Below are 123,753 nucleotides of genomic sequence, written 5' to 3' on the forward strand. Positions count from 1 at the left end.
AAAATTTATAAATACAGTATTGGTAGGGCAGGATCATGTGCCAGACAACAAAAAATTGTGTACAACTCAAAGTAGAGTAAAATATATTCATTTTAGACTAAGCACTTGTAGTCATAAATTTATAGTGCATACAAATACAACAGTATGTAGTGACTATATCAGTGATAATTAAAATATGTCAGTGTTTTGAACAAAAACTTTAAATGTACAAGCATTATATTTAATATTTAATGCATCAATATACATTCACATAGGAGGAAAAAATATTTCAATTACCCAATAACTGTAGTATAAACAAGACAAATGAGTTTAATAAATTACCAAACGAGTCTGGTACATGACCTTATTACCAAACATAATACATAGTTGAAATTATCAAAGACTTAATTCAACTCATAATTTAAATAACTATATCCTATGTGGTAAAAAAAAACTTCCTTATCATCAAGGTATGTTATTACCACGCATGAGTAATATACTTTGTTGTCTCCCCTAGTCGACCCATTTCAGTCATATCTAGGTCACAACACAACATTCTTGCCTTTCACAGGTATCGACTGATACAATTCATCATTGAGACTTCCGTCTTATTGTTATGCGGAATAAATAGTCTCTAACTTTTACTTTATACATTATTCCCTGTTAATTAATAGTATAGAATAGGTTTAACATAATACAGTTTACATTCTTTAGATATAGTACACAATTTATGTTTACTCAAACACATTATTTGATATTTATATATTACAGTTACAGACTGTATAATATTAATAAACTGTCAATTGATAATTTAATCTTAGCATCCTCTATAGCATGAGTAATCGTTCTCGTGCAGTTGACGATGACCTGTATGCCATCTCTCCCTCAAATTGTAGCTTTTAGCTTTGCTACCATAATCATTTCCTAGATTTCGTGTAACTTGTGTTACTTCATTTGTTTTAATATTCTCCTCTGGTTTCTGAACAACGTCAGTAGTTATCTTGCTTTGTGTACGTTCGTTTGGTTCATCAACCAACTCAATATAAATATTATGGCATTGCTTTGGCCTCTCATAATATGTGTTGCGTCGGTAACTTCCATTAGTATACCTATTCACACTTTTGTTATTCTGATTTGAACTTGATACATTATTTCTTAAATTACTGTATTTCTCATATGACTTTCTGTGTACATAATTGTTTCTTCTCTGATTTGCCAACCTATGCCAACATTGATTTTGGTAATGACCTGTTTTTCCGCAGTAAAAACATCTAGATTTTGGCTTCTTATAAACATGGTGACTGTTTGCTAAATTTCTTTTTCTTTCATTCTGTGCATTAATGACATTGATGACATTCTTATTAACATGTTGACTGTATCCATAGTTTGATAGGATTCTTTTACTGTCAGTTTGTAATTTATTGACATTGTAGTTTGTAGATATTTTTTTATCTTTCTTAACTTTCTTGTGCTTCTTTATTGATTCTAGTTCACACACAAATTTCTGTGTTAATTTCTCCATTTCTTTGTTAAATTTATTCTTGAGTTCTAGTATATCTTCTTTATAGTTTGACTCCAATTTTTTAAGTAACTCTTCAATAGGTACGTTCTCTTCATTATGGCTTATTAAGTTCACTGATTCATTAATCATCATTAGTTTATCATGATTCCTGCCATTCTCCGATGGACTTATTAAATCATTACTGCCATTCACTGATGGGCTTATTAAATCATTTTGACTACCATTCTCTGATGGACTTGTTTCTTGTTGACTGCCATTCTCTGATGGACTTATGATACAACTTTCAATAATATTCTCGTGTACCTGCGTTTGAGTCAATAAAGAGTCACTCTTAAGACATTCTAATGTATCTGTCACCTTTAAATCATTATTAAGTTCAACATCTGTTTTATCCTTGGGTTTCAATTCTTCCTGGACTATGTTACTCTGTTCTTCATTCCAAAGGTTGCCAATATTTACTTCTTCAAGTTCTGCTTTAAATTCTGTCTGTTCACTTTCTAATTTTGGTTCATTTGTGTCTGTTACAGCTTTCATTTCTAATAGTTCTTGTTTATATTCTAGTTCATGTAGGCCTACTTGTTTTTCCATAGTTTCAGCCCTATTATCTGCTCTCTGTTTTCTGTTTCTTTTTTTTCTCTTTCCTTTTGGTTGTACAGTCTCCTCTGCTTTATCTACTTCTGAAATGTCTTCTTCTTTATGCATGTCTGTAATAGCTCTTGATCTATTACACACTACATCTATCACATCATCTAGTTCTCTCAATACATTTCCATGAGCTCGTCGGGGTTGGTCTGTTTCTTCGTCCCATGCTTCTAATGCTTTTTCTATGTCTCGGTCAAATCGAGTGTTTGCCCAGGCTATCTGCTTCTTCATCTTCTTAATGCCTTGCGCCCTCGCTAGTGCTAGATATTCTTCAAAACATAACATTTTGATATATTTTCTATTTATGACATAAAATATAAATTCATTAGTTAACAATAGGTAAGTGTTTATTAATTTACCAATACCATTTCTTGTATTCTGGCTTTGTTCAGTTGATTACAGACATCTGGTAATCCAAGAAAAGTTCATAGTACATATATACGTCCAAAAATAGTTCACTTTGTTGATTCCAAAAAGTTGAAAAAATTCAAAATAGTTCTAGTAGCCTGTTACAGAGTAGAAATTTGTCCAGTTTTAGATAAGACATCTTTAGGAACAGTTTACAATTAATAAACTAGATCTGCTAATCCACAGTTGAAAAACTTGAACAGCTAATCCATATAGAAAAAACTTGAACAGCTAAATCCAAATAGAAAAAAAACACACATTTGTAGGTGTAACAGTAATCTGTTACAGACGATATGTATCCGACATTGGTAAGACAATGTCGAAAATAATGTGATAATAATTATCACGTTGATTACTTGACTTGACTGTAGATAACTATTAATACTTTCAAGTACTTGCTTGATATACCAGCGTTGTTCACTGGCAAACAGTGGAAGACCACTTCAAAAACGTTGAAAACTGCTTACAATAATAATGTGACAATTCTTTGATCACTTGTGGTCACACTGTAACTTCGTTGAAGATTTCTAACTTCAATCTAATCCATCAATGTAACAACATCAGTGTAACAACTTGAGTATACGTCCACTTCAGCCAACAGAGTAATAAATGTTGACAATTTCTGACAATAATGTATCAGCTTCTTGAATCACTTCTGATAATAATGTAACAGCACGTCTTCAACTGCTTCTCACAACGTAACAGTAGACGCTCACTTCTGACACCATATGTAACAACATGAATTCTTTGTTGTTGTGGGTTAGCTTTCATACAGGAACACGAGCAACAGTGGCAACTTCAAATGACAACTTTATTTACACTATGTACAGATAAATCCGTGGTACATCCATATTTGAAGATCAACTGATATAGGTACAAATAATAATCACGACTCCAAGTCATGGAGACATCTTACATTCACTGCCATCGTTCCAGTCCCCAGTCCTAGCACACAACACCCGTTCACCTTTCGCTCTCTCTTTTATTCACCACTTTCTCTCCCCTTACGTCAATGAGCGATCTCACCCAAAACACGGAAAAACACATGACGATCGCTCAGACAGTCCTTCCGCTAGCCAGGTACTCTTCATTCATGCAAAACACAATATAATAAAGATACATAATAATACAGTCTGTGACATAATACAGTCTGTGACACTCTGTAAAAAAATATAAATCTTATAAAATATGTTAAACACACCTTGGCTAAGTAAATATTATCAAAGAAAACTTAAACAGCTATCTCAGAACGTTTAGACTGCAACTGAAACTGAAAGTGACTTACGGGAAATCCCGCTATTATCTGTTTTTAAATTCCGGAAGTCATACATTTGTCAACACCGTTGTCAAGTCAGTGATGTATTTTTACAAGATCTAGCTGTAACATATTTTATGAGGTAAAATCAAGTCATACCCAGCATTAGTATGTCATTATGTGTTTGTTAGCGCTATGTATTGGTTAGCTATATTGTATCAGGGTTGTATAATGTCGTTTAATGGTATGCTTAGGTTAAATTTAACACTATTCATTGCAGTATTATTACATTTCAGTATCTGTATTGTTAACAACATGAACATATTTTACAATAGGGCCTGTAAGTAAGTCACAACTTCTCGTTCTCGTACTTGCAAGCTAGTAGATTTCGAGACCGCAGACTTACAAGCCCTATTGTAATTCTTAAATAAACATACACCAGAGTCAGTGGCGTAGCTAGGATTTTCGGGCCCCTATGCAAAAATTATTATCGGGCCCTTACTCCACTCTGTAAATTGTGTATTTTATACGTACTAATTGTGTGTTTATACGGCATTATTATGTAGAAATCCGTATCGTAAAATGCCTTTGATTTTATATCACTTTTATGTAAAAACAAACCAATAAATTAACTATAAGCTTGTAACATGTAAGTAACCTAACACAGTAGCGTCACAGGGCAGGAGCTCACAATTAAGTCTTGACACCATGACGAAAACTCGTAAAATTTACCATTAAAACTGTTTTATTCAGTTAAAATAATAAAACATTAAGGAGAGGGGGTAACACTCCACCGGAAAGGCAAAATTGTTAGACGGAGTGGGGGTGACACTCACTGAACGCACCGGGTGATATTGAACCTTGTGACACCACTACCCAAATACACATTTTTAAAAGTTGCTAATGATTTATTTAGATTTTTTTTCTTTCTCATAAGTTTGCAAAGTGATTAATATGTTCCTTGAGGTCCATTTTAGATGCTTCTGTATGTTCGATACTTAGGGTGGCCAAGTTATCGACCCAAAGGGCATATCTACAGCTTGTTTCATAACACTATAATAATGGAGAGACTCGGGACGCCTAATTGGCCTAATCGTATACTGCTGCCGAGGCGGCTGAAGGACACCCATTATTTTCTTTAGTCATTGATTATAGTAGCCCTCCGTATCCCTATGGTATAGCGCTCATTAAAACCGTGAATGCGCCGTAGTGCTCACGGGCGGAGCCCGGTGCGCCGGTTGATGCACCTGTACAGTCTGACCGTTGAATTAAGCAGTAACTGTGGCCCCCAGTACAGGACACCCAATTAACCGATCCGCCTCACTGTCAAGGGGGGCGCTCTCTACAAACGAAATTTTAAAAAAATTTGATGGCGGAAAACTTTACAGGAGTCAGAGTTTCTTTCTAGCTTCTCTTCGAGGGGGGGGTGGGTTGGGGGAGGCACTGCTTCTCATGTGCGTGGTTGTGGTGGGAAAATACACGGTCAGCAGAGGTTTGTCTGAATTATTCTTAACGACTTCCCAATGTTTCTTGGCGATTTGATAATTTTTGTATTAATGCATAAAGGACAAGGAAACGGACAAAAGAAAATCTTTAGGTAGAGGCATATTGATAAGAGATAAATTAGATCAACAAACAAATTGTGATTAAGGTTAAAACTATTAACACATCGACACATTTTCGAAGTAGCTTGGTGTGAAAACACTGTCTACGGCTCTTAACAAAAAAAGATTGGTACATTCGTAATCATGGATGAATGAAATTTTGGTAAGGACAGAGAGTCGAGAGGAGAGGGGGTGCAGGTTTGTGGCGGTGGGGTAGAGACAGTGGCGTAGCGAGGTCGGGTGTCAGAGAGGTTTGAGCGATGCGTATAAATTTGCGGGTGCCTTATGCCTATCTCACAAAAGAGTCGATGTTAAAGTTTATTTATAGGCTAATTCTCTGAACGGTTTGTCCGACAATGCAACAATGCCTATAGTATTATTAATATCGGTGGGCCCTGTACACCCCCTCCCCAGTAAGAAAGGTCTGGGGGCCATTGCTAAACATTTGATTACTTCTACAGTAGAAAAGAAACCAGATTTCCGTTTTCTTTAACAAATTTATAATATTTATAATATAATAAAAATATCAAAACTCCAATGTAAAAGTTTGAAAAAATTTAAAGAGGGAAAAGGGCCCCTACTTTCCTTGGGCCCTATGCCTTGCTTACCCTAGCTTTACGGTAGCTACGCCACTGACAAGAGTAGTGCAGACATTAACATTAGCTGTTGACATGTACACGTGCAAGAGTGTAGTCCACATTTTAAACTGAATTAGGCCTATATATTTTATACATTGAAATCGTGGAGGAAGCACACAGTCATCTTGTTTGGGTGCTGTTATTAGTAGCTTTTACAATATCGGCTGGTTGAAACATGTTCCTTTACGTTTTTCAAAAAAGAAATTGTTTTATTACCATAAACATACGTGGAGTGAATAAGTAGTATCAGTCTACATTGTCAAATCATGGACATTGGAAAACTGATGTTGGTATTATTTTTCTCTCCGGTTGCTTTATGGTACGGACAGAATAACAGTATCATAAGTAGACGAACTTTATTACAATTATTTTTTTTCTTGCCGGAACAGTCATTTTTGCAATGGTAATTAGTTACTATTATTTCATATTATAACCCCAAGAAATGACTAAAATTGATTCTAAATGGTAAAAGATAATTTAGGACGGCGTAGCAGTAGAGAGCGGTAGAAAGATAGATTCAAGTTCGAATCCGGGATTAAGTCAGTACAGTATCTCTAGTCCACCCAGCTGTGGTGGGTGCCTAACTCACGTTATGGAAACAAAGGCCGTTGGGCATACTGCTGACCACACTATCCATTTATACGCCGAGGTATCTGAAGCAGATGAACTTTACAGCTTCTACCCCATGTATCTTGGGTACGAACGGCACAAAGATGAAAAGATAACCTAAAACGCTAATGAAACTAAAAAAATGTATTGGGAATTTTTTTTAAATTATCTGTAAATTAAATATTTTAGTGCATTTAATTAGATTTGGTGCGTTTAAATGTTAATTAATTTTATTATGCAGGCTTTATTTACACTTTAATAGCTGAATTTTGAGATTAAAAATGTTGGTTTAAATAACTTTTTGAGACTCTTTTTTTCTAACTCATTTTTATTAAAACGCCATTAGCATTAGGGAATTCAAGACACGTACACATGCTCACACTTAACTTGTTTTATTAACAAATGAAAGGTTATCTATTATAGTAATTATATTTGAAGCTCATGCGACAATTGGAAGTGACTGGAAAATATTTGTAACTATAATTTGTTTTCTTTAGATGCGTCCCAGAATTCAGCTGAGGTTTGTTGGAGAACAGATGAAGTATTTGGAAGAAAAAATGCAATTGATGGAACCTGTTATTGGCGTAATGAAATATGTGAGAGATTATTCATATGTTTAGATATAAATTGTGTTATTGTCGTGTCGGGAATTAGCATGTAGGTAGTAGTCAGTTACGTTTAGCAGCCACATAATTTCTACTACTTCAACATGTTTTATGTCATCAGGCATTAGAAAAAAGTAAGACGTGGATGGAAGATAAAAATGACAACCCGTCTATCACATACATTGAGCTTTGCAATGAACTTGCATCAGCAACCACGGCCTTGTTGGATTTAGCTTCAAACATTTTAGGTAATCATTGAATACAGTAATTCTATCTAATTTATGTTATCAGTAATGAACTAAAGATAAAAAATAATTGCAATTTTAATTCAACTTATTATGTATACTTTTACCAAAAGGCGAAAATGAAGAGCTTGTCGATGTTGATGGTAGAACGCCATCTTTAGCTCAGTCTACTCTAGAGCCTACAAAAACAGAGAAACCTGACCAAAGTGAATCAACAAATCAACTGACTAAACTAGTTAAAAATCAAGAAGGTATAAAATATTTTGTTTTCACTAAGTTAAAATTTTAAAAATAGAACAAGAAGTGTGCAAGCATTTAACTTATTATATTTAATTGAAACACTGCTATAACATTATTTGTTATACATTGCAGAAGTATTCACTCGACTGGGTCTTTTAGAAAACAGCATATCTTGTCTACAAAGTTCAATACAAAAATCTAAAGAAGACACGTCAGAAATAAAACAATGGAGAAACAACTTTGTAACAGAAAAGTGTGACATGGAGTTAAACATTGACCAACTGACTAAAAAACAAAAGCAGAACTTTAAAAACCTTAAAAAACAAATAAGTGAACAGGATAACAAAGTAAAGGAGATGAACAGAGAAATCGAAAGTTTAAAAGAAAAAGAAACCAAGTCAAACAAAACACTAGAGAAACTGTCTCTAGATATGAAAGAATATGAAAACAACTTCCACAAAATAAATAAAGAGATGCAAGATCACACAAATAAAACAGACAGTATAACTCAAGAAATTAAAAGACTTTCTGATTTGATTGTTTCTTTACAAGAAGATCATAATAAAATCGTGGTCAATACATCAACCGGATTTGAAAAGTTGCAATCAAAGGTAAACTGTAAAACTGCAAATTATTTTCTATACTAATCTTCTTCTGAATGGTAGTTAATGTACTTTAAATTTTTAATTATACCAATAGTAATACCATTTATTTTAATTTTCTGTGAGTTTTATTATGCAAAAAAAAAGTTAAATGTATACATTTTCAATTGTAATCGTCGCTCATTTAGCAGTGTGTGTTGTACAAGCTCCTACAACAAAGATTGATGCCCATTGACAAACTGATTCAAATCTCTAACCAGAACTTGGAAACTAGGGAAGAAAAAATAAAGAAGGCATGTTTGTAATAATTGTATACAAATGATTAACATTGGTAAATCCTAAATTACTCACATAAAGTCTGTTATTAGACTATTCATATTGTTTTTGAAATTCACTGATAAATAATTTTAGTACTTAAATAAGAATATATTTTCAATCATTATCTTATCTTACTAGTTGCCATTATCTAGTGGGTAAGTCGTACATTTAGCCAATGTAGACATGTGATTCCATCATTTATTTCCTTTATTTTAATTTAGCTTGGTGAACTAGAAAATACTATTCTAAAGTTGTCCAACGATTTTCATCTCGTCGGTAAGTTTCTTTTAAAGAAAAATATTTAAAAACTTATTTATAAAACAGATGTGATTTAATAACAATTCTACCATTTACTTTTCTCGCTTGAATTTAACAATAGTAAAAGCTATTATATAATGCTCAATAATAACAAATCGGTAAATGTTTTATAGGTTTGCTTACCTCCGTTCAACATTTATTCCCCCCTTTCTTACGCTTTCTCCAAATCACTCTCTGCCTTTCTCTTACACGAACGCATCTACTTGGTAAACGAAGTTAATGTCAGACAGACCATAACGTGATGTTCGATAGCCAGACAGACCATAACGTGATGTTCGTTAGCCAGACATACCATAACGTGATGTTCGTTAGTCAGACAGACCATAACATGATGTTCGTTAGCCAGACAGACCATAACGTGATGTTCGTTAGCCAGACAGACCATAACATGATGTTCGTTAGCCAGACAGACCATAAAGTGATGTTCGTTAGCCAGACAGACCATAACGTGATGTTCGTTAGCCAGACAGAACATAACGTGATGTTCGTTAGCCAGACAGACCATAACGTGATGTTCGTTAGCCAGACAGACCATAACGTGATGTTCGTTAGCCAGACAGACCATAACGTGATGTTCGTTAGCCAGTCAGACCATAACGTGATGTTCGTTAGCCAGACAGACCATAACGTGATGTTCGTTAGCCAGACAGACCATAACGTGATAAAGAATGGAACATTTCACTCACCCATAGTGCCAGTCTCTATACCCGTGGGTTTCCGTCAGGTGTTTGTTTCCACACCTGGTACATTACACCACCTGGTATGTCGGGGTGGGGGGGGGGGGTCGACCTACAGCGGCCTATCCTAGTACAATAAGTCATTTACAGAGCTGTAGTTTAAAATTAAATAATATCAATTATCGTCACATCATCCTTTTATGTTTCTAATATAAAGACGGAGTCCCATACGGGCCAGGGGTTAAATCTAAAATAAAATAATAACTGAAAGACAAAAATAATTATTACATTTTTAACATCTTGTTATCAAATTAATTTATTGTGACATGTAATGAGCTATAATATAGGTTGATGGTGCTAGTTTTGTCAACCTTTTTATAAGCGTTTTAAAAGTACAACATTATAAATTTAGTTCTAGAGATTCTTGTTACGATAAATTAACCTTAAATAATTAAACTATACAGACTGAATAATTATAACAACGCATATAACCTTTGTCGTACTATTTTTGTGAGGTATTAATTGAATTACTACACTCGTAGTTTCAATACGTAGGACACGATAAACTAACACCACTAAAACTGAGGACCGTACTAAACTAGTGGTCTAGTGTCTCAATTAGTGGTCTAAGACAAAATTATGTATTTTTTTTTGGATTATTGTACACAATGTATTTTATTTAAAAATTGTTTGATTTGGGTTTGCCGTTTTTACTTACATTTTGAACAACATTCAAAACACATATAATTAGTTTATGTTTAGTGTTAGTAACATAAACTAATAATACGACAATACAAATATTATGGATTAAATAGTCAGAGCATGGGGACCATCCTTTTATGGCGTCCACACGTGGGAGGCGGGGTGGGGGCGGTGTCCGAAGAAAATATACTTTTGTAAATGCGTGTGGACTGGATATGGGAGGGGGGGGGGGGGGGTCGGGACATTATCGACGTCCACATGTTGAATTTAACAACAAAATATTTTTTTTAAATGCACATAAAATGTTGGTTATACATTACATAGGCAGTTCTCGTGTTGAATTTCCCCAGCACAACAGGTGAATAAATGTAGCCAACTTATAACTGTTTACCGCCAGCCTAAGAAAAAAAGCGGAGATTTATTTACAATTGGGAGGGAGAGGGGGCAGTGACCGCAACAATTATCTAAAATATTTCACGATATGTCAAGTTTATTTTTTAAACATTTCAAACAATTAAAGCTTAACTTTTAAAAACAGTTAGATCTAGGCTGTGATTGATCCTGTGACTAAATCATTGTAGGACTACATAATTCATTTGTGTCAAACCTAAGACAATGTAGATTTAGTGTTTTTAGCGCAATTTCCATTCTGGAGAATTGCGTTTATTAACTCGTCATTTCTGGGAATGGATGGATGAATGAATGAATGTATGGATGAATGTGTGTCCGGGCTTTAAGTCGTATCTCCTCCTCAACGAAGCAATATCGATGACTAGTTCCAAAAGCAATTATGTTAAGCAAGTTACGACAATGAGCATAGGCCATAAAAATTCCGGGTTTCTTTCATGTATTTCCCGGAAAAGACCAAAAACCTCGGGAAAATGCAGTTTTTGGCCCATATCTCGGCAACCAGACCACTTAGCGACTTGAAACATGTACCAATCGATTCCTACCATAATTTAGAACAATATTGCCGAAGAAAGTTTTCAAAAATATCCTCTCGTTCGTGCACAAATTTTAAAATTACATAAACACTTACAAACCGATCGTTCTTCTAGTTTGAACGCACCCCAGCATTATACGTCAGAGCTATTTTTAGATAACATAAGGAAATTGCGCATAAATGTCACTAGACTTTTTTAATTAACTTGTTTTCTTTAAGTAAAAAAAACTAAAATTATCACGTTACAGTAAGATATTTAAATAACAGTACGTGTATAATATGCTCGCTTCGTCAGGTTTGTAGGGCTCACGGTAGGGCGACTTCTACTAAAGGTGGGGGGGGGGGGGGGGGGCAGGTGGTTTGTTATGGAAACATGTGTAGCGTAAAGTTGAGTAAGAGTAATGGAATGACGTCACGTATATTCAATGAATTTACCCAACCCATTTATTCGTTAATAGCTAGACAGACATAAATGACATTAAAATGTTCGGTCTACAGCATCTTAAATAAACATTTGTGTTAAAATTAATAATGTTTGTGGACGTCATAGATGGATGACACCATTCGTGAAATTCAACATGTAAATCATACATATGTTTTCTAATCAACAGAGTCACGTGTATGTAACAGATATGCTTGTTATGTACAGCTTGCTAATCCCACACCTGTCAGTGATAGATCAATTATTTCAACATTTAATGAAGTACGTGAATATAACGGTCAACAGTTTAATCGAACAACAGGAAAATTTGTATCACCACATGATGGTTTATATCTTGTCTATGTCACTCTACATGAATGGGGAGATAAACAGATTAGAGTTGGTGTGATGGCTGGAGGCGAGTGGTGTAAGTCTGTAGAAGTAAAATGTGCCGACACTAGCGCTGCTGGGTCAGTGGTTGTTGACTTGAAGAAAGGTCAGGAACTTTACTTCGAAGTGTATCACGCAGATCAAGGTGCAGCTTTATCCTGCTACAGTAGTTTTACTATCGTTAGTTTATAGAAGTACAACACAAAACATGGTGGATGGTAAATTCTCAAAACAATAAAATATGTAACCACCCTGTAATACACACGCTAACCACTTTCTATGTATGTAGACTACATGTCTGCACAAACTTAAGTTGTTTATATGTTATTTGTTTAATTATCATTTTGGAGTTCTAGCTAATTCAATGTACTCACCAATAATGTGTCATACTTGACGCCACTAAGCTCATATCTCTAATAGACTATAAGACTGCTCTGTTTAAATATCTTTATCAGTATGTGAGCACTAGGTGTATTGTTATGATGTATTTTTTGGATAGATATTAGCACGAGTGCAGGCTGGTGCGAAGAGTATAGTGAACACATTGGTATGATGACACATTGGAAGTTAGTGACGTATTTGGGAAGAGACTTGGTTGCTATTAGTTTGTGTGTGAGGTATTCTAATCTTGATCGTCGGTGTGAAAGGACATGTGCTGGTTGGCATGTCTCAAGTTGAGAGATAGATTCTAGGAATATAGATGTGTGGATACAAGAATAAAGATTCGTGTAAGGAGTATTTAGTTCATCTTATCTCTAAGCGTCGTATATTCGTCTGAACGTGAGATTGCCTTATTGGTTCTTAAGGTTGGAACTTCTCTCCCTGGTAGTGGAGATGAACTAAAATGGTAGTCGACCGAGTCAAGTGACTCAAACCCTCTCACACTAAGCAAAGCGTAACACGTATGGTCTAATTATAATTTTCGTGTTGTTACAAAAAATACTTATACCTGGAACTACATGATTATGAACTATTAAAAATAACGATTGTTAGAATAAATTCATTTAACAAACACTATCAATTGTATTGTGTATTAAAAACATTAATTTGTAATAAATATTAAAGAATTTTTTTTTATTATTATACTGCAAAGAACTGTTGTCGTTTTGATCACTACTGCCTTTAATTTGAAAAAAAAATTGTTTCCGTGTTATTAATTTTTTTTTGTATTCAGTAACATTGTGTCTGTAAATTAACATACATTAACACATATAATAATTAAAACATCTATTTAGCTATCAAATGTATATATGGTTCCATGACAAATGATCTCAGGACAAATGATCTCAGACAAAATATCTCAGACAAAATATCTCACGGACAAATGATCTCAGGACAAATGATCTCAGGACAAATGATCTCAGGACAAATGATCTCACGGACAAATGATCTCACGGACAACAGATACCAGGACAAAATATATCAGGACAAATGATACCATGGACAAATGATCTCAGACAAAATATCTCACAGCGAATTTTTAATAGTATTTACGATGATTTTAGTTGAACTTTCTTATTGACTGTTAATATGGTTTTGTTTACTTTTTTACGTATAATAATTGTGAAAAAAAATGAATTAGTGAAACCTAACAAACCATCAAAAGGTGTATTAAGCAAATGTAGTAGCATTTGATTTGAAAAAATAAATATTAAAAAACAAACTTACTCTTTTAGCCTGAAAGGTATAATAAATGATGATGTATAAAACAAATAAAGTAACGGTAGCTATACAACATTGATATTCATATCACGCGAAATATCTTTCAAAAATGTGAATGGGTCTGAAGGTTCGTAACGTTAAACTATTGTTTTTATTACATCATCAACACAAACATTCTGGTAGGTACATCGTTATGATCACACGTCTCCAATACTATGTGATCATGTATTGTGTGAACTCTTGCTCGACATGTCCTAATTTCACATTTCCATATCTCTTTTCCTGCTTATGGCAAACATAAATTCACCAGAAACTAATGTCCAAATACCTTTCTGCGAGGTTACGTAAGAGACCAAGGCAAAACAATCACCATTAATACTGCTTTGTTTGATGCACACTACGACATACTTAGCTCCACGATGACCACTGTCATTTAAATAAGCATTAGTCACCTGATCACTAAGGTGTGACCGACGCATAACAATGGACGTTATATGCTAGTCGTATTGTCCATGGAGGGCGGATGTCTTTCCCTGAAGGCATGTCTCTACCATCAAAGCCACCTTGATACGAAGGTGTGTCCTTATTGTTATTCCATCTTCTTTGATCTAGTTTCGCCCACCTGACGTGGTAGGATTGTCTCACGTTTGTCAAGCACACCTACGCTGTCTTTCGAAATTATTTCTTAAATCTTGGTATACTATATTACTAATACTAACCTTAAAATGTTTAGTGCAATATGACTATTTTATACGGCAAACATTTCTTACAATTATTATATAGGCTTATAAACAATATTGAACATAGTAAACAAAACCATATGACAGTCAATAAAAAAAAATTCAGATCAATTAAAATCATCCAATACACTATTAAAATTTAGGTGTGAGATATTTTGTCTGAGATATTTTGTCTGAGATCAATTGTCCGTGGTATCATTTGTCTTGATATATTTTGTCCTGGTATCTTTTGTCCGTGAGATCATTTGTCCGTGAGATCATTTGTCCTGAGATCATTTGTCTTGAGATCATTAAAATTTGTCCGTGAGATATTTTGTCTGAGATATTTTGTCTGAGATCATTTGTCCTGAGATCATTTGTTCTGTCACCGTATATATATATATATATATATATATATATATATATATATATATATATATATATATATATATCTGTGTGTGTGTTTATTCCTGTATATGTATTTGTATATATATATGTATGTTAGCACAGAGCCTTACATCGCAAAATCAAATAGCTTAGCTTTAGTGAAAATCAAAGCTACAGCCAAATGTTTACAATCATTGAAGTTTTTCCAATCTGTCTACTTTAGTTGAGACTTTCAACAAATATAAATCATGTTTGTCTGTTTTATATGACATTTTAATTTTAAAATTAATACTATACCAAACACAAACCAATTAAACGACGCTATGTCTAATGAGTCTATGACGTCACACCCCTCCGTCATTATCCCGGTTTTCAAGAAATGGATCTCATTATTGCTTACACTGAAGTAGAGAGTTCGGTCCCTTTCTTAAATTAGGCTCGATAACCAGGGACAAATACTCATGAAGGTGAATAACTCCTAAATAAAACAAGTGCTGCCTTGTACTTTGTTCTTTATATGAACAAATGCTATGGAAACTACTTTAAGTGTTTGTAAATACACCTTTTTTTTCGTAACAAAAAAAAAAATTTAAAAGTAATTAATATGAATGTAATTAATATAACTTTGACAAAATATTCACTTTTTTTAAAAAATAGTAGATGACATTCTATAAAATCACAATGGCATTAGTGACTGTATAAGTAACTGGAGTAACGATAGTTAATTTGTACCTGTTTGTGTACCTGTTTGTGTACATGTATATAATGTGTGCGAGTACGGCGTATGACATTCCAGTTCTTCTACCGGGTTAGTGTAGGTTAGTTCTGTGTACTTTTATATAGTCACTAAATCTTAGTTTGTCTACAAGTTTGAGATTTAGAATCGCCTGTGTTTGTGTAGATATTGCACATACAATAAAACTCTCTTTAGCGTTGATAAGCCTGTGTTTTATATAGTTTTTTGTTCTGTTACTCGTGTTTATTTGTTTGTTTGTCTTTAGATTGTGCGAGCCTACTCACACTGATATCTAGACGTATTCAAACATTTTAACATTATTTTGTGAATATAGTAAAATCTATATAATTAACATTTTTAAAAAAAATGTGTTTAAATATGCAACCTTAAAGATTAATAACTATTGTTCTTATATTTCGCTTTCAAGCGGCAAACCTTGGGGTTTATTAACAAATAAAATAAACCGGGAGTGATCTACCCTAAACTTTCTCGAATATTCTTATATAACTTGGAATATATACATGATTTTTAATTACTTAAACTTTTAAAAATAGAATAGAATCTCATAGAAAAAAGAATTGCGCACCAAGCGAACGCCAAAACAAAATGTGCATAATAGTGCGCAATATTATTAGTACTTTATAAATTTACATGCGTTTTTTGAGAAATCGGAAATAGCGTAAATGAGTACTTCCGATCAACGGAAATTACTCAAAATTTGAAAGAAGGTAGAGAATTACATCTTTTACTTCCCTTTGAAATTTCATTTATCTATCTGAAATAGTACTCAAGTTATAGGCTTTTGAAAAATTCAAAGTAGAAAAACTACCACTTCCGGTTATCGGAATTCGATCAAAAGTTGATCGGGATCTACGATTTTGATAAAATACTTATATATGAAATTTTAACATCCTAGCTGTAACGGTACTCAAGTTATCGCGTTTACACACAGACACACAGACACACACACAGACAGACACACAGACATACGGACAAGATTGCAAAATTTTGTTTTTCTGTATCAGTGAAGTGTAAAACGTCGAGATTTGTAAAATCTCTATTTTTTTTGCACGATTACAAGACTTTCTCTATACTTCGTATATACGAGAAAGTAAAAATGTAAGGAAACCTTCAAGGGAACTTATCAAGATATGTATACTTTGAAATATATTTTATTGGTTATGTCTCTTATGTAATTATCATTTAAATATGATATCATAAAGTGTAAAATGTATGTTTTAGTGAATCTATATATATAATTCTCTTCTGGGAGACGCTAGAAAACAAGCTGTAAGTGCGCTCCCTACCACCCCAGCCCTACATGGTGTGGTGAGCTGTGGTTCACGCTAAATATTTACATTCGTATAGCCGGATTTAGTGTGGCTATTAGGGGCAGATAATTTAGTTTGAAACGATTTTAAAGTTAGGGGAGGTAACTAAGAGGAGGCTGCTTTCACGGGGAGGGGGGTGTAGGGTAGGGGTTGGGGGAAAGGAGGGTGGGGTAGAGGTTGGGGGAAAGGAGGGTGGGGGTAGTATAGTTCTTAACGACCTACTGATAGTGTTTTAAAGCAAATATTTTCAGTGGCAGCATTGGTACTGTCGAATTCACAAATTATGAATTACTGAAAAGTAGAAAATAAAACAACTAAATAGCGGCATATGATATGCCGCTGATCGGCTCGTAAAATATATAAACAAAAGAACGTCACAACAACTTTCTCTTAAAGATTTTAGTTCTGTTGGTGCAGTCTCTAACACTTAACACTATATTTTTAAGCAGACCTTGGGGAAATTAAGTGTTTATTGTACTGATATAAATACAAATAATAACATGTCAAAGTGAGTGTCTTGTTTTTGACTTTGTGATTATATGTTTTGTTGTTTTTTGAGTTCCAGCATGTTTTGTGTTGTACTTCTATAAACTAACGATAGTAAGACTAGTGCAGCGGGATAAAATTGCGTCTTGGTCTGAGAAACATTCGTGACGTTACTTCATGTCAACAACCACTGACCCAGCAGCGCTAGTATAGACACACTTAACTTATATAGACGTACACTACCTATCTCCATACCACAGACCAACTCTAATGAATTTATCTGTGCTTTTATCAAGTGTCACACAGGCAAGATAAAAACCATCGTGTGATGATACAAATATTCCTAGTGTTTGATAAAATCTAGACCGTAGCATCCACGTACTGATTAAAAGTTCAAATTGTCACAGACAGGTGTGGGATCATCAAGCTCTTCATAACGAGCACATCTGTTACATACAAGTGACTCTGTGGAATAGAAAATACGAGCCGGCCCGCGGCATAACATACGCCGCTATTTAGTTGTTGTTTTTTCTACTTTTCAGTAATTCAAAATTTGTGAATTCGACAGTTAAACGCTGAAACTGAAAATATTTCTTTAAAACACTATAAGTAGCTCGTTAAGGACCATACCCCCCCCCCTCTTCCTCCCCCCCCCCCTACGTTTAAAATCGTTGGCTCTGCTTGTAAACATTTAGAGTGAACACAGCTCACTAAAACCATGTAGGGGTGGGGGTGGTAAGGAGCGCGTTTACAGCTTGTTTTCTAGGCGCGTTTGCAGCTTGTTTTCTAGCGGCTCCCAGAAGAGAATTATATATATAGATCTGTATGATTGACATGTTCAAGTTCACACATACATGCTAAGCTCTGACTATTTGATCCTTACAAGGAAAGTTTGTCTCGTCATTAATTTATGTTGTAACATCCAGTATTTGGTTTAGACCAGGGGTCGGCAACCTGCGGCTCGCGAGCCGCATGCGGCTCTTTTGATGACAAGATGCGGCTCTCAATCTCCTTGCACAATTATTAGTATAATATTTATATTATTTTATTATCAAAACTCATAACAAAATATATTCTGTAAAGAAACAATAGTTTAAAAAGAAAAAAAAAATCTCATCAGAGAACAGTGGGAATAGGTGCAGTAGAAAGTATACTGACAGCTAATGGCCGTTTGGGCACCAGACCCAGCAGGACAGCCGTACTGTGGACAGCCCCGTGGCGACCTTTCCATGCGTGCCAAAGCCCAAGTGCCGACTTTAATGGGGAATGTTATTTTATTTAGAATGCATTTTCTTATCCGTTAATAATCATTAATTTGTCATGAGTGACGTAGTTTTTTTTTAGTTATTAGCTTCCTACTGTTGAGCCGGGCACTGGACGGTGGGGTACAAGTTTACTTTGCGTTCAATGGGCTAGAAGATAAGCCTGGTGAGAACCAAAGGACAGAGGGGACCGAGACACGGTAACCAAACCGATGGCGAAGCCAGTTTGTCGGACTATGCCGTGTTGAGTCCTGCCTGGCTAATGGCAGACACCTCCTGTGCCGGTGATATCCGTAAAGAAGGGGAAAAGTTAACAGCTTCTAAAGTGGATTTAGACAATCCTATATTTTTATTTTTTATTACTAATTTCATTTTTTCTGGCGAAACAAGTTTACCTTTTTATATGAATAAATATAATTTCATAAATAAAGCTATTTATTTTAAATAGTAAATCAAATAAATTTACCTAATCTTAATCAGAAAATAAAATATTGACATTTTAAAAATGTTAGTGGCTCTTTTAAACCTGGGAAATTTTGAAAATTGTAACTTTTGGCTCTTCTGTCTCAAAAGGTTGCCGACCCCTGGTTTAGACCATGTTACTGCGGGGGGGGGGGGGGGTTGTTAAGTTTGTGTGGGGAGTGGGTACTCTTAAAAATATTTTTTCTATAAAATTATTATTATATAAAAATATATATTTTCGTTCTGATTTTTGGATGTGGAGGGAGGATGGACGCGCTTAGGTCAATGACCCCACCCACTCCGAAGAGGTGCCTTAAAAGAAAAACTGATAACACCTAAAGACAAATACATTGTATGAGTCATTGTATGTGTATACAAATGTGACCAAAACAGAAAAAAAAACAAATCAAACCATTTTATTTTAACACCCGAATTGAAATATGGATTATATTTCATTTATATTTAAACAATTATCTATAACGGCATAATTTGAAACTGTACGTTTATACCATCCTCAGTTATTCTGTAATACTTCTCCCACTCTATTAAACACCGTGTTAACGTTAGCACCATCAAACTCGTGTATTGCTCATTTAACATTAACTTACATGAATTAGATACGTATGTGTTACTTAAAACAATTACATTTTCTGAGATTTCGTTACGGTTTAAAATGATTAAGCGAGGCCAGTGTCGCTGGATTAGACATAAATAATAGCAGAAGTAAACAATCATTGCAAATCGTGTGTGTGTGTGTGTGTGTGTAACTTATATTCAAGAACTGTTGTATGGACAAATTATACCCCAACAAACGGATGTACAAATATTGTTGACGTCAATATGCACAGGTATCCTCATTACAATCATTGTTATCACACTTTTACATTAAAACTAGTGCTGACGTTTTTTTTTACCACTGTAAACTCTGCAAAGTTTTGAGTTGGTATCCATTCCCACCCTCCACCCACCAATGGTATTTTTTTTTAAAAATACGTACAGATAATAACAATAGTTGTTTGTGGTTTAGATTTAAAATAAGTAAGAATCCTTTACAACTTATGAGAGAGGAGTGTTTATGTATTGTTAGCCAATGTCTATATCGTGTATTAAAGCAGGAGTTAACGATTGCTAGGGGTCTTTCTGGTAGAGACAAGCGAATAAGACAGCACTGTGTAATATGTGAACACGAAAACAATTTTGTTTTAAAATACGTTAAACTTTCTGACGACACATCCAACAAGGCTGTGGATACTGAGTCGAGTTCTTGCTGTAACTCAATGTAGGTCAAGGAAGATAGGCTATTTTTACAAGCTTTTATTTAACTCACTTCCTCTGTCGTCAGTCTGTCTAGACGGAAACGCAGGAGTGAAAATTCGGACAGTTCTACTTGACCGATACGATTCAAAGTTGGCACGTGGGTCAAGACATGAAGACAATGCAATCTGAAACTAAATTTGACTAAATTGGATGCCTAATTAATTTTTTATGAATTAATTAAAATTTGGACCGAATTAGTAGGCATGTCTAGCCAACCACACCACACGCGTCATCACCTTCAATAGCTGCGCCATCACGTAATGGCTGCGTTCAAAAACCATTGCGCGCCTACTGAACGTGATGTTCAGTAGGCGCGCAATCGTTTTGAGTCATGTAACTCTATTGTAAATAAAACATGTAAAGTACTGAAAAAAAAAATTCATAAAAAACGTTTTAATAACAAGCTTCTATGTAATGATGCACTAAAAAGTAGAAAATAAATTATAGACTACTATTTAAATAACTATAAAGAAAAGCGTGAGTGTCTTCCTTAACATTAGTAAAGGTATCCAATAGATACTAAAGTGACCCACGCTTTTCTTTATAGTTATTTAAATAGTAGTCTATAATTTATTTTCTACTTTTTAGTGCATCATCACATAAAAGCTTGTTATTAAAACGTTTTTTATGATTTTTTTTATCTTGCAGCCAAGTATTACTTTTCTCCACAACCTAGTTTTTATTTTAAAACAAGTTGAAGTTTTATATTTGTATTCCTGTACAATCTGGGGTAGTTAAAAGAGTCAATATATGTTCACCTCTCCCTCTACCCCCGGCCCACTCCCATTCTCACTAGCCAGAATTCTTGTAAAGACTAGGCATGCTGCCCAGCTTCGCTTAGGCTTTCGAAAACATTGAGAATTTGAATGCTTAATTAATTCGCCTATATAAGGCGCCGGTCGATCGAGGTCAGTTTTGACCCACTCATCGTAGACTTTTCGACCAACCGGTCCCCTGCAAGATCCTGCCAAATTTGAAGCGCCTGCGGCGCCGGGAAGTGCACCCGACAACTTAGCTTTATATATTATAGAGATTAGCAAATTGCATAGATAAACGAAGATTTCAATAAAGTAATTAAGGCCTGAAATACTTTAGTATAGAAATGTATTATTTGAATAGATTCTCGATCTAGGTCTACATCTGTGTAAGTCTAGTTTTTCCGTAGATCTAGATCAGGGGTCTCCAAACTACGGCCCGCGGGCCAGATGCGGCCCGCGATGTCCTCTCATCCGGTCCGCGGAGATCTTTTTGTCCACGGAAAAAGCGTTTGTTGGTGATGGCTGAGGAACTTTGACCCGAAAAATCAAAGATACGCCTGGAAGAAACTGGCCCCCGAACTGAAAATTGATAGTTAATGCGGCCCTCGGACTGAAAAGTTTGGAGACCCCTGATCTAGATCATCTAGATCTAGATCTAGAATCTCTAGATCTAGATGATCTAGAATCTCTAGATCTAGATGATCTAGAATATCTAGATCTAGATGATCTAGGATATATCTAGATCTAGAATCTCTAGATCTAGAATCCAAATAGATAAAATAATTTTTTTAAGTTTAGGCCGAGAAAATCGTATTGTATACATTTCATAGCGTACATAGCTCTAAATCATATTTGAATGAAATAGTTCATTTCTTTTTATTCAGTTTCGTGCTCTGTTTTTAGTGTAAACAATAAGCTACGTCATTATTAAATGCGTTCTTGTCCCAAGTTTAAACACTCTTCCGGTTGCATAATTAAAATTGTTTTTCTACATTCAAATACGCATTTTTTTTTTATTTTTCTTCTTTAAATAAAATTGTGGTTATACATTTAAAACATCTAACATATTATTTTCAACAAAAGTCCGTATAAAGTTCTTCATATATCGATGCAGTTTCTGATTTGATGTCTGGCGAAAATATTTTGCGGACAGAGAGAGAGAGAGAAGTGCGCATAGGGTATTTTATATATTAGGATGACTTATACAATCCATATAGCTTTTGATCCTTTATTTATATGTGCTTTTGTATGCCCTAATTACAGTTTAACTTACATTTTTCATAGCTTTAATAACAGGCTCCACAATTCGAATCTGTTCTTGTAAATATTTCATGTGATTAGTGACTTGTCTGATTTGAATTCTCGGACGCATCTATAGAAGAAAACACAGCTAGCTTAAGTAAGATACTCTCTAATGTGTGTTCATTCAGATAAGTATTTGGCATGTGACATTTAGGAAATTGAATAAGAGAAAAATCATTATGGAGAATAACCGGCTATTCTAACCAGATACTATGGCACTATTAGTTGATTTGCACCGTTTTACAATATTTCATTACCTACAAACTAAATGTTTAAAGTTGGCGTTATCTTACAAAATTGGATTACATTCACGTTACACATAGAGATAAGACGAACAGACAGATGTTGCCGTTAATAAAAAAAAATGTAAAATCTCAATTCTTTTTTATTCAGAAAAAGATAAGTTACTTTGCTTTAACATAAGAATAAAGTAGAAAGTAATTTATTTCTAGGTTCTGCAAGACTAAAGGTAACAATTGTAAGAGTTAGAATTCAAAATACAGTATGATATTTTAACAGTTGCACTACGTAAAATACAGTATTAAATACGTATGCATATAATTGTAATATCTTTCAGCTACGTTTTATAATTTTTAGACTTATATTATTTTTTTAAAAACAAAAACTATTCTAAATACTAAATTTAGGAAGCATTTAATGCTTTATATACATTACGTGATTATTTATTAAAATAAAAAAAAATAGTTTATTTTTTTAATATAAAATTTAGACACATTATAAAATTAATTATAGGTGGATTTAAAATATAACTCATACAGACAAAAATTAAAAAACACACCTCTATTTTTCTACCGATGTAATTCAATACATTTATCGAATAATCATTATTCAATTTAAAATCTTTACCTTTCTAACAAAGTTACATCTTGACCATTGACCTTGATAATAAAAATAAACTACTTCAGTTTTATTATTGACCATTAGCTAATCACACCACCATGTTTATAGATATCTGAACGAAGCATAAACGCTAACACGACTCCATTCATTAAGATCTAAATCACGCAAATATTATTCGATCACACATTAATTAGTGATCGATAAACTTATAACAAAACAACCGTCAACGTAGAATAATCTCGATATAAAACGACGTGAAACGAGCACTGAGGAGACTTGTGGTTGTAGCCACCACACGTTATCCACACGAATAATGATGTCGAACATGATTTAGTTTTCTTCTGCATTGAATATTCTGTCATAAACTCTCATTCATTTGTTTTCTCGATAGTAGTTATTTTAACGTGAACTCTTCATGAGTTGATTATATCTGAACTTTTACTGGACTCATTCATGTTCCTAACCTAATTCTAGACCTAACACAAAATCTAACCATAAACGTCTATCTGCATATAATAAGCAATATATCGTATATACATTTATCACATATGTAGGCTTATATGTAAGTACATATGTAATGAAATTAAACAGTATATTATGTTACCTTCTTTACCACAATGTGTTTTTGCTACAAAAACAAGATCAGTCACACTTATGTCCCTTGAGTTGTTGTGTACTTTGTACCGAGGTTTCAACGTAATAGATAATAGCGGGATTTCCCGTTTATTGTTTCCAGTTTCACGAGCAGGTTAGAGGTTATGGAATAGTTTGATAACGTTTTACCTACACGTCAAAAGAATACCAGAAGTCAATATTAAAGTAAATGTAATCAAATGGTTTAGAGAATATACATGTATCTTAATTTAGTAATGAAACGTGTATTCATGTGTGGATCATTTAAGATATAATGTGTCGTTTAGTTAGATTTTTTAATGATACAAATAGTACCTATTTTAAGATATGTTAAAGATGGCTACAGGACATTACCCCCCCCCCCCCCCGGAAATTACCCCGCGGAGCAATTATCCCTTTGACACTTACCCCCCGCTCAAACTCAAATACCACCCCCCGGGGAATTATCCCCCCCACACCTCTCAAGTTAGAATCCTAACTCTAACTAGAATTCTATACCTATATACTACCTTAATCCAAACCTTAAGAAAAAGACCAAAACCTAAGCATCCACCTCAGACTAAAACTTCACACATAACCAAAACCAACGCTAGACACAACCCTAACCTAACCCTAGCTCTAACACTAACACTAGCCCTAGCCCTAGCTCTAACAGTAACACTAGCCCTAACCCTAACCCTAACCCTAACCCTAACCCTAACCATAACCATAACCCTAACCCTAACCCTAACCCTAACCCTAGCCATAACCCTAACCCTAACCCTAACCCTAACCCTAACCCAAACCCTAACCCTAGCCCTAACCCTAGCCCTAACCCTAACCCTAACCCTAACCCTAACCCTAACCCTAACCCTAACCCTAACCCTAACCCTAACCCTAACCCTAACCCTAAACCTAGCTCTAAACCTAACCCTAACCCTAACCCTAACCCTAGCCCTAGCCCTAACCCTAACCCTAACCCTAACCCTAACCCTAGCCCTAGCCCTAAACCTAGCCCTAACCCTAACCCTAACCCTAACCCTAACCCTAACCCTAACCCTAACCCTAACCCTAACCCTAACCCTAACCCTAACCCTAACCCTAGCCATAACCATAACCATAACCCTAACCCTAACCCTAACCCTAACCCTAACCCTAGCCCTAACCCTAACCCTAACCCTAACCCTAGCCCTAAACCTAGGTCTAACCCTAACCCTAACCCTAAACCTAGCCGTAACCCTAACTCTAACCCTGTCCGGGGGGGGGGGGTAATGTCCTACTCGGCTGGGTGTAATTGACAGGGGGGGGGTGTGACCTACTTAGGTCTAGTAATGTTTTATTTTTAGTTTGACATTGTTATAATACCATATATGGTTTGTGGTGCAACCACCGGTTTTTTTCCGCTGTCTTACTAAGAGAGTCTTAGACTCAGAAATTTTCCATCGAGAGATGATTGATTGTTTCAGACCAGATGACCACCTCAGCCAATGGTCTTACGATCTGAAGGTGACCTTCCATGTTACCTAAGTCTATAAATAGATCGCCCACAGGTGTCTCAAGGCAGTCCATTTTGACCAGTTGAATGTGAGAGAGCATAAGTCCTGAGTGTGCTATGTATTATTAAGTTGTTTAAGTATCCTAATATTATATTACTTGTGGCCAAGTGATTCTTGATGCTATAGCAGTGTTATGTGAATTGTGGCTATTTTTATAAAGTGTTAGAATCTGTGATAGTATTTATTCTTACGCTTTGTAAGTTGGGTTTTGTTATTTCTAAACTAAATATTTTATCTTGTTTAATCTAGTGTTCTGCCACAACTTTGTTCACTTATTAAAAGTTGTATGCAGATTGAATGAGTTGTTAACTTCAATAGTTTCACTAGTTTTCCCTAGACCTCGAAATCGAGCCCTAGTGAGTTGTTGAGTTAGTTTTCATTCATTTAGGCTTTAGGTCATTTGCATATAACCCCAAGAAAGAATCCGGGAGCGTTCTCCATCTATCTGGCTGGTAGATAGGTGTCCGTTACAGGGGGGTAATTGCTCCGGGGGGTAAATAGGGGGGGGGAAATGTCCGGGGGGTAATTGACGGGGGGAGGGGTAATGTTCTGTTCCCGTTAAAGATAGAGGAACATGATTAAATAATCAGATAATAGTTTGTTCGACTTAAAACCATTTTAATGACCTACTAAATACACAGATACGTGGCTTTTACCTAGATAAATAATTTAGTTGGTGGCAAAAAACAGATCTAGCAGCCTACGTCTGTTCTATTGCGGCCATGTTTATAAATGGAACATTTATTTTATAAAAGCTGATTTTCCCGATGGACACTTTCTTTTTTTTTTTGTTGGATGTAAAGAGTCCAATTTCATGCAATAAGAAAAATAATAATATTCAAGGTTTATAGTAGCATAACTTTTAAATAAACACAGATTATAAGTCTATCAACAAAGCTGCATGCTGTTTAGCCATGTTAAAAATGTAAATTATATGTGATTTTTAAAAAAAACTATCTTATATTGTAATATTTTGATTTACTATATTGGTTTAGAATTTTCAGATTTTTCAAGTCAATTGTCAATACAGCGACCAAATATTTTAATTATTTTGTTAGATGCGACCCAGGATTCAAGTTAACCTTGTTGTATGGCAAAAGAAATATTTGGAAGAACAGATACAAGTTCTGGAACCTGTCTTGGAAGTTATGAAAAACGTAAACGCTTACTAATATTGTTATTTGTTCATACATTTTGAAAAGCGCAATAACTTAGGTAGAAAAAAGTAGCTAAGGGATAGTTTAAAAAGAAAAATACACGGTATGTTGAAAAATGTGTTTTATAAAAGGCTGTAGAAAAAAGTCAAACTTGGATAGAAGATAAAATTGACAACCCGCCTCTCACGTACAGTGAACTTTCCCAGGAACTAGAGGCAGCTATATTGATTTTGTTGAATGCGTCATCATCTATCATAAGTAAAGCATTTTTTATCAATAATTATAATAACTTTAACTTGTGGATCGAAGAAAATAATATATACCGTAGTTCCAAATAACAAACAATACATATTCGAATATTTCAATATGTAACAAAACATTATTTTGTTCATTTAAATCACCAAGATGAAAATAAAGACTACCTAGATGTCAAAGAAAATACGCCATCATTATTTCAGTCTACACCACATCCTATAGCAGCAGAAAAACGTGACCATAGTAAATCAAAACATCAAGTCACTAAACACGTTCAATCAACAGCGGGTATAAACCATTTTGAAACTAAAACATTTTTTTTTTAAACTTAAAATGTAAACGTATGTGCCTTTTTTCTGCTACTAAACATAATTAATAATTCGAATAACTTTTTTTGGTTTCTTTCATTGCATTAGAAATGTTGAGTCGGCTTGAGCAGATAGAGACAGCCATATCTTCTCTACAAGACGTCAGTCGACTTGAGCAGATAGAGACAGCCTTATCTTCTCTACAAGATGCCAATGACAAGTCTACAGATGACATATCAGAAATAAAACAATGGAGAAACAACTTTGTAACAGAAAAGAGTGACATAGGGGTAAACATTGAACAACTGACTAAAAAACAAAAACAGAATTTTAAAAACCTCAGAAAACAAATGAGTGAAAAAGATAACAAAGTAAAGGAGCTAAAAAAAGAAATTGAACGTTTAAAAGAAAAAGACATCAAATCAAACAAAACACTAGAGAAACTTTCTCTAGATATGAAAGGATATGAAAACAAATTACACAAAATAAATAAAGAAATGCAAGCTGATACAGATGTAAGAGACGGTATGAAAGAAGAAATTAAAAGACATTATGATTTAATTGTTTCTTTACGAGATGAAAATAATAAAATCTTTGTCAAAACATCAACCCAATTAGAAAAGTTGCAATTAAAGGTAATTTTTAAAATTGCTGTGTTTTTCGTACTCAGTTATATTCTTACTTGCCAGCTAATTTACTTCAAATTCTTAATTAAGATTCAGTTGACTTACTTAACGATGATAATAACTTTTATATAAATGCTAATTGTATGTGAGTTTTAATATACAATAAAAATAGTTAAATATATAAATCTTCAATTTAGCACAGTGTTGTGCATAAACTTCTACAACAAAGATTGATGCCGATTGACAAATTGATTCAAATCTTTAACCAGTACCAGGAAACTAGGGAAGAAAGAATAAATAAGGTATGTTTCGAAAAATTGTATAACAAATAATTTACAAAATTGATAAATACTACATTACTCAGTAAAAGTCTGTTATTAGATTACAAATGCCCATTATTTTTTAATTTACAGAGAAATAAGTTAAATACTTAGAATAAGAATATACGTAAACCATGTTCTTTTCTATAAGTTTTTATAATCTCTAGAATCGGTGGAACAGTCGTGTATTATAGCCTATGTAGATATGTGTTTCTTTCATTTATTTATATTATTTTAATTTAGCTGGGTGAACTTGAAAATACTTGTTCAAAATTGTCTAGCAGTTTTCATCTCATTGGTAAGTATTCTTTGAAAAAAATATTTTAAAACACATTTATATAACAATAGTATTGTGATTTAATGATGATTCTACCTTTTGATTTTCTCGTTTAAATATAACAAAAGTAAAACTATCAAATAATCTACAATAATAACCAATCGGTAAATGTTTTATTAACTTTGTTCAATATTCTACCCTCAATCCCTTTTAATTTATCTAAATATCTTCGGACATAACCACTTGTTAAACGAAGTTCGTTAACCAGAAAATAACGTGATGTTCGTTAGCCAAACAGACTATAACGTGATGTCCGTTAGCCAAACAGACCATAACGTGATGTTCGTTAGCTGAACAGACCATAACGTGATGTTCGTTAGCCAGACATACCATAGCGTGATGTTCGTTAGCCAGACAGACCATAACGTGATGTTCGTTAGCCAGACAGACCATAACGTGATGTTCGTTAGCCAGACAGACCATAACGTGATGTTCGTTAGCCAGACAGACCATAACGTGATGTTCGTTAGCTAGACAAACCATGACGTGATGTTCGTTAGCCAGACATACAATAACGTGATGTTCGTTAGCCAGACAGACCATAACGTGATGTTCGTTAGCCAGACAAACCATAACGTGATGTTCGTTAGCCAGACATACCATAACGCGATGTTCGTTAGCCAGACCATAATGTGATATTCGTTAGCTAGACAATCCATAACGTGATTTTCGTTAGCCAGACATACCATAACGTGATGTTCGTTAGCCAGACAGACCATAACGTGATGTTCGTTAGCCAGACAGACCATAACGTGATGTTCGTTAGCCAGACAGACCATAACGTGATGTTCGTTAGCTAGACAAACCATAACGTGATGTTCGTTAGCCAGACATACCATAACGTGATGTTCGTTAGCCAGACAGACCATAACGTGATGTTCGTTAGCTAGACAAACCATAACGTGATGTTCGTTAGCCAGACATACCATAACGTGATGTTCGTTAGCCAGACCATAACGTGATGTTCGTTAGCCAGACATACCATAACGTGATGTTCGTTAGCCAGACAGACCATAACGTGATGTTCGTTAGCCAGACAGACCATAACGTGATGTTCGTTAGCCAGACAGACCATAACGTGATGTTCGTTAGCCAGACAAACCATAACGTGATGTTCGTTAGCCAGACATACCATAACGCGATGTTCGTTAGCCAGACCATAATGTGATATTCGTTAGCTAGACAATCCATAACGTGATTTTCGTTAGCCAGACATACCATAACGTGATGTTCGTTAGCCAGACAAACCATAACGTGATGTTCGTTAGCCAGACATACCATAACGTGATGTTCGTTAGCCAGACAGACCATAACGTGATGTTCGTTAGCCAGACAAACCATAACGTGATGTTCGTTAGCCAGACATACCATAACGTGATGTTCGTTAGCCAGACCATAACGTGATGTTCGTTAGCCAGACATACCATAACGTGATGTTCGTTAGCCAGACAGACCATAACGTAATGTTCGTTAGCCAGACAGACCATAACGTGATGTTCGTTAGCCAGACAGACCATAACGTGATGTTCGTAAGCCAGACAGACCATAACGTGATGTTCGTTAGCCAGACAGACCATAACGTAATAAAGAATGGAACATTTCACTCACCCATAGTGCCAGTCTCTAGACCCGTGGGTTTCCGTCAGGTGTTTTTTTCCTCACCTGGTACATTACACCACCTGGTATGTCGGGGGTCGACCTATTGCGTTCTTATGCGGAGTCTTATGCGAGCCGTGAATTACATCCAAAATAAAATGGTAACTTGAAAACATTAAAAACTGTAAAGTTGATTGTGCTAATCTTGTTATAGATTTTATTACATTTCACATGTTTAACAAAATAGCTTTTGTTCTAGTAGATACGCCTTATATAGATAAACTATAATGTGAACACATACGGACTGTGTGATTATGATACACTATTTGTTGTACCTTTTGTGATGTATTACGTCATTTACCACACTCGTAGTTTCAATACGTAGGAAACTATAAACTTACACCACTACAACTGAGGACCGTACTAAACTATTGGTTTAGTGTTTCAATTTGTGGTCTTAGACAAAATTATGTAAACTTTTTTGATTATTTTACTAAATTAATTTTTTGTTAAAAATGGTTTGATTTGGGTTTGCCATTTTTACCTACATTCTGAACTACACACAAAACATATATAAGAAGTTTATGTTTAGGGTTATCATAAAACTAATAATACGAAAATTCACAAATATTATTGATCCAATCGTCAGAGCTTGTATGGAATTAAACATGTATATCATACATATGTTTTCTAATCAACAGAGTCACGTGTATGTAACAGATATGCTTGTCATGTAAAGTTTGATAATCCAACACTTGTCAATTATGGGTCAATTATTTCAACTTTTGGTGAAGTGCGTGAATATAATGGTCAACATTTTAATCAAACCACAGGAAAATTTGTGTCACCGCATGATGGTTTATATCTTGTCTGTGTCACTCTACATAAGTGTGGAAATAAACATATTAATGTTACTGTGATGGTTGGAGGCAGGTGTCGTACTGATATAGAAGTAAAATGTGCCGACACTAGCGCTGCTGGGTCAGTGGTTGTTGACATGAAGAAAGGTCAAGAACTTTATTTGCAAGTGTTTTCAGATCAACATGCAACGTTATCCTTCTTCAGTAGTTTTACTATCGTTAGTTTATAGAAGTAAAACACAAAACATGGTTGATGGTAAATTCTCAAAAAATAAAATATGCAAACACCATGTTATACACACACTAACAACTTACTATGTATGTAAACTACATGTCTAGAAAATTTGAGTGGTTTATATGTAATTTGTTTAGTCATCATTTGGGGGTTCTAGCTTATTCAATGTGCTCACTAATAATTTGTTATACTTCATGACACTGAGCTCTAACTCTAACTCTATAAACTATAAGTTAGCTATGTTTATATATATATTTGTATACTTCACTGTATGTGAGACTTGGTGTAAAATCAAAATCATATAATTTAATTTTTGAATGTTTATTGTGTTAAAAATAAACGTATATCTGGAACTACATGATTATAAACTATATAAAATTAACCGGGAGTGATCTCCCCTAAAACAGGGGATGGGAACTCGGGATATAGACATAAAATCAAATCCATTTTAAATACTTAAACTTTTTAAAATAGAATAAAATCTCGTAGAAAAAAGAATTGCATACCAGTAAACGTCAAATGAAATGTGCATAATAGTGCGGAATATTATTAGTACTTTATAAATTTACATTAGTTTTTTGAGAAATCGGAAATAGCGTAAATTAGTACTTCCGGTCAACGGAAATTACGCAAAATTCGACCTTTTCTTTATAGTAATTTAAATAGTAGTGTATAATTTATTTTCTACTTTTAAGTGCATTATTACATAAAAGCTTGTTATTATAACGTTTTTTATGAATATTTTTTTAAAAGTTTAAGTAATCCAAAATCATTTCTATATTCAGATTTGCCGTCCCACGTAGTGTTATATGAGAATATTCGAGAAAGTTTAGGGGAGATCACTCCCGGTTTATTTTTGTTTGTATTCAGTAACATTGTTTGTGTCTGTAAATATATATATATATATATATATATATATATATATATATATATATATATATATATATATATATATGTGTGTGTGTGTGTGTGTGTGTGTATTAATGTATATGTATTTGTATGTACTTGTATGTTAGCATAGAGCCTTACATCGCAAAATCAAATAGCTTAGCTTTAGTGAAAATCATATCTACAGCCAAATGTTTACAATTTTGAAGTTTTTCCAATCTGTCTACGTTAGTTGAGACTTTCAACAAATATAAATCATGTTTGTCTGTTTTATTTGATATTTTAATTTTAATTTTAAAATTAATACTATACCAAACACAAACAAATTAAACGACGCTATGTCTGATGGGTCTATGACGTCACACCCCTACGTCATTATCCCCGTTTTCAAGAAATGGAGCTCATTATTGCTTTTACTGAAGTCGAGAGTTCGGCCCCGTTCCTAAATTAGGCTCGATAACCAGGGACAAAAACTCATCTAGGAGAAAAACTCATAAATGAAACAAGTGCTGCCTTGTACTTTGTTTTTTATATGAACAAACACTATGGAATCAAAGCCAGAAATAAAAGCAGGATGTACACAGTTTTAGCGTGCAATATAGCGCATAGCATTTTGACACACGGCGATGTATTAGTTATATGAAAATATTTAGGTTAAATCTGCCCAGACTAACTCTGCCCATTAACTAAAAAATTAAAAGAAATATGAAAGGATCTAGCTACACATTGACTAACACAACGTTCTTTTTACAATCGTTGAGCTTGTGTTGTATTTTTTGTTTTACAATAAAATATCACAATTACTCCTATTTGTTTTATATCTTTGACAGCGTTTAGAACTTCTGTTATCTGCCCACACGTGTGTGTGAGCTAAACCAAATCTTGTGTGTGTGAGCTAAACTAAATGTTGTGTGTGTGAGCTAAACCAAATCTTGTGTGTGTGTGAGCTAAACCAAATCTTATGCGTATGAGCTAAACCAAATCTTGTGTGTGTGAGCTAAACCAAATATTGTGTGTGTGACCTAAACCAAATCTTGTGGGTGTGTGAGCTAAACCAAATCTTGTGTGTGTGTGAGCTAAACAAAAATATTGTAAGGAAACCTTCAAGGGAACTTATCAAGATATGTATACATTGAAATATATTTTATTGGTTATGTCCCTTAGTGCAATTATCATTTAAATATGATCTCACAAAGTGTAAAATGTATGTTTCAGTGAATAAAATATATAAACAAAAGAACATGACAGCAACTTTCTCTTAAAGATTTTAGTCCTGTTGGTGCAGTCTCTAACACTTAACACATTATTGTTAAGGGAAATTAAGTGTTTATTGTATTGATATTAATACAAATAATAACAGGTCAAAGTGAACGTCTTGTTTTTGACTTGGTGATTATATGTTTTGTTATTTTGTGAGTTCACCATGCAGCATGTTTTGTGTTGTACTTCTATAAACTAACGATAGTAAAACTACTGCAGTGGGATAAAATTGAGTCTTGGTCTGAGAAACATTCTTGACGTTACTTCATGTCAACAACTACTGACCCAGCAGCGCTAGATTAGGTGCACTTAACTTATACAGACGTACCATACCTGTCTCCAGACCACAGACCAACCCCAATGAATTTATCGGTGCTTTTATCAAGTGTCACACAGGCAAGATAAAAACCATCATGTGATGATAAAAATACTCATAGGGTTCGATTTAGAACGTAGCATTCACGTACCTGATCAAAAGTTCAAATTGTCACAGAAAAGTGTGGGATCATCAAGCACTTCAATGAACCCACCCACTCAGAGCGTTGCCTTAAAAGAAATACCGATAACACCTAAAGACAAATACTTTGTATGAGTTATTGTATGTGTATAGGCCTACAAATATGACGAAAAATAGAACAACAAAAAATATCAAACCAATTCATTTATTTTTACACAATCATCTATAACGGGATAGTTTGAACCTGTAAATTTATTACCATCCTTAGTTATTTTGTAATAATTGTAACCCTCCAATAAACACCATGATAACATTAGCACCATCAAACTCGTGTATTGCTCATTTAACATTAACGTACATGAACTAGATACGTATGTATTACTAAATAGTAATTACATTTACTGAGATTTCATTACAATTTAAAATGATTAAGCGAGGCCAGTGTCGCAAGATTTGACATAAATAATAGCAGAAGTAAAAAAATCATAGCAAAACGTGTGTGTGTACCATATATTCAAGGACTGTTGTATGGATACATTATACCCCAGCAAACGGAAGTACAAATATTGATGATGTCAATATGCACATGTATTCTCATTACATTCATCTATTGCTAACATTTTTTTACCACTAAACTTTGCAAAATTTTCAGTTGGTATCCATTCCCCCCCTCCCCCAATGGTATTTTTTTAAAAATACTGCACAGATAATAACAATAGTTGTATACGATTTGTATACAACGTAATGCAGCTAGCAAAAAAATGGTGTTGGTGTGGGCCATTTGTGGTTTAGATTACAATAAGTTAGAATCCTTTACATTTTAAAATAGAGGAGTGTGTGAGATTAGTTTACCTCGGGGTGTTTATGTATTGTTACCCAAAGGTAGAATTCGTGTATTAAAGCAGGAGTTAACGATTGTTAGGGGGTTTTCTGGTAGAGACAAGCGAATAAGACAGCACTGTGTGCTATGTGAACACGAAAACAATAAAAGTACTGAACATTGCCTTTGATCGTATTGAAACAAAACCAGTCGCTCACCCCACACATACAAGGCGCCTACCGGTACGGCCCATCCCCACCCACCTCTCGCTATACCTCTGATCTTTTATTGTGTGCCTGTCCAAATGTACCCATGTTCAATGCTGCAATTTATTTCACGCTGAGTAAGTAATATTTTATACAAATAAGAATGTTCGGGTACAGATCCCTACACATACACGATAAGCCGGCAATTACTCGGCATGATTTGAATACACCTTCAATCAGTAGATATAACTGATAAAGTCACTTAATGTGTAAAATTGATGATAACACAATTTAAATGTTTTATATATTTATTGATAAGATAAATGATAGTAAATTAAGCCAAAGAACGGGTCAGTACAAAGTACACATAAAACACTGACATTACTACAAGCTAGAGGTGACTTGTGTTATTGACAGTTTGTTTATTAAAGCGGAACGACAGTTTGTTACTACTGGAACTAGAGTGTCTAAAACAAAGGACAAAACAACTGAAAACAGTGTTTTATTCTTCTGTCAAATGTGAGTTTACATTTCAAAATAGTAACGTTAATGTAAAATCCATGCATTACACAACAGTATCATTTCCATCACTTTATTTTTACAAAACAACAAACGTGAGCTAATGCCCTTCAAATAATCAGGAAATTGATTAGTGAAAAGTAATGTTTAAATTAATCATGTCTTTGACTCCGTGTGTATAGTGTGTAAACATTGCTTGATTATTTGATGCCGAGAAAAGATTCGTTGTTTAAATAAACCGGGAGAGATGTCCCCTAAACTTTCTAGAATATTCTTATATAACTTGGAATATAGACATGATTTTTAATTACTTAAACTTTTAAAAATAGAATAGAATCTCATAGAAAAATATTATTAGTACTTTATAAATGTACATGCGTTTTTTGAGAAATCGGAAATAGCGTAATTTAGTACTTCCTGTTAACTCAAATTACTCAAAATTTGAAAGAAGGTAGAGAATTTGATCTTTTACTCACATATGAAATTTCATTCATCTATCTGAAATAGTACTCAAGTGATAGGCTTTTGAAAAATTCAAAGTAGAAAAAGTACAACTTCCGGTTATCGGAAATCGCTCAAAAGTTGAAACTTATCTACGATTGTGATAAAATACTTATATATAAAATTTCATCAACCTAGCTGTAACGGTACTCAAGTTATCGCGTTTATACACAGACAGACAGACACTTTAATAGTGTTTGAAAACCAGCGTTGTCTTCCAACACGTATGTGAGCTAAACCAAGTATTGTGTAATGTTTATTTACTTACACACGTACAGATGTACACACACATGAGCACATACGTACACCCAGGTATACATGCAGTCGAAAACATTTATGTACGCATGCGATCACATATGACACGTTTTTTATATTCTTCTACCTTACCACTCTAAGGATACGTTTAAGTGCAGTTTACTAGAAGGCGATGAACTATTTTGTATTTTTTTCTTATAAGGCACAGATTCCCAAACTTTATCGAGTGGCGACCCCCTTTTATAATAGCTAATTGACCCACGACCATCGCGCTATTGAAAAGTCAATAATAATAAACACGGACATTAATTAACATCGAACAAAAATTTTCTACTATAATTTTTCTCTTAAAATTATGTTTGATAAGTGATTTACTAAGATGGGTGAAATTGCATGTTATTAACTAGACTCAAATTTTCGGTTACGTTTATTTGATGCCAACCTCATGTAATTCACAACATTTAATTTATTGGTTAATGTTTTGTTTTAAATTGTATAAGTATTGAAAATCCATTCTCGCATAGACACTAAAGGAACTAAAACTCGACATGGAAAACAATGTCACGTTAGGTTATGAATGGTTTTCATTAAACACGGTACGTTCCTCGGAATGATTCAGCTAATCCAAGAATTCATCTTGCAACTCATCAGGAATTCTGGCAAGTTCAAGGGGAACAGAGAAAGGATTACGTGTCAATTAGGTTTCTTCTTCTCTCAGCTCAGGGAAATAACGCCGCATTTACTTTTTAAGAAACTCAAGATGGCTAGAAATCACCTCTTTCAAATTGATATTTATCTCAAAATCAGATTCTCAAATATCAAACATGCCATTGTTTCCAAGATTTGTTTTTCTTTGTCAATTTTGCTGCTTTGGTAAAAAAAAATGCCCCGAGATTATCAGGAAAAAGGGTTCATATTCGTTTAGTTGCATATATATGGCAACATAAACAAAAGCAGAGAATGTACTATGTGTCATTATGGTTTATACTTCTTTCAGTTCAGTGAAGTAATGCCAATGTTCGTTGTCAAGATATTCAAGATGATAAAAAATCTCATCTTTTAAAATATTATTTGTTTAATATTCAGATTCATATTACACACACCACACATGGCAATATTCTCAAGATTTTATTTTCGCAAATTGCATAGTTTGGAAAAACAAGCCCCGAGATTATCTTGAATGGCAATAATATTTTTTCCCCCTGAAGCTTAAGGTTAAACCTATTTTTTGTTGAACATAACTGCTAGGTATGCTACCCTCTCAAACCACTCTTAATTGTTAAAGTAGGCTATATCTTAAGGTCTTGCTTCCCTTGCATTTCTAAAAACAACTTCGTTTCAACAGCCGTCTAGCTCTTTGTTTATTTTCTCAATGAAATCTTTACTTTTTATAGTGGTTTATGTTCAATACAAAATTGAAACGCTTGTTTTATATCATTGAATGAATATATATGTCATGAAGACAAGCAACAGCGAGCATTTTCATCAGCTTGTAAAGCGAACAATGGTGAAAACTTGATTTAATTCTATTTTTCTCCTTTAACACGTTCGGTGCTTTCTTTACAACGTATTCACAAATATTATTCTGAAAAGTAATAATCATTAAAAAAGTTTAAAAAAACCCACGTTTTCTGATTGAACTAAAAAGTAGAAAATAAATGCTATACATCACAATAATGCAAGCGATCACTCTTGTCTGCTTTTATTGGTACAATAAGTTTTTCTTTACCGTCAACTACAATAACATCATATTTGTTTAGTCGCCTTGCATATAGAATGCTATACGTACAAGAGCTAAACAATACATTACTCACAATGAAACCGCACCCAGAATAATGAAAACGCGATCACAACTTAGTTTAGATAGAACATTGGCCAATACATCCCGGCCAGTACGCGCATTGGCCGGCCAATGTATAAAATACGCTGTCAAGTTTAAGCGCTTCGAACTTTGGAAAGTACGTTCCAGCCAGTGCGCGCATTGGCCGGCCAATTTACGAAATACGATCTTTGTGCTAAGTTCTTCGGGCTTTGGCCAAGAGAGCCGGTCAATGCGCGCAATAAAATTATAAAAATTAATTAGGCTATAATATGCAATAACACATCAGTGGTGCGGTTAGTATTTGTCTTGAGTTTGTGCCATGAAATTGGCAGTACAAAAAGGCTGTGACAATATATATATATATATATATATATATATATATATATATATATATATATATATATGTATGTATACAGGGGGCCTAAAAAAATTTTTGCGGGGTAGCCCTTTTTTTCTAGTCCCGCCACTGCTAATCACATTACCATGTTTATAGATATATGAACGAAGCATAAACGCACACACGACTCCAGTCATTAAGATCTAAATCACGCAAATATTATCCGATCACACATTAGTTAGTGATCGAAAAACTTATAACAAAACAACCGTCAACGTAGAATAATCTCGATATAAAACGACGTGAGGAGACTTGTGGTTGTAGCCACCACACGTTTTCCACACGAATAATGATGTCGAATAGGATTTAGTTTTCTTCTGCATTGAATATTCTGTCATAAACTCTCATTCATTTGTTTTCTCGATAGAAATTATTTAAACGTGAACTCTTCATGAGTTGATTATATATGAACTTTTACTGGACTCATTTATGTTCCTAACCTAATCCTAGACCTAACACAAGATCTAACCAAAAACGTCTATCTGCATATAATAAGCACTATATCGTATATACATTTATCACATATGCAGGCTTATATGTAAGTAACCTACATATGTAATGAAATTAAACAGTATATTATGTTACCTTCTTTAACTTAATGTGTTGTTACAATAAAAACAAGATCAGACACAGTTATGTCCCTCTAGTTGTTGTGTACTTTGTACCGAGGTTTCGACGTAATAGATAATAGCGGAATTTCCCATTTATAACTTTCAGTTTCACGAGCAGGATAGAAGTTGTGGAATAGTTTGATAACGTTTTACCTACACGTCAAACGAATACCAGAAGTCAAGATTAAAGTAAGTGTAAGCAAATGGTTTAGAGATTATACATGTACCTTAATTCAGTAATGAAACCTGTATTCATTTGTGGATCATATAATGTTTCGTTTAGTTTGAATTTTTCAAATACAAATAGTACCTATTTTAAGCTATGTTAAAGATGGAGGAACATGATTTTCGACATAAAATCATTTGAATGACCTACTAAATACACAGATACGTGGTTTTTACCTGGATGAAATATTTTAGTTGGCGGCAAAAAAACAGATCTAGCAGCCTACGACTCTTGTATTGCTGGCCACGTTTATTAATGGAATATTTTTTTAATAAAAGCTGATTTTCCCGATGGACACTTTCATTTTCATTTGTTGGATGTAAATGTAAAGAGTGCAATTTCATGCGATAAGAAAAATAATAATATTCAAAATTTATAGTAGAATAACATGTTAAATAAACACATATTAAAAGTCTATCTATAAATTTGCTTGCTATTTAGCCATGTTAAAAATGTAAATTATATGTGATTTTGTAAAAACTATCTTATTGTAAATATTTTGTTTTTCTCAATTGGTTTATAATTTTCTGATTTTTCAAGTTAATTAGTTGACATCTCGACCAAATCTTTTAATTATTTTGTTAGATGCGACCCAGGATACACCTTGAACTTGTTGTACGGCATAAGAAATATTTGGAAGAAAATATACAAGTTCTGGAACCTGTCTTGGAAGTTATGAAAAACGTAAACGATTAATAATATTGTTATTTGTTCATACATTTTAAATAGTGCAATAACTTATGTAGAAAAAAGTAGTTAAGGAATAATTTCAAAAGAAAAATACACGGTACATTCAAAAATGTTTTTATACAAGGCTGTAGAAAAATGTCAAAATTGGATAGAAGATAAAATTGACAACCCGCCTCTCACGTACGGCGAACTTTGCCAGGAACTAGAGGCAGCTACATTGAGTTTGTTGAATACGTCATCATCTATCATAAGTAAAGCTTTTTTCAATAATTGTAATAATGTTAAATTGAGGATCTATGAAAAAAGATACAGTAGTTCCATCTAAAGAAATTATTCAAATAACAAAAATACATATTCGACTATTTCAATATGTAACAAAACATTATTTTGTTCATTTACATCACCAAGATGAAAATAAAGACTACGTAAATGTCGAGGACACTGCGCCATCATTATCTCAGTCAACACCATATCCTACAGCAGCAGAAAAATGGGACCCTAGTGAATCAAAACATCAAGTCACTAAACACGTTCAATCAACAGCGGGTATGGAATATTTAGAAACTAAAACAAATAAATCTTAAGATGTAAACATATATGTCTTAGCTTCGTTAAAAATAAAGTATTTATGATTTACTAAACACAATTAATACGTACAATAATTTAATTTGTTTGTCATGTATTACTATAGAAATATTGAGTCGACTTGAGCAGATAGAGACAGCCATAACTTCTTTACAAGACGTCAGTCGACTTGAGCAGATAGAGACAGCCATATCTTCTCTACAAGACGTCAGTCGACTTGAGCAGATAGAGACAGCCATATCTTCTCTACAAGACGTCAGTCGACTTGAGCAGATAGAGACAGCCATATCTTCTCTACAAGACGTCAGTCGACTTGAGCAGATAGAGACAGCTATATCTTCTCTACAAGACGTCAGTCGACTTGAGCAGATAGAGACAGCTAAATCTTCTCTACAAGACGTCAGTCGACTTGAGCAGATAGAGACAGCTATATCTTCTCTACAAGACGTCAGTCGACTTGAGCAGATAGAGACAGCTATATCTTCTCTACAAGACGTCAGTCGACTTGAGCAGATAGAGACAGCAATATCTTCTCTACAAGACGTCAGTCGACTTGAGCAGATAGAGACAGCCATATCTTCTCTACAAGACATCAGAGACAAGTCTACAAATGCAATATCAGAAATAAAACAATGGAGAGACAACTTTGTAACAAAACAGATTGACATGGGGGTAAACATTGAACAACTGGTTAAAAGACAAAAACAGAATTTTAAAAACCTCAGAAAACAAATGAGTGAACAAGATAACAAAGTAAAGGAGCTGAACAAAGAAATTGAAAGTTTAAAAGAAAAAGAATCCAAGTCAAACAAAACACTAGAGAAACTGTCTCTAGATATAAAGGGATATGAAAACAACTTACTCAAAATAAACAAAGATATGCAAGATCACACAGATAAAACTGATAGTATAACACAAGAAATTAAAAGACATTCAGATCAGATGTCTACCCTACAAGAAGAGAGTTATAAAACCATGCATAATACATCAACACAATTAGAAAAGGTAAAATTGCTAATCATGGGTTAACACAATTTTACACATACTGGCCAGAAAAATTATTTCACATTTTATTACCTGGTTAAATCAAAACACAACTTAGTAGCTTTATCAAAAGTTATACTTTACAAGTATTACTTATTTTAAGACACATTTTATGTTTTGTTAGTTATAATGTGCAGTAAAAATAATTAAAATGTTAATGCTTTTATTAAATTTTCTGCTCTTTAGTACATTTTAACAAACAAGCTCCTGCAACAAAGGTTGATGCCCATTGACAAACTGATTCAAATCTTTAACAAAAACTTGGAAACAAGGAAAGAAAGAATAACGAAGGTATATAAGAAGTAATTTAAAAATAAATAAATTGCGACGTTGATAAATCGTGCATTAATTATGAACACTATGTAAATAGACAAGTTAATAACATATATTTAAAAATAACACAAGCTTTAAATAATGTTCTATTTTTACAATATGTCATAACCAATTAAAATCAGTGCATCATTTGTATGCTGTACGTAACTACGGGAATTTTTCATTTGTTTTATAAAAAACTTTTTTAGCTGGAAAATATTGAAGGTGCTATTTCAAAACTGTCCAAAGATTTGAATATTATACGTAAGTTTGCATAAAAAAATAATTTTAAAAACCTAATCGTACAGCCAGACAGACCATAACGTGATGTTCGTTAGCCAGACAGACCATAACGTGATGTTCGTTAGCCAGACAGACCATAACGTGATGTTCGTTAGCCAGACCATAACGTGATGTTCGTTAGCCAGACAGACCATAATGTGATTTTCGTTAGCCTGACAGACCATAACGTGATGTTCGTTAGCCAGACAGACCATAACGTGATGTTCGTTAGCCAGAAAGACCATAACGTGACGTTCGTTAGCCAGACAAACCATAACGTGATGTTCGGTAGCCAGACCATAACGTGATGTTCGTTAGCCAGACAGACCATAACGTGATGTTCGTTAGCCAGACAGACCATAATGTGATGTTCGTTAGCCAGACAGACCATCACGTGATGTTCGTTAGCCAGAAAGACCATAACGTGACGTTCGTTAGCCAGACAAACCATAACGTGATGTTCGGTAGCCAGACCATAACGTGATGTTCGTTAGCCAGACAGACCATAACGTGATGTTCGTTAGCCAGACAGACCATAATGTGATGTTCGTTAGCCAGACAGACCATCACGTGATGTTCGTTAGCCAGACAGACCATAACGTGATGTTCGTTAGCCAGACAGACCATATCGTGATGTTCGTTAGCCAGACAGACCATAAAGTGATGTTCGTTAGCCAGACAGACCATAACGTGATGTTCGTTAGCTAGACAGACCATAACGTGATGTTCGTTAGCCAGACAGACCATAACGTGATAAAGAATGGAACATTTCACTCACCCATAGTGCCAGTCTCTAGACCCGTGGGTTTCCGTCAGGTGTTTGTTTCCTCACCTGATACATTACACCACCTGGTATGTCGGGAGTCGACCTACAGCGGTCTACCCAGTACAGTAAGACATTTACAGAGCTGCAGTTTCAATTTAACTAACTACATATAACGACACATCTTCCCTTATGTTTTTAAGATGAAGACGGAGTCCTATAAGAGACAGGGATTAAACCTAAACTAAAATAATAGCATGAAAACATTTTTACATTTTTACATTTTAGTATCGCATTAATTGACTGTAAATTGAGATGAATAATAAAAAAAGTTACACGGTGCAGATCTTGTTTTCGGTGATTACTAAGTACAACAGAATAACTTTAGTTCCAGTAATTTTGGTTTGGATAGATAAACCAAATATAGTTAAACTGTAATGTAAACACGTACGGACTTTATGATTATAAAGGGAGCCGGACGATTTCCCGAACGTCACTTGCCGGAACGCGATATATGACCGAATGGACATTTCTATTCGGGCAAGTGTCCATTCGGGAAATCGGCCTTTGGGCAAACGGCATTCGGACAAGTATCGTTCTGGAATTTGTCGCTGACACGATTATAAAATAACGCATTACATTTGTTGCACCTCTTGTGACGTATTACGTCACCTACTAGTTTCAATACGTAAGACACGATAAACTAACATCACTAAAATTTAGGGGCGGTACTAAACTAGTGGTCTAATGTATCAAGTTGTGGTCTTAGACAAACTTATTTAAACCTTATGGATTATTATACACAATTTAATATTTTGAAAAAAAAACCGTTTTATTTGGGTTTGTCAATTTTAGTTACATTCTAAACTGCATACAAAACACATATAATGAGATTATGTTTAGTAAAAACAATTCACAAATATTATTGATCAAGTAGTTATAGTATTCGTGAAATTAAACATGTACATCATTCATATGTTTTCCAATCAACAGAGTCACGTGTATGTAACAGATATGCTTGTTATGTGGAGCTTGATGGTCTCACTCCTGTCAGTACTGGATCAATTATTTCAACATTTAGTAAAGTACGTGAATATAACGGTCAACATTTTAATCAAACAACAGGAAAATTTATATCACCACATGACGGTTTATATCTTGTCTGTGTGACTTTACATGAATGGGGAGATGAAAAGATTATAGTTGGTGTGTGGGCTGGAGACGTGATGTGTACGAATATAGATGTGAAATGTGCCAACACTAGCGCTGCTGGGTCAGTGGTTGTTGACATGAAGAAAGGTCAAGAAATTTACCTAAAAGTGTCTTGCGCTGATCAAGGCGCAATGTTATCCAACTTTAGTAGTTTTACTATCTTTAGTTTATAGAAGTACAACACAAAACATGGTTGATGGTAAATTCTCAAAAAATAAAATATGTAACCACCATGTTTAACACACGCTAAAAATTTATTATATGTGTTGACTACATGTCTACACAAACGCAAATGGTTTAATGTCATTTGTTTAATTATCATTACACAATTCAAAAAAAAATTAAGTTTGATCACCAACAGAGTTTCTTTCAGAAATCTCTTCCCCCACCCCCACCCCCCCCCCTGAGGAACTGAGGAAATTCTACATCCCCACCCCCCCCCCCCACCCCCAACAAAAAGGGATTTATATAGAAAATAAGAAAAAAAAAGTATATATACTTTTACCAGTTTCCACCCCTCGTAAATTGTAGTCCAGCCCCCCCCCCCCCCCCCCCCACGAAAATTTCAATTTCTCCCCCGCCCCCCCCCCCCCCCCCCTCCTTTGAAGAAAAAAGTCTGGCAGAAACCTATAGCATGCCTGCTTTTATGAGCTTTATGAGCATCATTTAATTCGTGCGATTTTTGTGTTTTAAAAATAAAACCAAACCAAATGAACTATATTAAAGATAAGTTCACTTGACAACTTCAGTATGTGTTTAGCAGAGGCGTAGCGAATGGGGGGCAGGGGGGTACATATGTCCCCGGGCGCCGACCTTAGGGGGCGCCAAAATGGGTTGGAAAAACAAATTAAAATCTCATTTTAGCTGCATTGTTGCTTTATAAATATAAACAAGTTAATTAAAAAGTCTAGTGACAAGTTAAGCGCAATTTCCTTATGTACGCGTCATCACGTTCAATAGATGCGTCATCCAGTTCCATGGCTGCGCCATCACGTTCAGTAGGCGCGCAATGGTTTTTAGTCATATAACTCTATTGTTTTTAAAAAAATGTGAAAAAATGATTAGGCCTAGCGAAACAAAACCTTGTAATTGTAACTCCCTATCACTCTCATATAAATTATAAATAAATTAATAGGGTACAAAATAAACGTTTGAAATAAGTAAATAAGTAATAAAAAAAATAAACTTATAGCAAGATCTAAAAGATAGCGAAAAATAGATATCTATATATTGCTATATAGTACTGTAGTATATTATGTATAATGTAAGTTTAAAAATTTTTTTGTGACCAAACGAAAGGATATTTTTGAAAACTTTCTTCGGCAATATTGTTCTAAATTATGACAGCAATCGATTGGTAAATGTTTCAAGTCGCTAAGTCGTCTGGTTGCCGAGATATGGACCAAAAACTGCATTTTTTCGAGGTTTTTTGGCTTTTCTGGAAAATCCAGGAAGGAATTCCGGAATTTTTTTGGCCCACTATCATCGTCGAAACTTCGTTAACATAATTGCTTTTGGAACTAGTCATCGATATTGCTTCGTTGAGGAGGAGATACGACTTAAAGCTGCGAACACACATCCATCCATCCATTCCCAGAAAAGACGAGTTAATAAACGCTATTCTCCAGAATGGAAATTGCGCTAAAAAAAATATGACCGGGGGGGGGGTGCCTGGGGGCGCAAAATTGAAAGTTTGTCCCCGGGCGCCGGGAAGGGTCGCTACGCCTCTGGTGTTTAGTATGTTAAAAATATTGATTCATGTTAGGCAATTGTAAATATATTGAACGATGCTGAAATTAACTGCTATTGTGATTAAATGTAAAAAAAACAAAACAAAAAAAAACAACCTCTATTGATTTTTAATTCAGTAACAGTGTATCTATCAAATAACACCTATCCTAACACACAACAGGTCATACATAATAATAATATGTATATAATATACTAGCCATCGGTACCCGTTTCACGTGAATTATAGGCCTATATATATATATATATATATATATATATATATATATATATATATATATATATATATATATATATATGCCTATTCTTTCAAATTATTTCTTTTACCCTAAATTAGCAAGTTCCATAGTTAATAATTGTAATAGTCCAATATAATTTTCAACTTCTACAGGGGAACACTGAGCATCGAAACGAAAACCATTGCCCACTTGCTACGCTCTACACCACACACCGTTTACACACTTCTTTTCTTCGCTTGCACACCATTACAAGGGGGGGGGGGCACTCTCACACACACTTTACATAAACATCTACATCACACCTCCCCCCTTAAAAAATATATTTCTTCTTTACATTTGGTGAAATGTTTTTACAGCAGTTACCCTTTTCGGGGTTATATGAAATGAGAAATGTTGAAGAAATCTATTAATTGATGATAACTGAAAGCTAGAAGCTATTCATATAATACAAATTCGAACATAATTCTAATTTTGGAAAAGTAGGCCATCCAACACTGTTTTTAGCCTGCGTTTCCTTTTTGGCTTCTCTTCGTCTAACCAAGAACTAACCACAAGACAGCATTTCTAAGGTGTATCTTGCACAACTACTTAACATATACAGCAAAATATCTAATACAATTCATCAGAACATTTAACAACGAGACAAGGCATCAGCCACGACATTGTGTAGCCCCTTTATGTGCTTAATGTCCAATTGGTATTCTTGTAAAAATAAACTCCACCGTAGTAACCTCTGGTTTTTTCTGCTCATTTTGTTGAGGAATGTCAATGGGTTGTGGTCCGTTAACACTAAGATGGGTTGAGCCGAACAACTGACATAAAATTCCCATTGCTGCAACGCCAGGATTATGCCCAAACATTCTTTTTCAACCGTTGAATAATTGGCTTGGTGCTTATTAAATTTCTTCGAGAAATAACAAATCGGATGCTCCACTTCTTCTTCGTCTAACTGGGATAGGACAGCCCCGACACCGGAATCGCTGGCGTCCACAGCTATTCGGAATTGACGTTTAAAATCTGGGGTTACCAAGACTGGGGATCCAGTTAGCATGGTTTTAATCCTTACAAAGGCTTCCTCGCATTCTGGTGACCATATAAACTTGGCGGTTTTTCTGGGAAGGTTGGCTAATGGAGCGGCTATCACTGAAAATTGTTGGACTTTGATTCTTTTGCTTTTAAACTTTCAATTTCTTTGTTCAGTTCCTTTACTTTGTTATCTAGTTCACTTAATTGTTTTCTGATGTTTTTTTTAAATTCTGTTTTTGTTCTCCACTTAGATGTTCAATGTTTGAAGTCATGATACTTTGTTCTCTATTTAAGTGGGCTCTCCAATGTTTTATTTCCGATATGTCATCTTTAACTTTTTCTTGTGTGTCTTGTAAAGAAACTAGAGTAGTCTCAGGAGGCTCTAGTCGACTTACTATTTCTGTGATATATTTTAAAATTAATATTATTAAAAAAGGTTAAACATTTTTTTAATCGAATGATTTTCTTTAAGAAATGTAAGTAGTTTTTTTTTTCTATTTCAATTTTAACATGTTATACCCGCATGTTGCTGACTTAGTTTACTTAGTGACTTCATGTGTTGATTCAAATTATGGACTGCTAGTGAAACTGAAACAGCACAAAGGGAGATCCCGCTTTTATATGTTTTTACATATCACATATTTGCCTGAACAATCGAGATACATTTTTTTATAAACTGTTTGAAAGATATATTTTCAGAGGCGTAGCGATCCTTCCCGACACCCGGGGACAAACTTTTCGATTTGCATCCCCCCTCCTCAAACTTTCGATTTGCACCCCCCCCCCCTCCCCTCTACATTTCGATTTGCATCCCCCCCCCCTCAAACTTTCGATTTCCACCCCCCTCAACCTTACAATTTATTTTTCCAACCCATGATATATTTGAAAGAACAGATACGAGTTGTCGAACCTGTTATTGGAATTATGAAAAAAGAAAGCAATAGTTGTTTGTAGTTTAAACATATGTAAAAATATTAAAGTGGTATGTCCTGTATACAATTGACTGACAGATATTTTAAACTAAAAACTCTATTTTCATTACTTTCATCAGGCAGTAGATAAAAGTAAGATTTGGATAGAAGATTAAAATGACAACCCTTCTTTGACCTACATCGGGAACTTGAATCAGCGACCACGGCCTTGTTGGATGTAGCGGCAAAGATTACAAGTAAATAATTGGACAACAATAAGATTAAAATATTTACATTTTTGTATTTTATCTCCTATTGTAGTAACAAATATATTTTAACATGCTATCGTCATATATGTCATTCTAAATGTTTTGCAAGGGTGGTTATTTAAGAGATAAAATTAAATGTTTACTCCAATCATCCGCCTTCACGAACAAATATATAAACTACACCAATATGGCATTCATAAACAAGAATTAAAGCATTAATTCAGTCTAATATTAAAGTTAGGTATAATGTTCAACAGGGGAAAATAAAGAGCCTTTAGATGTCGAGGTACCAACGCCATCTTTCTCTCAGTCTACACCACAAACTACAGCAACAGAGAAACGTTACCAAAGTGAATCAACAAATCAAGTCACTAAACTAGTTCCAAACACAGATGGTATTAAACAATTTTTTAAATAAGACAACTTTTAAAAATAAAATATAAGGGTGTATACCTTAAATTATTTTTATAAGAAAAAGTATTAATAAACAAGTACGTTGAGTTACTTTTTCTAGGTTTAATAATACTTACACAATCTCAATCTAAACTTTGTACAATACCCATTTAAACTGACCTAACTCTACTTTAGCAAGAAAGAAAATCAACTGTGAATATTGTAATACTAACCCAACCTAAATTCGTTTATGAAATCTTTATAAATTTATATTTTGATGACTAAAATATATAAAATGCATTCAATATTTAGTATTCATTTATTCGTCTGAAATAAAAAGGGGGCGGAAAATATTAATAAATTAGATTTAAAAATTTAAAAGGACGCAAATAATAATACATCGGATTTTACTTTGTTTAATTTTTAGCAATTGATGCACAAAAATACCGAAAATGTAATATATGATAAGCGTTAGTATTCGGATTACGGTTGAGGTTTGGATTATTAGGGTTTCTTTTCAGGTTAAATTTCCTCCACTCAACCGATTAAAGTTCTGTTTTCAGATAAATTTCGTACCTATAAAGGCTCCGATTTCAGTCAAATCCTATTAAGTTAAAATTCCGTTTCCGGATAAAGTTCCGTATTCAGTTAAATTTCGTAACCTGATAAAATGACTGTTTATATTTTTCATTTACTTTCAGGTTACATATCGTTCCAGCTAAATTTTGTTTTTCCGTCTAAATGTACGGATTAAGTTAAAATTCTGGTTCCTAATAAAGTTCCGTTTCTGTTATATTTGTTACCTGTTAGGATCTAAATTTTGATTTCAGACTTAATTTAAGGATCCGGTAAAAGTGCCGATATTGTTCCGTATATTGTTATATATTTTCGTTTCTGAGTAAATTTCCGTATCCGTCCTGTACAATTTCCGTATTTGGTTTAATACCTCCCTTGATAAAAATCCCTCTCCAATTATATTGTGTCTCCGATTAAATTTCTGTCTCCTTCAGTATCTGGCTAAATTAGCGGATCCGGTCGAAATATCGATTCTGAATAAAAATCAGTTTTCAATTACCATTTTCGTTTCCAATTAAATTTAAAGTTGCTGTGTGGATTTTGGTCTTGAGTTCGGTTTACAGAAAAAAACAAAAATCACGACGCTATTTTAATTTTTCCTAAATTGGCCATTTATCTTGTAGATAATATTGTCACTTTGTTTTATCATGCTACAGAAATATTGAGTCGCCTTAAGCAGATAGAGACAACCATATCTTCTCTACAAGTCGCCAGATAACATATCAGAAATAAAACACTGGAGAGTGTGAAATATTATAACTGTGAGACAAAAATGTCACGTAAACGAAGTTTTTAGCTTTAAACTCAATGTTGCATTTTCCCGAATCGACATATCGCGGTTTTTTGTTCGCATGTTACCTTCATCTACGTTAGTCACATCGACTAAATATTTAAATAATTAAAATAATGTGAAATCTATCTACAATTGTTCCCTTACCTATCGATATAATGTTGTTTCAATAAAATAGATTTTCTGTTGTGGCTGATCTACAAGTAGCTTATTCATTTACAAAAGGGAGATAACTTTCAAACACCCGATATTATTTGAAAAAGGAAGAGTTTTTGCTCATGATACTTAGTCCTACTTTGATTCGTCAAAATTATCATTTTAAGGTAAAGCTAATCTACATAGTTTTACATGGAATAAGAAGTACACTTCAAACAAACTATTTTGTTTTAAAACGGATGGATAAAGTTACTATATTTAAATAACATAAAATCTACTATGAATATTTATGTATGCCTATAGTAACCCATTTGTGTAAAATGTACTCTAAATTTTAAAAAAATGTATTAACCTCAATTTTATAATCGTTTATTTGACAAATACGCAAGTCGTTTTTGTACAAAAGTACTTTGCCATAGAGTTTTTACGCTATTCACAGTTAAATTTTGTCACTTAATTGTAGGATAGCAATCGAAACCGAAATTCGAGAAAACCAAGCTGTATATTTTTAGCAAAACGGGAAATTATATTGTAGTAGAGCTCACATATCGGTGTTATAGAACAGTATTTTTAGCTGATGCAAATTTCACAAACAAAACGAATTCGAAACAAACTCTATTACGTATTCATATACTTAACTTTATGGGCATAGACATAGTTGCAATTCAAGTAAATTAACCAGATGCTATTATTCTTAGCCATTGATAATATAGACACAAACAACTGATTTATAACACTTTTTAGGCTGGATTTAAATGAAAAATCATTATTTAAATTGTATGACTGTTACATAGTTTAAAATGTATGAAATATTAAACGTTTGTTACTTAGATGCCCTCAGGAATTCAGGTCAAGCTTGTAACAGAACACGTGAAATATTTGGAAGAACAGATACACGTTCTGGAACCTGTTATAGGAAATATGAAAAATGTAAGTTTATATCAACTAAGAAATTATCGTAACACTTAAAAGCGTAAATGCATTTTGAACAGGATAATGTAGACATGTGACGATAAGCGTTTTTCGAAGTGCATTTGCAAAGAATTACAACACAAGGAAGACTGTTTGTAAATACAGCACGACAATACATGTTTAGAAATATATCACGACAAGATATGTTTAGAAATACAGCATAACAACATATGTTTATAACTACAGTACAGCAAAATATGTTAAGAAATACAGCATGACAACACATGTTTAGAAATACATCACAAGATATGTTTAGAAATACAGCACAATATAACCAATTTCAAAATACAGCACAAAATAACCAGTTTCGAACTACAGCACACAAAATAACCAGTTTCGAACTACAGCACAACAACACGTGGCCAGTTGAAAATATTCACGTTTTTTACCTTCACCAGGTTGTTGCAAAAAGTAAGGCGTGGCTAGAAGAAAAAACTGACCAATCATCTGTCAGCTACATCGAGCTATCACAAGAATTGGACACAGCAGCCACGGCCTTGTTGGATGTGACGTCACATATTTTAAGTTAGTACTCTAATAGTTTTTATAATTTTAAATATCAAAGCGTGTTTATTACGTATTCCCACGTTTCAACAGAATAAATGCGGCAAAATAGATTTTACTTTAGTTAACAGATATTGCAAATACCATGTAAAAAATTCATAAAAAACGTTTTAATAACAAGCTTTTATGTAATGATGCACTAAAAAGTAGAAAATAAATTATAGACTACTATTTAAATAACTATAAAGAAAAGCGTGGGTCACTTTAGTATCTATTGGATACCTTTACTAATGTTAAGGAACATCACGTTCAGTAGGCGCGCAATGGTTTTTGAACGCAGCCATTACGTGATGGCGCAGCTATTGAAGGTGATGACGCGTGTGGTGTGGTTGGCTAGACATGCCTACTAATTCAGTCCAAATTTTTATTATTTCATAAAAAAATAAATTAGGCATCCAATTAAGTCAAATTTAGTTTCAGATTGCATTGTCTTCATGTCTTGACCCACGTGCCAACTGTGAATCGTATCGGTCAAGTAGAACTGTCCGAATTTTCACTCCTGCGTTTCCGTCAAGACAGACAGAGGAAGTGAGTTAAATAAAAGCTTGTAAAAAGCATATAATTTCTCTGTCCACTCATAAGTATATCAGTTTTATTTTATGTAAAAATTGATATTCCATTATTCTGTTTTGTAAACCCTTAAAAATAAACCGGGAGTGATCTCCCCTAAACTTTCTTGAATATTTTTCTATGAAACAACAGGGGATGGCAACTCGGGATATAGACATAATTTTTAATCCATTTTAAATACTTAAAGTTTATAAAATAGAATAAAATCTTGTAGAAAAAATTGCACACCAAAAGAACGCCAAATAAAATTTGCGTTTTTTTTTTAAAATCGGAAATAGCGTAAATTACTACTTCCTGTCAACAAAAACTACTGAAAATTTGATAGAAGGCAGAGAACTAGATCTTTTACTTACATGTCATATTTCATTTATCTATCTGAAAATAGTAGGCCTACTAAATTTTTAGGCTTTTGAAAAATTTAAAGTAGAAAAAATTCCACATCCGGTTATCGGAAATCGCCCGAAAATAGAAACTGATTTTTGATTTTCATGTTATACTTATATATGAAATTTCATCAGCCTACCTGTAACGGTACTCAAGTTATAGTGTTTACACACACACACACACACACACAAACACACACAAAGACATACACACATACATACACACAGACATACGGACAAGATTGCAAAACTATGTTTTTCCGACTCAGGAAGGTGTAAAACGTCGAGATCTGCAAAAATCTCGATTTTTTTTAGCAGGTTACAAGACTTTCTCTATTATTTGTATATACGAGAAAGTAAAAATTGAAGAATTTTTCTATCACATTCCGCAACATTATTCATCCTAAGAAAAGGTTGAAGAGCAGTGGTGGAACTAGGAAAAATAAACCGGGAGTGATCTCTCCTAAACTTTCTCGAATATTCTAATATAACACGACGTGGGATGGCAACTCGGAATATAGACATGATTTTTGTTTACTTAAACTTGTAAAAAATAGAATAAAATCTAGAAGAAAAAAAAAGAATTGCGCACCAAGCGAACGCCAAAACAAAATGTGCATATTAGTGCGCAATATTGTCAGTACTTTATAAATTTACATGCGTTTTATGAGAAATCAAAAATAGCGTAAATTAGTACTTTTTGTCAAGGTAAATTACTCAAAATTTGACAAAAGATAGAGAATTAGACCTTTTACTTACATGTGAAATTTCATTTATCTATCTGAAATAATATTCAAGTTATAGGCTTTTGAAAAATTCAAAGTAGAAAAAGTACCACTTCCGGTTATCGGAAATCGCTCAAAAGTTGTTCAGGATCTACGATTTTGATAAAACACTTATATATGAAATTTCATCAACCTAGCTGTAACGGTACTCAAGTTATCGTGTTTACACACAGACACACAGACAGACACACAGACATACGGACTGAATTGCAAAGTCCAGTTTTTACGACTCGATAACGCATAAAACGCCAAAACGTTTGTATATTTGTATTTATAATTTTTGCCTGATTAAAATAAGTCCTCTATACTCCGGATGTGATGAAGGACTGAGGAGTAAAGCGGTGAAAACTGTCAAAATTTCATGTTATTTTTGTGCACGATTACAATACTTTCTCTATACTTCGTATATACGAGAAAGTAAAAAGGATTTTTGCCACATCATGTAAAGACTAATTAACGTTAAATAGTCATTTAAGTACAAATCGACAATTATTACAAGAGGATAGGGATAGACACCACGGCTCAAAAGTGCTAACTATAAAGATTATATTATTAGCAGACTATAGAGAAACATCGTTATTATTAAATCTGCAGAGAATAAAGATTATACACATACATGTACCCGTATGTGGCATAAATTTAAATTATAGCCCTTGTAGGCCAATATACACACACACACCTGCACACATACACACAAACACACACATATATATATATATATATATATATATATATATATATATATATATATATATATATATATATATATATATATATATATATATATATATATATATATATATATATATATATATATACTTATATACTTTTTTCTTGGGGGTGGGGGGGGGGTAGACATCACGAAGAGCCGCACCGGGCGACAGCCGTTTTAGCGAGTTCGTCTTTTTGAAAGTTTATTGTGTTGATACAGGCTAACATTGAAAATACTACATGTATAATCCAAAAGGCCAAGCCTAATTATACAAGCCTAACAAGTACAATCTTAACAGCCCAGAGTAACAGCTAAATAGCCCAGCTTAACCTGAATAATCTAAACGTTCCGGCTTAACATGTAGGCCTATATTCTAAATAACTAAGGCAAACCTGTATATTCTAAACATCCCAGAGTATTAGCTCAACAGCCCTGTCTAACCCGTCTAATATAAAAAGCACAGTATAATCTGTCTAGTATAAACAGCCAAACAATCTACACAGTCCAGTTTATTTTTAGCTGTGAATGTTATTCATGTTAGGAACGCTGATTTGGCTGTACAGGTAAACTTTTCATGTTGGTGTATTTCAGTATTACCCTTTACAAAATCAATAATTTCTTGAATAAGTTGAATATCGACCAACTAGTTGGAATACGAGCCAGTTCTTATTATTAGGAACTTAGATTGGCAAAATGTGTGTGCATTGGTATTTGAAGGTTCGTCTGTGCTCTAGTAGTGAACGAGAAAAAAGCAATTAAGGTGCAGTTTTTTTTTATTTGTTTTATTGTATGCAATCTTTTACTTATTCTTAGTAAAAACAATACATTATATTTGGCAAATTATCAATTACTCAAGCTTTTCAAAATCTGAATAACTACACAATATAATCATAAAAAAGTATGAATTATTTTTAGTTGTAAAGAGAGTTTATTATATAAAACATACACCGGTAATGAATAGTTCACATATAACAAAGACGATAGGAGGCGCTGATTAAATTGTTTTATTGGTGTTTTTTTTTGGTTTCAAATTGGGAATTATATCCCGCTTGTTATATTTCATTTTCCATATTATTGTCTACAAAATAATTGTTAGTTACAATTTAGGGGAGTTAGTTGACTTAAAAGTCAAAGACTGCTCCACATTTTAGGGTCATGATTTGTCCAGGCGTCTCATAAAGTAGGAAAATTTGGATTTCAATGTAAGGTTATATCATATTAGACGCCAATATTAGACGTTCCCGTTATGAAGGCTACAATAAAAAGAGACTGCCCGCCGTCTAGTATATCTTTCCTACCCTAATGTTTACATGCACATACACACACACCCAAACACACACACACAGATACACAATCACTCTTTCTATCTCTCTCTCTCTCTCTCTCTCTCTCTCTCTCTCTCTCTCTCTCTCTCTATCAGGATACTTCCATTCTTAAATAACTGTTATATTTTTGATTATCAGTAAAATATTGATGCTTACGATTTCAATCATGCTTAACCAAAACACTCACCTAACGCCTCCACCACTCACCTGCCCACTCACACAAAATATTCCACTTCTCACACTTGAACATCTTCAAATCCCATAACATGTCGTCTATGCATTATATGTTTTGTGTCAAAACAATGCAACATTAAAGTGTTATAGACAAATTAATAGAGTTATGTAATTAATACATAGCTTATGTGTTTGTTGAGTAAATCTTGGTTGTACCACAACATCCTAGCCATCATTCTTACACCTCTACCATCCTAACCCCCCCCCCCCTTCCCCCCCCCCCCCACACACACAAATACACATATACACAATTCACAAGTTCCTAAAGCCGTTTGACGTTAAAAATCACAAAGAAAATTATCTTATTAGTTAACTTGTAGAATATTCACATTTTATCACATGTTAAATAATATCTTTAGTGCAGATGGCAGAAGGTAAACCTAAACAGAAAGAATTGACTAAACTGCTGGAGCATTTATTTGGGATAAATGTGCAGTTGGAAAAACAGATTTGGAAATTAAATGAACAAGTAATTATTTTTATGAACTTTAAAAAAAAAATCCACATACGTTATAATTTTAATCTACGAATGTTTCCTTTTTTAATGAAAATCACGGTGATTTATAAGATTAAAATGGTGTTAATTAAATATTCGAGTCAACAATATCTACTTTTTGTATACACTTTTTATTTAGCTAAAATTAATGTTTTAAAATCTCTACTTTTGTTTCAGCAATTTAATTCCATGTAGCACATAACGTGTGTGTTTTATGTATTAAATTTTAATAATTAAAATTTATTTAAAGAAAATTATAAAGTGATTAATTTACCAATAAAAATGGTTTGTATAAAAATGATCTCATTTAATTTGTTCTTCTAAACACTTTTGATCAGGTCAATTTGACAACAATCGAATGTATTGAATCCCAGTTTAAAGGAGATATAGAGGAAATAAAAGAAGTGGTTGCTCTAGTGAGAACAACAAATTCTGCACTGCTGGATCATAAAAACAAAATTAGTGGTAATTTCAAATTTAAATGTGGAATTTTACAAACATCATAGTAAATATTTGTTTTTACGTTGTTTGTTTTCTTACAAAACATCTGTATGATAATGTACTGACTACATGAAATATTGTTTCTCATTTTTTTATTAAATAAAAAAAAGACTTTAATTAAGAATATTCCTAAATCCCCTAATTAATACAAAGCATTTTACTGATTGTGCTATGTAGGGTACTTATAGCATCTTCTTGTTAACACTGCTTATAATTGATGCATTGGTCTTATAAAATACAAAATATTTCTTTAATAACAGATGTAAATAGGAAACTCACTAAACTAAAGAAATTTCAAGCAACAAATGAAGAAGGTAAGACTAACGTGGGAGTTGACTTCTAATTGATTACACCTCTAACACTATTGTTAAAATTACATTTCGCTTAAATTTACGAATTGCATTTACACAACAACAAAACTATAGTACTTAGTTAATTGTTTTTTTCAATATGGTATATATATATATGTGTATGCGTAAGTTAATGTCCTTTTAACAAACATTTTTAATACGTTTTTTTTTTGTCAACATTGATTTTAGTTTTCATAAAATAATTTTTGTCTCAGGACAAAATGAAATTAAAAATGTCGGTGTATTTCAGCAAAAGACAAAACACAAGAAAATGAAAAAGATACATCAGAAATAAATAAATTAAAAAACAGCAGTTTGAAAAAGGGAATAGAGCATAATGCAATACCGTTTACATCAATACAAAAAACTGAAGATTGTTTACCGTTAGCGAAGCAGTGGAGAGAAAACCTTTTAGAAAAGTCAAAACAACGTATTTTTGACACCATTTTTTCACCTGAAATTGTAAATAATGCTAATCAAAATGAAATATCCGAGAGAAAGAAACGGGAAAACAACAATTTTGAAGAGAGAATAAAATATCTTGAAGAAACACAGGCGTTGTTACTGGATTCAATGCGGTCGAGAGATAAAGAATTAATAGAAATAAAACAATGGAGAGACAAATGTATACCTGAACAAAGTGATATGGTGATAAAAATAAATCAACTGCTCAATAAAAAACAAGAAAATAACATCAAAACAATGAAAGGCATGCGAGAATACAATCAACTGATGGAGAACTCCAGAAAACAAGATTCGCAAATACACAGCAGTTTAGAAAAAAATAATCAAGTGACAAAATCAGTTGATCATTTCATAAATGACGTGAATAAAAAATTAAAAGACCACTCAGATCAAATTGATAAATTCGCACAAATAGTTGCCAGCCAATCTAAGGAGATTTCTGTTTTACAAAAAGAAGAAAAGAAAAACTTTGCTAACTGCACACAAGAACTTCATAAACTAAAGACATTGGTAAGGTATTATAAAATTGACTTCGTTGTATTTTTAACATATATATATGTATATATATATATATATATATATATATATATATATATATATATATATATATATATATATATATATATATATATATATATATATTAGATTTTAGCAAATGGTGCCAATACTATTAGCGAGAGTCTAAAAATTTGGCACTTATTTTTTTTTTCTTATTGTGTGTTTCTACTTTTTGAAATGCAGTCCAATTAACAAATACTTTTTTTTAATTATAGCTTGCATCTTTAGAGATTAAATCAAATGGCGTGCGAGGAGTCAGTACGTATATTTATTTTATTAAAATGTAAATAACTCTAAAGCAAATACAATAATTTAAAGTCAATTATCTGCTTCGGGGCGTTGGTTATATCCCCTGTGTCAATCAACAGTCTCACCCCCGCCCCCCCCCCCCCCCAAACCACCTCGCTGGTTGCTATTTTGTTTTATACGAGACATCAAATTATTACCCACATATATTATTCCACCCTCGTAGGCCTATATGGTTATGGATAGTTAGGGATATGTATAGCGGTTGTAATTGATTTAGGCTTAGAGTAAGAGTTAGGGTCAAGGTCATGGTCAGCGTCAGACCAGGGTCAGTCCAAGGTCAGGGTTAAGGTCACGGTCAGGCTTAGGGTTATTGTTAATGTTTATAGCTGTTGTTGGCAATTTTCCAAAACTATCCTAGGTTTGTCAATTTAATATTTTTATAATGAATGCTTGATAACTCCCCCAATGCCTTTGTGCTGGGCTACACTTTGTACATCGTGTTGTCTAAGGAGAAATCGTGATAAGGAAATAAAAGATCCAGTACTAAAACGTGTCTTACTGACTAAAATTAGCAAAGCGATGATCTGACATACGGGATAGTATTGGTAAACGTCATTGTTTCCAGTGATTTATTAAAAGTTACCAAAAACATCAAAATAACCATTCCTGCAAGTTAATTCTTTTAAGTATGCTTCAATAAAATATGTATTTTAAGATAAATAAGATATATTAACAAACATTTGACAATGTAGAACAGCTAGTTTTACTAATGTAGGTATTTTACCCATTTGGGCAAAGTATTTTGGATAAGTTTTTTTCGGTACCGCCAGACACCTAGGTGTGGTGATCTAAGCGTTTGATTGGTTTATGTTGTTAGTGCAGCTAAGGAATTGTTTTCAATGGGAAACTGGGTCGTCTAGAATACTACCAAATCTAATCACAGCTTGAATATTTATAATATCATTCAAACATTATGCATGATGTTTTATAATGCATTACTCATTTATACATAATTTTAATAGGGAATCGAGTATGCAAGCCTTACTTCTGTCAAATCCACCTACACAACAACACACCAGTCACCACTGGAGAAATTATTTCTACGTTCTATGGCGTTAAGGAACATAACGGCAGCCATTTCAATAGATCAACAGGAAAACTTGTAGCACCAGATGACGGTTTTTATTTAGTTATTGTTACGTTAAAGGAGAAAGAAGATAAACGGATTGCAGTGAGCTTCTTCAGTGGAGAAATATTACAAAAAGATTTTTTTGTAAAATCAGCTTTTACTTCGGCTTCTGGATCAACCATTGTTGCAATGAAGAAAGGGGAAGAGCTATATTTTAAAGTGACTGGAGCTGATGATGAAGCCATGCTACACGCAGCCAGTGGCTTCTCTATTGTCAGACTGTAAAACTGAGTTCTTATCTTGTGTAAATCTTGTGCTAACCATGAGGCGAACTTTGCTTTTTTATTTTGATGTTACATTATTGATGTAGAAAACAATTAAGACCGTAATGCCAGGTGGCAGTCAACGTTCTTAATTTCAACTGTATATAATTAGCTTTTTACATTTTTATCTACCTATCTATCTATGTAATATTAGCGCCCCTGTGGGTCGCGCCTGTGGCGGCCGCTCCATCCGCCCTCCCCTAGCCACGCCTCTGTTAATAAAATAATATAATTATTGTATTTATTAATGTAATTATTTTAATTTAAAACATGATGATTCATATGATTATGTGATTGGGGGGGGGGGGGGGGTGTTAAACACAGTTTTGCCTAGGGCGCTGAATAACCTGGCGCCGGCACTGCTACTGTTTTGATGGTGTTTCTATAATAACAGCGATCGGCTTATTTTTCGATCGTATTTTTTACATCTAGACCGGTATTATTAAACCTTCAAAAACATTTTGTTCTGATACTTATGTTATTGTACCGCCATATTGTTTATGACAGCTCCACTTCAAACTGTGCACCACCTCTTCCCCTCCCTCCCCGGTCAGCTGGAGTTCTATGACAGTCGGTGTTGCTTGCAAACCGTTTTCTCCGGGGGGGGGGGGGGGGGGGGGGCGCTTGACATTTTATTTTGGGGGGTGGACTAAAATTTCCAGAGGCGAACACTGTTAAAAGTATGTATTTTCTATATAAATTCCATCTCTTTCGGGGGGCGGTAGCCTTTCTTAGGGAAGGGGGGGGGGGGCGACTCTCCCCCCCCCCCCAAAGAGATGCCTAGAAGAAACTCTGATGACAGACTGTTCATTCGGGCTATGTCGACAACGTGAATCATCCTACGTTTTAAAAGACCATTCGCAGGTCTTTCTTACCTTGACCACTGCCCTTGCTCAGCTCACCTGCACGCTAACCCCTACACTGGGTAAAGGTGTGTCCAAGATAGTTTCTAGCACGTGCAGTTATCGCTTCTAAACAGATGGTATTTGATTATTTTAAGAAACTAGAAATCTATATTAACCTTTTATTGCCACAAGTCTTTTTTTTATTAGCATCTGATGTATTCTCACCAATATCCACGTCTGATGAATAACAACACATTTTTATATTTTTGGCACAACTTCAGTTGTTATAAAATGTGATTCTTATTTTACTAGTAATGTAATTGTTCCATTATCTAATATTATTGTAGTTTAGATGCCATTATAACCCAAGGATTAAACAGTTTAGAAAAAAAAGAAGAGCTACTTTTTCAGATAGTTTCTTATAACAAAAGTAAGTAGATATTAAAGTTCCATTTTTTTTACCTGAACTTGCCGTCCCATAAGGCAAATAAAGTTTTTTTGTGATCTCGGGTAGTGTGACATTTACTATATTCTAAACCTGTGTATAATTTTTATCGATATGAGTTAAAACATCATGTTTAATGCGATTATACAAAACAATCATATCACATATTAGTGAAATTGAGACGTCGAAAACGCTTCGCACATATAAACACATAGACTAAGCTCGCATTTAGATCGGATTTATAGGAACTAAAAGAGTAAATCAATAACATAACATGTGTGAATACACACTTTGTGTACACTATAGATGTTGTAAATTAGTTTACTAATTGTAAAACACTTTAACACAACAGATACACGTCTGGCACAGTAGCCCTTTCTTGTTTTCCTGGATTTACATCCAATCCTTTTTCAACCCAAAAAACAAACTACAAGACAGCAGTTGTTTAATTTGGGAGTTATCGTTCCTAGAATGGTTGCTGTCTCTAACGAGCTTAATAAGCTCATGATTCTAAGCTCGGGCATTTAAGCGTTAGTAATTATATGTTTTACGACCAGATGTCTTGTAGTTCTTGGGTCGAAAAAAATGTGATTTTTTCTTTTAAAAACTGATGCCTCTTTGTACTAAGATGCGTACACGATACATTTTTTTAAGAGCAGTTACGTGTTATGGAACTTTTCATTCGAGTTATGCCGATTTGTATTCGCGACATGTTTTGTCTTACATGTTCCTTAACCCAAGCAAACAAAACAATTTTATGTGCTATAAGACGTACAGAAAGAATGTGACCAGAAGTCCATGTAACTTCGTCGTCAGGCTGTAGAAAAATATTACTCTTGGATACAAGATTAAAAAGTATAAGAAGTCTCTTATATGGCCTTGTAAGTAACTTGAAACAACTATCACTGCAATGTTAGATGCAGCGTCACACATTATATCAACATGTTTTGATTTTAGTTAAGTATTAACTACGGTATTAACTAGTTAAAACAAGTGCTAAGCTAAATACATAACTTGCTACGCTGCGCTGTTTGGATTGCCTGGAATAGTGACCTACTTAGTTTTTACAGGCAACGTCTCAGGCGTTCTTTGTCAACATGTCTTAACAACAAAGAATACATTTCATACAGACCAACTTACGCTGTAATACCATACATTAAAGAAATCGATAACTTTTAATATCGACAAGGGTCTTTGAATACGTGCCAATAGCGCTTTTTAGATCATTCGTTTGCAACATTTAGCTGTGTGTTATTAGTTGGTTCAACCCTGCTGAAGTATAAGCAGTATATACACATGAGGATTTTGTTGTGAGTACATTATTAAATAATTTTTAAATTTATTTTCGTTTTGATAATTATTTACAGTGTATTTGTCAAACTCTAAAAGTTATATTATTTTATTTTTTTTTACATTTGTACAACATATCACGACAAACATTTTATGTAACCATAATTTTTAAAGTTTCAAACTGAACAACTTCAATTATCAAGATAAATAGTATACACATTTTACAAAACAATAAAAATATTAAGCATACTTTACAGACAGAATAATACTTTCTCGTAAAAACGTTAGAACGACACTAGACGAAATTTGAACTTAATTGCAAGTTGTGGTCAGCAAAATCAAACGGTAGGTTCCTTCTAACTATACGGTAATTACAAATTTAATCGCTAATTTAATGAGATATACGCAGCACCTAAAGTGATTGGAAATTGCGCAAAGTGATAAAATGATATACTATAAAATAATCGTTTATATTTACAATCTATTTTTAAAAATAGGAATCGCTTTCCATAATCTATCATCCACATAAATAATAAAGAATATTTATTTTACTTGTGTAGATGGCTGAGGCTAAAAAAGACCTAAATAAACTCTTGGAACATTTAGTGGACATAAATAAAGAGCTAGAAAGAAAAATAATGAAACTATATCAACAGGTTTGCTTTTAAAAAATCCTAGTACGTATAATATTAGTTGAGGTAGCTCAGAGTTGTAGCGACCCTTCCCGGCGCCCGGGGATAAACTTTTCGATTTGCACCCCACCCCGCTCAAGATTTCGATTTGCACCCCCCTCAAACTTTCGATTTGCACCCCCCTCAACCTTCAATTTATTTTTCCAAACCATTTTGGCGCCCCCTAAGGTCGGCCCCCGGAACATATGTCCTCCCCCCCCTCGCTACGCTACTGGTAGCTTATCTATTCACTGGGAAGACGAGCGTGTATTATAATATCACACAAAATAGTTAATTTGGTCATCAGAGTTAACAATATTTGCTATTCCTTGTTTAAACAAAATAGTTGCTCACAAATAACATGATTATTAATAATTGTAATACGACTATTAATTAATTATAAAATAATTTAGCACGGTTGTATTTTTTTAATTAAAAACTAAATTTTACAAATTCCGTATAATTGTGCTCCAAACTCTTCTGCTAAGGTCAATTTGAAAACAGAGGAATGTATAAAAAAAATTTCTCAAGGAAACATAGACGAAATAAAAGAAGTGGTTGCTCTGGTGAGGAAAACAAATTCTGCACTGCTGGATCATAAAAAAACTATTTCAGGTAATTTTATATTAAAATGTGGAAATGTAATTCTTGAAAAAAAAAAAACACTTTCTAAAAGTAAATACGCTAAAAACATTTGTATTATGTTCTAAATATAAAGGTGTACAATAATTTATTCATAGTCTAATCATTTTACTGTTGCTTTTTTAATAAAATATAATCATGTATGGAGCAACTCACAGATGTAAAAAGGAAACTTGATGAGCTAAAGAAAAGACAAGGAACACATGAAGGAAGTAAGACAGAACAAAAACATTTGCTTTATTTGATTCCATACATATTAATGGCAACAAACATATGTATTTTATTACGTTTGCTTATATTATCTACACAGCACATTAAAACGTAACAATTGATTTATAAAATATACATATACTTTACATTTAAAAAAAAATATAAAAATCATATATAGCAACCATCGTTTAAATGCAATAAAATATATATATATATGTATATATATATATATATATATATATATATATATATATATATATATATATATATATATATATATATATATATATATATATATATATATATATATATATGCATTCCTCATCTCTATCTGAGCAATATTTTTTTTCAAAATAAAAGTTGACTGTGGTCGCAGTTTACCAAAGAAATTAAATCTGACGGACACAACTTGGACTTTAGTTGAAAACGACCATCAAGGAAACGAAAATGAAATCTCAGAAATAAATAAAAAGGAAAACACAAGTTTAGAAAAGAGAATGGAGCATGTTGAAACAGAGTTAAATTCAGTCAAAGATACAAAACAAAAGACCGAGGATGACCTTTCGGAGATGAAACAGTGGAAAGAAAACATTTTAGAAAATAGAATTAAATATATTGAGGACATGATTTCTACTCTACAAAAAGCGACAGAAAAAATGAAAGAACAGTCTGTAACAGAAAAATGTGACATGGATAAGCAAATACTTCAAGTGACGAAAAAAACAAAAAAGAAATTTAAAAACCTCCAACAGAAGATGAATTTACAGAATGATATAATTCACGAGCTACAAAATAAAGAAAGCATTTGCTTACCAGAAATTAACGACTGGAGAGACAGATGCATATCTGAACAAAGTGATATACTGATCAAAATGAAACAGCTATCCGATGAACAAAAAGAAAATTATTTAAACCTAAAACAGCAGTGCACAGAAGATGAAAATAAAATAGGTGAGATGAGTCAACAAATTGAGATTTTAATGGAAAATAATGCAAAGACTTGTAGAAGTCTAGAACAAGTTAATCTTGATATAGAAACAGTCAAAAGCAACGTGAATGAAATGGAGAACAAGTTTAAAGTCAACAAAGATGAGTCAGATAATTTTGCAAGAATTGTAGCCAGTCATTCTGAATTGATTTGTGTTTTACAAAACGATGGAAAAGATAACATGGCTAACATCGTAAAAAAGATTGAACATTTAAAGACAATGGTATGATATATGGAAAAAAGAATTAACCTTTTCTCTGTATTTTAACAACAAATACATTTTTAAATTATTACATGCACAAATTATATATATATATATATATATATATATATATATATATATATATATATATATATATATATATATATATATTTGCGTAAATACTGATATGCATTTTACTTGTATAAATAACTAATAGTCATTGATACAAACTTGTAACTAGAACTTGGAAAAAACATAATTATATCTTTATTCGTCTTTCTACTTTTGGTGAACCCGTCTTTTTACCCTTTCTTTTTTCTTTATTCAGCTTGCAACGTTAGAAAATGATTTGATCACTAGGTCAAACGAAGTGAAAACAATAAGTAAGTGTAGATATTTTATTTTCAATAAAAAGTTTTGATAACAAACAATATATATTTGTTAAGTACGTGCAGATCATTTTCAATTTGTCAATTAGCTTGGTTCAGTTCCTCCAACAGTTTACCAAGAATCAATTACCACTACTGCGTTTTTAATGGGTTTTTTATTCGATAGAATGATCAGGGAATCTTCTTCTTCGTTCTTAATTTTTAGTGTTGGAAGCGATCTAGCCTTATCTGCCAGAGGGTTTGAACTCGAGACTTTTTTTTTTCGAATTTATCAACCTTGAGCTTTGCCGACTCGACCACGCCTCCAACACGATTAAGCGTTACGTGTCAACTGCTTATGCGCCATTGAGGCCATTGACTCCGATGTCAGCCTGCTTTTCTTTTTGGATTTGCTTCCATAGCCTTTGTCCAACCGAGAACAAACTACAAGGCAGCAGTTGTTTGATTTTGGACTTGTCTCCTAGAAGAGTGGCTCGAACTCGAGACTTTTCGGTTTAGCAGCCATGACCTTTACCGACTCGACCACGCCGACCCTTATCAGGGGAAATTAACATGGATTTATTGTGTACTCAGTCAGCTAATTTCAGTCCAAAGTTTTTTTTAAATGTCGCATATTTCACTTTACCGTTATCGTGGTTAATTTTATTTTCAAAAAGGCGAATTAACTAAGTTCGGTGAGAGACAGGAGTTAAATCATCTGTAATATAAATTTATAATTAACATAGGGCATACCGAAATAAAAATAAAATCATTATACGCACTTTCTTTTATCATAAAATATACATATTTGATTTCTTATATTCACCGATAGTGCCTTTTATAACGGGCTTCTGTAGCAATTTGTCCATAAGATGATTATCAATTAAAACAGCAGCAATGTTGTTGTGCGATCACATTACCACTTCCCCAATGAAATGCTAACGTAGACGTAAATAAAGAAAGTTTGACAATTACTGTACTTGCGTCAGTATAGGTATATATATATATATATATATATATATATATATATATATATATATATATATATATATATATATATATATATATATAATGCATTTCAGGATGATCTATCGGTGTTATGACTTTTACTTTTTCCAGGAATAATTTAGTCATCATTTAACATGTAAACAAAACAATATATTTAATTCAGTTATTGTTAGTTTTTTGTCATATCCAATTTTTAATGAGAAAGTTGATGTTTCAATAACGTCGCGTTTAGTGATCAGTAAATTACAACTATGTTTATGAGATATCTGTCCCGAACTGTTTAATATACTATGGCTCATTAGTACTCAAGGAATAAACCATGCCTTTTATAAAGTTGCAAAGAAAAATAAGAAATCACTAGTATACGATTTTTATATTAAAAGTTTTTAATTGCTTATCTTTTTACATAAATACGATCACATGTTTTATTGACTTTAATACAGGTCAAGAGGTAAAACATCAGTCCGGTTTGATTACTACTTTACAAGCAGATGGAAATAAGAATGTGGAAAATTTTACAACTAAAGTAATATAAATAATTTTATAACACGAGTATGACAGAATATTAAAATGTCATATGGTGACTAGTGTTGATAATTGACAAGTATCTGAAAAATTATGAAGAGTTTATTATCTACAGCAGAAATTTCAAATATATTTGAAACAAAGTTTGGCAGCGTAGTTTGCATTTACCTAAATATACTATGAAGTTTTAGTGTTAATATTTACTATTTTTTTGTTACAATGCGCATATTTTCAGATGAATGCACTGGGAACAGATGTCCTTAAGCTGTCAAAAGATTGTGAGATTTTTGGTACGAATGCTGTTTACAAAAAATTAAAAAATAAAATTTTAAATAAAAAGTATTTATTTATATATAGGCCTATTTTTTTTTAAATTGGGTAAAATACGAAGCGTGCGAAAAATTACTTAAATTAAGAAATTCACATTTTTTATAGAATGTTTTTAGTAGGGTCCCAACAGAATTTTACCGACCAACAAGCTTAATACAAGTGTAATACATATCACAACATCTAATTATGTTTAGCCTACTTAGCACCCATTCACTCTTAATCAAATACAACTGTTAACAGCTTTCTTCCTATATACATTCATTCGTCCTCAATATACACAACTCCACAACAGTCTCAACGTGACTCGACCCGGTCGCTTCCCTTATTAAACTCATTTATTCGACACACCATCAACAACTTACCCATTTTCTGCAGTGGTCAGTTGACATTTTAAGTACGTTGGTTAATTTGTGGCAAACTCGTATGCAACCAACCTTTTGTCTGTGCTTTGGACACACACCATTTTTTGCCTTCATTCGAGACTTTCATTGTGAAAGGAAACTAGTTAAAATGTCGAAAAAAATTAACATTTTTACTTTATGACATTTAGAAGATTTATTATTTAAAGTAGGGCTTTTTGTCACATAATGTACCTTAAATTTAAAAATCTTGATTCTATATTCCAAGGCTTACGGTTTTACCATTTCTGTTACTTCTACTAGAAAATTCAGAAATAATTTGTTACCTAAACACGCGAGATCATTTCTCATTTTTAATAAAGTTTTGATTTATATTATTTTTTTTTCAAATGACAGGCGATATTTGTAGCAGCATATGAGTAGAATTTTAAAACAAATAAAATGAAACAATCCGAAAAATGAATCAAAATGTGCTTCAGGACAAAAATATTGGTTTTGTTTTCCATAGCCGAGAATGTTAGTTTGTGGCTTACAACTCAGGAAAACATAGTTCCCTCTTAAAAATATATTTTAAGAAATAGTGAGCTTTTTTAGTCACGTGTGTTCAGCGGTGTTCAATAGGCTACATATGTTTTTTTTTACATCCCAAACATTAATATAATTACTTTCTTTGAGCAATAGTGTTTAACTTTGTCACACAACTTAAATGAAATAATACTTAAATTTTAAAAATGATATAGGCCTACAGTGCACCATTTTAATAATACTTTGAAAAAAAATCCATAAAAAACGTTTTAATAACAAGCTTTTATGTAATGATGCACTAAAAAGTAGAAAATAAATTATAGACTACTATTTAAATAACTATAAAGAAAAGCGTGGGTCACTTTAGTATCTATTGGATACCTTTACTAATGTTAAGGAAGACACCCACGCTTTTCTTTATAGTTATTTAAATAGTAGTCTATAATTTATTTTCTACTTTTTAGTGCATCATTACATAAAAGCTTGTTATTAAAACGTTTTTTTATGAATTTTTTTTTCAGTACTTTACATGTTTTATTTACAATAGAGTTACATGACTAAAAACCATTGCGCGCCTACTGAACATCACGTTCAGTAGGCGCGCAATGGTTTTTGAACGCAGCCATTACGTGATGGCGCAGCTATTGAAGGTGATGACGCGTGTGGTGTGGTTGGCTAGACATGCCTACTAATTCGGTCCAAATTTTAATTAATTCATAAAAATTAATTAGGCATCCAATTAAGTCAAATTTAGTTTTAGATTGCATTGTCTTCATGTCTTGACCCACGTGCCAACTGTGAATCGAGTCGGTCAAGTAGAAGTTTCCGAATTTTCACTCCTGCGTTTCCGTCTAGACAGACTGACGACAGACAGAGGAAGTGAGTTAAATAAAAGCTTGTAAAAAACATCTTCCAATTCTACCATTCAATACATTTTATATGTATGGGTTTATCGTTAAAATACAGGAGAAGAAGTAAAAAGACATGTGGATTTGATTTCTACTTTACAAGATGAAGGAAAAAAAAATATGACCAATACTTTAAAAGAGTTAGCTAATTTAACTTTCAAGGTATTTTATTTATGTCCTAATGTAATAAAATTTGTTTAATAAAATATAAATGATAATTGGCATAGCTTTTAAATTCGCAATGTGAAATATAAAATGACTTAAGATGTAAATGGTTTTATAATAGTAGTTTCAAAAACTGTATTGTGAGGATAGAAAATTAAGCATAGTTCTTGAGCTTTAATTTAATTATAATTTTTTTTATACCATACATTGTTTAAAAAACAAGTCTGATTTTTAGCTTCAAGCCCAAGAAACAGCTTCTTCAACGATGTCGAAAGAGTTTAGGACCTTTGGTGAGTTTCATAGTTTGGTATCTTCTAGTTGGGTATTTTATTTTTGATGTTTTTTGTTTTCAGAACCCAATACTTTCTGATTTTTGTCTTATAAATTCATTGGAAGGGTTGGGGGTGTCATGACTTTTAAAGTCCGAACATAATTTAGGCCAAATAAGTGAAGATTTAAAATGTGAAATATGTACTGTTTCACCTCATTTTTGTACGACTACTATAATTAAAATTCTTATGTAAACCTCGGGTAAAATTATTTTATCAACTGAGACAGTTTTACTGAATTTATTTGTTCAGAGAAATAAACGTTTTCTTTAGGTAATATGTGAATAAAGTTTTTACTTTGTGCTTGTTATCTTGTATCTAAAATTTTAAAATCTTGTTGTAGTTTTTAAAAAATATATAGTTCTAGTGTTAATTAATTAAATAACGGGTTGGTAAAAATATTCTAGTGGTATCATGTTTGAATAGATTAGGCTTGCAATTAATAAAATACAAAATTACAACATTTAAGCAATTTGTAATTACTAAATTTACGCCATTCACATCATCTGTTTGAAATTGTACTTTGTTCAATCTACTCTAAAAATAAAGATTGTAGCTTTACTTAGACATACAATACAACAAAACTTAACCGCTTTAAACTTTATAACCTACACCTAAACATCGGAATTAATAGTTGTGAATTTTTGGCTGTATGTGATGACGCAATAACCAAAGCTCGTCCTCTATGTGACGTCATGATTGACGTCAGATGTTCTACACTTGTAATGATCGCAATGGCTCGGAGATGTATAAAACCTTACAAAATATTTATAAATAGTTTATTAAATTAAGTATCTTCTATTATATAGTAAAAATAAAATACCAAGTTACATTCACTTTGACTAAAGACACAGATTAAATTTTTTTGTAGCCTTATACATATAGTTTGTACAAATTTATTCTCAAAAAAATCGAAATTAAAACTAACCATCCAGTTTAAATCAAATTTTTATTCTGATAGTGTCAGTGTAAACATAAAAATAATGTTAGACATGTTTCCTATTCCACAGAGACCCTTGCAAGCAACAGATACGTGTGTCATATGAAGCCTGCATGTTACAAACCTGTGACTGATGGGACTCCAATCTTAAAGTTTTCCGAAGTACGTGAATATAACGGCCAACACTTGAATCGAGCAACAGGAAAATTTGTATCACCACATGACGGATGTTATCTTGTCTGTGTGACAGTAAAAGAAAATCCAAAATATTGGATATGGTTTAATGTAGTGGCTGGAGACAGTGGTTACAATCTCCGCGGTTATTACAACGGATATTACGTGTATGTCAATACTGGGTCAGTGATTGTTGACATGAAGAAAGGTCAGGAACTTTATTTCAAAGTAGCAATTGCAGAATCAGGCGCAGTGTTGTCTAGTGAGAGGAGCTTCACTATCATTAGTTTATAGAAGTACAACACGCAACATTGTGAAAGAGGAATTTTCTCGGAGACAGTACTAACTGTAGCTACTGTATTAGACAGGTGATGACGTCATGCTGTAGGTGTAGATTGATTGTTTTAATGAAATTTGCAAAGCAACATTTTTAACATGTATATCTGATCACATAACTTAAATACCTGACTAGTTGTCTCTTCCATGTAGCATGTAATCAATGTACTAACTTTACATTTCATACAGTGTTTCTTCCAGACTTTTTTCTCTGGGGGGGGGGGGGGGGGCACAAGATATTTTCGGGGGGGAACGGTCAACATTTTCCGAGGGGGGGGGGTCGGACACTAGTAAAAGTATATGTTTGCTATATAAATTCCATCTCATTCGGGGGGGAGGGGGGCGGTAGACTTTCTTCGGGGATGCCTGGAAGAAACTCCGATTTCATATTACCGTCAATATAACTTGAGATGTTTGTTCATCAAAACTTCTGTCAAAAATGTAAATAATTGTGTTCATTACAATTTCTGTTAAAAATTGAATATATTTTTCTAATAGATTACAACATGTTCTATATATCACTCTTAATACTTTAAAATGTATTACCAATAACACTGTATTCAAGCATACTTGATTGGAGAGGATTGTGGAAAAGAAAACAAATATAAAATATCTAGGTTAGGCCAAATGCTGTCAATAATTTTTGGCCCACTACCATTATACAAAACACAATTATTCATATAATATTGTATATAATATATTATAATGTGTATCTACAAATAATGTCAGTACACAATATGTAGATTAAAAGTATTGTATACATAACATCTCAAAACAAAATAATTTGAGTATTATATTTATAATGCATTTTGCATAAATATTTGGAAATTTTTTACATTTTATTTTAGAATTATTTAATACAATGTTAGAAAATCTTGGTAAAAAGTGTCAGAAACAAAATGCATTACACATTAGATTCGGTCGATCAAAAACTGTTCCGCGATGGTGTAGGCTAGGATCCAAAGGTGTTTCTCTCCTGTCATGCATTGGACGGAAGTAGACCAAAGATGTGTGTTAACGTAGTGTTACATAGACCATGTAGCCACACATTCGAGACGGCATGTGTGTTAAAACTAGGTGTGGCACATTGTAGGCTACGACAGGCCGTACAAAACCAAACATATCTACAAGACACAGGTTGGGTTAAAACATGCCGTACAAGACAAACTTCTCTACAAGATATTGTTCAGTAGGTGAAACAGATAATTTTAACCCTACCGTGCACTGTGACAACAGCATCAATGCCAGGTGGAGTCAATAAGGTCCATCATCAAGACCCAATGCATCCCGTGCAGGACATGCATGAACGCCTCAAGCCAAGGACCATCGGGACTAGGTGGGCGAGGGCAGACAGATCTCCAGAGAAGGCCTATCATGAGTGTTATGATACTACAATAATGCCAGCTGTCTAAGGTCAACGTTATCATTACTATATGGAAAAATACGCTCACTATTCCATGTTTGTTTTACACATATAGAGTAGGGTAGAAGCTGAATAATACACACAGCACAAACTTAACTATAGTATTTTTTAATATAACTACTTTCAAATCAAAGCTGTTAAAAATTTAAGTTTTAACTAAAAATGCATGCGAACGATAGTGTGTTTTACCGTTTCTCGGCGACATTTTCATTGTTTTCACACACACCATGTAGACAGCTGTTAAATACCTAGACCAGTATCATGCATGTGGAAAATATCAAATAAGTTACATCTTATATTAATTTTAACATTGCATTAGGATATTCTTCGGGGCTTGTGGTTGTACATTACTGTATACTGTATATGTACATCACGTTGGAATCACAGCTCAACCTTTTTACAACATCTTATGTAGGCTTTTTAAAAAAATTTTACTATCAACTTTGCAATAGGCCTATACATTTAACTTAATAAAATGTTGAACAGAGAAATAGACAAATATAATTATGTCGATGAAATCACGAATTGCTAATTGAATACATGACTAAATAGACTGATTTGTATTCCAATAGTTTTATTTATTTTACTTATTAGTAACAAAATGGTAAACATGCCTGTTTATGAATGTTGAACATAATTATATTAAACGCACTCAATTTAGGAGTTTAAATACTACATCTTAACATTTTTGAAACAAATATGTTTTTCAAATCATTGAGAACTCTACCACACTCAATGCCCCTTATTTTAACTTAAAATAAAAACACGGAATTTTGCAAAAGGTGCTATTTTTTAATGTAATGCACACATAAGTATTGTTACACTCTGGAAATTTAAAATATCGTGCTGTTTACACCGTATAAGTACATTTATAAAAGTTCCATAATACGTTTATGTTCATTAGTTCCATAGTAAATATAACAATGTACCTACGCATGCATCGCACTTGTGTTCAAGTACCGCCACTTACATTACACTTCTATAGGTCTCTTATAACTTTTTTCTTTAACTCACAAGCCTAGAGAACAACAGTGATAAGTAAATTCACTATTCAGCCCTTACAAAAAATAACTATCTGATCGGGTCGTTTTTTCGTTGTAATTATTATCGTGTAAATGTACTCCAGATGAGCACTTATCTTTGTTCGAAGAAAAAAGATATTATTGTTTTGGAATGTTCACAAATAAAATCACGAGTAGCCAACTCTAAGCGCTGACATCTTGATTTTAGATGCTTTAACCGTAGGGCCTTTGGGCCTTTAACCTTAGGTTGTTTGACCACAATAGGGTTTAACTTTTTTGAAAGCATTTCTAACAGAGCACTACATATTGTATTTAATAGACGATATCAGGTTTCATGACACATTTTTAAAAATCTCCAGAAAGCGGACAAATACATTTTACATCCTAGAGTTCATGGTTACATAGGTGGAACCAGTGGCGAACTAAGAAGACAGGGCCCAATTGCAGAATTTTTAGGGGCCCCTATATATATATATATATATATATATATATATATATATATATATATATATATATATATATATATATATATATATATATATATATATATATATATATATATATATATATATATATATATATATATATACATGGTTTTATGATAAATAATCTCAGGCAAAATATCCCAGTCAAAATATCCCGGACAAAATATCCCGGACAAAATATTCCGGACAAAATATCTCACGGACAAATGTTCTCAGGATAAATGATCACAGGACAAATGACCTCAAGGACAAATAATCATACGGACAAAAGATATTAGGAGAAAATATATCAGAACATATGATACTATGGACAAAGATTTCAGACAAAATATCTCACAGAACATTTTTATAGTATTTAAAATGAGTTTAATCAATTTTAATTTTTAACAAAATTGTTTTCTTTAGGTTATATACTTTTATACTCACAATAGTAGTTAGAAAAATTGTGTCGCATAGGTTTATCACATAATATTAAATATATTAAGCTAGCAATTAGAAATATCGAATGCGTAGATTGAAACGATGTTTCGATAAATAGTGTAGGTGGGCTAGCCAAACACGATGTTATATTACCACATCAGTTAGACGAAACTAAATCAAAGGGTAAGCTCATCAATGGACGAAAGGCTATGAAAACACACCTATATAGAAAGGTTTATGGGTGGAGACATGCCGTTAGAGAGAATTATTTCGCTCTCCGTGCACAATACAAGTATCACTTATAGTCAATAGTAATAATTATTTCGTATTCTTATGATCATGTGACGTATTTAATCGATTGTGGGCAATTCGGAACAAAGATAAACATAGAGCACCTGCAAACAAAGAAAAATTAATGGTGATTGCCCAGTCATGATCTATTTCGTTAAATCCCATAACGGAAACGGCACTATTTAAAAGAAGACAGATTTACGCTCGCGAACAGCCAGCAAAGAAAAGTTAACGTTACATTGTGTTGATGAAGCAATAAAAAACATAATTTTTAAATTACGCAACTGAGGACACAATAATCATTGTGAAAACTTTTGGGTCTAACACCAATATATATATATATAAATATATATATATATATATATATATATATATATATATATATATATATATATATATATATATATATATATATATAATTACGACCGGACTAATGTCTTGGCAATAAAATAGTAAAAAACAAACATGTCTTATTTCCAAAGCATTATAGTAATCTCTAGAATAAGAAAAAAAAATCTAATTAGGACAATTGTATAATGTTGTCGTCGAACAAAATTAAAAGGGAAACACTTCTCAAATTTACAATTTTTTCCCTTGAACAAAGTTTTGAACAGTCTACATTTTGTTCCCTCAACAATCCATCTTTATGATCGTTTAAAATTTAGAAAAATCTTTAGGCTCCCAATATCAAAATATAGTAATTTTAATTTTAATTTTCAATTTTTAGAAAATAACTTAATAGATGTACATTTGAAGTAGTTAAGAAGGGCACTTACTATTTTATGGTATTCTAATAGTAATAAACGTTATTTTTTTCAAAACAACCAGTCTATTGAATATTTTAATATGTAGATAGGCTACATATTGTTTTGAATTTGCACTTAAGCATGCTGGTTTTTATACATCTATAAACCCACGATAGTAAAACTACTGAACAAGGAAAGCTCAGCACCCTGATCTGCTAGATCCACATAAAAGTAAAGTTCTTGACCTTTCATCATGTTGACAACTACTGTCTCGGCAACATTAGTACCGGCGGGATGTACTTCGACTAACTTCCACAGCCTGCCTCCAGCACTTAAACCAACACGAATCTGCTTATCTTTCCGTTTACGTAAAGTTACACACACAAGATATATACCATCATATGGTGATACCAATCTTCCTGTAGTTTTATTAAAGTGTTGCCCATTGTATTACCGTACGTGACGAAATGTTGAAACCATTGATCCAGTAAACAGAGGCGTGGGGCCATTAAGTTCTACCCAACAAACATATCTGTTAGACACACGCGTCCCTGTTACAAATAAAATAACAATGGATGATGTATTCATGTTTTAAATCATTTATCAATAAGTACAGTTTCTACTGTTTTGATATGAATATTTATCTTAATGTCAAGTATAGAAAAACCACAAACTTTATTCTATATAACATTTAAAGAATGTATTTCAAGTGTTTGTTCTTACTATCCTGTGACATTACTAGCAGCGAAAATTAAAACTCCTTTTATTACTAGACTCAGTTTTGATGGTGTTTTAGTTTTTCATCCCTGCACTAAGCCTATACTTCTACATTCGGCAAGACGAATGTAAAATATTAGTTCCGTAAAAGGTCACTGAAGGTAGAACACATACGCTACTATATGTGATATGCGATCAGCAGACAGTTAGGTGTTTAGTGTTTAAATAAAGTTTTAACAGACAAGTTATTAAAAATACAACTGCATGTGTACATAACGAAAGCCGTTTTGTATCTTAATAACCATAATTTCCTTACAGAAAATCTTTTTTAAATTTAAAAACTTACCAACATCATGAAAATCATGTGACAACGTTAAAATTTGTTCTTCTAGTGCTTCCAACTAAAATGAAACAAAATAACTAAACAATGAAATTAATAATTAGCTACACATGTCAGTCAAGAACGATTTGTTAAATATTAAAATTTATTCACACATATACGAAAAATAAAAGGAATTTTTAATGAACCCGACTGTATACAGATTAAGTACTTGCTAGTTGGTTTAGTAGTTATAACGCGACATATAGCAAACATCCTAATGCCTTTTTAACATGGCCTTCCCTTTTTGCCCAATCATGATTAAAGATTTGAATAAGTTTGTCAATAGGCATCAACCTTTGGTGTAGAAGTTTGTACATCATACCTTGCTTTAAAGAAGAAAATGTATTATTCAAAGTAGCCTGTAGTATACTGTTCTCTATTTTAAATATATGCGAATAAAATTGAATAAACCTCAACATTAAAACTTGATTTAAAAAAGCTGGATTAGTCGAACCATTAATTAAATAGAATACTTTCACAAATACTAATGTAATAATTATGAATATGATTTAAATACATTATTTTAATCTTTCTTAAAACATAAAATCGACTATCTTAAATCACTTACATATAGATAAAACCTTTGTAAATTACCTTTGAGAGCAGGTCCTCTAACATACGTTTTGTAATATTCTTATTTTTCTTACCATCTTCTTGTAAGTCAGAAATTAAATCATAATTAGTTCTTATTTTGTGTGTTAAAGTTTCTGTCTTTTCTACGCAAATCTGAATCTCTTTGTGTTTTTTGTGTAAGTTATTTTTACATTCTTTCAAATCTAGAGTCAGTTTCTCTAGAGTTTTGTTTGTCTGTGCTTACTTTTCTTTTAAACTTTCAACTTCTCTGTTCAGCTCCTTTACTTTATTATCATGCTCGTTCATTTGTTTTCTAATGGTTTTAAAATTCTGCTTTTGTTTTTTAGTCAGATGTTCAATGTTTACCCCCATGTCACTCTGTTCTGTTAAAAGTTGTCTCCCCATTGTTTTATTTCTAATATGTCGTCTTATGTCTTTTGCTTCTTTTCTTGAAATGAAAATAGAGTTGTTTCAATATGATGTAGTCTGCTTATTATATCTGATTTTACTTGAACTGTGAGTTTAATGGAAATAAAACATTAAAGTTATTTTTAAAATGTATACAATTTCCTGAAAACACAACACTAACAACTAATAACTAAATAATTTGATCGAAATGTGGAAATGCAAAAATCATTATAAAATTATGAAGCATCATGCCTATTTTGAGTTTAATTTACTTGTGTGCATCCTTAATTACATATGCCTACGGAATACATTTTTGTTTTTGTTTTAAGTAGTGCAAATAAAAAAAATTAAAGTGAATTGTTTTAAAATTGCCAAGTGTAATATGCACGGAAACCCGAGAGAAACGTATTATACAATATAATATATATATCAACAAGCAAAAATGAGACAGCATGCTGAACTATTATTGAAATATGTTAAACATATAAATGAAATGCTGCTAATATATGTATAGTCTTTAAGAAAATGAGCAATGGAATGAATGGGAATTGCAATGTTTAAATGCATGTGCATAAGTTGTGATGTTGAATTTATTCATATTTTTAGTAAATATTATATTAGTCAATGATTGCTTTTATACAAAAATATTTTTTACCAGACAATGGTCCAAAATGTTCAGCTAATTCAGTTGTAGTTGTTTCTGTTGTTGTATGTTGGGTAGACTGGTGTAGACATAGTTCGTTTTCATCTATGTCATCGTAGTTTAGTTCTTGGTGAAATAAAAATTTGAATATATTACCTTTAGATTCATAAATTGACACTTAATTTTAAAAATAAAATGGTTAAATAATGTGATTAACGTGTTCTTACAAAGATATTGGTAAGGCAATTTTAAATCAAACCCCATATAATAAATACCTTAATCTCCCGTTCAGTGCACAGTTTAAACCTAATTTTTTTTCTCGATCCTTGATTCTACTATAAATATTTAGCATAGTTATTTAATTACTAATTTATGAAGCTCATATTTCAAACTTTGTATTCTTGAAAATGAATACTGCTGTTAATTGTTTTATAAAAAAAAACACTATGCGATTTGTTTTCCAAATAAGTGATTGTAGTAGACCTATTTGATAATAAAATATTTTACTCAAAATCTCTGACGACACACCCAACAAGGCTGTAGATGCTGAGTCTAGTTCTTGCTGTAGCTCAATGTAGGCCAAGGACGTCAAGCTATTTTGGTTTTTAATCCATGTTTTACTTTTTTCAACTACCTAGATTTACATTTGAAAATATGGTAAATTATTTTTACATGAAGTATAATTAAATGCATGAATATTACAATTTCGTGATAAAACTTACATTTTTCATCGTGTAGATGACAGGTTCAATAAATTGTATTTGTTCTTCTATGTATTTCAAGTGGTTGCTTATTTGTTTGATCTGAATTCTGGGACGCATCTAAGGAGAACAACATGATGTTTATATGATATCCACAAATTGTTTTAGCATTTTGTCAATGATACCCGTGTCAGTGTAACATAATATTTTGCCAGTAGTTCCTTAAATTTGAACCTAACAGAAACATTTTAGGTCTTACATTTAACTAGACTGACGTACATATCTAAACAAGTTCCTAGACCTAATACTAAACATAATGAAATAATTTTATGATATATATCGTGTGATTGTGTGTTTGGGAATTAAAGTATTATACTACGTGTTACCTTAGACCTTAGTTCTTTCTCTTATGCCAGTACATATGAGATCAGCCAGAGTTCCGGCCCTTTTGTTGTTGTGTTCCCTGTACTAAGACATCAGGTCATTATCTAATAGCGGGATTTTCCATTAACGGCTTTCACTTCCACAAAGCCCAGAGGTTGTGGGGTGATAAAAATACAGCTACTCGCACAAATTACAACAAGTGTAAAAACATCACTTTCTGCCAATACAATGCATGTTTATTTTGTGGTATTAATGATATATTATGGATGTTTGCTGTGTAGAAAAGAAATATTGTTTTCTGTTGTATAGCTTATATTGTAATTAAAATATTTAACTACGAAATGCTAAATTTTTAAAGATGCCCTTAATATGTGCATTAGTTTTGCGTGGTTAAACAGAAAAAAATGAACTCGCTGTCCATAGATAAACCTTTATTATTTAGTTACATAAAAAAGTTCAAAACATTACTTGCACATTGCGTCAATTAAACGCTAAATTGTAAAAAGACTAATTAGTTCGAAAATAATCAATACTGATTTTTTAAAAATCATCAATTTCGATATTAGTAAAAAAAAACACTATAAAATATTACAACAAGGCAATCAAATGGAGTTTTTTAATGTATGCAAGTCTTTCATAAAGATAATTTCAATTAGAGACACTGGGTCGATTTGAACTTTACAAATTAAACAATTTCCCGCACTATTATAAAGGATTATTTGCTGTTCATTTGGTGCACAATTCGTTTTTCTATGAGATTCCATTCTATTAAAAAATGTAAGTATTTGAAAAGTGATTTTTTTTAAATATCTATATTCCCTGCACTTAAGTTGCCACCCCACTTGAGTTATCTAAGAATTAGACATATTGTCTAGCTTCGCTTAGGTTTTTAAAAAAAATGAGAATTTGAATAATTATTTAATTGCTCATTAGCTGTTATGTGGAATGCTTAGGGCATAAGTTTAAACAGTCTTAGTAATTTCATGCCATGCATTCACTGGTGGTGTATACCCAAACTTATTACTCGCAAGTTCATTAGAACATAAAAGACTTCCTTAATAGTATAAATCAACTATTATATTACAATCACTTTCACAATTATTTTTTGAAATTTCATTACAATAGGTAACTTTATTTATAACGAAATATTTATTTAAATGAATGCTATAGTTGGTGTTTTTTGTTTTTTTCTTTAAATTAGTATAAAAATATTTTAAAATTATTACTTTAAAAAGTTACCTACCCTGTACATAGACCAAATAACGTAGTCTTTGTTTACTTTTTTGACAAACAATTGTTTCTATAAGAAAATAAGGCATCTTAACAAATCTAACGAACCCAAGTTTTTTTTTACGAGAATAAAGTTTCTTTGTTACCCTCCAGGGTCAGTCTACGACCTCACAAAAGACTAGGGGGCACGTTCGTCAATTTTTTATATATATATATATATCTCGTATAAAGAGAATTTCACTCGAGGTCATTTTTTGATGACTTTACGAAGTTTTCCCAGATATGGCAAGTTTTTTATGACACTTTATTTTTCGTTTTACCAATTTCAGTTTGGTTTGTCAATAATTCTAGTTTATTGGTATAAGTTGTGCTTCAAATATAACGTAATCGTTCTAAACTTTTATAATGAATGGGTTTCTCTACAAATGAATATATCAATAAATCAAGTATCTTTTAAAATATTTTGTGTATAGCATTATCCACAAATATACGTTGTGACCTACTTAGGTCTGTTTTGCTTTATGTAAATTTAACCTCCTGGGTTATGTATTTGTCCTTGGGAGAATTGTCAGTTCACTGGTACAACCCGGTCAACTGAACGCTGTCACATCATGTGATTGTAAGTTTAATCCCTGGCAGAACCTCAACCAATGGACTTGCGACCGTGAGGATCCTTGACTGACCCTCAACCAATAGTCGTAAGACTTTTGAGTTATTTCCCCTGACTCTGAGTTGTATTTAATCACGGGATTCTCAAGTCCAGAGGCCGCCAGATTGACCTAGGGACCAGGAGAGGTGTGCCTGTGGTTAGGTACGCCATTTTGCAGTATTGTTATTTTGTGACATGATTTCACCTTTTGCATAAGGAATTATGTGACTAGTTGTAGTTTACTGAATTTGTGTTCTGGTGTAGTATTACACCTTTTTGACTATCGGTGATAGTTTAACCTGTATAAGGATTTCTATTGTTGTAGAGGCAAATTGTCTCTCCTTGGTCTTTTGTTGTAATTATTATGAGGCCAATTCAGTTGTGTGTAGTAATGATTTATCACAGTTGTGATATTGTGATTTTTCTCAAACTGTAAGTTGGAGTTGAGTTTATTTATATTACACTGAGAATCTGTACATTTTGATCTTACCTAGTGTCATTATCTTGTACATACATTAAAAAGGTATTCATAGTTTAAGTCGTGTGAGTCTCTTCGATTTGTCGTGTTTTACCCCTAGACTGCATTAACGAGCTCACGGCAAGTTGTTGAGATTCCGTTACAACGTCTTCTATCGGTACCATACCAAACGAACCTGGGGCGTCCGCTTCCTGACTGGCTGTCGGAGGTCGGTCATAACAACGTATATTACAGTTCTACACATAGTGTAGATGCTCTTATCTAGATGAACAGACAAACAAACAAAAAAATAACTAATCAAACGTGTAGAACAACCCGAGTTTTATTAATATATATATATATATATATATATATATATATATATATATATATATATATATATATATATATATATATATATATATATATATATATTACATAAAAAGCCTGTTATTGAAATTTGTTAATGCATTTTTAAAAAGTTAATTTAACATCTAATTTAACCAAATTTAATGTCACAATGCAATATAATCGACTCTAGATCTACGTGAAAAGTTTTGAAGAAATCTGTCTTGTAAAAGTAATATTTTTTTCAGAATTCAAAATGAGAATAAAGTCATTATTCCATTGCGTCTTGTGTTGAGCGGAGTTATTACTAAAATATTTTTTTTTCAAAATCGTATTTATATCTTAATTTAGAATATTATTATACATTATTTGAGAGACGTATGTCTTTTTTTACCTTATACGCAATTTTGTGTGTGTAGCGTATTCAATAATAGCTTTAATATCGCTTGGTTACAAAAACTGGCAGTTTGGTATCAGCTTTACACGACCTATTTGAAAGCTACTTGTGAATATACATTTCATTTTAGTATATACGTGAGTATGTTCTGTCGAGAGTCACAAGTGTTGACAACAATACACGACAAAAAAAAAATCTCTTGGAGGTATCCTGATTCTGGTTTACATGTAAACTATATATTCAAATAATAAGCCTAGAACAATATACAACTCTATTATCTAAAACCGTAAAGCAGTCTAACGGAAATTATTTATTGGTTTACATAACTGCACATTTTTACAGCCTAACAAAAGTCATCCCACTGGGTGAGTGTAGCATGGCTCCTTCGTCAGCTAAATCCACTTTAAAGTAAAGTTTTTCTCCTCTCTTCATGTCAACAATAGTAGATCCACATGCTGATGTGTTGGTAGATTTTACAAAAATTTCTTTTTTAAACTTATCTCCCTTTACCACACTAACTTTAATGAGTTTATCTGCATTCTCCTCTAACGTGACTATAACAAGATATAAGCCATCATCTGGTGCCACAAGTTGTCCAGTTTTTTTATCAAAATGTTTGCCGTTAAATTCCCATACAACTTTAAATGTAGAAAGAATCGATCCAGCAGTTACCGGTGTGTTGTTAGCCAGGTGGATTTGACACATGTAAGGCTTACATACACGGGTTTCTGTTGAATGCACATATTACCGTTTATATTGTTAAGCATACGTATAATAAAGTGTGTTTCTGCGTGACTATGCGTTGTTTTTTTCATATAGGGGGAATGAATGTATGAGTGTGATCGATTAATCGACGTTTATAAATTACAATTCTCTAAGATTATATATTTGTCAACAAGCTAGCAGACACCCTTGAAAATTTTGAAAACAATTTCTTATCTACTCTAACATGTACATGTGTGGGCGTGTGAATGATTAGTTTTGTTTTATATTTATTTTTAGTATCGGGTGTTTGTTGTTGTTTTTTTTGAGTGTGCGGAAACGGAAGTTGAATGGAATTTACTGTGTATGGTTATTTTAACGATTTGAGCATGATTGTCGGTCTTTCCCCTACTCAGAACATCGAAAATGTAGCCAGGCAATCTGAATGTGTCGTGGGCACCTCGCGTGTTAGAGTTATTCGTCTATTTAATTTTTCTTTTTACTCTGTGAGTTGTATGGTGATTCTGAATCCCTTGCTGTGATGTCTTATTAAGGCCACATGGTTTAGAATATTGTGTATGGCGGATTTTCATACACTGATTTAATTTGTTTTGTATACTTGATTTCTTTTCTTAGGTGGGTTACCAATTATAGCGATGTTGGTTTAGACAGCTTGCAAGTTGATGTATGTAGTGCTAGGTTTAGTATTTTATTTTCGAGCCTAGAATTTTAGTTACTTCAGATTAATGTGTGTTTGAATTCAGTCAACCTCAGTATCTACTGGTAACATTTTCTTAGTGTCCCCCTTCATTGGGGCCTTAGAGGAGTATGGAAGTATATTCATACCGATATTTAGTGTGTGCTGATTGTGTAGGCCAATTGCAGCGGGTCGATTCAGTTGCGAAGGATAAGTTGACTCTACTGTAATTCTTTATAACTTGTTTTTAATAGTATTACAATTCCTTCTTTATATTCCGTATACGATAAAGTGGGGACGTATAAAACCGTGAAAACTTCAAAGTACCTGCATTTGAAATGAGAAATAACGAAAAAGTCGGAATTTATCTCCATCATTTCTGTACAAGCAGAAGCAATATGTTCCGAAACTGGATTAGTGAATACACCATCACATAGACCGGCTAATGTGCGAAATATGCTTCTAGCTTTAAGTTCTTTGGACAATTACCAATCGAGTAGGTAGATGCGCGAACAGACCGGTAGATGTGTGCATAAACTTAGTACTGTGCCCGTAACACTTGTATTTCTAAAAAAGTGTTGTAAACACTTAGCTCTTTTAAAAAGTCAATTTTATAATGATAATGTTTAAATGTTTTTAAATGTGAAATAATTACCTATATCCTTTAGCTTGTCCGTGATATCTTTATTCTGAAATATTGCAAAATTAGTTTTTTATGTTATTTTCCATTGTTTATTGCGTAAAGTAAAGTACTAATAATATTGCGCACTATTATGCACTTTTTTAATTTAGCGTTCACTTGATGTGCAATTCTTTTGTCTACGAGATTTTATTCTATTTTTAAAACTTTAAGTATTTAAAATGGATTAAAAATCATGTCGCCCGAGTTCCCATCCCTGTTGTTTTATATAAGAATATTCGAGAAAGTTTAGGGGAGATCACTCCCGGTTTTTTTAACACAAAATTAAATCGTCGTCTTAGTTTGCTCATCTCATATACAAATAAGCAACTTTTTTTGAAAAACATAGCTTCGCCTAATCTGGTTCTAATTTGTGGGAAAAACTGCCAATAAAATAAAATAATCTGAACATGTATTCAAAACTACGACCTCCTAAACTGACTTATTGCAAGATTCCTCATTCATCTATTATTCTTACGATATCCTATTTTATATTATATCTATGTAATATTATTTCTTTATTCGAATTTTTTTACTACTGTTACTCCTGTCTTTACTACTCAATTGTTTCTATTATAATGTGAAAAAGGCCTCCGTTTTACTGTTACTAAATAAAAGTTTATTTAGTTACCTTAACATGTAGCTTGCTAAATTGTTCATCAAGTGTTTCCCTTAAATTAGAGCAAACTGTAGCCACTTCGTTGGTTTGTGTATCAATCTTTCTAACATCTTCTCTTGTTTTCTCCAACACTTGTATAACACTGTTCTTGATGTCTTTTGCTGAGAAATCATGCATGTATAATTCTTTCCCAAATACACTTTGTGTAAGTACGTCTAGGTGATTCTTTATATCAGATACATCAATGTATGTTTGTTCCTCAAATCCTGAACAAGATTTTATAATATCATCTAATTTTTTTTCTTGTTGCTTTATTTGGTTCTGCATGGTTTTTATTTTTTCAGATATCTCTGATTCCAACTTTCTGCAATCATTTTGCTGCTGTATCGCCATTTCTTCACATTTGTTATCTGTTTCATTTTGTTTGGGTTCAATATTCTTTGTTTTTGTTTTAAGTGTTGAGATATCACTTTCCGTTTTGATAATTCTGTTCAACAACTGGGAACAACGATCTTATAAATGATAAAAGCATAATAAAACCAACATTAGCGTTTTAGTCAGGTGTACTAATTTATCAATTGTACATTGTTAAAATAAAATAAAATAGTTTAGTAAAATCATATGGTGTATATATATGTGTGTGTGTGTGTGTGTGTGTGTGTGTGTGTGTGTGTGTGTGTGTGTGTGTGTGTGTGTGTGTGTGTGTGTGTGTGTGTGTGTGTGTGTGTGTGTGTGTGTGTGTGTGTGTGTGTGTGTGTGTGTGTGTGTGTGTGTGTGTGTGTGTGTGTGTGTGTGTGTGTGTGTGTGTGTGTGTGTGTGTGTGTGTGTGTGTGTGTGTGTGTGTGTGTGTGTGTGTGTGTGTGTGTGTGTGTGTGTGTGTGTGTGTGTGTGTGTGTGTGTGTGTGTGTGTGTGTGTGTGTGTGTGTGTGTGTGTGTGTTTGTGTGTGTATATTAAAAAACGTACCTGTGTTTTGTTGAACTTGATCTTGTAACTCTTTTATGGAAGGAAAGTGTCTAGCCGTGCCTTGTGTTTCTGCGTTGGTTGTTGGTATGCCTTGTTCGTCATTGGTCTCTTCCCTGTCATGGCCTGGTTTGACCAAATTCTAAAATAGTACAATCCATAATTAATTATAATAATAATATTGTAGATAAATTGTCATATCAAATTTGTTGGCCTAAGATGATAGCATTTTATTTTTAACTTAATATGGAAAATCCAAAGATTGTCTGCGGCGCAAAGACTGGCTGGACAACTTTATGTTGCCACGATGTTGAAGCATTTTCTTTTTTTTTTATTCTGGGTCTAAAACACATAGATTGTTATTGCACTTTCTAACTAGCCTACACCTCGACATAAAGCGATTAACAAAAACTACACATTTTCTTCCACACAAAGGTGTCGATGATATCTTGAAGCTGACAAGTTGTTGTTTTAAAATGTCGCAATTATCAATACATTTTTATCGTAAAAAATAAAAGTAACCCCGAGGCATCAACGGCAACAGATACACGACTGGGAGTTGTATTTAATGTAAAACCGGTAGGATGGTATATGGGTACTTACAACTCAATTCAACATTTTAAGTATTCAATATCTTCGTCGGTATTATTTCTCAAACCTCACTCAATCTTGATTTGCTAATTGTTATTGTACACAATTCTGAAGCGGTTATTTGTCTACCGGAATTCTTCAGCGTTTCGGAAAATAAATGAGATGACATAAAATTATCCTGGCCGCGACCACGAAATTGATAATAGAGCTAAATATTTACTACATCTTGGTTTTTAGCCAAGGGTATGAACGTGTCTGGGTGGGGGAGGGGACGACTGGGGTAAGAGGGAGGAAAGTGCTGCATAATCTACGAATAGGTTAATCTTAATCGATAAAAAGTTATATATACATATATAAATATATATTGTTTTAGGTAGAATTGAGTGGTTTATTGTGAACTGTATTAAAGTTTCTTAATCATGGAGAAGTACACGTTATTGCCCATCGACGACTACCACATGTGGATTCTGGAATTATTTTTTAACGTTGCTTTAGGCATACCGCTGAGTGTCCTGGGAGTTGTGGTCAACATTTTAAACCTGCTGGTCTTGTCACAACACAACCTGAAGGAAACCACCAACATAATGCTGCTGTCTCTGTCTTCACTAGATCTCTTTTATTCTTTCACGTCGATTTTCTTTCATGTAGCTAGTCTGATTGAACTTATTGATCCGTATTTCGCTAAAACGTATCTAACTTTTATAGAGTTGGTCCTTCGAATGCCCAACTCCATGAGCTTTATCATCACAATTTTCCTCGTCACAGCTATAGGAATCGAAAGAGCTATCGCCGTGTTATTTCCCTTTCATGTATCTCGTATATTCACACCCTACAGAGCCAAATGGATGCTGCTTGGTTTATATCTGTTCGGGTCTGTACCTATTTGTCCGTACTACTACAGTTTAAGATATAGATGGGAGTTTATTCCAACTGTGAGTAAGACCGTTGCCGTGCTGACAGCAACAGATTTTTATATCAACAATTTTCAAGTTATAACAGACTATGTGAATTATTTTGTAAACAACACGACAACCACAGTGCCGATCGTCTTAATCTTTATCAGTTCAACTCTGATTATTTTTCAGCTTAATCGCATAAAAACTAACGAACTCTCAAACAAAACATCCAGACTGAAAAAGGAAATAAAAGTCGTAAAGATGTTGTTGGTTGTTTGTCTTGTCAGCTTCATGGTGTTGGTGCCTGTGCACGTCCTACACAGTTACCTGGCGTATTACCTAAAGGAGCTGTCCAATAATTTTTACCGCTTGGTTTCGCTCCTTGCCCCTGCGATGTACCAGGTCAACGCGAGCGTCAACTTCTTCATCTACATCACGATGAGCTCCAAGTTTGCCGAGACTTACAAGTCTCTCGTACGTTGTGGTCGAAAATCTTACAGCAAAAAGTAAAGAAAAAATAGTTTAAAAACTGTTTTACCAGCACCATCATCAACCAAGAGGTAGAGAATATTCATGGTTTATTCCAAATTTGTCTATTCCTTGGTTTCACTGTTTAGAGAAACGAAAATGAACAGTGTTACACAAATGTATGTGTCTCCCGCATTGTCTGTTTAGCTCTGTTCTGAAAGAAATTTGTTTTAATAAAAATAAAGCCATTTATACGTGATGTTTGTTAAAGTGTATTTATTTTTCTTTCAGCAAACTAATCATCTTGATTAGTTTATCCTGCTTTTTACAGTATCAATTTAATATTAATAACCTAGGTTATAATTGTTAGGTTATTATATAATTGTTTATAATTGTTTTTTTTTAAAATAATGTTGGTGTTTTAAAATCTTGAAACAAATAGCCGTTGTGTGAATAAAGTTCGCAAAAATAAATTTGGTTGGAAAAGTTGCATCTATCCCTGGCTAACGAGATTTCGAATATTAAGTGAGAGAGACCGACTTTCAAGCCCTTAGATTAGATAAGATTGATCTTTGGTTTTTTTTTATTTTTAAATATGTCGTTTGTAGCCAAAGCTATGTCTGGGGTAGTTGAGGTCGACCATGCTTTTTAAAGTTGGGTTGTCTTCAGGCATGTCACCCCTGATAAGGTAGCCTATGTGCCGCCATCTAAAGATCTTCAGAGTTCTCTTTCCTGCAGGGGTATTGGCCGCCATCTAAAGATTTTCAGTGTTCTCTTTCCTGCAGGGGTATTGGCCGCCATCTAAAGATTTTCAGTGTTCTCTTTCCTGCAGGTGTATTGGCCGCCATCTAAAGATTTTCAGTGTTCTCTTTCCTGCAGGGGTATTGGCCGCCAACTAAAGATCTTCAGAGTTCTCTTTCCTGCAGGTGTATTGGCCGCCAACCAAAAATCAGAATCCTGTGTCCTGTGCCACCTTATCAACCTGACTCATGGTTTCAGCCTCAAGATTGTCTCCATGTAGTTTTTTTTTAATTTTATTTTCTGCTTGCCACTCTTCACATTCCTCTCAGTCTGGTCAGAGATACCCCAGCTCTGAGAGTAGCTGTTTTTATAATATAATATATGACTGTTAGTTCTTCATATTTTCTGAATACGCTCAAACACGTCTACATTTGCTCTAAACATTATATATATATATATATATATATATATATATATATATATATATATATATATATATATATATATATATATATATATATATATATATATATATACGTATATATATATATATATATATATATATTATATATATATATATATATATATATATATATATATATATATATATATATATATATATATATATATATATGTATATATATATATATATGTATATATATATATATATATATATATATATATATATATATATATATATATATATATATATATATATATATATATATATATATATATATGCCCTACACATATATTTATTTTTTTAATTATTTTTTTCAGTAAGATATTCGGATTAAGTTTAATTTTAGAGGCTGACTATATTATATATGCTGACCTATATTAGATTATTTATCAAACGTAAAGAATGAATTTCTATGAATCACCAGAAAAACAATCAGCCTTCTGTAAAAGCGAATCCACTGCTGTCTCCAGTAGACTACAGATATTCAGGTAGCTCTCAACAGATGAGCCAGGGTTCTACATCCATGCCTTGGTTCTGTCTTACACCTGTATTATTGACAAAAGTGACTAATCAGTAAAATGTTTAAAATAATTTAATGAAAACGGGCCTTTATTAAAAGTATTGTTTTAAAAAACAATTCAAAGGACAGAGAAGTAAAGTTAAGTTCTTACTCAAGATGCCTTAAAATTTGATGATAGTTTACTAAAATCATTTAGCTGAGTTTCAAACTTAAAATAAAAACAAATGTTTATGAATAATTGAATAAGAAATGAAATGATTATGAAACCCAAGCCATTTTTAAACACAACTGTAGACTATAGAATGTTAGTCTCGTTATGTCATTAATAAATACACGATACCCGATTACATGTCGACAAAAGAAAGCCACTAATTAAAATTTTTAAACAAACTCAATAATAATCACAATTTTGTACCTCTATTGTATAGTAAATATAAACTAGAACAACCCCACAAAATATATTTTGAATACAAAACATATTTTAGAAAACTATACATAGAACGAATAAAAGCACATTGAACAAGATGTAATTAAACTCAAATCACAAAGTGTCTGACAGTATTTCGTTAACTTCTTCATATTGTTTTCTACGAATTCAAGTTGAAATAATTTTAATTCAGAGCAATTTAATAATGAATTGATGTGGTTTTGTGCAACCTTTGTGATGATGTGGCTTGGCTTTATGCTGGCCACAATGTACGGGCTATTGAAACAGATTAGCCATACTGCATAATAAGCCTTATTTTTAGTATAATTAAGAGAAGAAATCACTTTTTTTAATTTTCTTAGTACGAAATTATTAAAACGAGCTTTTTAGGCACCTCTATTGGATTAATTTAAGATTAATTTAAGAAGGGCAATAAGTCATGGAAGTGTCTTGAGGTTTATCTAACTGTCACAGCTTATGTAGATTTATTGTCTATGCAACTCTGTATGGTAGTTACATTAGATCGATCACCATCGTAGTACATATGATGTGGTTTTTCTCGGATTCTGGCTCCCCCAAACGGCCTGGCTCTCCCCCTCCACCCCCACCCCTATAGCGGGTTCTGGCCGAATGAAAGTTCCACCAGTTGCTGATAGTCTTTGCTACACCAATACAAAAAAATAATATGTTTTTAGATTTATCCCCATTTTTCAAAACAATATGAACACAATTTTAAAAGGGAAACTACTCGCAAAATCTTCTAAAATATATTAAAATAAATAAAAATCTATCTAACGAACAAAAAAAAAATAATTTCATAAATATTATTTTACAATATAATAACATGTACGTAAAAAATTAAAATACAAATTGCATATAACTGTATTTAATTTTTTTATATATATATGTATATTTATTCAAATTAAAGACAGATGTATATATTGCCATAAACAAAAAGCATTAATAATATAACTGACTTTAGTAGTTTGCTGAATCACTTGTCTTGAGATAAATAATCAACAGAATAAACTGTTTCTGTGTTTTTGGTGTTTAGACAGTACGGAAAAGGATAATGAAGGAATCCTAACGGAAAAAAAATGAAGCTAGTAGACGACGTTGTTAGAAATCTGCGCGTTGCAAAAATATTTAGAGAAAATACTGATAGAATAAGTAGTTTGAATTTTTCTGCGAATGGTGAAACGTTGATTACAAGTAGTGATGATGATTCTATTGTTATTTACGATTGCCTGAATGGAACGCCTAAAAGAAAACTTAACAGTAAAAAATATGGAGTGGATTTAATTCGTTATACACATGCACAGAATACAGCTTTGCACTGTTCAACTAAAGTGGATGATACTATCAGATATCTTTCCTTGCACGACAATAAGCATATTCGCTACTTCCCAGGACATACAAAAAAAGTTGTCACATTATGCATGTCACCAATAGATGATGCTTTTATATCTGGCTCAATGGATAAAACAATCAGACTGTGGGATTTAAGGTCTCAAAATTGCCAGGGATCAGAGGCGTAGCGACCCTTCCCGGCGCCCGGGGACATACTTTCAATTTGGCGCCCCCTTGGGAGCAAATTTTCGATTTGCACCCCCCTCGAACTTTTCATTTGCACCCCCCCCCCCTCAAACTTTCAATTTGGCGCCCCCCCCCTAAGGTCGGCGCCCGGGGACATATGTCCCCCCCCCTCGCTACGCTACTGCCAGGGATTGATGCACTTGTCCGGTCGCCCTGTTGCAGCCTTTGATCCTGAAGGGCTTATTTTTGCAGCAGGTGTTAACTCTGAGAGTGTGAAGCTGTATGATTTAAGGTCAATTGATAAAGGACCATTTACAACATTTAAGCTTCCACAAGATAAAGAATGCGATTGGACTGGTCTTAAATTTAGCCCTGTTGGAAAAATGATTTTAATTTCAACAAATGGAAATGTTATTCGTCTTATTGATGCATTTCAAGGCACCCCACTTCAGGCATTTATGGGCTTTACAAATCACAAAGGGATTCCACTGGAAGCTTCATTTACTCCTGATGCTAGATATGTTTTCTCTGGATCAACGGATGGGAAGGTTCATTGTTGGAGTACAGAGTCTGGAGTCAAAATGGCTATTTTACAATCAGACCACCCTGGACCAATTCAGTGTATTCAGTTTAATCCAAAATACATGAAGATGGCTTCTGCATGTCAAAATATGGCTTTCTGGCAGCCAGCTGTGGATGACTGAGTTTTGTTTTTTCAATGAATGGGTGATAGTGTTGTTTCTGCTCCACATTTGATGTAATTCGCTAGACAAAAAGAGTAAAAGTATATTGTGAATGTAACTAGATGAATTATTTGTGTGAATGTTCATTGTATATTTAAATTCATTGGATGATTATTTTCGTCTGTGAACAGCTTCATTATAATTATCATACGTTAATATCATATTAAATTTTTTAAGTTTGTAATAAATGTTTTATTTGTTAGAGCAAAAAAAAATACTGACCCGTTATATGTGTGTGTGTGTCGGCTTATATATATATATATATATATATATATATATATATATATATATATATATATATATATATATATATATATATATATATATATATATATATATATATGTATGTACATATATATATATATATATATATATATATATATATATATATATATGTATATATATATATATATATATATATATATATGTATTATATATATATATGTATATATATATATATATATATATATATATATATATATATATATATATATAAATATATATATATATATATATATATATAAGCCGACGGTATCTATATATAGACAGACTATTTGGAACAGTAGAATAAGAGCAAAACACGATAAGGTACAGTTCTTGGGACAGATACTAGATTTGATTTATCGTAGACGACTTGACAACGACAGTATTCAAATACATCAGAGGTGTAGCGCGTGGGGGGGGGGGGGGGTGCGGACTGCACCGGGTGACACCATTTAGGGGGGTGACACAAAGGCAAAAAATAGCAACATATGATAAAATGATAATTCCACTTAATAAATAAGGGATTAATTCGAGTGTCAAATAGTCTTTTAAGATTTTAAGAGCTGCAAATCGAAAGTTTAAGCGGGGGGGGGGGGGGGGGGGGTGCGAAATCGAAATTTGAGAATTTGTCCCCGGGTAGGGTCGCTACGCCTCTGGGGGGGGGGGTGGGGTGACACCATTAAGTGCCGCACCGGGTGATATCGGACCTCGCTACGCCACTGAAAGACATATACCATAATTAGCAACAACACAACGTGAAGAACATATCACTTTGCTCTGGTCGCCTGGCCCGCCCAATCCTAACCGACACCTCCCTTTTCATCACACCCTCCCCGCCCCCGCAACCCTGGAACCCCATATCATATTGCCCCCATAACTGCATCTCCTTCGTCCGCATGACCCCACCCTTGTGTTGAAATACTATATTATATACTGATGATGATGATGTATTACCAAAATAAATAAAGACGAATGTTACTTAAGCGATTGATATATGTTCTGCAAACACCCCTCATTAACCAGTTATTCTTAAATTCCTTTCTAAACCCAGACAATAACACGCACTCTCATTCTATACAACTAAACCAGCTCATACCAAACGTTGATGGAAGACTTGCCTACGTAACAGCATATCCCCCCCCCCCCCACCCCCTTCATCACCCGCATTACAAAAGCTACACACTTGCCGTTTACTTGGTGCGCAATACTTATTTCTACGAGATTCTATTCTATTTTAAAAAGTTTAAGTAATTAAAAATTGATTAAAATCATGTCTATATCCCGAGTTGCCATTATATTAGAATATTCGAGAAAGTTTAGGGGAGATCACTCCCGTTTTTTATGTTTATATAGATCTATATTCAAACCAAGTATTATTTTCTTTTCTCGAAATTTTTCAACTAATGACGTCATTGACTGCGGCGTGAAAAAAACTCCGAAACAATACATAAAAAGACTTGGTGCGCAAAAGCAAACAGAGAAAACAGAAACTCACTAGGCGCTGGTTTACACGAGCTTTGAACAGACCCACCCTGCTAGGATACTGATATCCATGTGTAACCTTCAGCACCTAAACATGTTGCCCATTCCGGCCGACTGCCTGAAGTTTTGTACCAGGGTGTGAAGGCTAATCATTTATTGTGTACATCGAGCATACGAGCAAGCAGTTTTATGGCTCCTACACATTTTTTAAGGATGATCAACATTTTGGCTCTTGTGTGCTTGGGATTAATCTCGAAGGTTGAAGGTAAATCTGTCTGAACTCTAGACCCATAAATCTATATCTTTGTACTTGTAGACATCAGAAATCGTCACATCCGGTTTGCAGTTAGCATCAACCTAGAATCCGTACTTTAGTAGATCTATATGTAAAACTGACCTAATATCGTAACAAATAAGCATCATAACCCTTTCGCCATAACCTAAATGACTTAACAACTAAAGCACAGATGCACGTGAAGATTGGTCAAACAAACATTAGTGGCCGTAAACAATGCAGACCTCAAGAGTTTACTAAACACGGCCCAACTAATATTAATGGATTGGTCAAACAAACATTAGTGGCCGCAAACAATGCAGACCTCAAGAGTTTACTAAACACGGCCCAACTAATATTAATGGATTGGTCAAACAAACATTAGTGGCCGCAAACAATGCAGACCTCAAGAGTTTGCTAAACACGGTCCAACTAATATTAATAATGGCAAATGAGAGCGTATTGTTCTGTAGCATCGGTCTGCCTGATTGTATGTGTAAAAGCATATGTATTGATATATATGTATAAATATATATATATATATATATATATATATATATATGCGTGTGTGTGTGTGGTATGGGTGTTTGTGTGTTTATGTATGTGTGTGTGTGTTTGTATGTCTGTCGTTACTCGCTGAATTTCCACAGTAGATTCCATCCTATATTCTCTAATGTTCGCTAGTTTTGAGTTTCTAACAGATCAAGGAATTATAGATCTCAGCTGCAGCGTTGGCCAATGACAGTGAATAAACTATAACTAAAAATAGTTCAAATATGATACGTTCACAAGCTCCACATTTTCCCCCACTACAGGGCAAGCTTCACAAATGGGAGTAGAATTTCAGGTACAGTTCCCATACATGCCTGAAGGCCAACCCATTCTTATGATGAACTCACCCATGCTCGACACGTTTGATGTTTATGTCACCGCTCCACTATCGGACCACCCCGTTTCTGAGAGGATATCAAGAAGTGACACCACCACGTCTATTGTCGCCAAAGGAAAGTTCCAGTTTGGGATGACGGTGTTTATGCCGGTGTCGTTCCACTCGGCTGCTAGTTTCCAGGCCATACCAACTTCCGGTTTCGGCGCGGAGTACTATGTTCTGGCACCAAAGTAAGTCTTGTCTTGTTTCGTCACACAATAATTTGTTCACGGTATGAATTGGCCATGTATCAATGTAACAGACGAATTTTTTAATCAGGGTTTATTCAGACAACTTTAAACTTCGGTCTGATTTTTTTTTATTGATATAAAATTTAATTTTTTAAAACAATATTGAAATACAGAATTGTTTTAAGAATAGTGAGAAACATTTTATTGGTACGAGATACGAGAACCTTTACACATATGTTCTCTTACCATAGTGGCTTTACACATATGTTCTCTGACCATAGTGGCTTTGATCATTAGTGCCTTGACCATAGTGGCTTTGATCATTAGTGCCTTGACCATAGTGGCTTTGATCATTGGAGCTTTGATTATTCATCACGCATATATTCAAGTCATCACTGGTTATATTGTTCGCAAGGTTTTTTATCGTTAATATATGAACGCTATTTTAAATTAGAACCATATATTTTATTTGTGAAACATTTTATGTTGCATTATCTGTATTCGAGTTCTTTTTAAAATAAATCTATTAGGCCTATCACCACCCTTTTAGTAGTCTAAAATAACCAAAGGCTTTTAAGCACATGCTAATTTCTATTCATAGAGCTCTACAAATGGCCGAGAAAATTACTCGTGATTAGATTAAACTATAGAATCTAACTAATCCAAGCGATCTGATCTAGAGCTCTACAAATGGCCGAGAAAATGACTCGTGATTAGATTAAACTATAGAATCTAACTAATCCAAGCGATCTGATCTAGAGCTCTACAAATGGCCGAGAATGGGCGCCCCTACTCTACAGACTCTAAAATCCCGACCCCCTCACGTTTTATACCCTGACATCCCCACCCCTACGTTTCACACCCTACCATCCCCATTCTGTATCACATACTCAAATGATTTACGACAACGTTAACTGGTGTTCATTTCTAACAGGACGGGGCCCTCGATTGTACTCATTTCTTCAGTTGAGGAAAATGAAATCAGCGTACATTATGCAGAACACATTGAGCAGCTACAAAGCCAATTCACTGAGGGATTACTCTCTACTATTGCACTCAATAGGTGAGTAGCTAACTTTGTTGCCTGCCCAATAGGTGGGTAGCTAACTTTGGTGCCTACCCAATAGGTGGGTAGCTAACTTTGGTGCCTGCCAAATAGGTGGGTAGGTAACTTTGGTGCCTACCCAATAGGTGGGTAGCTAACTTTGGTGTCTACCCAATAGGTGGGTAGCTAACTTTGGTGTCTACCCAATAGGTGGGTAGCTAACTTTGGTGCCTACCCAATAGGTGGGTAGCTAACTTTGGTGCCTACCCAATAGGTGGGTAGCTAACTTTGGTGCCTACCCAATAGGTGGGTAGCTAACTTTAGTGCCTACTGCTCCGCTCATGATCCGAGAAACATTTAAAAGTTGTCCAAGTCAGCAGAATATACTTGAGTGACGCGATTTATTTTCTCGGCCATTTGTAGAGCTCTAGATCAGATCGCTTGGATTAGTTAGATTCTATAGTTTAATCTAATCACGAGTCATTTTCTCGGCCATTTGTAGAGCTCTAGATCAGATCGCTTGGATTAGTTAAATTCTATAGTTTAATCTAATCACGAGTAATTTTCTCGGCCATTTGTAGAGCTCTAGATCAGATCGCTTGGATTAGTTAGATTCTATAGTTTAATCTAATCACGATTTGAAAAAAAAATATTGGTGTTTTAATTTAAAACTTTTAAACTTAATTCAAATCTGTATTAAAACCAGACGATTTGATTAAATGTATTACAACTAGTCCACTCAACCTTTCTTTCTTTAAATGTTTTGACACATGTTGACCCATTTAAGATTGTGTAGTCAGTTGTTATTGATTAAGTAGTTATCAATCTGAAATTATTTGTGTCGTTTTTTAAAACTCGGGATAAAAGACTGAAATTTGAATTTCCCAACCAGGAAGGAGGCGTACATCATGCAGAACTGTACTAGAAGAACAGTCGGAGAGAAGCATCTCGGAGGTGAGTACTTCACGGGAAATTTAATTCTTTGATGGTAGTGTGAGTACAATGTGTAAAATGTAGGTGTAATGCAGGCAAATGACTTATTTACTTATTTTTGTGTGCAAGATTGTGATTTGATTTAGCTGACTTTTAATTGTTCCTGTTACGGACATTTTTGTTCGCGAATGAGATTAGCGTACGTCGCTGTAATATTTCATTACGTGACATTGATAAACACGACTACATCAACATATTGTTCTTGTTGTGCATCTATGTGTAGTAATCTTACTAGATCTATGATGAGATGTGCATTTTTTTTACCTCGTGGACAGTCATACCCCAGACAACTAACAAAGTTGACCTACTTTCTTCTTAGCAATCACACCAGCTAAAATAACAGCGTTGTATTCGTTTGGCGTTATTGTTGGCACTTGCGAAGAATACGAATTTGAATCAGAATGTCAGAGAAAGAATGTCAAGACCGCTGGCGGCGTAACGGCAGGTAACATACACAAATATACACACACATACACACACATTTATTTATATATATATATATATATATATATATATATATATATATATATATATATATATATATAATTAAAATTAAAATTACTTATTTAACTGATGTTTCAGAAATGCTTATCCCCTCAAGAACTGGGGAAAAACAGTTTGTTATACCTGTTACTATTAACGAAGAAACACAGGTGATAAACGTTGCTGTTGGACGTGTTTTGGAGGTGAGTTGTTGAGCTTCCTTACACTCGTCAGGTGGGTTGTTGAGCGTCACTAAATTAACTAGGTACGTTGTTCAGCTTCACTACATTCAATAGGTGAGTTGTTGAGCTTGAGTATCTGGCATGTCTATAAGACACGCTGAGCCAACCCAGCTCTAATGAGTAGCTGGCATGTCTATGAGACGATCTGAGCTGAGCCAATCCAGCACTCAGAGTATCTGGAATGTCTATAAGATGCTCTGAGCAAACCCAGCTCTAAAGAGTATCAGGTATGTCTATAATCGCGCTGAGCTAACCCAGCACCTAAGAGTATCTGGCATGTCTGTAAGACGCTCTGATCTGAGTTAACCCAGCACTAATTGGTATCTGGCTTGTCTACAAGACACGCTGAACCAACCCAGCACTGGTGAGTATCCGCAGGCTTTTGTATTACTGACTTCACTGGGGTAAAAGTATTCCTGCATCACTTACTTCATTGGACTCCTACCGGTTACCATCGATTATCAATGCGAAAAACAATTATATTCCGCAGGCTTCATTAAATCATCAACGTGCTTTGTCGGCTTTCTAAAGATGTATTGAGTTTATATTGTCGCCTTTGTTATATAATCAAATTTGTCAAAATATTTATATCAGTCCGTTTTCTTTGTCATTTACGTCATCTGGTCGTTTTTTGTCAAAGCACTAAAAAGATTTGGTTGTATTTATACCTTTTCAGTTCTCTTGGTTTCCTTAAACTTTCTTCTACTAATTCTCTCTAGACCCCCCCCCCCCCAGGAACAAAGGGCTGCAGCAGTAGCGTAGCCAGGATTGTCTCATGGGGGGGGGTTCAAATTTTTCGATTTGCACCCCCCTCAAACTTTCGATTTGCACCTACCTCAAACTTTCGATTTGCACCCTCCCCCCTCAAACTTTCGAATAGCACCCCCCTAATGCTTTATATATATACCAAGGGGTCTATGTGGGTGCTATGACCCCCCTGCCTACGCCACTGGGCTGCAGACCACGTCCCGACATGATTAGGTTTTGGGCAGCTCTCAATATTTGCTCCCATGTTCGCCCTGTAGCCCTCGCCTTTATTTCTATTGTTCTTCTTTAGCATATTATCAATTTGTCTTCTCGCACATAGAAGCCTATTTGTGGTCATTATCTTATAAGCCTTTTTGCTGTCGTTATCTTATAAGCCTATATGCTGTTGTTATCTTATAAGACTATTTGCTGTCGTTATCTTATAAACCTATTTGCTGTCGTTATCTTATAAGCCTATTTGCTTTCTTTATATTATAAGCTATTAGCAGTCTTTATCTTCAAAGGGTATTTACTGTCTTTATCTCATAAGCCTATTTTCTGTCTTTATCATATTAGCCTGTTTGCTGTCTTTATCTTATGTCGATTTAATCTTTAATATATGCATTAACTTGTCGTCTTTGTAACTATCATGTATTTTGTCGTTTTTGTAAATGTCATGCATTTTGTCGTTTTTGAAAATATGTATTTTGTCGATTTTGTAAATCTCATGTATTTTGTCGTTTTTATAAATATGTATTTTGTCTTTGTAGTCATTATACATTTTGTCTATTTTATAAATATCAGTCACCTCGACGTGTTTGTAGTAGTGACCACCCTCAGCCAGAGAGAGAAAACAAGAATAGAGCTACGTTTAGGGTGGGTGGATGGGAGCTAAATTTAGCGGGATGAAGAAAGATGTTGTATTCATTATCCTGTTGTTGTCCTCGTGATTTAAATACAGGTTTAAACAGAATCTGCTTGTGTGTAAGATAGAAAGCTCTGATTGTATGTAAGATAGAAAGCTCTGATTGCATGTAAGATAAGAAAGCTATGGTTGTATGTAAGATAGAAAGCTCTGATTACATGTAAGATAAAAAGCTCTGCTTGTATGTAAGATAGAAAGCTATGGTTGTATGTAAGATAGAAAGCTCTGCTTGTATGTAAGATAGAAAGCTCTGCTTGCATGTAAGATAGAAAGCTCTGTTTGTATGTAAGATAGAACGCTCTGATTACATGTAAGATAGAAAGCTCTGCTTGCATGTAAGACAGAGAGCTCTGCTTGCATGTAAGATAGAAAGCTCTGCTTGCATGTAAGATAGAAAGCTCTGTTTGTATGTAAGATTGAAAGCTCTGCTTGCATGTAAGATAGAAAGCTGTGTTTGTATGTAAGATAGAACGCTCTGATTACATGTAAGAGAGAAAGCTCTGCTTATATGTAACATAGAAAGCTCAATTTGCATGTAAGAGTGAAAAAAAAAAAGAAAATAAATAAACAATAGCAGACTTTAATGACGCGAGCTAGGCATTACTCAAAATAATCCAAGACAGAAGAGAGGTATAATATTATAGGTCAGTTAGGCATTGGTCAAGCAGTACCAATCAAATTGCCCGACAAATTAGAAAGGTCACGTGTGATGGTCAGCTGATCAACACTAGTGTTAGTGGGGGGGGGGGGGTGTGTGGTCGGTCAAGCGTGTGAACATACATCAGGTATGTAAGCAGTTAGGCATAAATATCGTGACTAGATAGCTGAAGTAGACTAGCATAGACTAGCTAGGATGTAAGTGTCATAGTAGAAGTAGAGTGATTATAAGTATCTAGAGTTGTGTATTTAATTAATACAATTAGAATATCTTTTAATTGGATGTGTGTCAGTTATTAGCTCCCACTGTAGAGATTCTGGCACAAACACTTGACCGAGTAAAGATTGAGCCGTTACCGACAGAATATTCGATACACGGTTTCAGATCAATTTACATTTTTTTACAGAACTCTGAGGGATCAATTACTCGCATCAACGATGGGTTAGATAACGACTGCGATGGTTTTGTTAATAAAGAAAGAGCGATTATGAAAGGTACTATAAATATACACTGTCTGTTTATTCATATCACTATATAAACATCAGTTAAATATAATAAATCAATATATATATATATATATATATATATATATATATATATATATAGGGACAAGTAAACGTACAATATACATTGACATTTATATATACAATAACATATACATATACATATTTATGGTTGTGCTTTACTTGCTTGCCATTTACATTTGACCTGTAATATCTCATAGCATGGCCCTTGGGCATTTTGTTTCTTCCATGGAGCCAAAACAAAGTTTTGAAGGTATGCATGCAATTCATAGATGGTTGGTTGAACGAATGGATGGACGGACGGACGGATGGATTGATGGACGGACGAATGGACGGATGGACGGACGAATGGACGGATGGACAGACGGACGGACGGACTGATGGACGGACGGACGGACTGATGGACGGACGGACGGACTGATGGACCGACGGTCGGACGAATGGACGGATGGACGGATGTACGGACGGACGGATGGATGGACGGACGGACGGACGATTGGACGGGTGGACCGACGAATGGACGGATGGACGGACTGATGGACGGACGGACGGACGGACTGATGGGCGGACGGACGGACGAATTGACGGACGGGTGGACGGATAGACGGATGGACGGACGAATGGACGGATGGACGAATGGACGGGTGGACGAATAGACGGACGGATGGACGGACGGACGGACAAATGGATGAACGGATGAATGGATGAACGGACGGATGGGCGGATAGAATGAATGGGGTGAATGGGTGGTGGGTGGAAAGTTAGGTGGGTGGGTGACTGGGAGGTAATGTAGGAGGTTGGGTGTGTAGATGGCGTGGACGTTGGGTGGATGGCTGGCTGGCTAACGTTTAATATTTATATTCCAGATTTTTTTAGTCCTAGTTTTATTTTCTTCAACTTCAACAACAACCGCCGCAGAAGTTCCACCAACGGACGATCAGTGTGAAAGATATAAAGCTGAGTATCCAGAGTTGTTTGAACAATACACACGTCCGTTAAGGGAGGAAAAAGAAAAACGTGAGCAGGAAAATAACTGCCAAAAAACCTGTGGCCCCTCCGAGATTTGCTTGGCACGCACCACCGTTGAAATTGGCCTGGTCGTCTACGTCACGCTAACGTTCTGTGGTAAGTCAAATTTCACTTGTATAATTAAAATATTAGTTTACATAATCCAAGACTATATTATACATTATTTTTTGTTGTCTTAATTGTTTTTTACAGCAGGAATCTACATGGAAGTGTTACGACGCCGAGGAAATGCGTTGCTTGCTGAGATTATGTCCATCGAAGCCGAAGTTGATAAACACACGCCTCAACCTGAACATATGTCCGAGGACCAAGCTCTGTAATGTATTCTCATTGGTTAGCATAAGATAACTTAATAATTCACATCAACTCTTTTGGAAAATTACATCATAGAACAAAAATATTTACATGAACATCAAACATTTTTATTTAAAAAACGCCACAATTATTTTATCAACTTTACACTTCTCTTTTGATATAAATAAAAATGAATGATTGCAATTTTATACAGTTGTCTTTCTGTTTGTTTTTCTTTTCATTATTTTTCTGTTTGTAAATACTATGACAGGCTTACAGTCGTGTTGAGTACATGACACGCGAGTTCATTATTTGATATTTTACATGTGTCTAACAAAATCCATATCACAAATAATTGATTAGAGTTCACACGCACACATACACACGCCCACATACACACACCCACACACACACTAGCACACACATCCATCACAGATATTAAAGTAATATTATCCACATTCTAGGGCGAAACTTTGGGTATCGGAACTATTTTAACGCAATTACTACTAAGCGATGTTAATAAAATATATAGGAAAAGACAAAAAAGTAAAACTGCCCTTTATACACAATATACTGTCGCTCATTGATTCCAATGTTCCTAGATTTCCGACTCTACCCACATACGTGTTCTGTGCCATTGGAGAAGGGAGGGTAACACCACATTCAACATTTCAAAACTTAGGGCAATAGGATTCGTCAGTAAATGTGGAGAGCTTATACACGTATTCATGTGTGGGTAGCATATGAAATGTATTAAGTGAGGACAGCATAATATAAGTCTGCATGTTTTGTTAGGGGTCGGCGTGGTCAAGTCGGTAAAGCTCATGGTTGCTAAACCGAAAAGTATCGAGTTCGAACCCTCGGGCAGATGAGGCTCGTTAGCTGAGGACAGCCACTCATCTAGGAGGGACAACTCCAAAATCAAACAACTGCTGCCTTGTAGTTTGTTCTTGGTTGGACAAGGGCTAATTGACACGTATCATTAATTGTGATGGAGGCGTGGTCGAGTCGGCAAAGCTCATGGTTGTTAAATTCGAAAAAGTCTCGAGTTCAAACCCTCTGGCAGATAAAGGCTCGATCCCTTCCAACACTAAAAATTGAGAACGAAGAAGAAGAAGAGTTAGCATACAAAAGTGTGCAAGTGTGGATGGCGACATTTTTAACTGTGCATCACAGATTAGTAAAGATGGGGCATGGCAATAAAAGAAATAATTTCGAAAAGCCCCCTCCAGAAATCTTCCAAAGAACTCCTCCACACTACACCACATTTAGGTCTAGCTTAACTAGTTGTATCTCCACACTACACCACATTTAGGTCTAGCTTAACTAGTTGTATCTCCACACTACACCACATTTAGGTCTAGCTTAACTAGTTGTATCTCCACACTACACCACATTTAGGTCTAGCTTAACTAGTTGTATCTCCACACTACACCACATTTAGGTCTAGCTTAACTAGTTGTATCTCCACACTACACCACATTTAGGTCTAGCTTAACTAGTTGTATCTCCACACTACACCACATTTAGGTCTAGCTTAACTAGTTGTATCTCCACACTACACCACATTTAGGTCTAGCTTAACTAGTTGTATCTCCACACTACAGCACATTCAGGTCTAGCTTAACTAGTTGTATCTCCACACTACACCACATTTAGGTCTAGCTTAACTAGTTGTATATACACACTACACCACATTTAGGTCTAGCTTAACTAGTTTTATCTCTACACTAACCACATTCAGGTCTAGCTTAACTAGTTGTATCTCGGCATTCAAGTAGTGAAAAAATGTGTCATTTGCAATAAAGTTTTGCTAACTGAATCATATTATTTTACCCTTAGAGTGTAAAGTAAGAATAAAACATGCAATAATAAGGTAGTACAAGATGACATAGATGGAAAATAATAAGGTAGTACAAGATAACATAGATGGACAATAATAAGGTAGCACAAGATGACATAGATGGACAATAATAAGGTAGCACAAGATGACATAGATGGACAATAATAAGGTAGTACAAGATGACATAGATGGACAATAATAAGGTAGTACAAGATGACATAGATGGACAATAATAAGGTAGTACAAGATGACATAGGTGGACAATAATAAGGTAGTACAAGATGACATAGATGGACAATAATAAGGTAGTACAAGATGACATAGATGGACAATAATAAGGTAGTACAAGATGACATAGATGGACAATAATAAGGTAGTACAAGATGACATAGATGGACAATAATAGGGTAGTACAAGATGACATAGATGGACAATAATAAGGTAGTACAAGATGACATAGATTGACAATAATAAGGTAGTACAAGATGACATAGATAGACAATAATAAGGTAGTACAAGATGACATAGATGGACAATAATAAGGTAGTACAAGATGACATAGATGGACAATAATAAGGTAGTACAAGATGACATAGATGGACAATAATAAGGTAGTACAAGATGACATAGATGGACAATAATAAGGTAGTACAAGATGACATAGATGGACAATAATAGGGTAGTACAAGATGACATAGATGGACAATAATAAGGTAGTACAAGATGACATAGATGGACAATAATAAGGTAGTACAAGATGACATAGATGGACAATAATAAGGTAGTACAAGATGACATAGATGGACAATAATAAGGTAGAGATGGATGTTAACAGTCCAACTGAGACAGGTGCTGGCAGATACCAGACAGTCAACATTTATTGTAACATGCAGGTACAGTTAAGATACAGATGCTTGCAGATACTAGACAGCCAACATTTCTTGTAACATGCAGGTACAGTTAAGATACAGGGCGTCCTGTTAACATGGCTCTCAAAGATGATTTAGTCTCTTACAAGAAAACTGCACAAATCTATGTCACACAGTCCACCACTCATCAAAGTTCCAGACATAGACCTAATTTCGATCATGAGGTAATCTTAATTCATTTTCAGATTGTTCTAAATAAATTTGATGAAACTGCATTTGATTCATTATTAAAAAATATTTTATTTAATTTAGTGCAAAGGAAAATGTAATGCATAACGTAATGAGAATTACCCCAATTGATAATGAACTAATGAAAAACAGCGTTGTAAATAGGCCTACATATTAAATTATTGTGAACACACAGACATGCCTTTCGGGTGATCCGTTGCGTAGCGCAACATAGATCTATAAAACATCAACAAACGAGTTACAAAATAAGACTGAATGAAACAAAGGCTCGTTGAGACTAAAAAAAATAATATTAGCTACACTATCTACACAAAACACAGTCTATTCTAAACACAAAACACACACGCTAGTAAAACTATGATACAACGGCAAAAAATTAGTATAGATCTAACCTATACTAACCTTGGAGATCTGGACGAAACTGAGGTAATCACACACGTTTTCATACACCTTATATACCCTTTCAAAAACTGGTACAAACCTGACTATTACAACTCACGTCACGAGAACTGAACAAGGACGAACGGAGTAGGGTACCATGTAACAACAACATTCACCCCCATTCATCCCCCTTCACTCGTTCACTACAACCATAGCCTGAAGAAGTTAGCTATAATGCAATTAATTGTAACATAATTGTTTGGGTTTAGTTAACATTTTGGACTGAGTTCGTTGTCTGTGATTATCAAAGGTTTTAACTAACACCACAGTAAGCAATTTTCGTGGACTGTGTCCGTAGTCTAGGATAATCAGAGTTTCTTCCAGGCATCTCTTCGAGGAGGGGGGAGGGGGACGTATTTAAAGAACTCTGAGTTGGTTCCCCCCCCCCCACCTCACCACCTAAAACAGGACAGGCCTTGTGAGTGGAGCGAGATTAAAATCCCACCTAGGTATACGCTGGGTAGGATAATTGACCTAAAGTGACCGGACAGTAGTGAACGAAGTTGATCCCCCTAAAGAGGTGTGAGATCAATACAGTGATCTAACCCATACATTATCATAATGTTAAAAATTATCTTTAAAGAACGCAAAAAAATCTAGTAGCTAATTAAAAAAATGAATGATCTGAAATGCAAGACCAATATTTTAGTTTTTTTTTTTTTTTTTTTTTTTAAATACTTTTATTTGCAATTAAAACAAGTACATCAACATCAAATTTTTTAACATAATTTTGAACACCAAATGAAAACGAAAGGTTTTGCAAATGTACATAATGAATATTTACATGATGTCATGTATTTGATTATAAAAAAAATTTGCAAAGGATGACAGTAAAAGGGGTGAAGGTCAAATGAAAGTGTCAGAAGTCTGGGTGGGGAGAGGAAAGGAAATTTTTTAACATAATTTTGAACACCAAATGAAAACGAAAGGTTTTGCAAATGTACATAATGAATATTTACATGATGTCATGTATTTGATTATAAAAAAAATTTGCAAAGGATGGCAGTAAAAGAGGTGAAGGTCAAATGAAAGTGTCAGAAGTCTGGGTGGGGAGAGGAAAGGAAATTTTTCAGAGAGGGTCAATGGGACAGTGAAGCATTTTCTATGTAGGAAAACAACTTAAGTTGACTAGTTGAAAGGGTGTTGTAGTGGTCGCATTGAGTTTTCAAAAGGTTGCAGTGTGAAAGATGAGGGGAAAGAGACAAGATTTAGAACTTTAAATACGTTCTGGATATTGATGTTGCGGTATTACTGATTTAAATGTTTAAAACAATTGAATTAATAAAAATAAAAAAAATAAAAAAATCTACCCCCTCCTCTCTCCCCCTCTATCCACTTTACCCCCAGACATGATAACCCCACAATCACTTTAACTGTTCCAATATTTTAGTTATATGTATTCTATTATTTAGAATGTTCCACCTAAGTTTGCAAAGGGTAATTGTAATAACTTTATGCCATCTCTGATTTAAAAAACTGTCATTATGCTGTAATATTTTAGCATTTATAGAGACAACATATATATATATATAAAATTCTGATTTTAGACAACATATTCTTGTAAATAAAGTAGCGTTTAGATATTTTATTACATACTAAAGTAATTATTGCTCTTTTGTGACATTTACTATTAAATTTGTAGATTTATAGATATATATATATTTAGAGATTGATTATTTCCCCTTGTTTGCTTGTCTTAATTAACATTCTAGGAATCATTATGTAACATTGGTTATTTTTAACAAGGATTACAAAACAGATGATGTTGCGTTCATTCTTTTTTGTTGTACTGTGTGTATAATTTGTTATTTTGTTTTGTTTAGAGTGATACATCATTTGTTTAGTCAGCCTGCATTGTGGGGTTTTTCTTATTTCTTCAGAGTGCTACTTTCAATTTATTTTACATCATAGCGAGCAATGACGTACAGCTAGCATATATATATATATATATATATATATATATATATATATATATATATATATATATATATATATTATTTTTAAAAAAGTTTCTTTTGATGTTAAATTCAACATGCAGACGTCCATATGGACCCTTGAATGACCACTAAGACAATGAAATCTGCGACTGTTCTGTCCCTTGTGTTATTTATGGTTGTAGCGGGATTTCCCGCTTATTTCCTTTCAGTTTCACAAGTAGCCTGGAAGTTCTGGAGCGATTGTCGATTTGGAAATCCAAAACCAAATTTTAAATATTGTGATTACAGAATTTAATACACTTAACTTACTAATTTGTGATTCTATATGTTTTTCTCCCTATACGTCTTTAGATTAGTTCCATATTTGGAGAAAGTATTTTATTTCTGAGAAGGTAAATTCTAAGGATCATTAAAATGAAAGGTTTAAGCCTGAAACAGCCTACGTTATTAAAGATAATTCAATTCAATGAAACCTAAAAGGGTTGTAGCTTGCGAAATTTGTAGAGCTGTATATATTTCATCTCGTCATTTTGTATCATTACATGTTTGACTAATTTTCATATACAATTTCGTGTATTACTTGTTCAAAACCTATCAAACAATAAATACAATTAGTTAATGTCATTTGACTGGCACGATATCTTTGTCAGCTCTCTAACATAATTCATTTAATAATGTCCAATTGCCTAACTGCTTAATAGTAAAACCTTCAAGAAATTCCAAGATTTAAAAAAATATTAATTTAATAAAAATAAGTTTTGTTTTCATAAGAAAATCAATAATGAATGCATATTAAAAGATGAGAACTAAATCTAAGAGAAATTTAATGTTAAGGGAGAAAAAAACTTTAAAACATGCAAACTTTCTTTTTGATTTTAGGCAAAATACTTCGCGGAAAACTCATCGCTTGAATTATAATACCGTGTGACAAAGATTTATACGTATTCCAAATAAAGACAAATTTAGTAACTACAACAAACATTTATATTTTCTACTTTGTTGACCTAAATATCAACTTGTCGCTTATTCCCAAAGCTTAAGTTTCACATTCAACTTGTCGTTATTCCCAAAGCTCAAGTTTCACATTGAACATTTCGCTTATTCCAAAAGCTCAAGTTTCACATTCAACTAGTCGGTTATTCTCAAAACTTAAGTTTAATGAATATTTTCTGCTTAGAATCGGTGGGATTGTAGAGAATTATTATCAGTTTTTTTTTGTTATGCTTTTAACGTCAATGAATATAGCGGTTAATAAAAAAAAATGATTAGATAATTGTATAGTATATTATTTAAAAAAAATATGGGCAGAGCACAAGTTTGTTCCTTTTATTCAATTTTAATTCCGGAGAAAAAAAAACAACAGAAAACAACGAGCTTTTGATATATTGGACAACATATTTCACATTGTTTACACCAAAAATTAAGAAGATATGGCATTTAATAAAACAACACGACCTAAACTTTAACCTTTTGCTTGTACATAAACTAAATTAAATTAGCCACTAACACAAAACATAATGTTTAAAATACAAGGCTATAACGATCTCAATCGGCAATCATCAATATGCAACTACTTATAGAAGAAATTAATTCATACACGCATGCAAACGTCATCTGTACAATGTAAAATGCATAGTCTATTTTGCTCAGTAAATGTTGCATACGTTAGGAATAGCTGTTTTCTCTTTAGGTGTATTTCAATATTTCACTCTTAAAATCATTAAAATAGAATCAGCCAACTAGTTTAGATTCGTGCCAATTATGACTACAATAAGGGACATAAACAATAAAATATATTTCGATGTCTAAATATCTTGATAAGTTCCCTTGAGATTTTCTTTACATTTCAAGCAAAATGTATTAAGGCATTGCCATTGTACATTACTAGTTAAGCCAACTCCAAAAGATATTTAATTAATTACGCATGCATTATTAATATATCAGACTTCAAACGCCAATACTTTAATTAAATCCTCAAAAGTAGTCTTTTTATTTTAACCCAATAACAAAGAATCTCTTTCAAAATTGTATTTATAAATGCATTTATTACAAATACTTGTTTAGCATCTACGTACATTAGTTTCGATGACCCATAACGCCGGCTGCCGCCCGCAACCCATAAAGAAAAATTAAATATGTTTTATTAAAATTTGGCCTACAAATCCTAATTTTTAACTAAACAGGAAGCTGGATAGTTTCAGCATCCTTTTCCGGTATACTAATTTGAATGGCGATTTTGAAATGTACAGCGTAGTCTCTTTTCATCCCAAAATTTTAGACTCATCTGTCCCATTTTCAGTTGATTTAAAATTAAAAATAGTATAAAGACATGCCTAAACATATCTAGGCATGTATTTAACGAATTATATATCTTAAACAATCTTAAACAAATCCAAATTGATATTCAACTGTTAAATTCGATGTATAGTTCTTCAGACAAAATTAAATAAAATTGCCTACCCAAAATGACCTATTTCGGATTTTCTCTGACATTTTAAAATTGTTTTTCTTTGTTATATTGTACTTCTACCGAATATATTCTATTCTATTTAATGCTGTTGGAAAACCAGATTTAATTCCAACATTTAAAAGTAGTTTTTATCTTAATTATCAATTTGATTTAGACAAAAACGAATATTTTGTGAAAGGGTTCACTTGTTCATACAGAGTTATGCTCTTTACATTGGTACGTCTATGGTGGTGTTCGGTAGAATGAATGGGTTCACAACAATAAATCGAAAGATTTGGTGCGCAAAAGCAAACACAGAACAGAAACTCACTAGGCGCTGGTTTACACGAGCTTTGAACAGACCCACCCTGCTAGGATACTGATATCCATGTGTAACCTTCAGCACCTAAATATGTTGCCCATTTCGGCCGACTGCCTGAAGTTTTGTACCAGGGTGTGAAGGCTAATCATTTATTGTGTACATCGAGCATACAAGCAAGCAGTTTTATGGCTCCTACACATTTTTCAAGGATGATCAACATGTTAGCTATTGTGTGCTTGGGATTAATCTCAAAGGTTGAAGGTAAATCTGTCTAGAGAGTCAAGACACATAGACATCTAGAAGGCTAGAATCTAGCTCTAGATCTAGAATTTAGATATCTAAGTCTGTGTAGACATCCGGGTAATCTCACGATATAGCGTCGGAAATTATCTGATAATGTGTGTTGAGTTTCGGTAAAATTCGTTACTGTAAACCATAGTTTATTTAACCGTTGAAATAAAAATTAATGTTTTAACTTAATTTAAAGTTTAATTGACAGAGTATTAACACAATTACTACATCTAAATATTATTAATAAACTCGAGTGTAGTAATTGATGTTTTTAAAGAAACCTGGGAAAAAAAAAACTTGCAGAAGATTTGCGACAACTAGATTTAGATCTTGTAAAATAAGACGATTAGATTTACCTAAGTTAAAAGTAGTAAGAAGAACTAGAACAATGTTTAGTGCAGCAATAATTAGCACATACACTTAAAATAATTAGAAATACAAACTAATTAGCAAAACAGTATAGGACAAAATGCAACTAAAATCAGTCCAAGCACATTTTTAAACATTATGTATTTTAAATAATATGGCGGCAAATAAATGATGGTTTACAGTATTTCCTGTGGTTTCCGGAACGGCTCAGCAGACTACGCCATGGTTTTACTGGTTTTTGTTACTGCTGTAAAATTCTGGAATAATAACCAACGCTATATCGTGATTTTTCACTAGTTTTCTGTTACTAACAGATTAAGGAATTTTATACTCAGCCGGAGAGTTGGGCTATATTAGTGAAACATTTGTCTAAAAGTAAACATGGTGTAGACATCATAAGTTCACAAGCTCCACATTTTCCCCCACTGCAGCTCAAGGTTCACAAATGGGAGTGGAATTTCTTGTACAGTTCCCATACATGCCTGAAGGCCAACCCATCACCATGATGAATAAATTCAATGTTTACGTCACGGATCCGATGTGGCGAAACCCGGTTTTTGAAAGAGTCGCTCTCGACCGTTTGCAGGTCACTACTTACGTGGTCCAGCGGAAATATTTGTAAGTGAGCTCTTTATATCGGAAGGTTCATGCGGAAATATTTGTAAGTCTTTTCGTTTTCTGTATATTGGAAGTTCCAGCGGAAATAGTATAGTTGTAAGTCTTTTCGTTTTCTGTAAGTTAGCGCTTCATATCGGTAGGTTCAGCGGATATATCTGCCGTCTCGACAATGGCTTCAAATATACACTATGACAATTTACGACGTCGGACTGTTAATATTTACGACATCGGTCTGTGAATGTTGATGACGTGAGACTGTGAATGTTGATGACGTGGGACTGTGAATGTTGATGACGTGAGACTGTGAATGTTGATGACGTGGGACTGTGAATGTTGATGACGTGAGACTGTGGATGTTGATGACGTGAGCAGTGAATGTCTGCTTTAAACCGCTCTCATTGTGTCCCAGAACATCAATCAGTGGCCCCATCACGTCTATTGTCGCCAAAGGAAAGTTCAACTTTGGGATGACGGTGTTTATGCCGGTGTCGTTCCACTCAACTGCCAGTTTCCTGGCCATACCAACTTCCGGTTGGGGCGCGGAGTACTATGTTCTGGTACCAAAGTAAGTCTTGTTTTGTTTCGTCACACAATAATTTGTTCTGGTACAAAAGTAAGTATTGTTTTGTTTCTTAATCCTTACCATATATGGACAAATCACGTGTGAACAAACCCCCACTCTTGAAAATCCACCTGTGGTCAGAGACTATCTTAGCACAAAAGAACTATGGCCAAGTCACGCTCTGGTCAAACCACCAATGATCAAAGCTACTATGGTCTAACCACCAATGATCAAAGCCTCTATGGTCTAACCACCAATGATCAAAGCCACTATGGTCTAACCACCAATGATCAAAGCTACTATGGTCTAACCACCAATGATCAAAGCCACTATGGTCTAACCACCAATGATCAAAGCCACTATGGTCTAACCACCAATGATCAAAGCCACTATGGTCTAACCACCAATGATCAAAGCCACTATGGTCTAACCACCAATGATCAAAGCCACTATGGTCTAACCACCAATGATCAAAGCCACTATGGTCTAACCACCAATGATCAAAGCCACTATGGTCTAACCACCAATGATCAAAGCCACTATGGTCTAACCACCAATGATCAAAGCCACTATGGTCTAACCACCAATGATCAAAGCCACTATGGTCTAACCACCAATGATCAAAGCCACTATGGTCTAACCACCAATGATCAAAGCCACTATGGTCTAACCACCAATGATCAAAGACACTATGGTCTAACCACCAATGATCAAAGCCACTATGGTCTAACCACCAATGATCAAAGCCACTATGGTCTAACCACCAATGATCAAAGCCACTATGGTCTAACCACCAATGATCAAAGCCACTATGGTCTAACCACCAATGATCAAAGCCACTATGGTCTAACCACCAATGATCAAAGCCACTATGGTCTAACCACCAATGATCAAAGCCACTATGGTCTAACCACCAATGATCAAAGCCACTATGGTCTAACCACCAATGATCAAAGCCACTATGGTCTAACCACCAATGATCAAAGCCACTATGGTCAGAGAACATATGGATAAAGGTCGTAGTACAAAGAAAATGTTTTTGACTATTCTTTAAACAGTACTGTATTATAATATTGCTTTAAAAGTTAAATTTTATATCAATAAAAAGATCAGTTCAAAGTTTTGAATTGCCTTAAAAAAAAACCTAAATAATAAACACTTTTTTGACCTTGATACATCACCAGTTCATACCATGATATCGTCTCCCCTACTCTACGGACCCTAACCATACCCTAACATCCCCACTCTGTATTGCATACTCAAATGATTTACGAAAACGTTAACTGGTGTTCATTTCTAACAGGGTGGGGCATTTAATTGGGCACATTTTATTTATTTCCAATCTTAGATTAAAGTGGAAGCGTGACGTCATCAATAACTGGCAGACGTCTTTCTCCAGACTAGAAACCGGTACCCACTACATATCGTCAGCAAATAGAAGTAAGTCCTGACGCTTGGGTTAGTGTTAGAGTTAAGGTCTGACTCTTGGGTTAGTGTTAGAGTTAACATCTGACTCTTTAGTTAATGTTAGAGTTAAGGTCTGACTCTTGGGTTAGTGTTAGAGTTAAGGTCTGACTCTTGGGTTAGTGTTAGAGTTAAGGTCTGACTCTTTAGTTAGTGTTAGTATTAAGGTCTGACTCTTGGCTTAGTGTTAGAGTTAAGGTCTGACTCTTGGGTTAGTGTTAGAGTTAAGGTCTGACTCTTGGGTTAGTGTTAGAGTTAAGGTCTGACTCTTGGGTTAGTGTTAGAGTTAAGGTCTGACTCTTTAGTTAGTGTTAGTATTAAGGTCTGACTCTTGGGTTAGTGTTAGAGTTAAGGTCTGACTCTTGGGTTAGTGTTAGAGTTAAGGTCTGACTCTTTAGTTAGTGTTAGTATTAAGGTCTGACTCTTGGCTTAGTGTTAGAGTTAAGGTCTGACTCTTGGGTTAGTGTTAAAGTTAAAGTCTGACTCTTTAGTTAGTGTTAGAGTTAATGTCTAACTCTTTTTTAATTTTAGAGTTAAGGTCTGACTCTTGGGTTAGTGTTAGAGTTAGGGTCTGACTCTTTGGTTAGTGTTAGAGTTAAGGTCTGACTCTTAGGTTAGTGTAAGAGTTAAGGTCTGACTCTTTGATTAGAGTTAGAGTTAAGGTCTGACTCTTGGGTTAGTGTTAGAGTTAAGGTCTTACTCTTTAGTTAGTGTTAGAGTTAAGGTCTGACTCTTGGCTTAGTGTTAGAGTTAAGGTCTGACTCTTTAGTTAGTGTTAGAGTTAAGGTCTGACTCTTTGCTTAATGTTAGAGTTAAGGTCTGACTCTTTAGTTAGTGTTAGAGTTAAGGTCTGATTCTTGGGTTAGTGTAAGAGTTAAGGTCTGACTCTTTGATTAGTGTTAGAGTTAAGGTCTGACTCTTGGGTTAGTGTTAGAGTTAAGGTCTTACTCTTAGATTAGTGTTAGAGTTAAGGTCTGACTCTTGGGTTAATGTTAGAGTTAAGGTCTGACTCTTGGGTTAGTGTTATAGTTAAATGCTTACTCTTTGGATATTGTTAGAGTTAAATGCTGTCTTTTGTGTTAGTGTTAGAGTTATGGTCATGAAACGTCAAATATTAACTTTAATGGTGATGAAATGTTTAGTGGAGGGCAGGGAAGGGTCAGGGTTGTACTGAAAAAATATATTTTAAAAGAATTTTTTAACTTAAAGGGCCGTAACTCCATTGTCGGAATTTCTTGAATTGTGTCCCGTGGCTCTATTTTTCGCTCTGCAAGAATGATAGTAAACAATTTCAAAACATAGAATTAACTTAAACATATTAAATGGCTTTTAGTTTGTATGCTATTTGTATTTCATGCTTGTTGTTTGACTCAAATTGCTGTTTGTTTCAGATTTGCTGTTTTTTCAGACTTGCTGTTTGTATGTTTTAGACTTGCTGTTTGTATGTTTCAGTCTTGATGTTTGTATGTTTCAGACTTGCTGTTTGTATGTTTCAGTCGTGCTGTTTGTTTGTTTCAGACTTAATGTTTGTATGTTTCAGACTTAATGTTTGTATGTTTCAGACTTAATGTTTGTATGTTTCAGACTTAATGTTTGTATGTTTCAGACTTAATGTTTGTATGTTTCAGTCTTGCTGTTTGTATGTTTCAGTCTTGCTGTTTGTATGTTTCAGTCTTGCTGTTTGTATGTTTCAGTCTTGCTGTTTGTATGTTTCAGTCTTGCTGTTTGTATGTTTCAGTCTTGCTGTTTGTATGTTTCAGTCTTGCTGTTTGTATGTTTCAGACTTAATGTTTGTATGTTTCAGTCTTGCTGTTTGTATGTTTCAGTCATGCTGTTTGTATGTTTCAGAATTGATGTCCGGTAGCTGCAAGACTGTTATTACCCGAGCCCCCAAGGGAGCGTACATGTTCGAGCTGGAGACGAACCAGATCAGTAGCCTGCAGACGAACCAGATCAGGAGCCTGGGGACGAACCAGATCAGTAGCCTGCAGACGAACCAGATCAGTAGCCTGCAGACGAACCAGATCAGTAGCCTGCAGACGAACCAGATCAGGAGCCTGGGGACGAACCAGATCAGTAGCCTGCAGACGAACCAGATCAGGAGCCTGGGGACGAACCAGATCAGTAGCCTGCAGACGAACCAGATCAGTAGCCTGCAGACGAACCAGATCAGTAGCCTGCAGACGAACCAGATCAGTAGCCTGCAGACGAACCAGATCAGGAGCCTGGGGACGAACCAGATCAGGAGCCTGGAGTACGAGATCCGCCCCCTGATTGAGGAGGACTTCACGTGGAAGGACACCTTGACCGAGTGCACACACCAGAACGCCCCGCTCGCCTTCAGCTTCAACCGACGACTGTGTGAGGCTACGCTTGTCAACGCTGGGGATGGGCCTGACGTTAAGGAGGAGATTGCTAATGGCCAGCTCTACCGTCAAGAAGATGCCCCCACCTTGTGTGAGTAGGATCACTCCCCACTCATATATATATATAAATATAAATATATATATATATATATATATATATATATATATATATATATATATATATATATATATATACATACGCATACGCATATATATATATATATATATATATATATATATATATATATATATATATATATATATATATATATATACATACGCATACATATATATATATATATTTTATATATATATATGTATATATATATATATAAATTTATATACATACATACGCATACACGTACAGGTACACATACGCATTAGCTAAGCATACTCATACCCTGCACACTTATACGCATACATACCCAAACTCATATAGATACAGACAGACCTACGTCTAAAAAAATTGTAAATTCAAATTTTTAGTTTTTTAAATAAATGAATCGACTTTTTATTGTTTGTTGCTTACAATTAATTGTTAACCTATGGTCTTACAGCTTGGTCATATGGCATATTGTTCGTTTTGTTCAGGCAAAACAGATTAGTACAGGTGGGTTTAAAGTTGGATAGATAGGTGGATGTTTGGATCATTTTCTTTGTTGAAGGGTGGATGTTTGGATGTCTTTGTTGATGGGTGGATGTTTGGGTCGTTGTGTTTGTTGATGGGTGGATGTTTGGGTCGTTGTGTTTGTTGATGGGTGGATGTTTGGGTCGTTGTGTTTGTTGATGGGTGGATGTTTGGGTCGGTGTGTTTGTTGATGGGTGGATGTTTGGGTCGGTGTCTTTGTTGATGGGTGGATGTTTGGGTCGGTGTCTTTGTTGATGGGTGGATGTTTGGGTCGTTGTCTTTGTTGATGGGTGGATGTTTGGGTCGTTGTCTTTGTTGATGGGTGGATGTTTGGGTCGGTGTCTTTGTTGATGGGTGGATGTTTGGGTCGTTGTGTTTGTTGATGGGTGGATGTTTGGGTCGTTGTGTTTGTTGATGGGTGGATGTTTGGGTGTCTTTGTTGGTGGGTGGATGTTTGGGTCGGTGTGTTTGTTGATGGGTGGATGTTTGGGTCGTTGTGTTTGTTGATGGGTGGATGTTTGGGTCGGTGTCTTTGTTGATGGGTGGATGTTTGGGTCGGTGTCTTTGTTGATGGGTGGATGTTTGGGTCGTTGTCTTTGTTGATGGGTGGATGTTTGGGTCGTTGTGTTTGTTGATGGGTGGATGTTTGGGTCGGTGTCTTTGTTGATGGGTGGATGTTTGGGTGTCTTTGTTGATGGGTGGATGTTTGGGTCGTTGTGTTTGTTGATGGGTGGATGTTTGGGTCGGTGTGTTTGTTGATGGGTGGATGTTTGGGTCGGTGTCTTTGTTGATGGGTGGATGTTTGGGTCGGTGTCTTTGTTGATGGGTGGATGTTTGGGTCGTTGTCTTTGTTGATGGGTGGATGTTTGGGTCGTTGTGTTTGTTGATGGGTGGATGTTTGGGTCGGTGTCTTTGTTGATGGGTGGATGTTTGGGTCGTTGTGTTTGTTGATGGATGGATGTTTGGGTCGTTGTGTTTGTTGATGGGTGAATGTTTGGGTCGTTGTGTTTGTTGATGGATGGATGTTTGGGTCGTTGTGTTTGTTGATGGGTGAATGTTTGGGTCGTTGTGTTTGTTGATGGATGGATGTTTGGGTCGTTGTGTTTGTTGATGGGTGGATGTTTGGGTCGTTGTGTTTGTTGATGGGTGGATGTTTGGGTCGGTGTCTTGGTAACGAATCTAATTGATAAGTTAGTAATACATAGCTGACAGGGTAATTGGTTGGGTGGTTGGGTTGGGTTGGGTTGGGATGGGTTTGGTTGGTTGGGTTGGTTGGTTGAGTGGGGTTGGTTGGGTCGGGTTGGTTTGGTTTGGTTTGGGTTGGGTTGGGTTCGTTTAGTGGGGTGGGGTGGTTGGTTGGGTTGGTTGGGTGGGGTAGGTTTGGGATAGGATGGGTTGGTTGAGTGGGGTTGGGTGGGGTGGTGTTGTGTCGGGTGGGTGGGTGGTTGGGTTGGGTCGGATTGGGTGAATGGGTGGTAGGCTGCTGGCTGATTGACTTATGTTTAACATTTTTATTATAGATCGTGATATTGCTTCATGCTACTGTGTCTAACGCCGTAGCTCAAGAAAAATCTTTTGACAGCGCACTTTCTCTAGCAGAATCAACAGTGTGTGTGAATACTCTCACAGTATTATATGCTGTCACAATAGTCACTCTCTTGATTTTTCTGTGTAAGTTATTTTATAATTACAAATTTAGTTTTTTTTATGACCCCAGCATATGAAGGGATTACGTGATCTGCCTTACTTTCCCTGAGTCCTCTGGTGATCCTCTGAGCGGATGAAATAGTTTATATGTTTCTTGTTACGTGTTCCTACATCTAATTTATTAAACGTAACATCCGAATTCTTTCGGGAAATGGTTTCTGGACTGATAACCTAAATGAAAACTATAAAAGACTACTAGAAACAAAACTCCTTATAAAAACTCGCTATCTAATGTCTAGGGTAAATGATAAATACAAAGAATCTAACAGAACTTTTAATCAGATCCACAACTTCTAAAAATTAACAAGTTTAAGTTAAGTAAAAAAAATACAATGCAGAAACTATTTAATTATGTAAAACCCAACTTACAATTTCAAGAAAAACATAATCACCTCTAACTACAATTAACACTTGATAACTAACACAACCTACACTATGAACACAAGATAAGATATACTAATGAACTTTAAGGTAACATGGATGTCATGGGTTCTCTCTCTCTCTCTCTCTCTCTCTCTCTCTCTCTCTCTCTCTCTCTCTCTCTCTCTCTCTCTCTGTGGGTGTCCTCTGCGCCCCTCGTGTTCTGAAATCTCCTTTTTATATTTCTATCACCAAAGGATTATGGGATATCGACACAGAGGTCAAGGACTATTAGGGTGATTCACTAGCACAGTTGTGGATACTCTCACATGAGCCTCGTGGAAAATTCCCTCGTTTAATAAAATATAGCTGTAGGCCATACAAGTACTAATAAATTAAAAAGACCTAAGTAGGTCACATTCTTGACCTCGGCATATTAAGGGAAGTTGTGGTCAGCACTTTGCTCAGTCGCCTTTACTTTCGTTGACGTGAATTATTACTTTCCCTAACCCGAGCTGGGTAGACTCGGGGACGTTCTACGGATCTGAGGCGGGATTTGAACTCTAGACGTGATTGATTACTTTCCCTAACCCAAGTTAAATATACATCAGAGCTGGGTAGACTCGGGGACGTTCTACTGTCTTGAGCCCGGATTTGAACTCAAAGCTTTCTACCGCTAGGTTTACAACGCCACTCAGCATATTTCAATAGTTCAGCTAAGAAAGAGAGAGAGGGGGGGGGGGGAGGGAGAAAGAGTAGGAGGAGAGAGAGAGAGAAGTTCGCTGCAGGGCTTTTATATATTAGTATTATTTTTGTCAAACCTTTTTTACAGTGGTCATTATATCGCTGCACTTTTACAATAAAGCGAAATTGATGGAAATACAAAAGAAACACTTCGAAGAAAAAAACAAAGAGCAAGCAATTGAAATAGCGGCAAATAAAATCCTGTTTTATCTGGAATGGAAGAAAAGGTAATTTTTATTTGTTTTAAGTAGGTATCAACTTTGGTGTCTAACGGCTGTGTCCTTAAATTAAAAGAAATCTTTGTATAAAATGGCTTCTGCTATTTAAATTTAACAATGTCAATAAGTAGTAATAATCGTGTGGTACGTTTTTTCCAATTCCTTTGTTTACGTTAGCTTTTGTTTTTCAGCCTGGTTCCAGCTCCTAATGGTTAGTGGCGGCTGAATTGAATGTAGCGGCTTAAGTCAAAGGCGTGTGACGCTCACACCAGCAAGTTTTCTGGCCAAGTCTCTCAACGTCTTTACTAATTTACTAATTTTTTTTTTTGGCAGCCCACATGCTGTTTTTTGTTTTAACTCCACGATAATTTTTTTAAAATTCCTTAAATTTTTTTTGTTGGTTGCTATAAATTAAAAATGAATAATTTGTGTTTAAAAATTGTTAAAATCAGTAATGAGACTTTTAACAAAATAGGTATCAAATGTCTCAAAAATGAAATATTTTAATTTTTTGTTTAAAAAGAATTCCTGACATGACATTAAGTTTCAGTGTTTTAAAGTTTCAGTTGGGAATTGAATATTAGGGTAGGATTCACTTTAAAAAATGGTAGCCCTTAAAATGTCTGTTTTTTGTGATTTAATATAATTTGCCAAGTTTGTTCAACGATTTATACGCGTTGAAGTTATTTTTTAAAAAATATAGCATGAAATTCCCTGGAATAGAAAGGAATTCCTTGGAATAGCAGGGAATTTTCTGGTCACTTGCCGGTGCATCTTTGTTTATAACCGCGCGCCCGACACCCAGTGTCCTGTGGCGGCTCTTTGGTCCTTTTGGAATTGTCCAGAGTCTCAACGTCATTAGGGATTTTACCACCCAGAAGTGTAAAGGATTTGGTTCCGTCACGATGACCAACTATGAAGATACAATTTTGCAAAATCGAAAACTGTAACAGCAATCTATTTACGATAAGCCATGCTCTAATGATTAATTGCTCAGGACAAGAAATGTATCCAAGTTAGATCGATTAGACAATGTGATATAAAAATTAACTTAACTGAATGTCTAATTATTCATGTATTATTTAATATTACCTACAAAAATAAGGGATCCTGCTATTATCCAGCACTATTATCAAAGCATTTTTGTGTTCATTTTGAAGATTTTAGCCATCAACTCTATTGTATTAACTATTTTAAAGTACTGAAAAAAATTGCATGGGAAAAAAATGGCATGAAAAACAAATTTATAAGTTGGAACATTGTAATAGTAGTCTTGCAGTTCAGATATTTAACTTTTTTTAATTAGCTACTGTTTTCTTTGTTCTTTAAAGATTGTTTTTTAAGATAAAGCTAAAGTATAAGTTCAATCACCCTATTGCTCACGGACCTCTTTACTAGTAATTAAAAAATAATATTCACAAATGTTCACAGTGTTTGTTAAATAAACAACTATTGTTATTCTTTATTTGAAGTTTGATTATTCATTTTTTAGTTGCAGTTCTACTCTTATCCACAGTGTTTTTATATTGTTTTATCAACCCGGGGTATTTAAGTATATGTTCTCACATATGTAATGCTGATCATCTTGACTCCTACATATGTAATGCTTATCATCTTGACTCCTACATATGTAATGCTGATCACCTTGACTCCTACAAATGTAATGCTGATCACCTTGACTCCTACAAATGTAATGCTGATCACCTTGACTCCTACAAATGTAATGCTGATTATCTTGACTCGTACTAACGTTCTTGAAGCTGTGTGAGAATGTGTTTATTGTTCTGTACACTTAATCATCTTTTTCGCACCCCATGACACCTCAAGTAAAGATAAGACTTGTGAATTAAGATTGATCTGTTGGTGGTTGACGGTTCATATACAGCAGGAATAAAAGAAACATTAGTTGTATGGGCGCCTCGCATATGCCTGGTTCTGAATTGGCGCCGATAAGTAACCCAAGAAATAGGCTGTAGATCTACTTGCGGTGTGTTATTGATAAAGTGACATTAGTGTACATAACATAAGAGTTTTTACTTCGTAGCTCAAGTTATGTACTTGCTGTTGCTTTTTACTTTCTCGTATACTGAGTATAGAGAAAGTATTGTAATCGTGCAAAGAAAAAGAATCAAACAGATGTACTGACATACGAACTAGCACATCCCCGGCATTTAGTTAACCATAAACTTCATAAAGGAATTACTTCTTTAATTTTATAGTTGGCAAGGTTGTTTTTTCCTTTCTATATGAGATGTATTTTCAAGTAGATATAAATTATTTATATATAAAACTTTTTATACGTCGCATTATTTGTGTTGATGTTATGTTTGAAATACATCTCGTAAGGCCTAGCACAGATCTTTAAGTCCACTAACATAACTGTCAGTGACTTGGTTTAGTACATGTTCATTTCTATTAATGGCGACCAACCTTCCCTCGTAGACTCTAAGAGGTCAGAGTTCGAGTGTGTAATGTGTATCTTGTGTGTTCAGTGTCCTAAGAAATATTTTTACTTTTTTTGTATGTACGAAGTATAGAGAAAGTCTTGTAATCGTGCGAAAAAAAATGCAAATCTCGACGTTTTACACCTCTTTGAGTCTGAAAAACATAGTTTTGCAATCTTGTCCGAATGTCTGTGTGTGTATCTGTGTATGTGTGTGTATTAGAGTCTGTATATCCCGAGTTAAACGCATGTCTCAGAAAGATCCTGCGAATTCGCTGGCCTAAAACCATCAGAAATGATGTTCTATGGCAACGGACAAATCAACTGCCAGTGGAGGTAGAGATCCTCCAGAGAAAATGGAAATGGATTGGCCACACACTCAGGAAGCCTGTATCCAGCATAACAAGACAGGCCCTCACCTGGAATCCACAAGGCAGGAGGAAGAGAGGCAGACCAAGAAAGACCTGGAGACGTGACCTGGAAGAAGACACCAAGAAGATTGGATACACCTGGGGACAGTTGGAGAGACTAGCCCTGGACAGAGACGTCTGGAAAGCTCTTGTCAGCGGCCTATGTCCCAGTAGGGACGACAGGCAAACATGACATGACATGATATCCCGAGTTGCCTTCCCCCGTAGCGTTATATAAGAATGTTCGAGAAAGTTTAGGGGAGATCATTCCCGGTTTATTTTGTTTAATTGTTGCGGAACGTATTTCAAAATTCATGTAATTAATTATTATTCTCCGAAAAAGGCGCAATTTTCAGTATAATGATCGCAGGGGAGCTACAAAAAAAAAACAAGAACAGCCACAGTTATGTCCCATGAGTTGTTGTGCACCGAGGTGCTAATGTAACAGATAAAAAGCGGAATTTCCAGTTTTTTACTTCCAGTTTCAAAGGCAGCCAATTAGTTGTTGAATAGTTTAAGAAAGTTTTTCCTACACGTCAAACACTTAACAGAAATTACGATTAAAGTAAGTGTAAACACATAGTGTACAGAACATCAATGTATCTTCATTTAGCAATGTATATAAGATAAAAAGATCACATGTGAATTATGTTGTGTATTATACGTGTCGTGTAGACACTTACAAATTGTAAGTATTTTTAAGATAAGTTAAAAATAAAAAAATGTGATTCTATTGTAACAGAATTTATGTGACATGGGTGTAAAAACATTAAATGACCTAATGAATTCATAATGACGGCAATGTCATGCAATCAGAATCAACTATTTTATACATTTTCTTTTGTAGAATAACACGTTTAATAAGCACCGATTAAATGTCTATGAATAATATTGTTTGTTGAAAACCCGTGTTGTAAATTTAAATCGATTGTGATTTTTTTAAACTATATACATTGGTTGTGAACAT

General features: G+C 34.0%; 11 protein-coding genes and 1 long non-coding RNA gene across 19 annotated transcripts in view; 9 read left to right on the top strand and 3 right to left on the bottom strand.

The window, feature by feature from the left end:
* Positions 1-3,808, bottom strand: part of LOC131947305 (microtubule-associated tumor suppressor 1 homolog) — a 13,615-nt gene extending 9,807 nt beyond the window's left edge. For 3 of the 4 annotated variants that reach the window (XM_059308494.1, XM_059308491.1, XM_059308488.1), the window contains exon 1: positions 3,753-3,801. The gene's annotated coding sequence lies outside the window, so the exon portion shown is untranslated. Of the gene's footprint in view, positions 1-3,752 lie in introns of all 4 variants that reach the window. The other variant, XM_059308489.1, reaches the window with a different exon arrangement.
* A 65-nt stretch (positions 3,809-3,873) lies between these two features.
* Positions 3,874-8,686, top strand: LOC131947317 (chromosome partition protein Smc). Of its 2 annotated transcripts, none has more exons than XM_059308510.1 (6): positions 3,874-3,948; positions 7,155-7,253; positions 7,384-7,510; positions 7,621-7,758; positions 7,880-8,358; positions 8,538-8,686. In XM_059308510.1, the coding sequence occupies exons 2-6, from the start codon at positions 7,155-7,157 to the stop codon at positions 8,652-8,654; spliced, it is 960 nt and encodes a 319-aa protein (XP_059164493.1). In that variant the 5' UTR covers positions 3,874-3,948; the 3' UTR covers positions 8,655-8,686. The 2 variants fall into 2 exon arrangements, with proteins under 2 accessions (XP_059164493.1, XP_059164494.1); XM_059308511.1 differs by having other exon boundaries at positions 8,541-8,686.
* Positions 8,405-24,085, bottom strand: LOC131947327 (uncharacterized). 2 transcript variants are annotated; one of them, XR_009387865.1, is made up of 3 exons: positions 24,006-24,085; positions 22,512-22,610; positions 8,405-8,619 (listed from the first exon to the last, which is right to left on the bottom strand). It is a non-coding gene; the product is annotated as an uncharacterized LOC131947327 (long non-coding RNA). The 2 variants fall into 2 exon arrangements; XR_009387864.1 differs by lacking the exon at positions 8,405-8,619 and adding an exon at positions 10,650-10,762.
* A 2,542-nt stretch (positions 24,086-26,627) lies between these two features.
* LOC131947417 (putative leucine-rich repeat-containing protein DDB_G0290503) lies at positions 26,628-31,640 on the top strand. The gene is made up of 7 exons (XM_059308631.1): positions 26,628-26,726; positions 26,858-26,984; positions 27,132-27,269; positions 27,398-27,924; positions 28,113-28,217; positions 28,479-28,533; positions 30,870-31,640. The coding sequence occupies exons 1-7, from the start codon at positions 26,628-26,630 to the stop codon at positions 31,256-31,258; spliced, it is 1,440 nt and encodes a 479-aa protein (XP_059164614.1). The 3' UTR covers positions 31,259-31,640.
* Positions 31,641-39,105: 7,465 nt separating this feature from the next.
* Positions 39,106-42,134, top strand: LOC131947418 (leucine zipper protein 1). Its single transcript, XM_059308632.1, has 7 exons — positions 39,106-39,188; positions 39,811-39,909; positions 40,040-40,166; positions 40,324-40,461; positions 40,607-41,505; positions 41,731-41,835; positions 42,066-42,134. The coding sequence occupies exons 2-7, from the start codon at positions 39,811-39,813 to the stop codon at positions 42,132-42,134; spliced, it is 1,437 nt and encodes a 478-aa protein (XP_059164615.1). The 5' UTR covers positions 39,106-39,188.
* Positions 42,135-54,880: 12,746 nt separating this feature from the next.
* On the top strand, positions 54,881-60,043 carry LOC131947419 (uncharacterized protein MG328-like). The gene is made up of 7 exons (XM_059308633.1): positions 54,881-54,968; positions 56,132-56,236; positions 56,602-56,728; positions 57,025-57,078; positions 57,365-58,089; positions 58,353-58,395; positions 59,409-60,043. The coding sequence occupies exons 2-7, from the start codon at positions 56,132-56,134 to the stop codon at positions 59,798-59,800; spliced, it is 1,446 nt and encodes a 481-aa protein (XP_059164616.1). The 5' UTR covers positions 54,881-54,968; the 3' UTR covers positions 59,801-60,043.
* A 2,322-nt stretch (positions 60,044-62,365) lies between these two features.
* LOC131947420 (uncharacterized) lies at positions 62,366-71,056 on the top strand. Its single transcript, XM_059308634.1, has 12 exons — positions 62,366-62,438; positions 62,676-62,763; positions 62,979-63,074; positions 63,578-63,704; positions 63,890-63,943; positions 64,302-65,152; positions 65,460-65,514; positions 66,951-67,033; positions 67,268-67,322; positions 69,213-69,316; positions 69,555-69,609; positions 70,659-71,056. The coding sequence occupies exons 3-12, from the start codon at positions 62,979-62,981 to the stop codon at positions 71,054-71,056; spliced, it is 1,878 nt and encodes a 625-aa protein (XP_059164617.1). The 5' UTR covers positions 62,366-62,438; positions 62,676-62,763.
* An 11,529-nt stretch (positions 71,057-82,585) lies between these two features.
* Positions 82,586-86,191, bottom strand: LOC131947332 (uncharacterized). Its single transcript, XM_059308521.1, has 4 exons — positions 86,036-86,191; positions 85,084-85,583; positions 84,429-84,462; positions 82,586-83,102 (listed from the first exon to the last, which is right to left on the bottom strand). The coding sequence occupies exons 2-4, from the start codon at positions 85,462-85,464 to the stop codon at positions 82,711-82,713; spliced, it is 807 nt and encodes a 268-aa protein (XP_059164504.1). The 5' UTR covers positions 85,465-85,583; positions 86,036-86,191; the 3' UTR covers positions 82,586-82,710.
* Positions 86,192-87,042: 851 nt separating this feature from the next.
* Positions 87,043-89,008, top strand: LOC131947422 (N-formyl peptide receptor 3-like). Its single transcript, XM_059308635.1, has 2 exons — positions 87,043-87,993; positions 88,820-89,008. The coding sequence occupies exons 1-2, from the start codon at positions 87,043-87,045 to the stop codon at positions 89,006-89,008; spliced, it is 1,140 nt and encodes a 379-aa protein (XP_059164618.1).
* Positions 89,009-91,205: 2,197 nt separating this feature from the next.
* On the top strand, positions 91,206-92,616 carry LOC131947333 (WD repeat-containing protein 82). The gene is made up of 2 exons (XM_059308522.1): positions 91,206-91,670; positions 91,863-92,616. Exons 1-2 carry the CDS (start codon positions 91,236-91,238, stop codon positions 92,376-92,378), a joined length of 951 nt encoding a protein of 316 aa, XP_059164505.1. The 5' UTR covers positions 91,206-91,235; the 3' UTR covers positions 92,379-92,616.
* A 1,599-nt stretch (positions 92,617-94,215) lies between these two features.
* On the top strand, positions 94,216-102,704 carry LOC131947334 (uncharacterized). Of its 3 annotated transcripts, XM_059308523.1 has the most exons (11): positions 94,216-94,428; positions 95,253-95,556; positions 96,491-96,619; positions 97,494-97,555; positions 97,914-98,039; positions 98,177-98,280; positions 99,871-99,942; positions 101,056-101,143; positions 101,374-101,426; positions 102,040-102,298; positions 102,395-102,704. In XM_059308523.1, the coding sequence occupies exons 1-11, from the start codon at positions 94,353-94,355 to the stop codon at positions 102,520-102,522; spliced, it is 1,401 nt and encodes a 466-aa protein (XP_059164506.1). In that variant the 5' UTR covers positions 94,216-94,352; the 3' UTR covers positions 102,523-102,704. The 3 variants fall into 3 exon arrangements, with proteins under 3 accessions (XP_059164506.1, XP_059164508.1, XP_059164507.1); XM_059308525.1 differs by lacking the exon at positions 96,491-96,619; XM_059308524.1 differs by lacking the exon at positions 99,871-99,942 and having other exon boundaries at positions 94,217-94,428.
* A 7,954-nt stretch (positions 102,705-110,658) lies between these two features.
* LOC131947423 (uncharacterized) lies at positions 110,659-121,277 on the top strand. Its single transcript, XM_059308636.1, has 9 exons — positions 110,659-110,867; positions 111,698-111,884; positions 112,294-112,449; positions 113,795-113,886; positions 115,759-116,367; positions 116,834-116,886; positions 118,425-118,575; positions 119,804-119,942; positions 120,125-121,277. The coding sequence occupies exons 1-9, from the start codon at positions 110,792-110,794 to the stop codon at positions 120,147-120,149; spliced, it is 1,488 nt and encodes a 495-aa protein (XP_059164619.1). The 5' UTR covers positions 110,659-110,791; the 3' UTR covers positions 120,150-121,277.
* The last annotated feature ends 2,476 nt before the right edge of the window (positions 121,278-123,753 follow it).

The sequence above is a fragment of the Physella acuta genome, unplaced genomic scaffold (genome assembly GCF_028476545.2).
Source record: "Physella acuta isolate Inbredline_101_S28 unplaced genomic scaffold, ASM2847654v3 ptg000592l, whole genome shotgun sequence".
NCBI classification, from domain to species: domain Eukaryota; kingdom Metazoa; phylum Mollusca; class Gastropoda; family Physidae; genus Physella; species Physella acuta.

What these genes read in the sequence shown, in the direction of transcription:
- LOC131947334 (XM_059308523.1), top strand. Translation starts at nt 94,353, where the DNA reads ATGGCTCCTACACATTTTTTAAGGATGATCAACATTTTGGCTCTTGTG. An exon ending in TACTATGTTCTGGCACCAAA is followed by an intron (nt 95,557 to 96,490) that starts GTAAGTCTTGTC and finishes CATTTCTAACAG; the next exon opens with GACGGGGCCCTCGATTGTAC. An exon ending in GCCAAAACAAAGTTTTGAAG is followed by an intron (nt 101,427 to 102,039) that starts GTATGCATGCAA and finishes TTTATATTCCAG; the next exon opens with ATTTTTTTAGTCCTAGTTTT.
- LOC131947423 (XM_059308636.1), top strand. Translation starts at nt 110,792, where the DNA reads ATGGCTCCTACACATTTTTCAAGGATGATCAACATGTTAGCTATTGTG. An exon ending in GGCAAAACAGATTAGTACAG is followed by an intron (nt 116,887 to 118,424) that starts GTGGGTTTAAAG and finishes TTTTTATTATAG; the next exon opens with ATCGTGATATTGCTTCATGC. An exon ending in CACTCTCTTGATTTTTCTGT is followed by an intron (nt 118,576 to 119,803) that starts GTAAGTTATTTT and finishes CCTTTTTTACAG; the next exon opens with TGGTCATTATATCGCTGCAC.
- LOC131947419 (XM_059308633.1), top strand. Translation starts at nt 56,132, where the DNA reads ATGGCAGAAGGTAAACCTAAACAGAAAGAATTGACTAAACTGCTGGAG. An exon ending in TCAAGCAACAAATGAAGAAG is followed by an intron (nt 57,079 to 57,364) that starts GTAAGACTAACG and finishes GGTGTATTTCAG; the next exon opens with CAAAAGACAAAACACAAGAA. An exon ending in AAATGGCGTGCGAGGAGTCA is followed by an intron (nt 58,396 to 59,408) that starts GTACGTATATTT and finishes TAATTTTAATAG; the next exon opens with GGAATCGAGTATGCAAGCCT.
- LOC131947418 (XM_059308632.1), top strand. Translation starts at nt 39,811, where the DNA reads ATGCGACCCAGGATACACCTTGAACTTGTTGTACGGCATAAGAAATAT. An exon ending in TCTTGGAAGTTATGAAAAAC is followed by an intron (nt 39,910 to 40,039) that starts GTAAACGATTAA and finishes TTTTTATACAAG; the next exon opens with GCTGTAGAAAAATGTCAAAA. An exon ending in CATCAACACAATTAGAAAAG is followed by an intron (nt 41,506 to 41,730) that starts GTAAAATTGCTA and finishes TCTGCTCTTTAG; the next exon opens with TACATTTTAACAAACAAGCT.
- LOC131947420 (XM_059308634.1), top strand. Translation starts at nt 62,979, where the DNA reads ATGGCTGAGGCTAAAAAAGACCTAAATAAACTCTTGGAACATTTAGTG. An exon ending in TCATAAAAAAACTATTTCAG is followed by an intron (nt 63,705 to 63,889) that starts GTAATTTTATAT and finishes AGCAACTCACAG; the next exon opens with ATGTAAAAAGGAAACTTGAT. An exon ending in TGGAAAATTTTACAACTAAA is followed by an intron (nt 67,034 to 67,267) that starts GTAATATAAATA and finishes GCATATTTTCAG; the next exon opens with ATGAATGCACTGGGAACAGA.
- LOC131947417 (XM_059308631.1), top strand. Translation starts at nt 26,628, where the DNA reads ATGCGACCCAGGATTCAAGTTAACCTTGTTGTATGGCAAAAGAAATAT. An exon ending in TCTTGGAAGTTATGAAAAAC is followed by an intron (nt 26,727 to 26,857) that starts GTAAACGCTTAC and finishes GTTTTATAAAAG; the next exon opens with GCTGTAGAAAAAAGTCAAAC. An exon ending in TGCGTCATCATCTATCATAA is followed by an intron (nt 26,985 to 27,131) that starts GTAAAGCATTTT and finishes TAAATCACCAAG; the next exon opens with ATGAAAATAAAGACTACCTA.
- LOC131947422 (XM_059308635.1), top strand. Translation starts at nt 87,043, where the DNA reads ATGGAGAAGTACACGTTATTGCCCATCGACGACTACCACATGTGGATT. An exon ending in CCGAGACTTACAAGTCTCTC is followed by an intron (nt 87,994 to 88,819) that starts GTACGTTGTGGT and finishes TCTTTCCTGCAG; the next exon opens with GTGTATTGGCCGCCATCTAA.
- LOC131947333 (XM_059308522.1), top strand. Translation starts at nt 91,236, where the DNA reads ATGAAGCTAGTAGACGACGTTGTTAGAAATCTGCGCGTTGCAAAAATA. An exon ending in AAAATTGCCAGGGATCAGAG is followed by an intron (nt 91,671 to 91,862) that starts GCGTAGCGACCC and finishes CGCTACTGCCAG; the next exon opens with GGATTGATGCACTTGTCCGG.
- LOC131947332 (XM_059308521.1), bottom strand. Translation starts at nt 85,464, where the DNA reads ATGGCGATACAGCAGCAAAATGATTGCAGAAAGTTGGAATCAGAGATA. An exon ending in TTAGCAAGCTACATGTTAAG is followed by an intron (nt 84,463 to 85,083) that starts GTAACTAAATAA and finishes GCAATATTTCAG; the next exon opens with AATAAAGATATCACGGACAA. An exon ending in GGACAAGCTAAAGGATATAG is followed by an intron (nt 83,103 to 84,428) that starts GTAATTATTTCA and finishes TGCATTCAACAG; the next exon opens with AAACCCGTGTATGTAAGCCT.
- LOC131947317 (XM_059308510.1), top strand. Translation starts at nt 7,155, where the DNA reads ATGCGTCCCAGAATTCAGCTGAGGTTTGTTGGAGAACAGATGAAGTAT. An exon ending in TTTAGCTTCAAACATTTTAG is followed by an intron (nt 7,511 to 7,620) that starts GTAATCATTGAA and finishes TTTTACCAAAAG; the next exon opens with GCGAAAATGAAGAGCTTGTC. An exon ending in TTGAAAAGTTGCAATCAAAG is followed by an intron (nt 8,359 to 8,537) that starts GTAAACTGTAAA and finishes TCGCTCATTTAG; the next exon opens with CAGTGTGTGTTGTACAAGCT.